The sequence below is a fragment of the Canis lupus genome, chromosome 4 (assembly GCF_003254725.2).
Source record: "Canis lupus dingo isolate Sandy chromosome 4, ASM325472v2, whole genome shotgun sequence".
In the NCBI taxonomy this organism is placed as follows: Eukaryota; Metazoa; Chordata; class Mammalia; order Carnivora; family Canidae; genus Canis; species Canis lupus.
The window spans coordinates 58,817,023-58,959,010 of NC_064246.1; the positions used below are offsets into that span (position 1 = coordinate 58,817,023).

At 44.5% G+C, this 141,988-nt stretch overlaps 5 protein-coding genes and 3 long non-coding RNA genes across 51 annotated transcripts in view; 5 read left to right on the forward strand and 3 right to left on the reverse strand.

Annotated features, from left to right (window-relative positions):
• Positions 1–1,687: 1,687 nt before the first annotated feature.
• Positions 1,688–47,645, reverse strand: SMIM3 (small integral membrane protein 3). Of its 31 annotated transcripts, none has more exons than XR_007410306.1 (10): positions 47,122–47,645; positions 45,907–46,058; positions 44,008–44,132; positions 42,672–42,813; positions 34,621–34,864; positions 34,105–34,236; positions 33,239–33,270; positions 27,162–27,203; positions 20,567–24,292; positions 1,688–3,016 (listed from the first exon to the last, which is right to left on the reverse strand). XR_007410306.1 is itself a non-coding variant. In XM_025434529.2 (7 exons), the coding sequence occupies exon 7, from the start codon at positions 3,003–3,005 to the stop codon at positions 2,823–2,825; it is 183 nt and encodes a 60-aa protein (XP_025290314.1). In that variant the 5' UTR covers positions 3,006–3,016; positions 27,162–27,203; positions 34,152–34,236; positions 34,621–34,864; positions 42,672–42,813; positions 44,008–44,132; positions 45,907–47,630; the 3' UTR covers positions 1,688–2,822. The 31 variants fall into 31 exon arrangements, 7 of the variants coding, with proteins under 7 accessions (XP_025290314.1, XP_025290318.1, XP_048965206.1 ...); XR_004815443.2 differs by having other exon boundaries at positions 46,357–47,645; XR_004815447.2 differs by having other exon boundaries at positions 20,567–21,070; positions 34,152–34,236; positions 45,907–47,645.
• Positions 31,918–33,660, forward strand: LOC112651358 (uncharacterized). The gene is made up of 2 exons (XR_003130758.3): positions 31,918–32,864; positions 33,241–33,660. It is a non-coding gene; the product is annotated as an uncharacterized LOC112651358 (long non-coding RNA).
• A 20-nt stretch (positions 47,646–47,665) lies between the features above and the next one.
• Positions 47,666–76,926, forward strand: DCTN4 (dynactin subunit 4). 3 transcript variants are annotated; one of them, XM_025434507.3, is made up of 14 exons: positions 47,666–47,857; positions 50,604–50,674; positions 52,998–53,176; positions 58,606–58,649; positions 59,646–59,753; positions 60,874–60,894; positions 61,294–61,367; positions 61,591–61,703; positions 62,000–62,109; positions 67,003–67,076; positions 69,397–69,451; positions 70,482–70,589; positions 72,039–72,136; positions 74,306–76,926. In XM_025434507.3, the coding sequence occupies exons 1-14, from the start codon at positions 47,723–47,725 to the stop codon at positions 74,517–74,519; spliced, it is 1,404 nt and encodes a 467-aa protein (XP_025290292.1). In that variant the 5' UTR covers positions 47,666–47,722; the 3' UTR covers positions 74,520–76,926. The 3 variants fall into 3 exon arrangements, with proteins under 3 accessions (XP_025290292.1, XP_025290293.1, XP_048965202.1); XM_049109245.1 differs by lacking the exon at positions 47,666–47,857 and adding an exon at positions 48,240–48,412; XM_025434508.3 differs by lacking the exon at positions 60,874–60,894.
• Positions 76,927–84,443: 7,517 nt separating this feature from the next.
• On the forward strand, positions 84,444–94,283 carry RBM22 (RNA binding motif protein 22). The gene is made up of 11 exons (XM_025434509.3): positions 84,444–84,841; positions 85,285–85,338; positions 86,282–86,311; positions 86,918–87,050; positions 88,277–88,377; positions 88,477–88,649; positions 89,488–89,688; positions 90,860–91,024; positions 91,755–91,843; positions 92,053–92,184; positions 93,172–94,283. The coding sequence occupies exons 1-11, from the start codon at positions 84,788–84,790 to the stop codon at positions 93,300–93,302; spliced, it is 1,263 nt and encodes a 420-aa protein (XP_025290294.1). The 5' UTR covers positions 84,444–84,787; the 3' UTR covers positions 93,303–94,283.
• Positions 94,284–101,211: 6,928 nt separating this feature from the next.
• Positions 101,212–103,677, forward strand: LOC112651353 (uncharacterized). The gene is made up of 3 exons (XR_003130754.3): positions 101,212–102,571; positions 102,910–103,026; positions 103,554–103,677. It is a non-coding gene; the product is annotated as an uncharacterized LOC112651353 (long non-coding RNA).
• MYOZ3 (myozenin 3) lies at positions 102,455–117,496 on the reverse strand. Of its 6 annotated transcripts, XM_035715578.2 has the most exons (9): positions 117,188–117,496; positions 116,841–116,995; positions 116,224–116,331; positions 115,394–115,455; positions 109,789–109,943; positions 108,849–108,902; positions 108,596–108,731; positions 107,999–108,161; positions 102,455–104,934 (listed from the first exon to the last, which is right to left on the reverse strand). In XM_035715578.2, the coding sequence occupies exons 4-9, from the start codon at positions 115,452–115,454 to the stop codon at positions 104,766–104,768; spliced, it is 738 nt and encodes a 245-aa protein (XP_035571471.1). In that variant the 5' UTR covers position 115,455; positions 116,224–116,331; positions 116,841–116,995; positions 117,188–117,496; the 3' UTR covers positions 102,455–104,765. The 6 variants fall into 6 exon arrangements, with proteins under 6 accessions (XP_035571471.1, XP_025290300.1, XP_025290297.1 ...); XM_025434515.3 differs by lacking the exon at positions 116,841–116,995; XM_025434512.3 differs by lacking the exon at positions 116,224–116,331.
• Positions 117,497–121,061: 3,565 nt separating this feature from the next.
• The window catches only part of SYNPO (synaptopodin), a 53,016-nt gene continuing 32,089 nt past the window's right edge, over positions 121,062–141,988 (reverse strand). For 4 of the 7 annotated variants that reach the window (XM_035715581.2, XM_035715586.2, XM_035715583.2 and 1 more), the window contains 2 exons: positions 127,173–129,526; positions 121,062–121,841 (listed from right to left, as the gene is read on the reverse strand). In XM_035715581.2, the coding sequence (XP_035571474.1) occupies positions 121,095–121,841; positions 127,173–129,526 (3,101 nt within the window). In that variant the 3' untranslated portion in view covers positions 121,062–121,094. Of the gene's footprint in view, positions 121,842–127,172; positions 129,527–135,111; positions 135,298–135,679; positions 135,702–141,988 lie in introns of those variants that run through there. The other 3 variants (XM_049109241.1, XM_035715582.2, XM_035715584.2) reach the window with 3 other exon arrangements.
• LOC118354605 (uncharacterized) overlaps positions 135,754–141,988 on the forward strand; it is an 8,767-nt gene continuing 2,532 nt past the window's right edge. The window contains exons 1-2 of the long non-coding RNA XR_004815466.2: positions 135,754–136,622; positions 136,796–141,988. The exon at positions 136,796–141,988 is cut by the window's right edge and continues 286 nt beyond it. This is a non-coding gene — a long non-coding RNA (uncharacterized LOC118354605). The remainder of the gene's footprint in view (positions 136,623–136,795) is intronic.

Below are 141,988 nucleotides of genomic sequence, written 5' to 3' on the forward strand. Positions count from 1 at the left end.
TGATCACCCAGGTAGCTTTTTTTTACAAAACAGATATGCAAGACCTTTTCCACGGGATTCTCATAAATGTGAACCAGGACTCTGGGAGCTGCATTTGTAAATAAATGCTCCTGGGTGAATCTGTTGCAGGTTGTCAAGAACACTGGGAAATACTGAGGAGGCAACACATGGCAACCCTACCATTAGAGAGGGGGATTCCTTTATTATAGGGGAACTTGGATTGGATGGTCCTAAGTTACCTTCAGAGTTGCTGAAACCAGAACTGGAAAAATAAAATGTTGAGTGCTAGGAATGATAGGATTGGATGGGAACTGTGAGCTACTTCACTTGAGAAAGAAAAAAAAAAGAGCTGTATCGCCATCTGGTGGACTGCCTAAAAGTCTTTACACACCACCCTAAAATCCTAGAATGATTTTCTCATTCTCTTTCTCAATTCTGATACCTTCCGCTTTACAGACCTGGAATCAGATTCAGAAAGGCTAGGTGGCACACACAGAGCCTACGCCCCACATCCAGCAATTCTCAGGGTACTGCTTTTCATAGGCTCGAATTGCACAAGACTGATGTCATGCTTATCAATTACAAATATCTCAAGTTTTCCTCCAGCAAGTAATCAGGAGGTTTAAGTTCTAGACAGCTGTCCCAGTGAAACAAAGTTCCCAGATACTTCAGTACTACACTTCTCAAAGGACAGGGCATTGCTTTAAAAACGCAGAAATCTTGGCTCTGTCTTATGCCCATTATGGACCGACCACTAGACCGTGGATGCTTCACACCCTGCAGTGTCTGTCCTAATCTAACTAGGTCCCAAACAGAAGCCTCACATGTGTGCATCTGGTTAGCAAACCTAAATCACGTCTGAATCTCTGGCTACAGTTTAGTTAGGGAAATGTAGTGTTCATGTTTAATGTAGGTTTTCACTTGCTAGCCTCTGTCACCTAGGAAGGCATAGGGAAAAGGGAAAAGCAAAGCAAAGATTGGGATAGATGCTGAGCAAACCAATCCAAATCTTATCACATAAAGTTATTCCCCTTGACCATTCTTCCCAAACCCTCCTCCCTTACCTCTGTACAGCCCTATTCCTGGAGAGTTGTCCATTCTGTCTCCACCTCCTTACCTCTGACTCATTCCTCAACCCACACGATAAGATGTCATCCCCCTCATAGCACCTCTAAGCACATGATCTTTTCAATCTCCTTGCTTTATCTTTCCCCCGCCCCCCTTCCGCTCCTATGTAGTGTCTGCCAAGTTCTGCATTTAGCTCTGCCCCCGGTCCGTGTACGCTGCCTGGGTGGTCCTGTCCCCTTGCGTGGCGTAGCTACCATATGCAGATAATCCCCCAAAGCGTAACTCCAGCCATAAAATCTATCCCAAAGAACAGACCTAGGTTTCCAGTTGCATCGTGAAAGTGTCCGCCTGAAGATCACGAGCACCTCAAACACGATGTGTCTGCCACCAAATTCATCACTTACCCACCAAATTTGTTTTTCTCCTTGCATCCTATGTCTAAGTAAACCACAAATACCCACTTGCCAAAGCTGGAACCTTGGAAGTCAACTGGATTCCTCTCTTTCCCTTTCAGTTCTTACATTCAAACTGTCTCTAAGGCCCATAAATTCAGTGGAATCCTTTTACCCAAGTTCCTGAGCTTATTATAAGTGCTCGCTAAAGAAAAACCTCAGACATGGTCATTCTAGCACTTTATTGGAAACTGGTCGCATACATCAATGAAATCAGACCAAAGTAACAGCCTCACTTCCACACAATATTCTGATATCTGTGCTATATCTTCTTACATAATTTAATAAATCCCAAGATGTTCCTGATTTTGGTCAAAGAGCTTGAGTGGTCCAGGAATCTCTCTATAAATATAGATCATAGCATCTAAAATAACCATCGCTGTCTTGAGTGAGTTCCAAAAGTCCTGGGAACATCTCTTAAAATCTGTAGCTTAGACTGGCTGCAGTGCTGGTGGGAGGGGATGAAGGGCGTACACTTGACACCACGTAGCTGGTTAGAGCAGGTGCTGGGGTGAGGGGACACAGCTTCTTGAGTGTGAGACACACAAGTTGGTGGGGGCTGGAGATCCTGAAAGCCATCCGGGGAACTCAGCCACCCTGTGTTGTGACACATAGCTTGAGTGTCAAAGTGAGGAGACTCCAATGCAGAAAGAAGCCCATCACCCCAGGTCCTTCAGCCTTGCCAAGAAATGGCAGTGCCGTCCTCTAGACTGTTACAGGGGTAGACATTCTGGCACAGGAAGGTCCTAGGAAGTTCCACCCATCTCCCTCCTCCTGCCACACTCAGTTCCCTCCAAATTAGGTAACTTGAGGGAGTGGCACCACAAAGAAAATGACTTTGAGCCAAAGCACTACTGGCCCCTTGGAATGCAGACAGGGTGTCTTTGCTTGGTTCGACCTGAGGGGCACTGGCAAAGGCTGCTCTGCCCCCAGTGTCTTCATCACCACCCTGAAGGCCATTGTCAGCAATTATAACCCTGTGGTGGCTTTACCATTCATCGCCACAAACAGCTTTAACCTCCACCCAAGGCATTGGTTCTTACAACCCTCTGAGGTAGGAAGGGCAGGACCATGATCCCCATTTAGAAGATAAGGAACCTGGAACCCACAGAGTTAGGTCCCTTGACCCAGCTCACACAGCTGGCCGGTGGCAAAATCCAAACAAGAACTCCGGTCTCCTCTCACACATCAAGCTCCAGAGTCCACACTCCAAAGCCCCTCCTGCTGCTTTTCTGAGAAGGAAGAGGCTGGGGGAGGAGATACTATCCATGTTTCTCCCCGGCCCCTCTTGGGACACTGATTTCAGACAGCCCCGTTGAGGACAGGATGAGTCCGCATGCGATAGATAATGACCGCGGTGGCTGGGCACAGCAACAAGGAGGTCATGATGACAATGGTGGCCAGGATGATGAGGACAATGACCCAGATATCCAGGATGTGCTTGGGGAGTGCGGCTTCCATGGGGACCTGGCTGACGGCATCCATGCTGCTTCACTCTGTGACAGACAGGAGAGAGGAAGTCACTATTCTGTACCCTCTCCCGGACTCAGAGGCTTGGGTCATTTACCAGCTGGGTGCTCTTAAGGTTACCTGACCAATAATGGGCTCACTTACCCAGGGGGGTAGTGTGCTAAGCCCCACCACCAGCTCCATGAGGTGGAGACTATGACTGTCAGCTTTTTTATTACTTTTTTTTTTTAAGATTTTATTTATTTATTTGAGAGAGACCACAAGCAGGGGGGAAGGGCAGAGGGAGAAGGAGAAGCAGAAGCAGACTCTGCTGAGCAGAGAGCCTAGGAGGGACTCGATCCCAGGACCACAGGATCATGACCTGAGCTGAAGGCAGACGCTGTACTGACTGACCCACTCAGGTGCCCCAGCCTTCTTTTATATATTGGATTTTATCTTCAATTATTTCCATTTTATAGATGGAGACTCTAAAGCCTTCACAGATGTAGATGTAGTAAATGTGCCCAAGGAAGTGAAGCCAGGTGGGTGGGACTCCAGAGCCACCATGTTTAATTTGTAAATTATCACATTACCAGTCTGGCCCCTCATCTGTTAAAATGGAAAATCAACTGGTTTTGGTCCTGTGTCCCTTCTCCCATTCTCCTGGTAACAAAACCTGCTTTTTCTGTGGAGAACCTACCATGTGGTTTAGTGAGGGTGCTCACCTGAGCACAGAGGTAGATATGGCACCTAGGCTTGGCCATCACAAATCTCCATAGCCTCCATTCAGGGCTGGGCAAGTGACCTAGGCCAGGTCAGCCAAAGTCCTCCCAGGGCTCTTATGCACAAGCTATTGGGAAAGAGGATTCCTTCTGCTGGGCTCTGCTAAACCAAGAGGATGTGAGTCTGGAAAGGATAGGCAGGGGAGCTGTCTCACCCACGCTTAGATAGCCCATCTTAGAGATGAAAAGAGAAATGGAGCTTTCAGGACCCGAACCCCATGCAGTCTGACGCCATCTGCAATCCCAGCCACCCCAGACACAGAAGTGAATAATTTCCTGCTTTTAAGCCTGAGTCAGTTTGGCTTCTCTCACTCAACAGCTAAAAGAGTTCTGATGAATAAGATGGAAATCAGTTATTCCCTAACTTTTTCAATTCACGGCACCCTTCGTGTCTCAGTAATTTTTTCACAGCTCTGCGGGCCCAAAGAAATATCTAGCAGTTTCAATGATTACATAGTTAGCTTCAAACAACTCAATTAGCATTTATGTCCTAACAGACTAGTAGCTGTTGGGGGGGGGGGGGGGAGACATCATACACACAAATTGAAAGAAGAAAACACTTTCCTTCACTCCTCACCAGTCACTTACCAATGGGGTGTGGGCAATGGTTCGGCACTGTACGACTTCTCAGACTCTGGAGTCAGAGTCAACAATACCACCACCCACCGCCCGTCCCACGCTCCCGTTTGTGCTCACTGCTTGCTGTATCATGGCAACCACCAAAAACTGGGCTTCGTGAAACAGAACATCGCCAAAGGGAATGTAGTAAGGCGAACATTAAACTGTCAACTTTCTTGAGCTCGGAGTTTGCACAGTGTCTGGGGGATGTCAAATATCATCCCTGTCAAACATTTTAAAGATCCTGCAGCCCCCATTCACACACTTTCCCAAAGAGTTCACTGAGGCTCCCCAGGGCTCAGTGTACAACTTGGGACCCATAGACAATATATTCCCTCCCCAGAGGTCACAAGACTAGGACAAACACTCTCCTGTGGTTCCTTCTAGATCTGAGATCTAGATTTCTAGATCTAGGTCCCAGACAAAATTTCCAATCCCAATTCAATTTCTTACTTTTTCCTAATTAGTAACTTTTTCTTCCCAATGCCTTTGACTCCGTGCCCACTGTTGCCCTGCTAAGGAAGGTGCTGATTGCCATTTCCAAGGCAAAGTCCCCTTTGGGATGTACACACAGAGATATTCATTTCTGCATCATTTGTTATAGCAACCAACACAACAAATGTCCATAATAGTAAGATAGAGTATATCTGTATATTGGTGTAACATGCAGCAGCCTGCATTTGCTCATTTAACAAACATACAGTGCGTGCTACTCACCATGCATTGTTGCAAGCGTGTTACAAATATTAACTTCTTTAATAGTAAGTATTAAAAAGAATAATGATCTATGGTGGTGTTCTGAATATCTTAAGTGGGAAAAAAAAAGTACAGTACAGAATAATGTGTACAGGATTATTCCTCTGGCTCAGATTTTGTAGAATTAAGTAGACAGATAGGTGGCGATACATAAATGTAAAATCATTTATGAGCAGAATCTTTTCAAAGAAAGTGTCAAAGAGTGATTACCTGGGGGCCAGACTGGGAGAAGCTTTTGGTTTTCATTCTTCATGTCTTTATGCTGCTTGAATTTTCTAAACATGAGCATGTCTTACATTTAATTTTCCTTTTTTTTTTTAAGATTTTATTTATTCATGAGAGACACACAGAGAGAGGCAGAGACACAGGCAGAGGGAGAAGCAGTCTCCCTGCAGGGAGCCTGATGCAGAACTCAATTCCAGGATTCTGGGATCACCACCTGAGTAGAAGGCAGACGCTCAACCACTGAGACACCCAGGTGTTTCTACATTTAATTTTCTTAAGTCAACTGGATTGAGGGGGAAACAGTTGAATAAAATTCAAGTATGACCCTAGATCAGTGGTCACCAAATGTTCTATACTGTGCCAAGGGGGAGGGCCACCTTAGGACAATATTAAAAAACCATTAATTTCTGGGTCCTATTACAGACTTATTGAATTAGACTCAATAGGGGACAGGAGGAGGCCAATACGGACCCAATATGCAGCCAGGCTTGGAGGCCCCTGGACCAATGGATCTCTAAGACTGCTATGACTCTCTCCAGCACTGTGATTTAGGAACTGACTCCTACGTGCTCTGTAGCCAGTCTGGTCAGACCCGGGCAAGGTCCAGGATGAAGGAGAAGCCTCTGGCTAGGCTCTCTAGGAGACCCGGGATTATCAGGCTGGGGCCTGCCGAGGAGGGGGAAGCACAGGCTGGCCCTGCCTCAGCCTTAAAAATGTGGTCACTTACTTCCAACTCCAAGACACAGAAGCATGAGTCACAGGAGACGTACACTGTTAGGGAAGGGACAGAGGCAGCAGAAATCATTCTTTGTGGTCTCCTGATTACATCAACAGCTAGCCTGCCCTGCGCCAAAAGAACCCCACGAAAGCCCTTTCTGGTAAACCCATTAACATCAAACAGTTTCCGTGACTCCAAATGCCAGAAATAATTTCCCTGGCCGACTTTCATATGGAAAACCTGTCATTTACAGGAACTCAGGCTCCGAGGCTCATTCATAATCACGAATCACAGAAGCCACAGCCAGCCTTATTTCACAGATGGCAAAACTGAGATACTGAGGTCTTTCCCCACCTTCAACCCTACCTTCTTCCAGAATAATCATTCAAAGACATAAATCCGATCAAGCCACTTGCCCAAGCAACACAAAACAGAACAAGTAGAGGAATAAATGAAACTTTTTCTGTAACCCATACTCTAGATTGTACTCTTTCGCACACGGCATTATTTAAAACCTGGAACATAAAAGCAGAGCTGCTCTAGCATGCCAGGGAGGAACCAAAGGAGGAACTTTGGGGTCCCAGCCAGTGAGGCTGGATAAATATCCTTAGAGGCCCTAAGCACTAGAGATTTGGGTGTCCACCCCCTTCACACATATAATTCAAACTAAACACAATACTAAACTATAACATAGAAAACTAAAGTAGCTTTCCCAGGTATTATTCTAGTGTCCTTGCTTAGCACAACCCATTTGCTTGGTACAGCACAGCTGTTCAGCTTTCCCTTGGCCCCTTGGGTTCCTCAAAACACAGTCAGAAAACCACAGGTTGTGATGTTCTCCAAGGGCTGTTTCAGAGTTACCACTGTTCCAGGGCTCTAAGGATGGCCATGAACATGGCCAGACATCCAAGTGCACAGGGAGCTCTCCTTGTTTCAACCTTCCCAGTCTTCAAACATGTGTCCTCTGATAGGCTGTTCCTTCCCATGGAACACCTCTCCCCACTGTGAAAGATAAATTTTGTCCCCAAAATAAGAACTACATAAACCATATGTTCAGCATCTTTAATGGCACGCTGGACAGTTTTCCTTGAGAAAAAACAGGACTCAAAGCTTCTGCTAGCTGACTTCTGTTTGACCCCTATCTGGCATCCGGGTGCATGGTTCCTTGTGAGTGCATAAAACCCTGTTTCTTGGCACATCTAATTAATAACCATAGATCAAGCTGCTTATCATTTGCTTTGCAGATACATTATTTGTTATTTCTGATTAATGGGTTATGTCAGACTAGGGCCCAGAACATTCATATCACAAACTCAACCTTATCCCAGATAAAACTGTGGTTTTTATGATCATGGGAGGTACAACAGCAGTCAGGCCTAAACTCCTGTCAGTTTAAACCGGCATACTTTATCTCCTAATTACCTCATTAAATGAATAAATAAACTTTGACATATGTTCAATATAAGTTTGTCTAAGCACTGTGTTAACACCACTCTGAGCTGACAAGCAAAGAAGCCACTGGTATCACCAGCCACTGATGCCACGTGGGCCCCTACACCACCAGCTCTGTGAGAGCCCAGTTTTCTTTCTTTTTTTTTTTTAAAGATTTTATTTAGTCATTCATGAGAATACATAGAGAGAGAGAGAGAGGCAGAGACACAGGCAGAGGGAGAAGCAGGCTCCACGCAGGGAGCCCGATGCGGGACTTGATCCAGGGTCCCCAGGATCATGCCCCGGGCTGAAGGCGGCGCTAAACCGCTGAGCTACCTGGGCTGCCCGAGAGGCCAGTTTTCATAAGCCACTGAAAATCTTTTAGGGGAAAAAAAGAATAATTATTCCAGCTAATTCTATCATATGGTGAATTTTCTAGTTCCAACAAAAAAATATAAATTTCAGGAATTAAAATTTCCTGCAAGTCAATTGTTTTAGAATAACTGGACTCAAGGTGACTAATCTGTTCTATCTATCCACCTTTCAATCATGAGACTTACTCCCTAGCAAGCAGCTCTCACCCTCTGACAAAGTAATACTGGTTTTGGTTGAGCACCACTAGAATAAGTAACTCTGTCCAGGATGTTCATTCGTTCATTCATTCATTCATTCATTCATCAAGTACTTGCTATATACAAGATACTCTCTTAGGAATTACTGTTATTTATTCTGAAGATATAGCTCATTTCCAAGAAGCAAAGAGAAGTGTCCCTCCTCTTATTTCCTCAAATACAGCAATACACAAGCCAACATTTAACAAATACCAAGTGCTAAGTAGTGTGCTAGGCCTCATCCCACACATTAACTTACTTAACCTTCATAATAATCTTGTGCTGGATATATTATTTTACAGATGTGGATATGAAAGCCAAGAAAGGTTAACTGGCTAGTGGTCATAAAGCTAAGTAACAGACATTCAAACTCAGGTCTTCTGACCCTATGTTCATCTCCAAAGCCTCCACACAGAACCAGGGGTAAGGAAGATGGAATATGCCGGATCCATAGCTCTTTCCTAAGTCCAGGTCAGACTCACTGCTTTTGGCCAAAGGCATTCTAGATTTAGAGAGTTAAGAAAAGATATGCAATCTACAAAGATCAGGACTTTCACTTCTGGTGATGGCAAACTAGATCATTTTGATCAATTCTCCTACTGATGACAACTAGAAAAATTGTCCCCCAGGCCAAAAAAATAAAACTGCCCGAAGGCACTAAGAAGTAACAAAATAATGAGGAATTACTAGGGTAAGATCTGGGAACGGAGGAAATCCAGGGAGGTGATCCTGGCATTTGAAGCAGCATTTCCCTTAGTGGATAATGAAGACCAAGCAGAGTTTCTGACAGACTCAGGGATCTCCCAAGACAAGGAGAATAAAACCTCTGCATTCTGGGGTTGGACTTCAAAGAGCACAGTTGTTTTTTTTTTAAACATTTTATTTATTTGAGAGAGAGAGAATGAGGAAGGGAGACAGAGAAGCTGACTCCCCACTGAGCAGGGAGCCTGACATGGGGCTCAAGCCCAGGACCCTGGAATCATGACTTGAGCCAAAGGCAGACACTTAACCAATTGAGCCACCCAGGCACCCCCAAAAGAGCACTCTTAGTGCTAAGAGTGAACAAGAAATACATCAATCCCAAACACTGCAACCCAGGTTTGAATCATCACAGTCCCTGAAATTGAATTAAGGTTGTTTCACATTGCTAGTACCTCCAGGTGCCTGGCAGAAGCAAACCTATATCCTCTCTGGAGGAGATAACAATCACAAGAGGCTTCAGATTTTTTTTTTTGACATATAATGTCTAATGCAAAACCAAAAATAAGCAGAGCTGAAAAAAATGTAAGATGACAAGAACAGAACCATCAGAAACAACAGACAATAGGAAAAGATCTACAGGGGTTCCAGATACTGTAGTTGTCCCTTAGACACACCTTTTAAATAACCTTGCTTACTATGTTCAAGGAGATTGAGAATTTTGACAGATAACTGAAAACTATAAAAAAGAACATGGCAGATTTGTTTTTTTTAAAAAACCGAACAGAAATTCTAGAACTGAAAAATAAATACTAGAAATAAAATTTGAACAAATGGGCTTAACAGCAGGTGAGACATAGAAGAAAGAAGAATTAGTGAACTAGAAGATAGATCAAAAAGAAAAAAAACACTTAGAATGAAGCTGAGGGAAAGAAAAGCACATTATAGTAAATCTGCTGAAAACCATAAGGAGGAAAAAAGGCAGATTATTTTCAAATGAAAAACAATTAGACTAACATCTAACTTCTCAGTAGAAACAGTAGAGTCTGGAAAACAGCAGAATGATATCCTTCAAGCTCTGAACAAAAATAATTGCCAAGAATAAAGATGAAATATGACATTTTCAGACAAAAACTGAATTAAAATGTGCAATAACAATAGCAAATAAATAGTAGAATAAATAGAATTAAAGTATTCTGGTTTTTTTTGCATTGTCTGGGAAAGGGCAGAGGAACCAAATAATATTAGACTTTCTTAAATCAAGGATATATATTGTAATCTCTAGGGTAGCCATTTAAAAGTAGTAAAAGAGGGACGCCTGGGTGGCTCAGCAGTTGAGTGTCTGCCTTAGGCTCAAGGGATGATCCCAAGGTCTGGGATCAAGTCCCACATCAGGCTCTCTGCTCAGTGTGGAGCCTGCTTCTCCCTCTGCCTATGTCTCTGCCTTTCTCTCTCTCTGTCTCTCATGAATACATAAATAAAATCTCTAAAAATAAATAAAAGAGTACATAACTTCCAGATAAAAGGGAAAAATAGAATGTGTGGGACAAATAGCACATAGAAAGGTAGTAGATTTTTACTTTTTCTGTACTTAACTTCAGAATTATAAGGAGAAATAGATGAAGTCACAGTTACAGTGTGGGAGTTAAATGCAATTCTCTTGAATACTGATAGAACAAAAAGGTTTTTTATTATTATTATTTTTAAAGATTTTATTTATTTGCTCATGAGAGACACAGAGAGAGAGAGAGAGGCAGAGACACAGGCAGAGGGAGAAGCAGGCTCCATGCAGGGAGCCTGACGTGGGACTCAATCCTGGGTCTCCAGGATCAGGCCCTGGCCTGAAGGCGGCGCTAAACCGCTGAGCCAACCGGGCTGCCCCAAAAAGTTTTTTAAAACCAGCTAAGGATACAGAAGACTTCTTAAATTAATAGGTTTCTATTATATATGATTTCAAATAGAAAGTATCAAAACTAATTAAATATAAAAAGTTAACATTTAAATTATTTCCTCTGGGAATAATTTTTATATATTAACGTATTTAATATATTAAATTTAATATTCAATATATTATATAATTATATAATATAATATATTTCATATATATATAAAATTCCCAATTATGTAGTAATATATATATTCATTTAATGATATTGGGAGAAAATAACTTTGAGGATAATTATGTGAGAATAAAGGGAATCATAATATACCACATTTAAAAAACAAGTTCAAAGCAGAATAGTTTTTTTTTAAAGACTTTATTTATTTATTCATGAGAGACGCAGAGAGAGGCAGAGACATAGGCAGAGGGAGAAGCAGACTCCATGCAGGAAGCCTGATGTGGGTCTCGATCTCGGGTCTCCAGGATCACGCCCTGGACTGAAGGCAGGCGCTCAATCACTGAGCCACTCAGATGTCCCCAGAGCAGAATAGTTTTAATGTAAGAACAAGTCATTTTTAGAACTGATTTCATATGTTAAATCATTTGACCTAATTCACAAAACAGAAAGCTGGCTCTAATATGCTCCAGTCAAAACTGTAAAGAGGATATTTCTATGAAGCAATTGTGGTAAGTAGAATTCTAATATTGCCCCCATAACTTCTGTTCCCTGGTGCTACCCCTGGGATTAGGTTCAGTCACCTAACAAGGATGAAGGGATTTTGCTGATGTAGTTAAGGTTACAGATCCCCTGACTTTAAAGTAAAAAAAAAAAAAAAAAAGGCATCCTGGGTGGGCCTCACTTAATCAGATGAAAGACCTTTAATAGAGGGCTGAAGCCTTCCCTGAAGTCAGAGACTCCTCTGCTGGCCTTGAGTTGCAAGAAATAAATCTGCCAACAACCTGGATGAGGTTGCAGGCAGTCTTTCCTAATTGATCCTCCAGACATGAATACAACGTGGCTGATACCTTGATTGAAGTTTGTAAGGACCCAGCAAGGCTGTGTTTGGGCTCCTGACCCATGGAAACTAAGATTGTGATTGTATTCTTAAGCCACCAAATCTGTGCTAACTTGTTATGGCAGCAATAGAAAACTAATCCAGCAATACTCTGTTGTATTGAGTTTGTTCCAGGGAGAAGAAATCTCTACAAAGACATGGCATTCTAGAAATCTATAAGGAATTTAGACACTATCTAACTAAAACCACATAGCCTACCTTCCATGTTAAAAGTGAAGGAAGTGACTTACCCAAGGTCACATAGCAAGTTCAGGGCAGGACTGAGGGGAGAACTCAGGCTTCCTGCTCTGCATGCTCTTCTCAAGCTGTCTCTATCCTGTCTGAGATGGAAGCTGGGAGAAAGTAAGGAGTCAGGCTGGAGAAAGCAGTGGTAGGGAGCAAACCGATAGGAAGAATGACAGCCAGGCAGACTTCTTGGTTCTATCTTTTTACCTTGTAAAAGCCATCCAGAGCCTTGAGGCCCAGAGCCCTAGGGCACATCATGGTAGGTGGGACAGGTGAGATGGTTTCCCAAGGCCACACACACACACACACACACACACACCCCTCAATCAAAAACAAGTCCTGTCAGAATTGCTGGTGAATGTAGTTCTACCCTTTGCATTCCATCCCTTTGATTCAAGGTTGGAATGCAGATGAATTTGGTGAAAAAGGTAATGGCTAAGCCTGTAACTTTATTCCTCGCTATGAGACTGTCAGGAAAGAGGAAGAGATACTAGAATCTCACTAGCCATGGAAGATTCCACCGAGGGGGAAAAAGGCCCGTGCACCCAGGATGAAGGACTGGACAACTTGCCTGGGTTCCAGCTCTGCTGCAGCACTGATTTTACCCAGCACAGCTCATTCTCCTTCCAGAACGCCTCCCCCCTCTACTCAGTGGCAGGGGTACTGAATACATGTTTCTTAAATCAACAGATGCCCAAGCTCTAGGATGCTGGTGGGGCAATGGGAGTGCTTCCATGGGGGGAATACCAGGAAACCGCAGGGAATTTGCTCCTCTATGCTCATGTGACAGTGTTAAGAGCCCAGGCTCCGAGGCCAGCTGGCTTGGGTTTCAATGTGGCTTCACCACTCTCTAGCTGACCTATCTTAGGTTAAGTTATTAATCTTCCTAATGCTTCCATTTACTCAGCTGAAAACAAAAACAAAAATGAGCAAATAATAGTATCTCCCTTGAAGTGTTCGTAGGATTCCAGGAGAGAATCACACACAGCACCTGGCAGTAGTCTGACACTCGACAGATGTTCATTCCCACGATTAATGATTCCTGGCTGAAGGGACTCACCTAAGCAAACAGCCTCCCCTTGCCCCTTTCAGTTAGAATTTGCTAGCATCCCTGACTTGGTGCATGTCTTCACTTTATCAACAAAGATGACAGAGGCTTAGTCCATATGAGTGAATTTTTTTAATCAACCAACAAACCATGGTTCCACTAAAAAACCAATTTTAAAAAAATCAACCATGGTTGATTAACGCGACACATTTCTTCAGTCCAAGCATGAAACGGGTGGCTTATCAATTCATTAAATATGGATTGTGCTGTGAATCACACCGAGCATCGAGGAGCGGGGGTGGAGATGGAGATATTTGCTCATAAGAAGCTCACTCTCTTCTGCAGGAAAAAGGCATCACTCATAATTGCTAATTGCAATATAAGGCAGACCGCTCCTACCTTGAAGGTGTAAACCACCTGCTCTTGGAGAAGAGGAAGGACATTGAAAGAGAAACAGACTGTAGTTGAGACTATCTTGATCTGCATCCTGCTTGGCATTTTATTAGAGATGGGACTCAGGGGAAGTCACTTAACATCTTTAAACCTTGATCTCCTCATCTTTAAAATGCTAAGAGCATTATGTTGCCCCCTTCTTTTGTGAGGATAAAGCGAGACAATATGTATACATATTGAAACATAATATATGCTCAAAAAATGTTCATCTTCATTCCTTTGTTTTGGTCTAAGTAAATCAGAACACCTTACAAAGAAAGGGGACTTTGATACGGGCTTTGAAGAGAAGTATGTGTTCCAATGGAAGAAATAAAGAGAAAGGCAGGATGAGTAGAGTACATACATCAACAAAACCCCAAAGCTGCTGTTTCATTCGTAAAATGGAAATAGTAATAATAACTAGCGGTAGTAGCTGGGGTCACTGGGATGCTGCGGGATTGGAATGAGATAATGCACGCAAAGCACTTACTTCGGACAATGCCTGGTGCATAGTAAGGGCTTCATGCGTGTTCAACTGAGCTGGGGGGCACAGCGTAGCTCCTAAATCCAAAGCATTCGGAGGCCCCACCATTAGTTTGGACACCGTGACTGCTCTGAGGCTGATCAAGGAAACCACGGCGATCATTCGCAAAGGGCCTTTGATAGTCTGTCCCAGCTTTGATCCTCCACAGGAAAAGCACACCTGTCACATCTGAGCTGCAGCTAGCAGTTAACTTTTGAGGGATTGCCAGTGGTTATCCAACCGGTTTCACCACCAAGCAGCTCACTGCGGAAGAAGGCAATAAAAGAAATGACTTCCTGCTGGCAGGAGAGCTTAATTATCCCAAAGTGGGAGAAAAAGCAGACAGAGGCAGGTGGCTTCCTGCAGGTGTGGCCTTAAGCCAGCACTGCCAGAGCTCTGAGAAGCAGCTCTGGGCACAGAGGCCAGAGAGGAGGTGAGAGCACCAGCTCTGAGTCACTGATGCCGGGCCCATCTCTTCAGGGGTCCTGCCAAATGTGAAGAATGAGGCTGACCCTCCCCACCAGGGAGTAGACTCAGGGGGCTTACCAGCATCACTCGGCTTATAGGACCTGTTCCTAAGGCTCTACCCTCAGAAGGAGCTGATACAACCAGCTGAGAAGAATGGAGCATCTAGGCCAGGCAGAGAAAGCAAGTCAAGTGCCAAGAGGCCCCACTGGCCACTTACTAGCCTGGGGTCACTAATGACTTTATCCCACTTCAAGACTTTTGTGCTCGCTGTTCTGTCTTCTTAGGATGCTCCTCCCTGCAGATCTTCCTTTTCAACAACCAGTGTCTCAATGTCCAGGATCTCCTCTTAAATGTCGCCTTGGAAAAGCCTTTCCAGATCTACCTTGCTAAATCACTACCTTTGTCCAGCAACCAGATCTTGTGTTTTATGGTCTTCAGACACTTTTCACAACCTGAAATTAGCTTGTTTGTTTCTTTGTGTATGTGTTTTTATTGGCCATCCTTGCCCACTCAAATGCATGCACGGGGGCAGCAGAAGCCCCATCTCCTGTTCACTGCTGTACCCCCAGCACTGCTCACAGGCCCTGCGGTACACAGTAAGTGCCCAATAAATCGAAGATCAGTGAAGGCATGAATGTGGACAGACTGGAGAACTTTTGATTTGAAAGTTAGTTAGCTTAGTTGGAACTTAGTTTTCCAGAAAGGATTCTCACCCCCATGATCTTAAAAATCAGAATCCGATCTCTAAAATAAAATGCATCCTCGAATTTGATCATTTTCTGGGTTCTCTGTACATTCAGGAAGGAGTATGAGGGCCTCCTCCTTTCCCCAGACCAGCCTGTACACACCAGGCAGAGGAGAAAGGAGGACCGATATTCTCTAAGAATCCCTCTTGCTTTCTTGGGCTGGGGAGCTCAAATTCAAGTTTGGATCCCCTGTGCTCTAGAGCCGCGCACAGAGGTGAGTGCAGGGGTGGTGGAGCTGCTGGACACAGTATGAGCCTTTCCTGCTCTGATTCAGAAGAGGAAAGAACTCTGTGATGATCTCAGAAGAGGATGGAGTGCTGGTAAGAGGGGAGGGGATTTCTCAGGCCTACTCGAGGGTGAGGCCATCCTCACCCTCCTCCCCTTCTGTAATAGCCTCCAGCATTTACCAAGCCAAACTATCTCACTAGGGACCTCTGTTCCAAAGACAGGGGCCAGAGGACGGAACAGGCAGGACACACAACTATCAAAAATGTGAAAAGAATCAAATCAGAGGGCTTTCTCCAATCACCCAAGGTCCCCGAGGAGTGCTCTGTTCTCATCTTACCCCAGTTGGCTCCGGTTTCTCTCAAAAATCTTAACAGTCTAAAGACTTGTTCCCTGAGTTTCTATCGGCTCTTCTGTGGCTGGAAAAATGGAAAAACACCAGGATATTTCAAAGAGACATGAAAACAGCCAGAGCTATCCAAGACTGCACGTACCCATCTGACCCAGCCAATCACAGAGTCTTAGAAACCAACAGGGAGCCAGCAGAGAAGCCCAGGCCAAATCCACAGCATCCTGCTTAAGTCTCCACCATCCATCATGGTTATCTGCCCGTGACTAAGTGCCTGTTGTGTGCTGGGCCGACAAAGGAGGCTGTCCATGGTGGTGGGCTGGTGGGCTGCCGGGGGGTGGGGGTAGTGATAGAGCTGCAAGGGCACCAGAAGGCTGTGAGTCCCTGCCAGGCTATGTGACTGGGAACGAGTCAGTCTCCTAAGACAGGCCTCATGGTGTACGGCAGGCAGGAAAGGGGCCCCTCAAAATGTCCATGTCCTGGTCTCTGGAACCGTGAATATGAAAAAGGAAGCATGACTCAGAGGACAGAGTCATGAAAACAGAGGCAAAGGGACTTTACAGATGTGATTTAAAGACTCTGAGATGAGGAGATTATCTTGGACCACCAAATGGGCCCAGTCTAATCACATGGGTCCTTAAAAGTGAAGAAGGCAGAAGGGTCAGAGAAATGCGGCAGGAGAAGCCCCTGACTCACCGTTGCTTACTCTGAAGGCTGAGGAAGCCAGCTGTGAGCCAAGGAGTGGCCTGGAGAAGCAGGGAATGGCCCGAGCTGACAGCCAGCAAGGAAACGGTGACCTTGGTCCTACAGTCACAGAAACTGAATTCTGCCAACAACTCAAATTAGCAGAGAACCAATCCTCCCCTGAAGACTCCAGAAAGAGACTCAGCCTACTGACCCCTTGATTTTCTTCTAGAAAGACCCATAACAGACTTCTGACTGTAGAATTGACAATAAATCTGATTTTTATTAAGCCACTAAATTTGTGGTACTTTGGTCCAGCATTAGAATCGGACCACACAGTGTGATCCTGAGTAGTCCCTCCTTTGAACTGGGCCTCCTTTACCTGTCAGTCAATTGGAAAGAGTGGTCAAGGTGATCTCCAAGAATCCAGCCAGCTCTCAAAGTCTCACTCTGCTCCCCTGACATCCTACCTCCCTGAGAGCCCTGCGCCAGGTCCAAGGTGGTCTTGGGTCAAAGGCCATTAAAGAAAAAATAGGAGGGAGGAAAGGGTGGAAAAGATGATTCGTGAAAAGCCCCAAGGTATTTCCTAAAATGCCACTTGAGATGGTCAAAAAAAGCCTCCCATTTTGCCATTTGTTACTTCCTTAACCATCCCCCGGAGGAATGAAGTGGAAAATCTGGGAGAGCAAAAAAAAAAAAAATCTTCCTGATTGATTAATCGGTAGAAGCAGTCCAGAGCACTGAGTTAAGGATTCCCTAGCTTTGCAGAGATTAGGTGCAAAGTCCTGATGATCAACTAACTATAGCCTGGGGCAGGGATTAGGAGTGGTGACAGGTATGCCAGGGACACATGTTGCCATTACTTGAAACTGATTGGAGTTTACTTTCCTCTGTCTTTCCTTCTCATTCCTCCACTTCATTCTCTCTGATCCCCTGTACTCAGTTACCAGCAATTCACACAAGCCCAATCAGCTGGTCCGAGTCCAAACCAACAAAATAAGAAAAATTGGGGCACTTGGATGGCTTAGTGGTTGAGCATCTGCCTTTGGCTCAAGTCATGTTCCAGGAGTCCTAGGATTGAACCCTCATTGGGCTCCACACAGGGAGCCTGCTTCTCCCTCTGCCTATGTCTCTGCCTCTCTCTGTGTCTCTCATGAATAAATAAATAAAATCTTAAAAAAAAAAAATAAGGAAACTAGAGCTATGCACCACTAAGCAATGTAAAGTACACAGTGTGGTTGTCAAAGCTGGTTTGCTCTTGTCCACTATGCTAGCCAGGTGTAGTTCTGGCCTGTCCCCTTGCCTGGCTACCTCTGAGCTTTTCTACTGGATGGACACCATTCTGTTTCCTTGGTGAGTTAGGATACCAGGATACCAGGGTCTCTAGTGATTCACTAGCCCAGTGGCTGTCAAATTCTTACTGTCCCCCAGGTCACCCTACAAGTAAGCGACAGAAGCAAGATCTGAACCCAGATCCCTGTAGTTCCAGTGAGGTTCAGAGTGTGGGCCCTGGAACCATACTGCCTGGGTGCAAACTGCAGCAGTGCCACCTACTTCCCGTGATCATGGGGAAGTTCCCTACTCTCTTTGGATCTCAGTCTCCTCAACTATAAAATGGATATAATGGTGGTCCCTACCTCATAGGATTGTGGTAAAGACTAAATGAATTAATGCATGCAAAATGCTTAGAATAACGCCTGGCTCATAGCGCTCAGTAAATGTCAAATATGATTTTTTTTTTAAGCAGGCTCAACGTGGGGCTTAAACTCAAGACCCTGAGATCAAGACCTGAACTGAGACCAAGAGTCTGATGCTTAGCGAAGTGAGCTACCCAGATGCCCCTCAAGTCCAATCATTATTACATCATTTGGCTTGCCCAGCCCATGGGGGCAGGTGTCTGCAGGGCATGTCACACCTATTCCTAATACTGTGAGTGTGAATACACGTGTCTATCTTTGATTCCACTGCCAACAGTGGCAGTGTAAGACCAATCAAGATAAAGATTCTCTTTCCGGGCAGCCTGGGTGGCTCAGGGGTTTAGCGCCGCCTTCAGCCCAGGATGTGATCCTGAAGTCTCAGGATGGAGTCCCACATCAGACTCCCTCCATGGAGCCTGCTTCTCCCTCTGCCTGTGTCTGCCCCTCTCTCTCTCTCTCTCTCTCTCTCTCTCATGAATAAATAAATCTTTAAAAAAAAAAAAAAGGTTCTCTTTCCTTGGAGACATTTCCTTTATTTGTAGATTTAAAACCCCCAAGAAGAAACAGAAGCATATTTTTTAAAAGAAGGATCAGAACACCTGAGACCAAGTCTGTCTCTTTACCTCCTTGGCCTGTCACTTCTGGGCCCAGTATGTGACCTAACCACATCAGGCCTCCAAAGTCTCTAATTTGTTTTATGTCTCAAACACCTCACCACTGCTCAGTGATTCTTAGGTGGCCATGCCAGAGACAAGGAACCCCCAGACCTTTCGTGCAGTGAAAGGTTCTGACACCCTGAGAAGTCACTATTTGGAACACTGATGGAGCATGACTTGTAACCTCCATGGCATGACTCATAACCCCAGGACAGCTGGGAACAGGAGGTCCCTGCTGCGTTAGAGAAGTGCTTCTCTTTGGCTTTTTGGGTCATTACTGGGTCAAGTACATGATGTCTTGAAGCTCAGCTGGGCTGTCTTGCATGTGCTCACCGGATGGCTGGCCCGCCCGCCTACATAACCCGAAGAGCTGTATCATGCTCAATGGTAGAGGCCCATCTGTTCCGTCCCCACTTCGTTTTACAGACACGGAAGGTGAGGTCAAGATGGGGAAAATGCTTCATCAAGGTAACTCAGAGGGTCTCCTGACTTCTAGAGAGCAGTCCTCCCCGCTACCCCCACACCCCCAAACCCCTTTCAGGCATTCGCAAGCCTTCCTCTTTACCCACTGCAGTGGTGCCAAGGTCGTCCAGATGTTCCAGAAATCTTTAATTCTTGAATGTCTGAGCAGCTTTCACTACGATAGTCTAGAGCTTTGAGGAATCTATAGAGAAATGGGAGACTCCCGAGGGGGCCCCCGCCGCCCCCCACCCGTGCCAGTCAGGAAGAAAAGGGTGGAGCTGCGGGAATAGGAGGACTGCCTGGCCTCTCAAAATAACAACCTCCCACAGCTGCGCAGGTTTTTATGGTTTACACCTCTCAGTTCCTGCACTCAGTAAACAGTGCTGAGCGCCTATGTGCCAGGCCTTGGGCCAAGTGCCGAGGAGGCCTCGGAGATGAGGCATGGAGAGGCAGTCTCTACCCTCAAGGAATTCGTGGAGGGGTGGGGGGAGCAGGGGGCAAGACAACCCGCGCCTGGAACCATCAAGTCCGGAGTTAGGAGGGAGGAGGAGGAGGGAGTTTGAAAGGCAGACTTCTCCCCACGATACTCTGCACACCCCCTCTCCCATTGATTTCTGGACGCCAGGGATAATTTCTCCAGTTCGCAGATGGAGAAACAGGGCTGGGAGACAGGACGGTGACACTGCCGGTGACGGACCAAGGGAACCCCCCACCCCCCAGGGTCCCCGCGCCTCCGGGGCCGGGCTCCCCCACCCGGGCTGCGGCCCCCAGGAGGCCCCAGGTCCGCGGAGAAGGTGGCCGCAACTTCGCGGCGGACAGACGCGGGAAAGGGGGGCGCAGAAGTGGTGACGGGGGAGGAATGGGGGAGAAGAGGTGGAAGCAGAGGGCAGTCGGGAGGGCGCGGGGTGGGGACCCCACGAGCACCGAGCCCCACGCGCGACGCCCGATGGCCCCACTCACCCCGGGATCCGCAGAGCTGCTCGGCAAGAGCCCGCGGCCGCCACCGCAGCGGCCCGCGGGGGGCTCGGGGCACCCCGCTCCCGGGGTCTCGGCGCGGCTCGGCTCGGGGCCGCGGCGCTCGGCGGCTCCGGAATGCCCGGCCGCCAGGGACCGCCCCCGGAAAGCCCGCGCCCCCGGCCGCCGCCGCCGCCCCGCCCCCGCGGCCCGGGGGGGGAACCCCGGGGCCCCGCTCCCCCTCCCCCTCCCCCTCCGGCCCCGCCCGGCCCCGCGTCCGCCGGGAGGCCCGCGCCAGCGCTCCGGCCGTCGGGGCCCCGCTCTCCTTACCGCGGACCGAAAGGCTCGGGCTGGCGGAAAGCGCGTCCTCCGTGCTCCGAAATCCTCCGCGGGCGAGGGCTGGCCGATGGGTGGGCGCGGAGGGGCGCGGAGGGGCGCGGACCCCGGCTCCGGCTCTGCGGCGTACCGAGCGCAGGATGCTTGACCCGCGGCTTCGCACAGTGGGGCCGGTAAAACCTGCGTCCCAGCCCTGCCGCGAGGACGGACTTAGACGCCAGCGTGGAGCCGGTTGGTCGTCTGCTGTGACACGCCTCGGAGCATCCTGTTCACTTCTGTGACAACAGTGACCCGGCCCGACCCGAGATGCCGAGATGCCGATGGGCCGGGGAGAGCTTGATCCTACGCCCCGCGTTCCCGGCCCAGCTGCCACCCAGGGCGGTGCAGCTGTGCGATCTCCTGCCGTTTCTGTGATGCACCAGGGACAGCGATTCCGGTCCTGTCTCAGTCCCCTCGGTTTTTAATCCAGCAGTCCAGCCAGCGCTCTTCAGTCCTGCTCTAAAAAAGCAGGAGCTCAGGCCTTGACCGTCAGCGTGACCTTGAGGACTCTTGAAACCCAGTTCGTGTGTCAGTTTCTTCCTGTGCTCCGTAGATTTAGTGAGAACTAGGCTGTCTCCCCAGGCCTAAATCAGATATGGTTTGGGGGCTGAACTTACCCCCTCCGAGCTTTTCTGAGTCGGGGATGAGGTCAGCAGAAATGACATCTAAATCATCACTACCAGATGCCAGTTTTTAAAGAGGGGAAACAATGAGGAGGATGGAGGGAATTGACAGGAGAAATGATGTGACAAAAATTCTAGGAATTATCACACAACAACATGTTTTAATCAAAAGAGACATGTGGAATCTTAGAAAAGCAAACAAACCAAGTACCACATAATTCTTAACAGTTTAATACAAAACTCTCAGTGGGGGGGACCCCAAAAAGCTAAAGAAGGACAATCTCAATTTAATACAACATGTTTCCTGGTTAGTGGAAGGGGGATTACTCTGGGTGGACACCTGATAACTCCATGTGCTGGATGTGAAGGCTGACTCCCATCTGGGAGAATGCAGAACCCCAGGGCTGGAGCCAGCACCAGCAAGACTGTCTGCCTTTCCCAGTTTGTACTGTTCAGTATCTCTTTTATAATGATTTGCCCTGGCCCCAAAAAAGTGAGCCAAAAGAGAAAATTGAATACCCTATGGGAAATGTACCCCATTAGCTCTGTCTCAGCTGCCAAGAGAGCTTTGGAAGAGAAGAATAATGGATGCTGTGTTGAAGTAGGAGGAGGGGGAAAAAACACAGTTTCAGTACCAAGCTTTGTTACAGTGAAACCCAGGGAACAACTTATATTTCACTTCCTTGGTCCTCAATTACAAGTACTCCAAAGGAAAAGCCATCAAGAATTAAAAAAAAAAAAAAAAAAAGTAATACTTATGGGGAGATCCCCCTGATAGTGGGGGGGATTTTGAATAAAAGAAGTTGTAACCTAACAACATTCTACCAAAATACTGCCCAAAGGAGGCCCCTACTGGATACAATTCATCTCAGAAACCCTTTCTGTAAAGGGTACCTGAGTGGCTCAGTGGTTGAGTGTCCGCCTTTGGCTCAGGTTCTGATCCCAGGGTCCTGGGATGGGAGTCCCACATCAGGCTCCCCACAGGGAGCCTGCTTCTCCCTCTGCCTATGTCTCTGCCTCTCTGTCTCTCATGAATAAATAAATAAAACCTTAAAAAAAAAAAAAAAGAAACCCTTTCTGTGAACAACACCTATGCAAGAATTTTCTTATTCATATATTTTTCACTTGCACAAGTACATTTATTTAGTCAGTTTTGGGAAATAATGTGGTATATTGAATTGGAAATCAGGAAACCAAAATTCTGACTGAGTAGCTGAAAGATCATTAATGCCTCAGTTTTCTCACTTGTAAAATAGTAAAATGAGACCTATTCTTTCCATCTGATGCAATTATTGTATATAAAGATTTCATTCATGTATTTATTCAAAACTATTAATTGAAAGTCTCATACATGTTCTAGGTACCAAGGAAGATAAATTCTCTCTTTATTGTTTGACACCTAGTGAGAAAATGTTCACTGTAAATAAGTAAATAAGCAAAATGATATCAAGTCGTGAAAACGTGAATAAAAAACAAGATGATGTAATAGAGTGATGGAGTACATTTTATGTTTTATCATGAAGATTGTAGTTAATCTGGATTTCCTGAATTGTTTGTATTATCAAGGATTATGTTACTTTATAATATATCAACTTAAATGTAAGTTCCAGGGTCTTTCACTATACTTTAATAATTTAAACTGTTTTAAATTTATAGTGAGAGGCCAGTAAAACCTGTAAGGATTTTTTTGTAAGGAAAATTTTTTTGCTTGGATAATTTGTAAGGAAGATAGAACACAAAAACATTCATCACCAAGCATGCATATAATCACACACACACACACATACACACACTCCTTTGCCTCTTATTTTTATGTTTGAGAGTGGCTAAACCTTTGGTATATTAATGTGTAGGTTCAATTTTGCCACTTTAAGAAATGCAAATAGGATGTGTGAGGCCAGGAGAGGTTTTATAAGGTTTGCTTTGCTGGTCTGCTAAATGTTTGTATATTTCAAGCCATACTTAGTTACTTGCCCACAGTTATATACTTGAGGAAATAGAAGGTAGTTACATTGCTTAAAAGATGTAATTTATGTGCTAAGAGAATAGATCTTAATAGTTCTCACCACAAAAAAGAAAAGATAAACTATGCAATGGGATGGCAGTGGTAGCTAATACTATGGTGGTAATCATATTGTGATTTATAAATGTATCATATCAACATGTTGTCCACCTTAGACTCACACAATGCTAAGTGTCAATTATATCTCAATAAAGCTGGAAAAAAGAGAAATAAGTAGGATCCCATTTTATTCAATCTGATAAAAGACAAAAAATCTTTTTAAAATACACAAAATAAGATATGAACAAATGTATGAACATATCATTTTTCAAGAAGAAAACATCTAGTCTGTAACAATGCCAATTCTCCTGAGGTAAATGTAAAACTTAAAAAATGTGATTCATATAAAGGGCCATTGAGACTATCTTAAGAATTGAAGTAGTATAGAAATATAAATATAGAATAAGATTATGAGTGCAATTTTGTTATCAAGGGGAAAATGAGCAATTTCGTCTTGAAGTAAGAAAACTATGCTAGAATGTGAAAGATTGGCAAAAGACACATTTTGAATGGGTAAGTTGTAGAAGTTTGATGAAAAGAAAACTTTGTTTCCTTAGTTTATAATACTTGCAAATAATAAGTCTATAAGGAAGCAATGAAATATGTTAAAATTTTAACAAAATTGGCTCTGTTTTAATGGGCTTACTCATTAGACTTTTTAAAAAGGTCTTTCTAGCAATTGTTACATTAATGCAAGAGTAGAATTTAGTTTTGTTATTCTCTATGTTAAAGTGAGAAACTAGTCTTGGAATATTCAGTTTGGTTTTTTTGTTTGTTTGTTTGTTTTTTAAGAAAGGCAAACTGCCACACGTAGCTGTAACACCTCCTTTGGATGTGCCTGGAGTTTTGGAAGCATGATTATCCTATGTTCCCCCAGAAATGGACCTTGAGAACTTGCTTGGAGGTTCTAGCAGAGATGTGCAGTTTCTCATATACCCTTGAATGGTCCTTCTCTATGGGAGAAGGTTATCCATCCTCCTCCACTGTGTTTAGCTTCTGGAGGGATGCACAAGAAGAGATGTGGGAGGAAGGGGACACCTGCATAGCCAGCCCAATCAGCCAAATTAACCCCGGTGATCAATGGGGTGACATTGTGCAGCCAGATTACACTTATATTCCCAGTTTCTTCTTAATAAGAGATATGGAAAGTTATTTTTAATTTCTTTATAATCTGCCCAAATAGGGAGTATTACGTATCTGATCAGAGTTACTTTCTGTGTTCTGTGCATTGTCATGCCCTTCATTACTTAAAAACAAAACAGGAGAAGTTCCTCATTTATTAAATAGCTAAAGTTCCTTATAATTGTACCTATGGTTATGTTTATTTAGTACTAGCATATTGTCACTCTGATTAATAGGCAGCCAAGCTACAACCATTCACTGTTCCCAAGCATCTATGCTTCTGTCTTAAGTTAGGGATGATTCTTCTTTGAAAATTCTTTTTCACGTTACCTTCCCAAGATCAGTTTTATAGTTCATAAAAATATAATGCGTTTTTACATATCAAACCATCTTTGGTGCTTTCTAGATAGCTAAAATACCAAAGGCCTGGCCTCTCACCTTATATGTCATTCACAATTAGGAGGGATAGTGGGTAGAATTAGTTAGGTATGTTTGAAATGCTCCATATGCCTTAACTGGCTCACTAACTGCTATAGGATTTGCATTATATACTAAGCCCACAAAATGGGATAAGCTATCCAATCAAAAAAGTACATTGTAACATTCCCATGTTTATTTTTAGATTTTTAGATTTTTCTGGGGGTGCCTGGGGGGCTCAGTTGACTGAACACTCAACCCTCGATTTCAGCTCAGGTTGTGATCTCAGGGTTGTAAGATTGAGCCCCATGTCGGGCTCTGCGCTAGGCACAGAGCCTGCTTAGGATTCTCTTTCCTTCTCTCTCTGCCCCTCCCCTCCCTTTAAAAAATAAATAATAAAAAAAAAATAAAAGTAGATTTGTCTGTGTACCCATATCCACAGTAAATTCTTACACTTGACGAAACACTGACAAGAACCATAACCCAATAGGATTTATTCCCCCCTCTTCTGATATGGTTGTTTAGTCTAATAAGTTAACAGAGGCTTCAGTCTAATCAAACAAGTGCTTTTTGCTTTCCTTACATGTTTATCTGAAGTCTTCTCCTGCATGCTAAAGCATCTTCAACAAAGGACAGTCCCAACAAATTGTTGAGAAATATTGTACCAGGTATTCTTAACTGGAATAGATTTATAGGGCCAGGCTTCTTACCATAAGCTACCATTGTGACCGCAGGTAGATGTCTATAGACTGAACCATAAGATCAACTCAGGATTGCTAGGACTCTTAGTCCAGAAACAACCAACTTCATGGAAGTATACTGTTGGTCCAAAGTTTACAAGCCAAGAATTAATTACATGAGTCAAATACGTTCATGAGAGAAATATAATTGTGGCTACATGTTTTTAGAATATTGTTGGATTGTTTTCAATGCTTTGTATTTGATGTGCTTATAAGGAAGTCCTTTTTCCCTTTTTTTTTCTTTTCTACTTTCTTCTCTATAAGGCTCAATTCAGCAAACTCTGCTAATGCAAACTAGAAGGAAATTTTTTAAATGATATCTTGTTCCACTGACCAGTCAGAATTCAAGAGTGAGCACTTTTACTGAGTCTCTAGCAAAGTAAGAAGATTGAAAGATTGAAAGAAACTGCCCTCCTCTTTACAAGGATGTAACTGGACAAATCTATCACCAAACAAAGCCATCAAAGGGTTTTATATTTGAGAAAAAAATCCATTTAATTGGCTACGATCATGTAACCATTAAGGACCAAGAGTTATACTTCCTGTGTGTACAGTGGCCTCCCAGGAGACTGGTCTGGCAAACCTATTCCATGGCTCACAGAGTCTCAACATTATGCTGGCAAGATAGTAATGAAGTTCACCTGCTGGTAGGTCACCAACTTTAGTAAATGCTGGGGACCTTGAAAAAAGATGAAGTCTCTTACTCTTAGGGACTGCAAGCAGAGCTTGTTAGAGATTAATTTTTTAGCTTTGGTTTTCTGATATTGGAATAGATGAGCAAAGACATCAATCTTTGCTAATCTTTGCTAATCTAAAAACAAAATCCAACTATATCCTATGTATAAGAGGCACACTTCAGATTTAAAGACATGAATAGAGGGATCCCTGGGTGGCGCAGCGGTTTGGCGCCTGCCTTTGGCCCAAGGCGCGATCCTGGAGACCCGGGATCGAATCCCATGTCGGGCTCCCGGTGCATGGAGCCTGCTTCTCCCTCTGCCTCTCTCTCTCTCTCTCTCTGTGTGTGTCTCTGCCCCTCTCTCTCTCTCTCTCTCTCTCTGTGGCTATCATAAATAAATAAAAAAATTAAAAAAATAAACACATGAATAGATTGAAAGTAAAAGGACAGAAAAGTTATATGATTCAAAGCAAACAGCCACCATAAGGAGGCTGGAGTGGATGTATTAATTAATAACAGGAAAAAAATAGACTTTTAAACAAAATGTTACTAGAAACAAGGAAGCACATATTATAATGATAAAACAGTCAATCCATGAGGCAATTATAAACATATATGCACCTAGCAACACACACACACCATAAAGCTTGATAGAATTGAGGGGAGAAATAGACAATGTGATAATAATTTTCAGGGACTTTCATACCTCACTATCAATATTGGATAGAACAACTGGACAGATTAACAAGAAGATAGAAGAATCAAACAGTATTATACACATGCTAGATCTAAAAGGCAGATCTACCTAATGATAGAAGAATATGCATTCTCCTTCATGTACAAAGAATATTAGACCAGGTTTCAGGCCATAATATAAGTTTCAATAAGTATAAATCAACTGAAATCTTACCAAATATGTTCTTTAATCAGGATCACAAGTTGCCCCCAAATCCTAAACAACAACAACAAAAAAAAACAAAGTTGGAGAATTCTTATTTTCCAATTTCAAAACTTACAGAGCTACAATAATCAACAGTGTAGTACTGGAATAATGATAGGTACATAGATCAATGGGAAAATAATTGAGAGTCCAGAAACAAACCCTCACATTTATGGCCAATTGATTTTCAGTGTTATTTCCAGAACAATTAAGTGGGGAAAGGACAGTCTCTCCAACAAATGATGCTGGGACAACTGGATATTCAATTGCCACAGAATGAAGAATACATTACACCATATACAAAAATAAATTCAAAATGAATCAAAGACAAAAAAATGAAAGAGTTAAAATTATAAAACTCTTAGGAGATGTTTTCTCCTGTTTGGACTATATCTTTATGACTAAACAGTGGAATATTACTCAGCAATTTAAAAAAAAGTATTGATGCACACTTCAACATGATCCTTGAAAACAGTATGCTAGGAGTACATGGGTGGCTCAGTTGGTTAAGTTCAGTTTTGGTTCAGGTCATTTTCTCAGGGTTGTAAGATCGAGCTCCATGTCTAGCTCTGGGCTGGGCATGGAGCTTGCTTAGGATTCTCTCTTCCTCTTCTTTTACCCTTCCCCCCTCTCACTCCCCTCCTCTAAAAAAATAAAATTGAAAAAAAAAAAGGAAAGAAAACAGTATGTTAAGTAGGGGAAGCAAGGCACAAAGGACCTATCTATTAGATATTCCATTTATATGAAATATCAAAAACAGGCAAATCAGTAGAGATGGAAAGATTAGTGGTATCCTAGGGCTGGGCTTGTGAGGAGGGATGGAGGGCAATATTTAAAAAGTGTGGGATTTCCCCTGGGGTAGTGAAAACCTTCTGAAATTGATTGTGATGATCACTGCACAACTCTGTGAACATACTAAAAGCCAGTGATGGTATACTTAAATGAATTGTATGCTGTGTGATTTATATCTCAATCGAGGTGAGAATTTATCTTTGGAAGGATAGTGGGTATTGAAAATTCAGTCCTAGTTCTTTGTGAAGTCTCCAAACAGAAGTTAATTCTCTTGCTATAGTAGTTGTTTAGCACCATGTGTTGACCACATGACAATGAGGCTTCTATGCAAGCAAGACAGATCAAATAACCACCCAAATATAATGAAATCAGCCGTTTTTATGATCATAGATAATTTTTTTTGATCATAGATAATTTTTGAAGTTTATTATCATAGAGGTGGAGTGACAAGAAAAATTATCCACAATGTGGAAACAAACCAAAAGGATGACTGATGTCTTGTTAACATCAAACCAGAGCATAGCTTCACAAGCCTGCATAAAGGTCATCTGACTCTCTAGGCATGTGTACCTTTGTTTCACTTACTGTTTATTGTTAATGAACAGTCCAGACATTGTAACAACTTTGTAAAGTTAGATGCTAACCTGCAGAAAGTTTTGATAAGGTACAAATTTATTTGTTTGGCTTGGTTTGCCCAGTAGGGGTGGAAGTGATTTCTATTTATTAGCAAAGATAGTCCTCAAAGTTGTGTTTTTATTGCCCTCTAGGGCATTAACCAATTTTGCATCTAACTCATCAATCTTATCCCAGCATTCTTTCTCATCCTGCTGTTTCCTTCACTAACCACCTAAGTAAAAGTTTGATGCATGCTCACTATGTGTATGTATAAAAATTATATTTTAAGCATTTTATTTTTTAAAAGATTTTATTTATTTATTCATGAGAGACACAGAGAGAGAGAGAGAGAGAGAGGCAGAGACACAGGCAGAGGGAGAAACAGGCACCATGCAGGGAGTCCGACGTGGGACTCGATCCCAGGTCTTCAGGATCACGCCCTAGGCCGAAGGTGACACCAAACCACTGAGCCATTGGGGCTGCCCTATTTTAAGCATTTTCAAATAAGCAGGGAGCCTGATGTGGGGATTGATCCCAGGACCCCAAGATCATGACCTGAGCCGAAGGCAGATGCTTAATCAACTAAAATTTTAAAAATTGAGTTTGAATCCTCATTCTGGCAGTGACCGTGTGACCTTGGGCCAAGTATTTAATGTCTATGGAGCCTCACTTTTCCCTTGTACAAAATGTTAATGGCAATGCCTTCCTCAAGGGATTTTAGTGAGGATGAAGTAGGATTTAAGTAAAATCATGAATGTGGAAAAGCCTGTCACTGGTAAGCATTACCTATCTGTATACATGATAGGTGTGGAGCATGTATTCAATCTATGGTTTTCTCTGGGCCTAGAGGTAGATGTTTTATTGCCCTATTGAGCATTAACTAGTTTTGCATCTTTTTCATCAGTCTTGTTTAAGCATTCTTTACCATCTTATTGGTTGACTGATGGTATTTACAATTCTTCCCTTCCTGCATTTTCAATAAATTAAAACACTGCACATCCAAAATTAAAGATTGTTTAAGCAAACCCCTCTTTTACATATGGGGAAACTCAACTGAGCCTCAGGAAGATTGAACAGCTTCCCAAGGTCACCAGCTGGTCATTGTCAAAGCCAGATTATGAGCCCAGGACTGTCTGACTATAAAGCCGAAATTCTATGTCATTGCATTAATGATTTGGAGTAGGGTCTGATTTTATCAAGGCCCTTAGATCAGATCGCAATATTGGTTGTGATATTTTCCTAATACCAGCATCTGACGCAGAATATTGCTTTCTGTGGGGTGAATAAATGACAGGATGCAGAGAAGAGAGGTCAACAAAGACTTCTCTTTCTAGTTCTGAGGTTGTGCCTAAAGGCAGTTGGATGCTTGAAAACTTATTGTGTTAGTCATGGTTCTCCAAAGAAACAGAACCAATTGGGTGGTGCATTTATGTGTGTGTGTGTGTGTGTGTGTGTGTGTGTGTGTGAGAGAGAGAGAGAGAGAGAGAGAGAGAGAAAGATGAGCTCCCTAATGGTGGAGGTATGCAAGCAGAGAGATATTGCAGAGGACTCCACTGGAATGGTGGATCGCTGGTGAGATGGGGGGAGTGAGTGTACCATGGGCATGATGGAAAGGGCACTAAACTGGCACCAAACAGCTCTAAACCGTGGCTCCTGGTGCTGGCTCTATCACTAGTTTGTCATGTGACCTTCGATGAGTCCCTATCCCTCTTGAGGTCTTTTGACCCCAAAAGTAAAAAGAAGGGAGTTGAATTAGATATTCTTTGAAGTCTCTTGCACTTCCAATATCTTTTCAAGGTAGACTCAGCCTCTTAAGATGGCTACAGTTTTGAGTTACTAGCATATCTATGCAGGATGATCCATCTTGTTCCATTTATGGAAATGTCCAGCTCAGACACCAGCTCCCTGCTTGCAGGTCCCTCAACAGCTCAGTTCTTCCCAAAAAGTCAGGCACTGGGAAGCAGGACTCCTGAGATGACTTGTTCTCTCCCTTCCCCTCTCTCCTTGGAACAATTCCCAAGAACATTTCCACTGTACAGATCCTTGGGCAAAATCCCATCTTACTCTTTGGGGAAGCCCCACTGGTTTGCTAACTTTCAAAAAATGCGCCCTCAACCTAAAAACTAGATGCAGGATCTTTTAATTACAACTTTTTTTTATTGTAGCTGAAAGACTTCATTGAACTAATGATTAGGCAAGAAAGTAAAATTATGGAATTTTTCAAACCAATGGCATTTGAGCTGAAAACAAGTTGCTGAGCAGACAGGAAGAAATGGAGATGGAAAGCTTCCACATTATAGCTTTCAGGTGGAGCAATGGTCCCATGGTCTCATGGTTGTAATTATCTGCATTCACTTTCATGGCTTAATTCCAAAGTGTTCAATTATCACAGTCATGTAGATGAGAGAGAAGAGAATGCCTATTACTGGCAGATATCACAGTCCAGCCAATATAATTTTTAAAGATTTATTTATTTATTTTAGAGAGGGAGAGAGAGAATGAGCAGAAGGGGCAGAGGGAGAGGGAGAGAGACTCTCAAGGAGACTCCCTGCTGAGCACAGAGCTCCATGTGGGGCTCCATCTCACCACCCTAAGATCACGACCTGAGCTGAAACCAAGAGTCGGATACTTAACTGACTGTGCCACCCAGGTGCTTCCAGCCAGTATAATTTTTGTGGTCATAAGAAAAAAAAAAATCGGGATGCCTGGGTGGCTCAGCTGGTTAAGAGTCTGCCTTCAGCTCAGGTAGTGATCCTGGAGTCCTGGGGTCGAGTCACACGTCAGGCTCCCAGCTCAGTGGGGCTCCTGCTTCTCCCTCTCCCCACCTACTTCTGTGCACTCACTCTGTCTCTTTCTCAAATAAATAAAATCCTAAGAAAAAAAAATATGTAAAATAGAAGGCTTTGCCTTTATTTTCTTTCCAAGAAAGATTATTTCAAGCACACTTCTTTAGAACATTTGCCACGTGGCAAGGGTTTTAGATGCATCATACCGCTTAGTCCTTGCAGCAATTCTGCGGTGCAAATGTTATTAACCTCCATCTTACATGTGGGAAAACAGAGCCCCAAAGCGGACATGCTGACTTGCCTAAGATTCCTCAGACAGGAAGTGGCAGGACTGTCTCTACTTGTCTTTCAGCTAACTGACTCCTACTGAGTTCAGCCCTCCCTGTGCCGTGCCTCTGCTCTCTGCTCCGTGAGGAGTCAGTCCTGCCCTAGCTAATGAGCCATGCGCGATGTACAAGCACAGTCAGACCATCAGATGCATACTATGACAGAGGGTGGAGGACAGTAATTGGGAGAATCAGAAGGAAACCCTCCTGATTTTGAAACCTAAATAGTGCTATTAAATTTTAGAGAGTATTAGTAAATACTACTCATTTACTTTATTTTTTGGTCTTTATTCCTTAATTCTTTTTTAAGTTTTTATTTATTTATTCATTTAAGCAATCTCTACATCCTACATGGGGCTTAAACTCATGCCCCTAAGATCAAGAGTCATATGCTCTTTGGACTGAGCCAGCCAGGTGCCCTTACTCGTTTACTTTAAATATGCGTGTATGTTTTATTTGTAGCTCTGGATTCACCCTCCACAACCTCCTCCATCCTGCGATGTGCATGGGAGGTGCATCTGTACAGGCTGTAGCCCCTCTCAGTGGGACACTGTCAATCCCCTGGCTGAATCTCTTGGACCTCTCCACTTCAGTTCTCCTCAGGCTCTCAGCTGCCAGCACCTGCTCCTTTGTGGCTGAGGGCTTTGCCCACACAAGCCCCATCTGCCAGCCTGGCAGTCTCAAAATACCCAGGAATTCACACACATCCCCAGGAGCAGCCCTTGGCCAAAGATGTTAGTAGAGGCATAAACACCTGACTCCTTCACCCTGCAGTGATGTTTTGAGTGGTGTGTTTATGTTGTTCCCCAGAGTTTCTCTGGGGGACTAAGCTCCAGGCACCCACCCAGACTGCTGGTTTAACAGCCCAGTCTTACTGGGCACCTTCTCTTCCTTGTATCAGTTCCTCACTCCTCCACTGGTATTCCCTGAACCTAAGATGATTTCACTTAAACTCTCATCTCATAGTGAGCTTTGGAGGGAAGCCAAACTACGAGAGGTTTCTTTGACATCTGACTTCCTGTTGGGTTCAGCTAAAGAGGAAGAGGCAGCAGGAGCTGAGGCATTTTGCATTCTACCTTCCACCCTGGGGATGCCAATGCCTGGCTCCTGTCAGGGGGCCCTCTTCACACTGCCCTCTCTGACTCCAAGCTCTGGTAAGTATTCCCCACCCCTACCCCTTCAGACCTCAGGTCATACACAGCACCCTGCTTTTACTAGCCTTGGGGTGCTACAGTATTCCTTGTGATTATGCTCTACTCCACTCACACTTTTAAGCAAAACACTCAAAAAGATACATGCACCACCATGTTCATTACAGCATTATATACAATAGCCAAATATGGAAACAACCCAAAGGTCCATCGATGGATGAATGGGTAAATTGTGGTATGTAAACAATGGATATTATTCAGCCACAAAATGAATGAAATCTTGTCATTTGTGACAACATGGGTGGACCTCAAGGGCATTTGTGAAGTGAAATAAGTCAGACAGAGGAAGACAATTACCATATGATCTCTTTACTTACAGATATGTCCTGGGATGTCCTACAGGTGGAACCTAAAAACAAAAATGAAAACAAAAGAGCTTCCCTGTGAGAGCAGAAAGATTCTCAAATAAAACATGGACATCTCAAAATCTAAAAGGGCTCCCCGGAAATGAATTGTAAGAGGCAATCAAAATGCACAGACGGGAGTGTGGGCAAGACTGGAAATCATCTAAACATAATAAAATAAATCAATCTGGCAAGTTAGAGATCAGTTTCACTCCAAACCACTTCTTCTGTCTGAACCTGTTTTCCCACTTGTAAATGAAGGAATTAGACTAAACTTGGTAGCCTAATAACATATACTACCAACTTAATATGTTCTATGCTCTACTCACTTTAACTTTTATTCACTTGTTTTACCTTCACAGCAAAGGTTAAAACTTATTTGGAAGAGCCCTTGACACCATTCCAAATGGGCTGGGCTCTCCCACACCAGCATCCCCTTCCCAGCCCGCACTGGAGCTCTGAAGATCTGTTTAGCAATGGACTGGCTCTTTCTCTGGGTCTCTTGTGAAATACGCTTTCCTGTGTGGTAATCATCATGCTTTGTGATTTGGAACAAAGTAAATTAGAGACTGGACAAGTTAGTTTCATCCCCTTCTTTTAAACATAAAAGCATCTGATCCTTTCTATGATGTTTTTATTTTGACCTGAGAAAGAAGCAAATAATCTTGATAAGGATATAAACTCCCAGTGGCTGAGTTTAGCCAAACCATGAAATGGATTATTCCCCAACCCAACATGAGCCTCTATGATGCATGACTCCGAACCACCCTTCATATGGCAGTCTGTGCTGCGTGCATGATGTGCTCAAGCTGGGCATCAGGCAATCAAGTAGACTCTACCTTCAAAATAGTCAGAATTTCTGGTCCATGGCACTGTTATATCCCACCTGGATTACTGCAGTAATCTCCAAAATGACTCTTTGCTTCTTTGTCTTTCTATAGTCCATTCTCAAAATAGCATCCAGAGTGACCCTTGTAAAATGTAAGTTAGATTATGTCACTGCTCTGCTTGAAATCCTGCAATAGCTCCCTACTGCCTTCAGAGCAAAAATACAATATCTTTAAAATGCCCTCCAAGACCCTACATGAGCTGTACCCCCTCCCCCTTACTTCTGGGATTTCATTTCCTAAACTATTTCCCCCTTGCTCACTCCATAACAGCCCCTCTACTTCCTTGATGCTCCTTAGCTAGGCCTTAGAGACTTTGCTATCCTCTGCAAGGAAGGCCCTTTCCCCAAATAACCATCAGCCTACTTCCCATTTCCTTCAAATATCTGCTCAAATCCAATTTTCTTAAAGGGCTACCCTGACCATCTAAAATTGCAATTTGCCTCCCTCCCCCCATTTCTTTCTTACCTTCTAAAAGAAGGAATTGCTCAAAGATCAAAAGGAAAATATATTTTTTAATTCACTGACTTCCATTTGCCAGCAAGTTCCAGATAGCTGAAGGTAGTATCCATCCATTCAACAAATGCTTATTGATTGCCTGCTGTGTGTCAGGCACTGAGGCAGGAATTCAATCTTTGATTCTATTTCAGTCAGATCAACCATCAATACACTGGTGGTCTTCTAGAAGTCAGGTTTGGAGTTAGGCGGTGAACTGTGTAGAGATGGAGGTCCAACCGAGTGTCAAGAAAGCAATGAACTTGGCATGAAGACCTGTGTTCAAACTCTAGCTTCACCTCCAACTTCCTCTGGCATCTTACCAAGTCCCTTCCCTTTGCTGGGCTGGCTTTTGCTCATCTTTACAGTAAGGAGTGTGGACTAATTCATCTTTAAGGTCACTTCTAGCTCTACTCTTCCATGCTTTTACCCTCATTGCATGAGAGCTAGTTTCTAGAACTAATTGTGAGTTTCCAGGGGTGAGTTGGCAAACAAGTGGGAGGAGGAAATGAGTGATGTGCATGGTCATGAGCTGTCTGGCCCTTGTGAGCCAGCACTTCGGGGGCCGGAGGTCTGCCTCAAGCACTAGCAACAGTTGGGTAACAGCTGTACTGCTGCAGTGGTTAGCCCGAGGTCACCCTGTGCACTCTCCAGCTGAAAGATGACACCCAGCTCGTGTCTCTGCATTCTCAGGAGAGCACAAAGGAAGTGTTCTATGGGCCACAGAACTGAAATCAGCTTTCCATTGGTCTACTAAACCCAGAGAAGGGAGAGGGTAGGGGACAGGCTTTGCTTTGGCTTGACGTGTGCTTGGAAAAGTCCCGTGGAAGCCAAGGGGACAGCATTCTAGAGATGTAAAACTCACATGCCTCAAATGGGAAGGATGCCATCCCAGCAAACTTCCAAGGTAAAATTGAACAAACTATCCATTAGCATACCACTTCCTCTTTTTTTTTTAAATTTTTATTTATTTATGATGGTCACAGAGAGAGAGAGAGAGAGAGAGAGAGAGAGGCAGAGAGAGAAGCAGGCTCCATGCACCGGGAGCCCGATGTGGGATTCGATCCCGGGTCTCCAGGATCGCGCCCTGGGCCAAAGGCAGGCGCCAAACCGCTGCGCCACCCAGGGATCCCCACTTCCTCTTATATTTGCTTTCTTCCTTCCTTATTTTTTAAAAAAGATGCTATTTATTTGAGAGAGAGAGAGAGGAGAGAGAGAGAGAGAGAGAGAGAGAAAGAAAGAAAGAAAGAAGAAAGAAAGAAAGAAAGAAAGAAAGAAAGAAAGAAAGAAAGAAAGAAGCAGACTTCCCACTGGGCAGGGATCCTGATGCAGGGCTGGATCCCAGGACCCTGAGATCATGACCCAAGCTGAAGGCAGATGCCTAACTGACTGAGCCACCCAGGCTCCCCTTCTTTTTTTTTTTTTTTTTAAGTGTTGTTAGAGGAGCAACTGGTTTCTTACTCAGTCATGGATACGAATTAACTGATGTACCATGAAGCAGGAAAGTTCATTTATGAAATGAGAAAATGGAATACTGTACCAGAAATCAGAAAATGCAGCATATTTCTTTAACTTTCTCAACCTCATTTTCATTGAAAAATGAAGGATTAAAGCAGGATCTTTCTAGTCTGTGATGTTTCTAAGTCATCCAGTCTACTATACCAGGATGCTATCATAGGCAAGAGATAGCAAACTCCAGCCCATGGCTACTGCCTGTTTCTCTGAAGCCTGCAGTTGCAGGCTGCCGAAGCAGACTGGCACTGTAAGTCTTGGAAACCGAGCCAGGCATCCTCCTATGTCCCTCTTTCTCTCACTGCTCCCAGGGCCTGCCTCCCAGCCCCAGTACTTGTGTTTTGCTGCTGCCTAGGGCCCATGCTGGTAGCTGCCTACACTGGGGATTCTGCTACTGGTGACTGCCGGTCACTGAGCAGTGGAATCTCAATCTGTCCCAGTTGAGATGGCCAGACTCCCTTGGGAGGAGAGAAGAGCACCCAGATATAGGTCACTGGGGAAGAAAGTTAAACTGAGCATGGTGGCAGCCTCTCTCTTGTCCCCCTTACCCCATCCCCTACCACTGGCCTTTTCTCTCTCTCTCTGCTGGGGGAAGGTCTCCAACTTGGGGCAATGTGCCTGCAATGGCAATCCAGAAAGATGGAACAGAAGTTTTCTCTCTTGTTATATAGCTACATAATATCCTTGATTTTGTCCCTTGGCCTTCAAAGCCCAAAATATTTGCAATCTGGCCCTTTACAGATCTGGCCCTTTACAGAACAAGTTTGCCAAACCGTGGTCTATGTAGTCTGTAAGATGGTAGAATGTGGAGTTAGGTAACCTGGGTTCATCCACTTTCTATTAGTGTGACCTTGGGCAAGGTCCTTAAGTTTCCCTGAACCTGTTTCTTCATCTGTAAGACTGAGTTCATAGTGATAGCACCTGTCGTATAGGCTTGTTGTATGTATGTTAGGTGACTTGTGAACAATATCTATTAGGCAATGTGAGCAGACTTAGCAATTTGTGCACATAATAAATAATCCCAGATGTATGTCATCAAACCGAATTTATTGAGTCCCTATTCTGGGCCAGGCCCTTTGCCAGGCCATGATCTGGAAGGGAAGATAGATTTGCTAAAAAAAAAAAAAAAAAAAAAAAAAAAAAAAACAAAGACAAAGAAGTATGTCAGTTGCTCTAACAGGACACAGCTGTGGGACAAAGGCAAGCATGTCCAATCCCTTTTTGTAGATTCAGACAAGGTTTCACTGAGGAAATTAACCTTGAGCTGGAGGAGGGAACTGCATGTACAGAGGCATGAAGGCATACAAGGACACAGCCCATTCTTCTTGTTGGCTCAGCAAGAGACATCAGCCTTGAGTGCAAGTAGGAGGTGTTTGAAAGATGAGGCTGAAGAGGTAGGAAGGCCCCAGGGCCTGGAGAAACCTTATATGCTATCCCAAGAGTTTGGGGATGTTTCCTGTAGGTATTGGAGAGCCACTGGAGAAAGCTGAACAACAAAAAAGGATCAAGATCAAAATACGGCTTTCAGAAACATTGCTCTAGCTCAAAGTGGAGAGCAAACCAAGTAGCAGTCAGGATGCTGCAACAGACCCAAGAGAAAAAACAGTAAAACTGAATTAAGGCAATAGCTATGAGAATGAAGAGAGGCAGGTGGATGAGCTATTCAGGAGGTAGGATCAAAAGGTAAGAGCCACCTAGGAAGTCTCTAGGTTTTTGGCTGGGGCAGCTAGGTGAGAGTAAGGGTATAGCTATAACAGGAGAAGCAGGGATATGGGGCAAGGTAAGAAGCTCTAGAAAAATCAATTCCAAGTTGAGTCTGTGGACACTCTCCCAGAATGAAGGCATGGTTGTAGCCCTCTGCCATATTTACCCTTGGGAAATAAGCTACAGGAGGGGTTTGAAGAAATGGGGGCTTTTTTTCTTTCCCCTCTGTTCACTTACCATGACTTTTAGATGAGTGTGCAAATTCAATGCCAGGAAACCTGTGATTAATGCAGTTTTCTAGCAGGAAACCAAAATGAGAAGGGTGGCGCAGGTAGATGGCCAGCACAGGTTAGACCAAGCCTCTAGGGTTCTTAAGCTACAGAAGACCCAGAGACTTTGATATGGGGGCTCAATTTCAGGCCTTCTCAAGATCTCATTTGGCCACAGTGTGACTGAGTCCAGTTTTTTTTAGTCGTTATTGTGAATTTACTCTGAAGAGTTCCTTAGGGAAAGGAAAACCCTTTGGGTTTTTCATACTTGGTATAATTAGGGACCCTTTGTTACAAGTGCCTACTACTACATAGCTTACAGAGTGCTTTCACAGACATGGTGATTTTCTATTTACACCAAAACAAGGATTATTCTTTCCATTCTATGGGTTATGAAACAAGACTCAGAGGTGAAAACAGCTTTTTCAAGACCACACAGCTAGAAAGTGTAAAATTATTCACTCATATTTGATAACATTCCATGTTGGCAAAACAAGTGGAAATGGAAGTCTCAGATACTTATGGTGAGAGTATAAACTGGTCTGGTCTTTTCACAATAGCTCATTTCCATTAAGTATTAACTGTGGTTACCAGTTATTTGGCAGCTCCACTTTTGGGTCTCTATCTTAGCCTCAAACACCCCCCCCCCCCTTAAACAAGAGAAAGGAACTTGCAGGCAGAGAGCAAAGTCAACCAGTTGGAAGGAAGGTCAGTACAGGGGCACATTATCAAGCTCGTCACCACTGAATGCAACTAGGGCTCAATCCTGCTGGTACCCTCTAAAAACACGCAGAGGACATCTAGGAGAAAGAAGAGGGGGGCATTTATTCACAGGTTCCCACCCTACATTCGTCAATGATTGTCCCATAGAATGTTCACTCTTTTACACCTCCAGGTTTGCCACATGGATTCCCAGAGGGATCCCAAGAAAGTATTCATGTAGTAATCATAGAGTTAAAAGTAAAAAGGCGGGGGATCCCTGGGTGGCTCAGCGGTTTAGTGCCTGCCTTTGGCCCAGGGCGCAATCCTGGAGTCCCGGGATCGAGTCCTGCGTCGGGCTCCCGGTGCATGGAGCCTGCTTCTCCCTCTGCCTGTGTCTCTGCCTGCCTCTCTATGTCTATCATGAATAAAAAATAAATAAATCTTAAAAAAAAAAGATCTTATTAAAAAAAAAAAGTAAAAAGGGGGATCCCTGGATGGCTCAGCGGTTTAGCGCCTGCCTTTGGCCCAGGGCGCGATCCTGGAGTCCGGGGATCGAGTCCCACGTCAGCCTCCCGGCATGGAGCCTGCTTCTCCCTCCTCCTGTGTCTCTGCCTCTCTCTCTCTCTCTCTATGTCTATCATAAGTAAATAAATCTTTAAAAAAATAAAAGTAAAAATAAAAATAAAATAAAAGTAAAAAGGTTTGGGGGGGACCTGGGCCTGGGGGCTGAAGTTGGCACTGGAACACAGATCTCCAAAGTGAGGTCTAATTTTCAGAGTTTGACAGGTAGGGCTCTGTGGAACCAGAATCAAGGAGAATAGAAGCCAGCCCCTGAAGTGGGGAGAGAGGCCTGGCAAGAGATAGGCAGGATGCTTTCATTTTCTGCCACTGGAGACTATCCATATTCCATAGCATAGTGCACAGAGAACATTTGACATCCTGCAAGGCAGTGCTACCAATGATCAGAAAGTAGCAGAGACAAGGCCAGCCATGCTCAGTCCTGGGGCCAAAGGCAGAAAATTAACCAATGATTACCAAAAAACAGTGGTTCTCCAATATTGTGGACATGAGATTCACCTGCAAGCTTAATAGAGATTTAGATTTCTGGGAACCCCCCAAATTCTAATTTGGGTCTTGATAAGGGCCTGGAAACTACATTTATAATGGTAATTCTTGATCCAGGGCCACTTTTGAGAAACACTGCTCTAGGGCCTAGACTCTGAGACCTTTGAGGGCAGGAACTATCTCATTTATCCCTGGTTCCCTCCCTCCTCCTGCCACATAGAAACCAGATAATTGGGGCAGCCCCGGTGGCCCAGCAGTGTAGCGCCGCCTTTGGCCTGGAGTGTGATCCTGGAGACTCTGGATCAAGTCCCACATCAGGCTTCCTGCATGTAGCCTGCTTCTCCCTCTGCCTGTGTCTCTGTCTCTGTCTCTCTCTGTCATGAATAAATAAATAAAATCTAAAAAAAAAAGAAAAAGAAAAAGAAAAAGAAAAAGAAAAAGAAAAAAAGAAACCAGATAATTGTCCATTGAATCAAACTGTTCAAATCCAGTGTTCCAAAAACTATATTTCATGTGGAGTCAGCTCCAGTCTGTACTCTCTCTTTACCTGCAGGCTCTGGGACTTGATTTTACCAGAGGAGATCAGTCCAGTAAAAAGTGATTAACACTTAGCAGAGACCAGGTTATAAGCCATGAGGCCAAAGAATTCATTAACATAAGGTACAACTGCAAAGCAGTTGGCTGTTAATACATTTTCTTCTAAGAGCAGAGTCCAACTATGAAACTATTGCTTGGTGAATAAGAGATCAGAGTAAATGGAATTTACTGATTTTTAGGCTTAAATTGTTAGAATGTGACACAAACTGTGAGATAATATATATGAAAGCACTTATAAATCAAAAAGTGCTATATTATATGTAAGATATTACTAACATCATCATAACAAAAATTTTATGCCAACAACAGAACATGTAGATATATAAAGCAAATATTAACAGATCTGAAGACCGAAGACAGTAGAACAAGGGGACTTCAGTACGCCACCTGCATTAATGAATAGAATATCCAGACAGAAAACGATAAAGGAACAGTTGACTTGAACAACACCGTAGATCACACAGACTAATAGACATTAGCAGAATATCCCACCTAACAGCAGCAGAAAACACCTTCTCAACCACACACGGATCTTCCTCCAGAATAGATCACATGTTAGGCCACAAAATCAGACTTCAAAATTAAGAAGATCAAAATCATTCTAAATATCTTCTCTGAACACAATGGAATGAAACTAGAAATCAGTAACAGCAAGAAAATGGCAAAATTCAGAAATACACGGAAACTAAACAACATACTTGAACAACCATTGGGTCAGAGAGGAAATCGAAAGAGAATCTGAGGGACGCCTGGGTAGCTCAGTTGGTTAAGTACCTGATTTTGTGATTTTGGCTCAGGTCATGATCTCATGGGGGGTGGGATCGAGCTGCAGGGAGTCTGCCTGAGTTTCTCCCCCCCCACCACTCTTTCTCTCTCAAATAAATAAATAAATCTTTTTAAAAAGGGGAATTTTTAAAATATCTCAAGACAAATGAAAATGAAAACACTGTGTACCAAAAGTTATGGGACGCAGAAAAAGCAGTACCAAAAGTTAGGTTTATAACAATAAATGCCTATATTAAAAAAGATCTCAAATTTAGAAACCTAACTTTATACTTCAAAGAACTAAAAAAAGGAAGTACAAACTAAGCCCAAAGTTAGCAAAATGAAGGAAATAATAAAGATTAGAATTGAACTAAAAAAAAAAAAAATGGAGAATAAAATAATAGAAAAAAATCAACACAAGTTAAGAGTTGGCTTTTTAAGAAGACAAATAGTGGGCGCCTGGGTGGCTCAGTTGGTTAAGCATCTGCCTTTGGTTCTGTTCATGATCCCAAGGTCCTGGGATCAGCCCAGCATCAGGCTCCCTGCTCAGTGGGGAGTCTGCTTCTCCCTCCCCTTCTGCCTGCCTCTCCCCCTGCTTGTGCGTGCTCTATCAAATAAATAAATAAAATCTTTAAAAATAAATAAATAAAAATCTAATAAATAAATAGATAGATAGATAGAACTGACAAATCCCTAGATAGACTAAGAAAATCATTGAAAAGACTCATGTGAAATCACAAATGAAAGAGAACACATTACAATGGATGCCTGAGAAACAAAAGGATCATATAAGGTTATTGTGAACAATTTTATGCCAACAAACCACATACCCCAGATAAATGGACAAATTCCTAGAAATATACAACCTACTAAAATTTGAATCAAGAAGAAATAGAAAGCCTGAACAGACCCATAACAAATGAGGCAACTATCGGTAATCAACTTTCCAGTAAGAAAAGCCCAGGACCAGATGGCTTCACTGGTGAATTCTACCAAACATTCAGAAAAAATTAATACCAATCCTTTATACGTTCTTTTAAAAACAGAAGAAGAGGAACCACTTCCAAATTCGTTTTAGGAAGCCAGCTTCACCCGGATTCCAAAACCAGACAAAAACCACAAAAAAAGAAAACTACAGGCCAATATCCCTAATTAATATAGATATAAAAATCTTCAAACAAACAAAATTCAATAGCACATTAAAAAGGATCATATATCATGACCAATTGGGATTTATCCCTGGGATGCAAGGGATGATTCAAAATATACAAATCAATCAATGTGACATAATATATTTTAAAAATGAAAGAAACCACATGATCATCTCAGCAGACACAGAAAAGGTATTTGACAAAATTCAAATTCATTCTTGATTAAAATCTCACCAAAATGAGCATAGAAGGAACTTACCTCAACATGATAAAGGCCATACATGAAAAGCGCACAACTAATATAATCAGTTGGGAAAAACTAAAAAGCTTTTCTTCTCAGATCTGGTGCAAGGCAAGGATGCACACTTTCATAACTTCTATTCCACATAGTACTTGAAGTCCTAGCCAGAGTAAATAGACAAGAAAAATAAATAAAAGGTATCCAAATCAGAAGGGAAAAAGTAACATTATCTGTGTTCATAGATGATGTTATTATATATATAGAAAACTCTGAAGACTCAACAAAAAAACTGTTGAAACTAATAATCAGCCAAGTTGCTACGTACAAAATCAACATGTAAAAATCAGTAATGTTTTTTTTAATTTTTTAAATTTAAATTCAATTAGCCAACATATAGAACATCATTATTTTCAGATGTAGAGTTAGGTAATTCATGAGTTGCATGTAACACCCATCACATGCCCTCACATTACATGCCCTCCTTAATGCCCATCACCCAGTTACCCCATCTCCCCTTCAGCAACCCTCAGTTTCTTTCCCATAGTTAAAAGTCTCTCATGGTTTGTCTCCCTCTTTGATTTCCTCCCATTCCGTTTTTCCCTCCCTTCCCCTATGATCCTCTGTACTGTTTCTTATATTTCTCTTATGAGTGAAACCATATGATAATTATTTCTCTGATTAACTTATTTTGCTTAGCATAATACCTTCCAGTTCCAACCATGTTGATGTAAATGATAAGATTTCAACCTTTCTGATGGCTGAGTAATATTCCATTTTATATATATACCATATCTTCTTTATCCATTCATCCATCAATAGACATCTTGGCTCTTTCCATAGCTTGGTTATTGTGGATTACTGCTATTAACATTGGGGTGTGGAGGCCCCTTTGGATCACTACATTTGTATCCTTGGGCAAAATACTTAGTAGTGAAATTCCTGGGTCATAGGATAGCTCTATTTTTAACTTTTTGAGGAACCTCCATACTGTTTTCCAGAGTGGCTGCACCATCTTGCATTCCCACCAACAGTGTAAGAGGGTTCTCCTTTCTCTGCATCCTTGCCAACATTTGTCATTTCCTGACATTTATCTTAGCCATTCTAACTGGTGTGAGGTGGTATCTTATTGTGGCTTTGACTTGTATTTCCCTGATGCCAAGTAATGTTGAACATTTTTTCATGTCTGTTGGCTGTCTGTATGTCTTCTTTATACAAGTTCCTATCTTCTGCTCATTTCTTGACTGGATTATCTGACTTTTGGGTGGTGAGTTTGATAAGTTCTTTATAGATCTTGGATACTAGCCCTTCATCTGATATGCCATTTGCAAATATCTTCTCCCATTGTATAGGTTACCTTTTAGTTTTGCTGACTGTTTCTTTTGCTGTGTAAAATCTTATTATCTTGATGAAGCCCCAATAGTTCATTTTTGCTCTTGTTTCCTTTGCCAGTAGTGTTTCTATACACTAACAACAAGCTATCTGAAAACATAAAAGGAAAATTAAGAAGGAAATTAGGAAGACAATCTCATTTATGATAGAAAATAAATTCATTAAATAAAATACTTAAGAATAAACTTAACCAGAGAGGTGAAAGATTTGTACACTAAAAGTTATAAAGCACTGATGAATGAAATTAAAGAAGATAATAAATGGAAAGTGTTCATGAATTAGAAGAATTAATATTGCTAAAATGTCCACACTATCCAAAGTGATCTATGATCTACTGATTCAGTGCCATCCCCATCAAAATCACAAATGCATTCTTTACAGAAATAGAAAAAACAACTCTAAAATTTATATGGAACCACAAAAGACTTCTGAGTAACCAAGTCAATCTTAAGCAAAAAGAACAAAGCTAGAGGCATCATACATCCTGATTTTAAAATATGTTACAAGCTATAGTAATCAAAACAGGAATAAAAAGAGACATATAGACCAATGGAACAGAATAGAGTCACAAAATAAATCCATACATCAACAGTCAACTGATCTTTGACAAGAAAAGATAGTCTCTGAAGTAAATGGTGTTGGAAAATTGGATATCCACATACAACAGAATGGAATTGGACCCTTATTTCATATCATATAGAAAGTTAACTCAAAATGTATTGTAGACTTAAACAGAAGAACTGAAATCAAAACTATCAGAAGTAAACGCAGGGAAAAAACTTCTTGACATTGGTCTGGGCAATGATTGCTTGGATATGACCCTAAAAGCACAGGCAACAAAGAACAAAAATAGACAAGTGGGATTCCATCAAACTAAAAAACCTTCTGCATAGCAAAGAAAACAATCAACAGAATATAAAGACAACCTATAGAATGGAAGAAAATATTTACAAATCATATTTGATAAGGGGTTAATATCCAAAATATATGGCTAAATAAATATAAATACCCCAACTTAAAACTGGGCAAAGGACCTAAATAGGTATGTCTCTAAAGAAAACATACAAATGACCATCAGCTATATGAAAAGGTTCTCAACATCACTAATCATCAGAGAAATGCAAATCAAAACCATAATGACCTCACACCTCACACTTGTTAGAATGGCCATTATCAGACAAATGATAACAAATGTTGTTGAGGATGGAGAAAAGAGAACTATTGTGCACTTCTGTGGGAATGTAAACTGGTATAGCCACTACAGAAAGCATTATGGACGTTCCTCAAAAAATTAAAAATAGAACTCTTATGATCCAGCAGTCCCATTTCCAGGTATATAGCCAAAAGAACGAAATCAGAATCTTAGAGATAGCTGCACTCCCATGATCATTTCAGCATTATTCACAATAGCCAAGATATGGAAACAATGTAAATGTCAACAGATGAATAAAGAAAATGTGATATATAAATATACATAATAACTGATATATAAATATAATATAAACGTAAATATATTATCTCCTGCCATTTGTAGCAACATGGATGAACCTGGAGGACATTATGTTAAGTGAAATAAGTCAGACCCAGAAAGATAAAATATTGCATTATTTCATTTATATATGGATTTTAAAGCAGACAAACTCATAGAAGTGGAGAGAGTGGTTGTTGCCAAGGGCTGCGGGAAGAGGAAATGAAGACTGGTTCATCAAGGGGTACAAAATTTCAGTTATGCAAAATGAATAACTTCTGGGGATTTAACATTTAACAATGTGATCACAGTTAACAATATTGTATATTCTTGAAATTTACTAAGAGGGTAGATCTTAAGTGTTCTCATCAGAAAGAAGGAAAGAAATAGGGGCACCTGGGTGGCTCGGTGGTTGAGCTTCTGCCTTTAGCACAGGGCATGATCCTGGGGTCCTGGGATCCAGTCCTACATCAGGCTTCCTGCAGGGATCCTGCTTCTTCCTCTCATTAGGTCTCTGCCTCTGTGAGTCTCTCATGGATAAATAAGATCTTAAAAAGAAAGAGTCATGTGAGGTGATGGATATGTTAATTAGCTTGAGTTCATTACTTCACAATGTATATCAAATTATCTGGGTGTACACCTTAAATACATATAATTTTAAGTTGTCAATTGTATCTCAATAAAGCTGGGGGGAAACATGCTAGAGGCAGCGTGCATAGGAATAATGCAAGCAAGCTCTGGAGTCAGAACAGTGTTCTGCCGCTGTTTATGAAATCTTAGATGAGTCATTGAAACTCTCTGAGCCTCAGTTTCCCAGGGCTGCAAAACAGAAATGACAGTACTTACCTTTCGGGGTTTTTTGTTGAAATTAAATGAGACAGTGTACATAAGGTTTTGTCACAGCTTATTGCCCTCGATGAGTATTCAATAGATGTTAGCTAATATTAACATTCAGTTCCATTTTCTTCTCAGTCACCAACTCCAATATCAGGCAGGTAAATAATACATTAGTAGGATGAGAAGAGCACAGAACTGGTGGCAGGCACCTGCTAGGCTCCCGCCCCTGCTAGGCGGGTCCTGAGGGGTCATTTTACACATTTAAGCCTTTTCTAAAGATTATTTATTTATTTATTTATTTATTCACGAGAGAGGCGGGTCCTAAGTGGTCATTTTACATATTTAAGCTTTTTAAAAAAGATTTTATTTATTCATGAGAGATTCAGAGAGAGAGACACAGAGGGAGAGGCTGAGGGACAAGCAGGCTCCCCACTGAGCGGGGAGCCAGATGCGGGATCACGCTCTGAGCCAAAGGAAGATGCTCAACCGCTGAGCCACCCAGGCGTCCCAAAGTGTATGCATTCGAATAAAAGGGGGCAGCCCTGGTGGCTCAGCGGTTTAGCGCCGCCTTCCGCCCAGGCCGTGATCCTGGAGACCCGGGATCGAGTCCCACGTCGGGCTCCCTGCGTGGAGCCTGCTTCTCCCTCTGCCTCTCTCTCTGTCTCTGTGTCTCTCGTGAATAAGTAAATCTTTAGGAAAAAAAAAAAAAGGTAAATGACACCTAGCAACATCGTTCACTCATGGACTTAATTCCTCCGTTAATCAATAACTTACCCAACGCTCATAATATAGACTTAGTCTAATTTTAAGTACTCGAAACCGGGAAATGAATGAGACACGGCTTCGATGTGCAGGAACTCACAGTCTAAGAAATCTGAAACGAGATAACGCCTGTGCAGACCTCCTACAGGTCAGTGACAAGGCAGTCCAGAGAAATTGCTGGCGCGACTCCTAACTTTCCAGTCCCAGAGGACTCTGTCCCCGAGACCCTCCCTCCGCCTTCCGAAGGTTGGCCTGGAAGGCGAGGGCAGGAGGGGCAGCTGTAAATAGAACAAAAGAGCAGCCTTTCTTTTGGGGGAGAAATAAGGAAAAAGGAGAGCACCGGCCTGTCTGTGTTCGATCAGTTGACTGCGTGCTTAACCACAGAAAGGTCGGACTTCCCGTCCAGGGAGCAAAAGTTCACCGCAGCGCTGGGGAGAAACCGCGGATGCCCGGCCGCGCACGCGCACCGGCTTCCGCCCCGCGCCCCGCGCCCCCGCGGTCGGAAGCTTGACGCAAAGCGTCGGACGAAAGACGTAGGAAAGGCGGCGAGAGAAACGCAGGCTCTCGGGTCACGTGACGCGGCGAGCGCGTCGTCGGCTCCTCCCCCTCCAAGATGGCGTCCTTGCTGCAATCAGAGAGGGTGCTCTACCTCGTCCAGGGAGAGAAGAAGGTCCGGGCCCCGCTGTCGCAGCTGTACTTCTGCCGCTATTGTAGCGAACTGCGGTCGCTGGAATGTGTGTCTCACGAGGTAATGCGGTCGGTCGTCCCGTGCCGAGTGTGTCTGTGTTGGGGGGAGGGGGGCAGGGTTCGTCCTAGTCACCGCGACTGGCGGGTAGTCATTTTCCTAGCTTGCCGATTGGCTGTGTCTTCCGTCACTCAGATTTGCTTGCGATTTAACTTGCCTTCTAATTTGTCATTTGGAAAGAAGGAGAGGCCTTGGGTGGGGCTGAGCGGATCTTTTGGTTCTAGGGCGCCCTCTGATTGGACAAACCTGACTTTGGGGCCCTGGCTGTCTCCTGGGGGGTGGGGGTGGGGGTGGGGGGTCTGGTAATTGGGTGGGTTGGGGAGGAAGCTGTGGGGGTGTTGACTGGGGCCCACCTGAGGGGCGACGTACCGTCTTTCCACGACTGTCTGTAGGGTGGAGCCCGCAGGCAGTCTCATTCACGCTTCTTCCATCCTGGAAGTTCTGCCCTTACTTTGGCCAGAAAGGGCCTTCCGGGCTCTGTTTTCCGGCTCAGGCCAAGGCCTGCAGCAGGGAAGAGGTTGGGCTGCGGCGAGTTGAGCGAAAAGTGCTTAGAATAAGGTGTGTCGTGTAAGAAGCTCATGGCGTTTCTCCAGAGGGTATGGTGCTGTCCTCAGGCACAACTGGGCGTTGGAAGTGGGATTGCTCAGGACTCGTAAAGCACTCCACCCTATTTTTTTTTTAATTATATATATGTGTGTGTGTGTGTGTGTACCAAATAACGAAATCCTCAAACTTCTGCAGCACTTGGTACAACTTGTTCATTCAGTAAGCTTTGGGGATTAAACGACGAGTGAAGACATAAATCCTGTTGTTGAGTGACTCACAGTCTAGTTAAGAAAAAGCTGCTGGGAACAGTTACTGCTTATTCAGTACTTTGTATATGCCATGGGTTTATGTAAACTCCTTTAATCATCCCAGAGCCCAACAGAATGGATACCTTAAACACACACACACACACACACACACACACACACACACACACAACTTTATAGTTAAGGTAACAGATGCAATGTTTGACCTAGATCACAGCCAAAAATTTGGAGGTGACAGGGAGGACCAGGATTTGAAACTCCTCAGCCTTTCAAATCAGGATTTGAAACATGATTCAGAGAACTTCACTGAAGATCCCCAGTCTGTTAAAAATGCGTATGAATACGTGCCCTATGCTATCTGCCATTTTACACATTATCATTAATAGTTTTATTTGGTATATTTTTCATCATATTAAGAATAGTCACAAAAAATAAGAATAGTCACAGAAAGCAGTTAAATAATACAAGAGAAAAATCAATGCCATATCATGTACATGACATCTCTTGTATTTTTTTCACTTGTGCTTTCTCCGTATCTCTTTAGCAGGTCCTTTGTCTTTTACATGCTTTTCCTGTTCAGGCTCCACCTCCACCTCCACCTCCAGAGTTTATTGGATTAGATTCCCACTTGGTGGTCATGGGAGAGCTCAGCCTCCATGATTTCCAAGGATATCTTGAGCTAGGACATTCTGTCTTACTGCGTCTTTCACAGACTCATGGGTACCTCCACCTATGAAGTGGAGGCCATTTAGAGTTTCCGGAAGGATGAGACTAGTGAGGGCTGGAGGAGTCCAGAAAGTTCTAACCAAGAACCTGGGATTAGAGCTGCACTTGAAGGGACACCCGTAATTTGAAAGGAGCCACAAGAAGGAACAAATTATTGTTTGCCTTTTATGATGAGTGAGTGCACATATTAGCCAAAACTGTATTTTATGTTCCTGGAGATAATTTGAGCAGAAACTATTCTTTCAAAGGTGGTCTTATGTAGAGCAGATGATGAAAAAAGAAGCCTGTTTTTATCATAGTATTTATATTCAAATCTGTCTTTACATCTGTAGGTGATTAGAGTTCTAGAATTGTCCAATAGGATCTACCTACATTAAAGAAAATAATTATTCAGATCTTAAAAAATACAGTAAATTTAATTTTCTGCTGTTTTTCAGTTAAACACAATAAGGCTATCTTGCTAGTTTAGTAGTTTAATTTGCCATTTAAAAATCTCTAATCAGTTGTCTAAAGCTGGTTTTGTAAATGTTAATTTATGCTTTTGTGAACCTGTAATACTTTAGTAATAAGATAACTTTTTTAAGGGATCCCTGGGTGGCGCAGCGGTTTGGCGCCTGCCTTTGGCCCAGGGCGCGATCCTGGAGACCCGGGATCGAATCCCACGTCGGGCTCCCGGTGCATGGAGCCTGCTTCTCCCTCTGCCTGTGTCTCTGCGCTTCTCTCTCTCTGTGACTATCATAAATAAATAAAAATTAAAAAAAAAAAAAGATAACTTTTTTAAGTCTCTCTTAACAATTTAAGTGTGGTCAAGTTCTTACAGTCCATTAAAGCTAAACACTAAAAAGGATGGAAGGATATTTGATCACAGCTTCACAAAGTAGGTTATTATATTTTTTATTACTCTGTTACGCTAAATTATCATAGAGTTCTTCTTTTCCATAGACACCTTTTAACACATGTATTACATAAAACCCTGATGAAAGGGAACAGGAAAGATCAGAAAGGAAAAATGGAATGGTTTTAGAAAATCTAGAGGATAAGAAAAAACATGGTTGAAGAATAAGCTGTAAACAGTCTAGGTTCTTTGGCATATCATTGGTTTCTCACTTTCTGCTGCAGTATATTTTAGAATTCACTATTTGGCATAAATGTATATACAAGCTAGACTGAGTGCCTTTTCCTCTGATTTTTAGTTTCTTGTTTCTTTCTAGGTGGACTCCCATTATTGTCCCAGCTGCTTAGAAAATATGCCATCAGCTGAAGCCAAACTAAAAAAGAATAGGTAAGGGGCAGCCCCGGTGGCGCAGCGGTTTAGCGCCGCCTGCAGCAGCCTGGGTGTGATCCTGGAGACCTGGGATCGAGTCCCACATCGGGCTTCCTGCATGGAGCCTGCTTCTTCCTCTGCTTTTCTCTCTCTCTCTCTCTCTCTCTCTGAATAAATAAATAAAAAAGATTCTTAAAAAAGCACCTTTAAAAAATAAAAAATAAATAAAAAAGAATAGGTAAGACTGTGATCCATTTTTTTCTGTTTTCTCAACTGTTTTTTTTTAATAGCTAGTAAGAAAATACATGGAATTAACTCTCTTTTCTAACTAGCTGGTTTTCACTTTTTAGCATCACCTTTGCCAAAGATGAAGTGTCCTTTGATTTTTTAAATTAGTTTTCTATTTTAGAACAGCTTTAAACTTAAGAATTAAGGTGAAGATGGTACAAAGAGTTCTGTGCACTTCATACACAGTCTCTCCTAGTAACGTCTTACATTAGTATAGTATATTTGCCTCAATTAATGAACAACATTGATACTTTATTATTAAATAAACACTTCGTTTTATTCAGATTTCCTCAGTTTTTCCCTGTTTTCCTTTTTCTGTTCCAGGATTCTATTTAGGATACACACTTTATATTTAATAGTCATGTCTCCTTAGGCTTCTCTTGCTGTTTCATTTTCTTAAGCTTTCCTTTGTTTTGAGGACCTTAAAAGTTCTGAGGAGTACTGGTAAGATATTTTGTAGAATGTCCCTTGATTGGAATTTATCTGATGTTTTTCTCATCAGCTGGGGAAATATGTTTTGGGGAGGAAGACAACAGAGGTAAAGTACATCTTTCATTGCATCCACCGAGGGTACATACTATTAATAGAACTTATCGCTGTTTATGTTAATTTTGATGACCTGGCTTGAACTCTTGTTTGTCAGGTTTCTCTGATATAGGGTCATTCTTTTTTCTCCTTTTTTATACTGTACTCTTTGGAGGGAAAAATCACACTTACAGCTGACACTTAAATAGTTGGGAGTTAGGCACCCCCTCCATGAGGGTTCTCTGCATAAGTTATTTGGAATTCTTTTGAATGGCAGGTTTTTCTCTCTTCTCTCCTGTTTAATTATTTATTTAAAGCATGAATATTGATTTTATGCATTAGGATATAATCCAGTGCCACTTTATTTTTTTGCTTAGATTGTTCCAGCTTTGGCCATTGGGAGCTCTTTTAGTAGACTCCTGTATACCTTTGACATACTGCCATCATTGCATGGGGGGGGGCCGGGGTTATTCATTCTTGGAGCATTTCCTTACTTTTCTGTCCTACAAGATACTCCAGTCTCATCCCAGGACTCTGCTTCAGTCTTGCAATTTCTCCAAGTAGCCCTGGTTCCTTTTATTGAAAAATGGTATTAATAAAAAACAAGATTTGGGTAGTAGGTGTGCTCATACCCACTGGATTTTTAGCTTAGCATGGAAGTCCTTTCTACCATCATACCCTTAAGCCTCTGTGGATGTGAACCACTATGACTTATCTTTCTTGAACCTGATAATTACCTCCTGATAAGCCAGACACTTTTTTTTTTATGTTGTTCACACACTAATTTTATCATTTAATCCTCAAAATATCAGTGAACAGTGGGTGGATACCATTATTATCCTCATATGAGGATGTTATCCAGATGGCAAAGTATCACAGATAGAGTTGTGGAACAGAGCTTCAGAGCAAGTCCAGGACTGGAAGTGAAATCTTGATAATTTCAGATAGTGAGGAAGTTGTAAGCAACAAGGCACAGGGGCCCCTGAAGGGGAGGAGTAGGGCCTAAGGAGAGAACAGAAAGCCCTGAAAATGCAATGCTCCTGAACTGTTGCAGCTTGATAGCATTGTTTGGTTTCTGTGTCAGCTCTCTGACACAGCAAATAAGCAGTTGTTTTCCAAACCCAATTTCACAGCTTATTGTGTTATTGCCTCTCAAGTTTTCCTTGTATAGCTGCTCTGTCCTGTGACCTCTCTCTTCCTCAGGAATCGTGGTCTGTGTAAGCCTAAAAAGAGTCTGAAATACTTAAATCCAGACTGTTTAACAGTGATTTTCTCTGGAGTAGGGTTGAGTCAGGCTTTAATTCTTCAGGAACTTTGGTGATGATTGTATTTTACTAAAAATAGATATACATATATATTTTTTAATTTTTAAAACAAGATTTTAATACTATTTAATTTCTTTTTAGTTGAGAGACACTCCTCTCTTATAGTTCCCTCTGGAATTCCTAATACCTAGAACAACGTGTGGCACAAGGCAGGTGCTTGATCAATATTTGTCAAATGACTGAACAGTTATGTTGTGTTATAGATGTGCCAACTGCTTTGACTGTCCTGGCTGTATGCATACTCTCTCCACTCGGGCAACAAGCATCTCCACACAGCTTCCAGACGACCCTGCCAAGACCACCATGAAGAAAGCCTACTACCTGGCCTGTGGATTTTGTCGCTGGACATCTAGAGATGTAGGCATGGCAGACAAATCTGTAGGTGAGTCAGGCAGACTTCAACATGAGATTTTGTGAAATTGGCAGTGTTATAATTGCCCACAGATTATTATTTCTGTTACTTGTTGGAAGGCAGGAGCAGATTATTATTTCTGTTACTTATTGGAAGGCAGGAGCTAAATTCAGATCTAATTCTTCTGTGTTCCCAAACTCTCACATTTATGGACTATGATGTTTCATCTAAGACTGGATAAACTATTTAGTTTTCTTAGAGTTGATAAAATAGCATTGATAAATCCCAACACTTTCTTAGAATCAAAAAAACTTTTTGCAGATTTTTTAAAGATTTTATTTATTTATTCATGAGCGACACACAGAGAGAGAGGCAGAGACACAGGCAGAGGGGAGGAGCAGGCTCTCTCCAGGGAGCCTGATGTGGGACTCAATCCCTAAGCCACCCAGGTGTCCCCTTAGAATCAAAATACTGATGCTCTTTCTAAAAGATAGACAGTCCTGATGATGAAAGACACCATGAACAAATCTAAAAGATAAAGATGACAAACTAAGAGAAATATTTGGATCCAATGTAACAGACTAAAGATAAATAACTGAAAATGAAGAACCCTTGTAAATCAAGAAAGAGGCCCCAGAGAAAGACCAGGCAAAGGATAAGAAGAGCAGCTCTCAAAATGGAAATAAAAATGATCGATAACCAAAATGTGTACATGGAAGACCCTATGATAGGGTTAAAATGATCTTTATCTGGCCTCCAAACTCTTCCAAACCTTGCAAATTCCATAGTAAGACCTTAACCTCTCATAAATTTACGACTCAAGTTTGTGTTTCCCTCCCCTGACATTTTTTAGCCCTTTCTTTTTATTTCTTAACTCTTTCTTTGAGTATCATAAATTGCCTTACACTATTAATGCAAATTAAAACTTGTTTGATTTGGCAAATTTTTTAAATCTGGTAATATCAAGTGTTGGCAAAAATATGGGAAAATAGTTATTTTATATGCTACTACCTGGGAGAGCAGTTTGATAACTTCTATAAAATTTTTATTTTTTAAATTTATTAATAAAATTAATAAAATTAAATTTTATTTTTACACTTTAATTTTTAAAGTGTATTTATTTGAGTGATCTCTATATTCAACATGGAGCTTGAACTCACAATCGCGAAATTGAGAGTCATGCTCCTCCAAATGAGCCAGCCAGGCACTCCTCTATTCTTTTTTTTTTTTTTTTTAAGATATATTTGTTTGAGAGAGAGCACGAGTGGAAGGGGTAAAGGGAGAGGGAGAAAGAATCTCAAGCAGACTCTGTGCTGGGTGCAGAGCCAGACTTGGTGCTCAGTCTCATGACTGTGAGATCACAACCTGAGCCAAAACCAAGAGTCAGACACTTAACTAACTCTACCACCCATGCACCGCCCCCTCCTTTTTTTATTTCCCCAAAATAGGCTCCACCCCCACCTTGGAGCCCAACACCCGGCTTGAACTCACGACCATGAGCTTAAGAATTGAGTGAGATCAAGATTTGGACTCTTAACTGATTGAGCCACCCAGGTGCTCCAAAGTGCCCCTTTCTATATTTGTTCTTATTTTAACAAAATAAATGGCATTTTATTTATTTTAATTCCAGTAGAGTTAACATACAGTGTTACATTAATTTCAAGTGTACAATATAGTGATTACACAATTCTGTACATGACTCCGTGTTCATCATGATAGTATACTCTTAAACTCCTTCACCATTTATTAAAAATAATTTGCAGATAAAGAAGATGTGGTCTATGTATACAATGGAATATTACTCAGCCATTAGAAACGACAAATACCCACCATTTGCTTCGACGTGGATGGAACTGGAGGGTATTAGCTGAGTGAAATAAGTCATTCGGAGAAAGACAAACATATGTTTGTCTCATTCATTTGGGGAATATAAAAAATCATGAAAGGGAATAAAGGAGAAAGGAGTGAAAATATCAGTGAGGGTGACAGAAATGAGAGACCTCTAACTCTGGGAAACGAACAAGGGGTGGTGGAAAGAGAGGTGGGCGAGGGGGATGGGGTGACTGGGTGACAGGCACGGGGGGGGGGGGGCACTTGATGAGATGAAAACTGGGTGATCTGCTATATGTTGGCAAATTGAACTCTAATAAAAAATGAATAAATAAAATAATAATAATAATTTGCTTTATCCTTCTGCTTAGCAATTTCATATCCAAATACCCTGAGGCGTTAAACACGTGCTCAAAGATACATGTATTTATGTAGAATATCAGTGAAACAGAAAAATTGTGTTTGGACCTAAAGTGCACATAAGGCACTAATTACCTTTCCATCATTTGAGCGTTTCAGAGTAGAGATTGCACTTACCTTTAATAAAGGAAACTTCCTTTATTTTTACATTTCCTGTACTTGTGGTTAACGTAAGAGAAACTGTACAGTCAGTTCAAAGTCTTGAGTTGCTATTTATTTTTTTATAAAACAGTAGTATTGCTAACTCCCCGTTGTCTTTTTTATTTCTAAAATGTCATTCAATTTTCTGAAACAACTTAGTTTTTTTTTGGATTTTCATTAAAATTTCAGCTTCCTAGTCTATGAGGACGCCCATAATGAACTCATTATGTCATTTGATATAACTAAAATGAAGGACTCTACATAATTTGGAAGTTAGTATAGGTCAGGTTTCTTTAGATTCAACTCTGTTACTAAAAATTTAATCCTTGATACTGTTGTTTGGTTTAGAATGCTTGAGCTCTTTGTTGCTGGATTGATATTTCCTGAAATGTGGTTTGTATTAGGAAGATTCTGTAGCACCTTTCTAGATTGTCAGTAAATATTTGTGTTTTAATGTCAATGTAGCAAGTAAGTTGTTTGAATTTGCTTATGCATTTAAATTGAATATGAAAAAAAAAGGGGGATCCCTGGGTGGCTCAGTGGTTTAACACCTGCCTTTGGCCCAGGGTGCGATCCTGGAGTCCCAGGATCGAGTCCCGCGTCGGGCTCCCGGCATGGAGCCTGCTTGTCCCTCTGCCTGTGTCTTTGCCTCTCTCTCTCTCTGAAATAAATAAACAAACAAACAAACAAATCTGTCCATTCATTCATCCATCCATCCATCCAGGATGGATGGATGGCGGTATATATGCCTCATTGAATTGAAGTGTATTTTTTTGAAGTGTATTTTTTCTGTTTGTATTTTGTCTCTTGTTATCAAGTTAAAGAAACAAAGCCCAGAAATCCAAATAGATTTCTCAGTGTTACTCTTAAGAGAATGTTTTATGCTTTTTAGATTATGAGCCATTAAGACTGGAGAATTTGTATTTCAAAGCTTAAAATCTGTGTTTACTTCCAGAAATCTATCTCCTGTAGAGTATTTTGACAATGATAATTGAATACTAGGAGCTCTTAAAGAGTACAGATCATTTTTTCTTTCATGATGTCATTTGTGTCTGAGAAGTTCTGAAACCACTTTAGAACTATTTGTTTATTTATAAGTAAGCCATTATGTCTGTAATGTGCAGAGAAATGAGATTGTTATGTCTCCCAAATTGCTCTTCAGAGTAAATTACCAGTTCTAAAGAAGCAATTAGGTAAAACATCTAGATTTTGCAAAATATTACTACAACTAAAACATTTGTTTCACATAATTATTTTTCATGATTGCCTTAAGTAAGGCAGTCTTTAAAATATGAATATTGTGGTAAAGGATATTTTTGCCGTTTCTTGCAAGGTGAGGTATCCTCGTCAACAAGCGTCCTTGTTATTTTGAAAAAAGGTTATTTTTACTTATACAGATAATACACATTCATGTATTTTATCAGTGAACTTCAGAAATTAAACATAACCAAAACAGTTTAAGCCCCTTGTGTAGCCCATCTCCACTATATTCCCCTTCCTTAGCCTCCTAGAGAGAAAGTAATCATCCTACTCCTGAATTCAGTGTTTATCAGTATCCATGCATGTCTTTATACTTCTCCACATATGTATGTATGTATGCAGCCACTAACAAGTGTTTTTCAAGTGGAAACATACTGTATGTATCCTGCTACAACTTTTCTGTGTTGGCATTATGTTCCTGATACATAATTGATTTATACATGACTTACCAGAGTTTACTTAGTCCCTTCTTGATGGACATTTATTTAGGCTTTCATTTTTTTACCTTTGTTAACAGTGCTCTCAGAATCATCCAAGAATAAAGGTTTCTCTGCATAACTGAAAGTAAAATTGCTTCTTTTAAGTTGTTTGTATCTTTAGCTCTCCAAAACAACTTATCAGTTTTTGCTCCCACTGGTAATAAGAGTAGACTACCCATTGCTCCAGATCCTTGGCAGCTCTAGTATTATCGAACTTTCAAATTTTTCCAAACTGATGGTTGTAAAATGGTATCTCACTATAATTTACTTTTCCCCTCTTTTTGGCGAGCCTAATTGAGATATATACAGTTGACCCTTGAACAGTGCAGAGGAAAGAGGTGTTGACCCACTGTGCAGTGAAGAATCTGTGCGTGACTTTTGACTCCCCAAAAACTTAACTACTAATAGCTTACTGTTGACTGGAAGCCTTACTGATGACATAAACAGTTGACTAACACATATTTTTTATGTTATATGTATTGTGTATATAGATAGATGTAGTTTTATAGTAAAGTAGGCCAGAGAAGCAATAAAAAATATACTTGCAGTACTGTATTGTATTTATTGAAAATACGCATTTAGTGGACCCACACAGTTCAAACCGTGTTAAGAGTCAGCTGTATTCATTTTGGTTTTACTTTTAGCTTTCCAGAATAATCTTTTCCATTATGATTTCTGTAGTTTGTTACTTACCTAATAAATTTTTCTCTGAATCAAGGTCATAGAATGTAGAAAATGCATGGTATTATAAATAAGAGCAGTGTCTTAAGAGTCTAACTGCTTGAGTTTGAGTCCTAGCTTTACACTTACTATCTGTGTGACTTTGGGCAAGTTATTTAACCTCTCTGAGCCTCAATTTTCTCATTTGTAAAATGAGACTAATAATAAGAATCCCCATATTAGAGGATTATTGTAGAAAATGAAATGTAATACATTTTGATGTCTGGCACAGAAGCTATGCATGTATTAGTTGTGGTGGTTGTGGTTATCTTTATAACCATTATTATTTTTAATGAAAAATTCATTCTAAATGTTCTCGTCTATATAACTCAGAACTACCTGCTTTTTTGTTCTTGTTTTTAATTTTTTTAAATTTATTTATTCATGAGAGACAGAGAGAGAGAGAGAGGCAGAGACACAGGCAGAGGGAGAAGCAGGCTCCATGCAGAGAGCCTGACATGGGACTTGATCCTGGGTCTCTGGGATCAGGCGCTGAACTGAAGATGGCGCTAAACTGCTGAGCCTCCAGGGCTGCCCAGAACTACCTGTTTCTATGAAAATAAAAATATCAAATTATGGAAATTTGTTTAATGTTCCTTTGTTTTGCAGCTAGTGGTGGTTGGCAGGAACCTGAAAATCCTCACACGCAGCGGGTAAGTAAAGTATCGTCGGAGAGAGGATGAACTAAGAAAAGAGGGAGAAAAAGACTGAAGATCTTCCATTTTATCAGTGGATAGAACATATACTTAGAAATCTGTGATGTGTATTTTGGTGTCTGTTACACATAGACAGTGCTTCTCATAAAACATTAAATCAAAAAAACAAAACAAAAAAAAACATTAAATCACAGTGGCTGTGTGTTCTAGTCTGGCTTAAATTAGTAGAGAAACCTAGCTGTAGCTGCAGTTCTGCAGTCAGGTTATGATTCAGAAAAAGGAAAAAGTACTACATGGAATGTAAGTTATAAAATAATGTTTTTTCTCCTGTATGAAAAAATACCTATTTTCAGACATATAAAAGCTATATATCTCTATACAGGATTTCTGTTTTAATGTGTGTAAAATGTAACATACCTGTGTCTGTAAGTGTGTAAGAAAGATCTGTAAGCTGATGATTGCAGATACCTTTAGTAAGGGGAAGGGTAAACTTGGACACAAGAGATAAAAGAGAAGTGTTGCTTTTTATTCTTCATGTTTAATATTGTTTGAACTTTTCACAATCAATATTTATTGCTTTGAGGATTAAAATATATTCTAAAAAATGAAAATGTATGAGTGGGGGAGAAGGCAGAGTATGAGATGTCACATTCTTAGAAATAGATGAGCCTATGGCCATTCTAGAAAAAAAGGGATCAGCTGTAAGGGGAAATATGTAATGGAGTAAAAGAGTAGTAAAAAGAGGGCATGAAATTTCCAAGCCTTTTCATTGCCCATTTCTTCCCATTTTAAGCTTAAAGTTTCCACTTTAATTCTGCAAATAACCTAGAGAAATCTAATAAAAGTTCTCTTTGAAGAAAAGGGCAAATTTGCCCACCATAGTAATTTGACTTCTCTGTTCATTATGTGTCCAAGTAGTTTCATTGATTAATTTTGCATATTTCTTGTTAGCTTTTTCATGAAAATAAATACTACATCTTTGATTTCTTGCAGATGAACAAACTGATTGAATATTACCAGCAGCTTGCTCAGAAAGAGAAGGTTGAGCGAGATCGCAAGAAACTGGCACGGCGTAGAAACTATATGCCTTTGGCTTTTTCGGTGAGGACTTGGTACAAAAAGGAATGTGCAGTTCATTGATCAAGACCTGTGTGCCTTGAGAACAATGACTATTTCAGAAAGTGGCTGCTGACCTTAGATTCCTGAATGATGGGTAGCAAAGACAGGTTTCTCCAATCATAGGTATTTAAGTCCAGCAGTTAGGTTTTTGCTGTATCATTCACTCTATTTGAGTTTTTTGAGTTTTAAGGACCTTTGTGTTCCTTTTTGAATCACTGCCCTCTCTCTTCTGATTATTCCCCAGGGCTAATGTTTAATTTTGTAGACACCACAGAACTCTTAAAACAGAAAGTCGGAAGAAGGTGGGCAAGTTTTAGATTTTATTTATATTACCCAGGTAGGCCACCTTTGACATCCTGTAGTAATGGGTTCCCAGCTCACATTATTTCTGGCACCCTCCTATATTTCCCCAGTGTGAAGAACACTGACTTTTACAACAGTGCATTTTGTGTGGTTAAATAAATAGTATTATATGCCAGTGTAATTGATAGAAATTCTTCACAGAAGACATTCTCTGCTATTTTGTATACTACCAATCCAGAAGCAAAGATTAGCATTTGAAGCTTTTGTTATTGTCCCTCGGGTTTTATTTGCTCTCATAGAATAATCTCTTTTCTATATGCTTGCTTGGGGCCCAGGAGGTTGACAATAACATTTATTGAAGGACAGTAATGTGTCAGGCACTGTGCTAATAAGCACTTTTCACATATTTAATCCCCACAATAATCCTGTGGGGTAGATTGACAGTTGAGGAAATGTAACTTGTACTGCTTCATACTGCTTCGTATGAGAATTAGCTAAACCATTGAAACCCTAAGGATTGGTGAGGTCCATATAAAAATACTTAGTTTAGAACTTAATAAAACATTAAAACGTGCAAAACATCTAGATTTGGCAGAGGCTTTAGTGAATTTAATGAAATTTTAGGACTAGCCCAGTGGTATGATCGGCATATGCACTAGTATATTTAGGAGAGGAATTTGAATTAAAGGCATTATTCTTCCAGCTTCCCTTTTAACCTGCCTGCTGTATGAGTTTGCTTCTGTCTTATGCTGCATTTTTTTGTCTCTGTTGCAACCTGCTGCTATTTGGGGGCCTACAGCAACACACTATTCATGTAGTGGTAAGTTCTCTTTTATGATTCTTGCTAACCCTGAAGAAGTTAGCAGATGATCACTGATGTTCCAAGAACATCACTCCACACTCCACATAGTTCTGTTCTAAGCCATAGCTTAGATATTTTTAGATTAACAGTTTTCTAAAAATCACATTTAGTTCAGTTTTACTCTACTAATGTAGCTTTAGTCTCCATGTTTGGTGCTTTTACTTTTAAGAATAAGATGATCTGGGGCTACTTCCTTTAAAAGGAGCTTTCAAAGTAGCTTTTTTTTTTTCTTTTCCTGCTTATTTCCCTGAGCTTCTCATGCTGTCCCACCCCCTCCCCCCCAAAAAAAATCTTTCTTTTGGTAAATAGGATATATAAATATGGGATTTGTAATTGGAATTTCTTAACTCTGTTTAGGACAAATATGGTCTTGGAACCAGACTTCAGCGACCACGAGCTGGTGCAACCATCAGTACCCTTGCTGGACTGTCGTAAGTTTGGACATTAAATGGCTTTAAGGAGAAAAGCAGGTATTGAACTGAATATTGAAGGAATGTGGCATAAAACAATTGCCACATGACAAAAGAAGATTGTTATGCTTAGAAAAGACCTGAACAAAGAATTCTACAATAGAAGAATACTTCAGTTATTGATATCATAGGCTTTGAGGATATCAGGTGGACCTTTGAGAAATGAATGCTTTTTATCTTTTAGCCTTAAAGAAGGAGAGGACCAAAAAGAGATAAAGATTGAGCCAGCTCAGGCTGTAGACGAAGTGGAGCCTCTACCCGAAGATTACTATACAAGACCAGTAAATTTAACAGAGGGTAATATTTTACATTATTTTGCTTTGTTTCTACTTTACATCTAATTCTGCTTTTGTTGCTAATATGCCCCAAGTTTGAGATTTTTAATGGTATCATAGTTGTTAGTGGTAAAATAAATCAAGTAACAAATGAAATAGATATAATCACTTGAAGAACTTTAAAATGTCAAATTTCTCTATTGGAGTTTTTTGAAGAATTATTCACCAAGGAAGTATTGGTTCATGTGATTATCTCATGTAAGTCTGACTTTGAGTGAGTCATTGTAAACTAAGTCTGGTTTCTGCTTTTCATGCTAGTGACTACCCTTCAGCAGCGCCTCTTGCAGCCTGACTTCCAGCCAGTCTGTGCTTCACAGCTCTATCCTCGTCACAAACATCTTCTGATCAAACGATCCCTGCGCTGTCGGGTAATTATTACATTCTTTAGAATTGCCATTTGTACAAGAGAAAAGCAAAAATAAACATTTGTACCTGGCCAATCAAAGCTTCTGGAATGTAGTAAATATAAAAAATACTTAGAGAATGTACTAGGTGTCCAGGTACCAATTTAATTTGCTTTCAAGGTAAAAATCCTTACAACTATGAGGTGTGGATATTATTGTTATTGTTCTACAGATGTGGACACTGAGGTACCTGAAGGTTAATAAATTCATAGCACTAACTCCTAAAAGAGTAGTGAAAGAATATATAACTTATAGGCTGGTAAAGAGGAAACAAAAAGGAGTAATAAAATAATTTAAAAGAGAGGAAGAAAGAGGAACCATCAGCAAATCCAGCCTCTATAGATTTATGAAACAGTTTCTTTGATAAATAAATTGTAAAAAAAAAAAAAAGAAAACTTTTAAATCCGTGCTATTCAGCAGAAATTTCTCTGATGATGGAAATGTTCTGTATATGTACAGTCCAACATGGTAGACACTAGCCACATGTCGCTGTTGAGCACTTGAATGTGACATTGTGTTTGAGGTGCTAGATCTTTCATCTTTGTTAATTAAATAATCACGTGTGACTAGTGGCTACTGACAATACAACTCTAGATTAGAAGAGACTTAAGAGGCATATCAACCAAACACAGCGTGTAGACTTCATTTAAATCCCAATTCAAACACAACCTAAGAAGAAAATGAAGGAAGCGGGGGGGATAGGAAAAAACATTTATGAAACCTTTGGGGAAATTTAAACACTACCTGGATTTTTTATGCTATTAAGAGAACTTTTCATGTTTTTAGGGATAATAGTATTATTATTTTCAAAAATACCTTTATCTTTTAGAGATGTATACCAAAATATTTATGGGTGAAATGACATGATATCCAATGTTTCAGAATAATAAGACATGGTAGAAGGGTGAGAGTATAGATGAAACAAGTTTGCCCATGGTTGCTAACAAGTTGCTAATTGTTGAAGCTGGGTCACTTGTACCTAGGAATTTGTAATACTATTCTGTATTTTGCATATGTTAGAAAATTTCTATAATGAAAAGGCTTTATAAAAAAAAAAGGAAAAAGGGACTCCTGGTGGCTCAGTGGTTGAGTGTCTGCCTGAGGCTCAGGGCGTGATCCTGGAGTCCCAGGATTGAGTCCTACATCAGGCTTCCTGCATGTAGCCTGCTTCTCCCTCTGCCTATGTCTCTGCCTCCCTCCGTGTGTGTGTCTCATGAATAAATAAATAAAATCTTTTCTAAAAAATTTTTAAAAAAGAAGGAAAAGATACAGACTTCTAGTTATGGAATGAATAAATGACATGAATAAAAGGCTAAGCATAGGAATATAGTCAATGGTATTGTAATAGTGTAGGGTGACAGCTGGTAGCTACACTGGTGAGCATACCATATGTGGGAATATTGAATCACTATGTTGTACACCTGAAACTAATGTAGTGTTATGTGTCAACTATACTCAACAAATTTTTAAAAATAAATTAAAAGGAAGGAAAAGCCCACTTTAAGACACATAGATTAAAGGTAAATAGATGGAGACAGATATACCGTACTAATACTAGTCACTGGAAAGCAAGAGTAGCTATGTTAGTTTCAGAGAGAGCAGATTTTAAAGTAAAGGAAGTTAACAGGGATAAAAGACATCATATAATGATAAAGAGGTTGATTTTCAGGTAGCCCTGGTGGCACAGCGGTTTGGCGCTGCCTGCAGCCCGGGGTTTGATCTGGGGACACTGGATCGAGTCCCACGTCAGGCTCCCTGTGTGGAGCCTGCTTCTCCCTCTGCCTGTGCCTCTGCCTCTCTCTCTCTCTCTGTGTCTCTATGAATGGATAAATAAAATCTTTTAAAAAAAAAAAAAAGGTTGATTTTCCAGGAAGACATAATAGTTCTTAATGTGTGTATGTACCTAATGATAGTGTCAGACTATGTGAGGCAAAAACTGAGAGCTGCAAGGAGAAATAGATGAATCCACTGTCATAGTGTCATCACCCCTTTTTTCAGAAATGGGCAGATTCAGCAAGTAGAAAACAAGTATAAAACAAGTAAAGACATAGCCGAACACAACACCATTAATCACTAGATATAATTGGCATTTGTAGACTGCTTCATCTAACAACAGCAGAATACACATCTTTCTCAAGCTTACCTGGAACATTCATCAAGGCAGACTACGTTCTGAGCCAACAAACAACACAAAAAAAAACCCTATAATTTAAAAGGAATGAAACCATACCATGTCTACTCTCAGACCACCATGGGATTAAACTAGAAAGTAGAGAAAAGTAGAAAGTCCTCAATACATGTATTATATGTGGAGATTGAACAGGACGTTTCTAAATAGCATGTGTCAAAGAAGAAACCTCAAGAGAAATTTTAAAATATTTTAAATTGAATAAAAAGGAAAACAACTTAGCAAAATATGTGGGATGCTGTGAAAGCTGTGCTTAGAGGGAACTTTATAGTATTACATTTGTAGATTAGAAAAAGAAGAAAGATTAAAAATCAGTCATCTTAAGTGTTTACCTTAGGAAATTGGAAAGAGCAGATTAAGTCTATACTACAGTAAGTAGAAGAAAAGAAATAGTGAATAGACCTCCACAAATACAAACCAAAATATGAATTATGGTATATCCACACAATGCGTACTATAATTCTAAAAAAGAAGGTACTAATTTGGGGTATATTTTTAAGTGCAAAAAGCAGGATTTGTGACAAGTACACAACTTTTTGTGTAAGGAAAGGAAGGGAGGGAAAATCTGTGCGTATAAATATAAAAAGTTTTTTCAATATGCATATATATGTTAGGTTAGAAATAACATAGAGATAACATAAACAGACTCATGGGTATGAGGAAACTTGGTATTTACCAAATATAGCATTCCAGATTGTTGGGAAAAGAATAGCCTATTAAATTTTGCTAGATCAAATAATTACGTGAAAATAAAATTGGGTCTCTGTCTCACACCATACACAAAGGTCAATTTCAGGAATTTAGAAACTTTTTTTTTTTTAAGATTATTTAAAAAATTTTTTTTTTTATTTGAGAGAGATTGAGAGAAGAACGCATGAGCAGGAGGGAAGGGCAGACAGAGAGAAACAGACTTCCCACTGAGCAGGGAGCCAGTGCACGGTTCAATCCCAGGATCCTGAGATCATTACCTGAGCTGAAGGCAGACCCTTCAACTGAAGCCACTTAGGCACCCTGGAACATTAGAAACTTTAATGAGCAAATATGAAGAGCAAAACATCTAGAAACAGAAGAAAATCTTTGACTTCTGGGTAGGGGAATATTCCATAAATAAGACAAATCACAAAGTATAGAGGACAATATTATTATATATTTGACATATTAAGTAAAATGGACAATATTATTATATATTTGACATATTAAGTAAAATGTATATCTGCACTCCAAAGAAGACCCGTAAGTAATGAAAAGATAGGCCATGGCCTGAGAAAAGTAATTCGTAAGATATATAATTAAAGGATTAATGTCCAGGACATGTAAAGAACTTTAGCAAATTAGTAAGGAAAAGATACTCCAGTATAAAAGCACCCAGTAAATAGTAACATGCGAGTCACAGCAGAGGGAATCTCAATAGCCAGTAAACATGAAAGATACTCCTACAATAATCAGAGAAATGTCTCATTAAAACTACAGTGAGATACTGTTTGATAGTTACCAGATTAGCAAAAGTTAACACATGTGAGAAATGTCTGATGTATAAGAATACTCATTGCTGTATTATTTATAGTTGCAAAATCATGGAAACATCCCAGATATTCATCAATTTGGGTATAGTTGAATAAGTTCAGAAATGATTATAGTGGGATATAGAGGTAGCTCTTTGTGCTGGTATGGAATTCCAAGATAGATAAGTAAAAAAGCAAAGGGCAGTAGAGTATATAAAATGCTCCCTTTTATGTTATTGTAAAAAAATGATATGTGTATATACTTGTATGTGCATATATAGGCTATTTGTAAGAAAACACATGAGATACTGATTGGGCTGTGGGGAGAAGGACAAAGGACAAGTAATGGGTACCTTTACACTGAACCTGTTTTGTACTGTTAAGAAATTTTTAACCAGGTATATGTAGTACCCATTCAAGAAAGTAAAAAATTGTTACTGTATTTTAAAACATGGGATCTGAAATCACATTACTTGGATTTAAATCCCAGCTTTGATTCTATTCTTTTCTTCCCTTTTTTTTTTTTTTTTTTAAGATTTATTTATTTATTTTAGAGCATGAGTGCGTTAGGTGTGAGGAGGGGCCAAAGGAGAGAATCTCAAACACTTCCATCTGAGGGCAGAGCCTGACTCAGGGCTCAATCTCACCACTCCGAGATCATGACCTGAGCCAAAACCAAGAGTCAGATGCTTAACTGACTGAGCTACCCACACTCCCTGACCCAGCTTCAATTCTCACTGGCTCTGTGGAGTTGTACGGATTACTTAACCCTTTCTGTGCCCTGTTTTCATCATGTGTAAAATGGGGATAATAATTGTTATGGTACCTACACTTATAAAGTCAATATGATGTTTAAATCCATTTAAACTAAGGAACACATTGTTGTTCCACACACGTAGTATGTACTCAGTATGTGTTAGTTTTTATTTCAGTAGTTAAGTACCGCAAAAGTATAATAATATTTGATAGTGTGGTTACTTATGTCTAAAACATCTTTTGTAAATTTTGGAGATCAGTAGCATATGCTCTTTCAAAACATGCATGGTCTTGTAACAAAATAAAACCAAACTTGAGTAAATGCTATCCTTCTGAATTTAACAGCTCTGTGGATCCAGCAGAGTATATTCTTGATTTCCTCTGATACATACTATAATTTTTTATTTTTAGAAATGTGAACATAATTTGAGCAAGCCAGAATTTAATCCAACATCTATCAAATTCAAAATCCAACTGGTTGCTGTGTGAGTATTTTGGGATTGGTGTTTTTAGTTTACTGTTCTTTGCCTTTTTTCAACATGAAATGTATTTACTCTGGGCTTAAAAAAAAAAAAAAATGCATCAGAATAATCTTGCTATTTCTTCTGTTTAGGTTTTGAGTTACGTACCATGAAGTTTAAAACAACTTATAGACCTAGAATCAAGAGTGTTTCCATCAGAAACACACTGATAGTGTGGTGTGAGACAGTGATTGTTATGTTGATTATTGGACAGAGAGTAACTGTTCATTGATTACAAATTATAAAGTACCTAATTTTGGTAATGATCCTAAATATTGAAGTAAAAAATAACCAAGTATAGCAAATCAAAGAGTATCCTGGAACAATGCTCATCTTACTTATGTTCTAATAACAGTCATCAAATTAGATTAAAGTGATCATTAGTATTAATTTTACTGGGACTTGTCAGTAGAAGGGAATTTTGCTGCAAAAACCATCAATCAAACAAGAAAAATATTTTGAAAAATTAGGAAAATATTGTCTTGACGTCAGGGCAAGAAATGCTTAGAGGAAACTAAGTAAGGCAGCAAACCCAGAAACCACTAAGGAAGAAAATAGCTTGGCCTTTAGCAGAAAAACCTAACATATGTGAATTGTTAAAAAAAAAAATTGACAACAGAATCATGAGACAGACAATAGAGCAAGAAAGAATATTTCCTACTCCATGACAGATAAAAATTTAATGTCCCTAGACAATTCCCACAAATTGGAAAGATAAAAGTGGAAATGGGACAAAAGGATTTGAACTGGCAGCTTATAGAAGAGGAATTTCAGGGCAGCCCTGGTGGCCCAGCAGTTTAGCACCTGCCTTAGGCCCAGGGCGTGATCCTGGAGACCTGGGATCGAGTCCCATGTCAGGCTCCCTGAGTCCCCATGGAGCCTGCTTCTCCCTCTGCCTGTGTCTCTGCCAATCTCTCTCTCTCATGCATAGGTAAATAAAATCTTAAAAAAAAAAGAAGAGGAATTTCAAATGGTTAGTGAATACAGGGATAGATGCTGGTACTTGATAGGAAAAGTTTATAAATATATGCTATAATAAATAGCATTTAGTACTCCTGAGAATGTGGGGAAACATTTGCATACATTGTTGGTAGGCTTGTGGATTGCTAGTCTTTTTGGAGAGTGGCCTGGAATATCAAGACAAAACTACATAGACTAAACCGCAGTACTATCTTAGGAATCTATTCTGTTGAAGCAAAACCACCAATATCTAAAGATATATATGTAAGGATGTGTATCGTAACATTTTAAAAAGGCAAAAATCTAGAAATTCCAGTGTCTGGTTAGCCATTAACAATAGTTGATTAAATTGAGGTACACTCAGGTTGTAGAATATTACGCAGTAATTAAAAATAAGTCCTTACAGTAGTCAGGAATGTTGAGAAACACTGATCTGTTGACTTTGGAGGAAAGAATAGGTATATAAACACTAAACTGGGATTTGACTCTGGGTGGTTTTGAGTTCAGACTAAACACATGTGAGTATGGTATTGTGTTGTCTTACTTAGGGAGGCAGCAAAACATGAAGTGGTTAAGGGGAAAGACCCTAGAGCTACTTGACCACTCACCAGCAAGTTACTTCTCCCAAGCCTAGTTTCTTCATCTCAGTAATGGCAGTGATAATAATAACACCTGTCTCATGCAGTCACAGTGAAGATTATATAAGTTAAATTTAAAGCATTTAAAACATTACCTTGCACATAGTGCTATATAACAGTGGTAAGTAGGTGGTAAGTAGTACTTTGACCCAGTCAGTCATGGGCCCTATAACTAGTTGCCTTTTCGATTTACAGAAATGAATTAATAAAATCTCAAAAATTATCTAGCAAATGTATAAGGAAGATATTTACTATAATGCACAGAGATACATAGGCTCTAAATAGAAGTGTCCCTGGGATGGCTGGGTGGCTCAGTGGTTGAGCATCTGCCTTTGGCTCAGGGTGTGATCCTGGGAGTGCCGGGATCGAGTCCCGCTTTGGGCTCTCTGCATGGGCCTGCTTCTCCTCCCTCTTCCTATGTCTGTGCCCCTCTCTGTGTGTCTCTCATGAATAAATAAATAAAATCTTTAAAAAAAATAAATGATAGAGTCCCTAAGATTTCAGGACAACTCATTACCAGTTGGTTTCATGTCTTAAGATCTCATTATGATGGTATGATTCTTTAAGAGTCTTTTTGTGTGACATGTTCTAGTTAACTGGAAGAAATCTTTGCTGCAATTGCTTTAAAAAAGTGATAATTTTAAGAGACTTCAATGAACATTAATGTATTTTTTATTCACACATAGCAATTATATCCCAGAAGTGAGAATCATGTCGATTCCCAACCTTCGCTACATGAAGGTTAGTACTTTGCTTATTAACAGGAAGACTAAGGGTTGATCAGAGATGTGTGTGTGTATGTGTATGTGGGTGGCGGTATATTTAGCATGAAATTCAGGAGCAAGGGATAAAAAAATTTGAAATCATAAAAGTTTTGAGATTTTTAATTTCTTTATTCTGAGATTCTTGGCAGCAGCATCTTTAACATAAATTTTGAAGGAGCAGTGTGCACGTTATATAAAGATGGAATGATGGGTGAGGAGAGAAAATGTTTTACCCCACAGACACCTTTAGCTCTTCTCCAGCCAGAAGACTCTCCACATCCCATTTCTGTGTGTCAGATACCAGGAATCAACCAGATTTCTTCTTTACTACAGCTCTTCTTCTTTGAGTTCCTTATCTGTGCCCCCTCCTGCCCCCCCCCCCCGCCCCGGGGGTTGTAGAATATTCTCTAGCAGCCCCTTTAGTTCTTTACTTTTGTGCTGCTTATGAAGACATTTATGTAATCCATGTTCATCTGAAAGATTTTGGCAATCTCAAGAAAGTACAAAACGAGCAAATTATGGGTCAAGAAATCTTAAAAGTCTTTTAGAGTCCTAATGAATGATTTTTTTCAATATCTGGCTACCCTGCAGCTCCCATATTTTATTTATGAGAACTTTCAGACTAAGCAGACTAAGTTATGCTCAGGAGTCCTTACATGGAGGACTGGTTGGAGCAAGAGTTGTAAACTTTAATCACTTAGATAATGTACATTCCTCAGAATTTCTGAATCTAGTACCTGGCTCTTTCTGTGGGATCTGTCCTATTTCCTCATGTAATTTAAGTAGCTCCAGAGCACACATAGCCCAATATATAAATAATAAAATAGGAATCCGCCAGCCCTCTGAGAATGATGTAGTGACTTAGAGGTATAGGTGGGTGTTATTGCTTAGGAGTAAGGGGGGCTGGGGTTGTAATGGTTTTCTGAAATGCTTGGTGTAGCAATAAGAAGGTGGACCTAGGTGGCAGCAGTGGAACATGTCTGAGACAGGCTTTTCCTATTCCCCAGGAGAGCCAGGTCCTCCTGACACTTACAAATCCAGTGGAGAACCTCACCCATGTGACGCTGCTGGAGTGCGAGGAGGGAGACCCCGATAATGTCAATAGCACTGCTAAGGTAGGAGCATTTTGCCTTATCCTGAGGGACCTTGACTTTCCCTGGAGGGACTTTTTGACCTGCTTAAAGGACTCCACACTGTCTTCTGTTCCCACATCCAAGCACTAATCAAATTCTTTGGATTTCACCCCTTGAGGGTTTTTTTTGCTGTATGCGCAATCACACTGCCGCTGCCTTCTGCAGATCTTGTTCTTTCTTACCTGGACTGTGCCAGTAACATTCGGGATGACCTGTTTGGAATCCACCCTTACTTCCTTTCCAGCCTGTTGTCTGTTTTGCCACAAGAGCAACCTTTGTAAAATCTATCTCTGATCATGGCATGCTGGTCATTTGGCATTCCTCTGACTTAGGGAGGAAATCCACATTCTTTGGCATAGCTAGAGAGGTCCTCCACGGTCTCCCTCTGTTGTTCCAGGATGCCCTTTCCCCAGATCTCCAAATCTAGCATTCTCCAAATCAAACATATTAATGCGTGTTATCCGAGCAGATGCAATGGTTATGCACTTTCATGCTGGAGAATTACAGATGCTACTCTCTCTACCTAGAGTGCCATTCTCTGACATACAGGCCCACACCTGTCAGTCTTACCATACTCAGTTTTCAAGACCCATAGAAAATTTTCAGCATGTCCTTTTAAAAGCTGGTATGCCTCTTCTAGCTGCCCTCTGCTTACATGCAGTATACATGGCACCAACTATTAAAATAGGTGATTTTGATTTTCAGTAAATGTCAGTTGAATGAGTAAAATGTAGCCTTTCTTCATTTTGCTACTTGGTGATTCATGTAATACTTGGAATTTTAGATCAAGAACTTTACTCAATGGGCAATCTGTTACTGACTTATAATTCTGCATGATACAGCAAGAATTGATAGAAATGGTGCCTGTGTTTTACTTAGCTGTTACTCAAAGAATACTTACTAGAGAATTTTCTCGATCCCCTTTTTCTTTTTTCTTTCTGCTTTTTAATTATTTCACTTATTAGCATCACTTTCAAAGAGAGATGAAACTCATCTGTCCTTGTTCTTGTAACTTGTTCCCATGAGACAGAAATAAATGACAGAAATGTACACCCAGCTTACAGACTTCCTATCTTTCTCTCTCTTCATGCCTCCCCAGCCTCATTTGTATATCCATAATTACAACCGTGGTTGACATTGTTCAATCAGCTAACCTCTAACGTAGCAAAATTAAAGCCTAGTCACGACATAAGGCTTAGTCTGAAGAATGCTGACCTGTTCTTTATTCTTGTACTTTTACTAGAAATGTCTATGTTCCTAAACAGTATGTTATTAAACTCTGTATGAATGAAGTAATACCATATGTTTTTTTTGAAACTTGAAGCTTACTTCTCTATGTTTAAGTCAGTGTCCTACTGTGTTGTATGTTGAATGAATGTCCTAAAACACATTGATTCTTTCTGAGGTGACCCTGTCTGTTTTTTGCTCCAGGTGGTAGTGCCTCCCAAAGAGCTCATTCTAGCTGGCAAGGATGCAGCAGCAGAGTATGACGAGTTGGCGGAACCGCAGGACTTTCAGGATGATCCTGAGTGAGTTCTCTCTTAGTGACTCCCCAACACACCTGCAGTTGGCTAATAGAGGAGGCTCACCTAACGATCCCAATTTTCTTATCTTGATTGTTTAAGGTGATTTTTTTCTTCCTGTTTATAAAAATAATTATGACAAATTTGCAGAATACACCTAAAATAGTAAAGAAGAAAATAAAATACCACCACCAGAGATAAGCACATTAACATTTTGGTTGTTTGCCCTTCCATATATTTCTTCCATCATTGGGATCATTCTGTAAGCAGTTTCTGATCTCTGTTCCTATTTAAATATATTTTCCCCTGTTAATAAACATTTTCAAGTGCATGACTTTTAATAGTTGCGAACAGGATACAGTATTCCCTCCCTATAGTTTTATCATTGGATTTGTCTATTTATCCCTCCCCACCTGCCCTTCAAGAATAGATTTTACTCTCTCATACTTAGTAACCGAGAAGTAAAAAACCAAACCATTCCTGGGATGAGGAGTATATCAGTCAGGATCCAGTCTAAAACTGCAGCAGGTACTGCCCCTTCCTGGGTGAGGAAGCATTGCTGGAGTGATGCCTGCCAGAGAACCACACACAAATAGGAAGCTTGTAGGCAGGAGCAAGCTCTTTCCCCTCCAGGTTTCTAGTCTCCTTCAGAGCCCTCCATTTGACAGGGAGCCAGCCTGCAAAGCTGAAAGATGAACAGCAGAGTCCTGTGTCACAAAGCAAGATTGTTTTTAGCAGATGTAGGTAGGGGGGCACCAAAATCTGCATTTTTTTCTTTAAAAAAGCTTCCCAGATACAGTGATTAGGAAATTATGCAAGAAAGACACTAATTTTTTCCTTTTCACTCTTTTTAACTGAGTTTTTTATTTTTTAAATGAATCAGACAAATTAGGGGTTTATTTATTTACCAGAGCACAAAATGCATTGAGTTAATATAATACAAAGTGCATTCTCTGTAATCTTTGCTTTATGTGTGTCCTTAAATGACATTAATTCAGTATATAAATTTGTTAAACCAAAGTCAGCTGTTGGAAAGATCATCTGAGATATCAAATTCTAGTCAGATTACATGACAGATTAATAAAAAATTGAATTATACTTCATATTGCACTTTTAGGACTTTCAGATATTTGGAAATTAATACTATATAATACTTTGTAAATGTTTAAATCCAGTAACTTAGAGTATCATTGAATAGTAGATCAAATTATGTTTCATTGCCCTTTGACTTTTTGTTTGAAGTTATTAAAGCACAAACTTCAAGTGCATGCCAGAGATAATCAGATTGGAAATCTTAAATAAAGAGATTATTTTTCTATTCTAAAAATTTCTTTTTTTTTTTAAGTTTTTTTATTTATGTATTCATGAGAGACACGGGGGGCAGGGCGGAGGGCAGAGCACAGAGACATAGGCAGAGAAGCAGGCTTCCTGCAAGGAGCCCAATGTGGGACTTGATCCCAGACCCCAGGATCATGCCCTGAGCCAAAGGCAGATGCTCAACCACTGAGCCACTCAAGCATCCCTATTCTAAAAATTTCTAATTTACAGAGCTTATTTATAAAAACACTAATTTTATGGTGTTCCAGAAATTCCTTTAAAGCTCTGAGTTAATATCAGTCTGTATCCGTTAGAAATATTACCACATGCACACAAACATAAATGTAAAGGGATATTCACAGCACCATTGTTTATAACAGGAAAATTGGCAATAACATCAGTATATACCAATTACAGTAAATCTATAATAGAGTACTATGTGGCCATTAAGTAGAATGGAGACAATCTATATATACCAGTATGAAAAGGTGTTTGTGATAAACTGAGTGGAAAAAAAACAAGTTAATAGAATAGTGTGTCCCTTTTAAGTTGGTTAAAAAAGCAGAAAAGTGTAAAAGCTCATAGAAAAATATCTGGTAGGTTAAGAACCAAAGTATTTGTAGTTTTTCTCTATGTGCTAAAGGGGAAAATAAGGGAAGACTTACTTTTTCCCATTTGAATTTTTTAGGACTATATTTTACTTTTGTAATATTAAAAAGATAGATTGACATTTTGCTGAAAGAATTCTTTGCTATAAAATGGGATGGTGGCCTTAACTTGTCATCAGATAAAATGTAAATCCTGGTGGCTTGGCTGACTTGTGACCTGCCTAATACTATATGTTTTTTTTTTCCATAGCATTATAGCCTTCAGAAAGGCCAACAAAGTGGGTATTTTCATCAAAGTGACCCCACAACGTGAGGAGGGTGAAGTGACCGTGTGCTTTAAGATGAAGCATGATTTTAAAAACCTGGCAGCCCCCATCCGCCCCATTGAAGAAAGTGACCAGGGCACAGAAGTCATCTGGCTCACCCAGCATGTGGAACTCAGCTTGGGTCCGCTTCTTCCTTAAAAGGTGCCACTGGTGGGGCAGATCCCAAAGGACATTATCACCACGAGCCCACGTTAAAATGTGGAAGCCGCTGCTTCATTAAGCCTTGTTTGTAACAATGTACCCATGCACTACTGAATCCTATTCCTAGGAGGGTGGGGACATAGGCAAGGCATGGGGAACACAAGCTAACTACTGTTCCTCTTGCTCTGACTTCTGTTAATACCAGTAAATCTGTCTCCCTCACTGAACCCTGCACGTCAAATAACAACAGCATTGTTCCCTCCCCAAAAAGGGAGATGGCTGTTCTTTGGAGTGGCATTGGATTTACCACCTGAAAAATTCTGACCATGTCTCCCAGTCTGATCTCAAAAAGGATCACAATCTCACAGATAAAATGTTAAATGATAACTGAAAGGTAGACCTTCTCTTAATGAGCCAGCATTGGTCCCAGTGTACCAACCGCTATCTGCATTCCATTTAGTTATAATCTCACAGTCCTAATGTATCCCTTCACTCGCTGCCATGCCTCCCATCTTGCTGAGGTTTCCATTTGACAGAATAGAATTGTCATACTGTCTTAATTTTGTGGTGTTTGGAAAAACCTGTGAGATTCTTAAGGCACTTTCATTTGCTTTCTTCTGAGAGAATACAGGATGCTTATGTATCAGGTGCTCTTAAAATTTCTTTCTCTTTAGAGTATGGAACTTATTCAAGCAATCACATGTCATGTCAAAGGGGTGGAAAATTCCATTCATTTTAAATGTTACCACAATATCCAGGGGTTAACGCTGACATCCGGAGGCAGCCTTTTTGTGTCTTACTCCCTCCTCCTCCCCTTTGCTCTGCCTCTTTAATTCAATAAGTTGTTCTAAATACTTGACACCTGGAAAGAGCCCAAAGAAAACTTGGTAGACAAGTTCACTTCTGGAATGCAAAAAACATTTTAAAGGTTAGATTTTTAGCATGATCCGAACTAATGTCTTTCCATTGATTTGAAGGGGAAAATAGCAATTACAATGTCTTGAATCCCAAATTGGATATTAAGATAAAGAAACTTTCCCCTTACTGAGTTTAAGACTTATATCATATGATATGTTGAATAAGGCCATTTTGATTGTAAACCATAAAGTAGTTCCGCTAGTCCCCCAGAATACTTGCCTGACAGCACATATGCTGTTTCCTTTTGGTATCCGGCAGTTGGCTTGTAACCTTAATTTCTGTGATGTTTTCTAAAATGAGACTTGACCAAGCAGACCACCAGCTGCACCACATTTTCCGTAAATGTATTGTTAGCAAGCAGCCAACACATTTTTGGGGAAAAGAGAAATTTCCTGTTTATCCTGTTTTTTTTTTTTTTTTTTTTTTTTTAAGTTCAAGCTTTTAATTTAAAAAAAAATTAAGATATATAGTAATCTAGAATACATTAGCTCCCTCTGGAAAGTAAAAATATTTAGGAAGCCTTTGAAAGACACTAAATTGTATTCAAAAGGTCAAGCTAACTTTATGAAACAATGTTCCACAGAGTAATATATATGCTGCAATATAAGAAAAAAATACACGTATTTCTAATATTATGACAATAATAAGTAAGGTTTAGCCTGTTAGGAGTTGGGGTAGGGGATTGTAATGACAAATTTGCAGTCTATAGAAATAGTTTAACTTTTTGTGACCCCACAGAGTGTCAGTTTTTATTTCACTACCTGCTAGAGCCTACTCGGAAGCCATTCCTCCAGATTTGCCGGTGGAGGACTCAAACGTCAAAGTAGAGAATAGAATGGCTTCCTGTGTTTACACATTTGCGTACTACACACAGTTGTATATTGTGCATTTATGGCATGTAGCTAGTACTCATTCCCAGAAATAATAATGTTGAAGTAATCAGTCTCATCACCCCCATGTGACACAGAAACACAAAAATACTTTTGATCATAGAAGTTTTTTTCTTCAGAAGCCAAATTAATTTGAAGTATAACAGAGCCATTGTTTTAATGTTTCCTCAAGATAGTTTTCAGTGCAACCAGTATTCTGTGTATTAGTATACATAAATTATGGTTCAACACCTGCAGCTGGTGAATTCGGAATTTTATTTGTTGCTTTTTTATATTAGATCAGGTGCAAGATTGTCAGTGCATAGACAGTGCCCACCACTGCAGACGAATGAGATGTCATTAGCACTAGAAACTACAGTTTTGGAAACATAAAGCTAAGTTAACTTGTATTTGTGGTTTGATTAGCCCATTAAGGTTTTGTTCAAAGTGCTTATAGGTATAATGAGCCAAGTAAATGTCATGCATATTTGTGAAGAAACATCCTTTTTGGTCCCTTTTGAGAATGAGAGGCACTTCCTTGATCTTTATGAATTACAGGTTCCTGTTTTGCCTTATAGCTTAACTTAATGTAGTGAAATAAAGCAGACAAAGCTTGAGTGTGTCTTTCATTTGCATTCAGGAGGGCTGATTGGAACAGCATGGCTCAGAGTCAGAAGACTGGCTTGGAGTGAAGAGAATTAGTATGTCAGTGGGGCATGCTCCCTCTTCCATTTCTTAAATGAACTAAGCTGAAACCTCATATAGTTAGTTCACTATAACAGAGATGATACTTGGGCTCCTTATATTCTCAGAACTAGTATATAAATGTTCTGTTAGGTTTCTATCAGCTTTTATCCTGAGTCATTGCTCCCAAAGATATATTTTCAGGTATCTATAGTGGCCCACCTCTGATAGGTAGCCACTCCTCCACCTTCACCTGTACTCCTGTAACTCTTCTTTCCCTCTTATCGTAGATGAACTGTTCATGCCCCTGTCTAAAGCCAGACCCACCACTTAGTGTAGTCGGTCTCATCCTGTCACCTGTTCAAGGATGTTACTTCAGCAATTCTTCCTCCACTCTCCTGCATTGTTTCCATCACCATGCTAGGATTTCTTTTATCTTAGAAACTCACCTCGTACCCCTCTTCAGCTGCTACTCCATTTCTCTACTCCCTTTACAGCAAAACTCCTTCAAAAACCTTGAGTACCTCTCCTCCTGTTCTTACCCGAACTGCTTCCACTTAGGCTGCCACCCCAGCACATCACCAAAATTGCTTATGTCAAGTTCTCCAACAATCCACACTGTTAAATGCATGGCTGATTCACAGTCCATATCTGCTTAATCTTTCAGTAGCGTCTGGCAGCTGATCTCACCCACCTTGAAAATCTTTCTTGACTTGGTTTCAGAACACAAAGCCTCCTGGTTTTGCTTCTACCTTACTGGCAAGCTTTTCTTCCATAAGGAATGTGCCAAGTATTTCTTACTCTTTTCTCTCTGCTCACTCTTAGTGATCTGTTTTCAGACTATTAAATTTACATACTGGGGCACCTGGGTGGCTCAGTGGGTTAAGCATCTGACTCTTGATTTCAGCTAAGGTCATGATCTCAGGATCATTGAGATCAAGCCCCATGTGAGGTCATGCCTAGCACAGAGCCTATTTAAGATTCTCCCTCTCCCCCTGCCATTCCCCGTGAGCGTGCTCGCTCTCTTTCTCTCATCTATCTATCATCTATCTATCTATCTATCTATCTATCTATCTATCTATCTATCTATCATCTACCAACTTTAGAATAGTCTCTGAAAGTTCAAAACCACAGTGGATTTTCTCTTACCACATCTGCTTCTCCTGCATTCATCCCTAACTAAATGGAACTGTATCCTTTCAGTTGCTCACAACAAAAACCTTGGCATCAACCTTGACTCTTTACATGCCACATGCAGTAAGTCAGCAAATCGTATCAGCTCCATCTTCAAACTATGACCACTTCACACACTCCACCATTACTATCCTGGGCCAGATCACCATAGGCTCTGTAGACCTTGAGGTTATTGCAGTAGCATCCAGACTGGTCTGACCTAACCCCACCCGTTACTCCGTGTTCAACACAGCAGCCAGAATGAATAAGGCATTTTTCCACTTCAAACTCTTAGGCTTTTTAGCTTGCCCAAGAGCAAAACAAATACAGACTCCTTTTAATGGCTAATGAGGTCCTACATGAAATGAACCCACCCCCTACCATCGCTGCCTCCCTGAATTCATCTGTTATTTCCCCATGCTTTGTCCACTCCAGCCATACAAGTCCCTGCTGTTCCTGAGTCTCCTTGGCAGGCATCTTCTCAAGGCCTTTGCACTGGATGTTCCATCTGCTTAGAAAGCTCTTCTCCCAGATACCTGTATAACTCACTCCCTCATCACAATCAGGCTTATGCTGAAAGATTTCCTTCTTAGGCTTTCCCTGACCACCTTGTTTAATGGTGTGAAAACTGTCTTCCCTAAGCACATTCCCTATTCCCCTTGGCTGCATTCTTTTTTTGCATAGCACTAAACACCAGCATAATATATTCTTTACTTTTTGACACATTACACTAGAACACAAACTCTATAGTGCAGGGATTTTGTCTTTGTTGTTTTTTAGTTTCTATAGCTCCAGAGAATAGAATACCTGACAAATAGTAGGCACCTAATGTTTGTTGAATAATGCCACCCTTTCCCTTATGTATATGTCTCTTGATCTTTTAGCTTTATTTTTTTAGTACACATAAGCCTCTTGTCATAAGCCAAATATCTCACTTGCCTTGAGCTTTCTTGTTCTACTGTTTTTTCTACCCAGAATACTCTTCCTTCTCTCTGCACCTTCTCCAGAACTATTTCTCTGCTGTCTTCCCATTTTTCCCTTACTCTCATCTAGAAATGATCTTGATCTACAGCACTGTTATCTCTCCAGGGCATTTCCCTTTTCCTTTATGGGGTTTTGTATGTGTGCAGCCCAGTTACTGGATTGCAGACTCATTCAGAGATAAATTTGAGCCCCTTTATCATGTGCCTCCCCTTTATTCCATTGAAAAAGCAGCCATGGGGAATCCCTGGGTGGCTCAGCAGTTTAGCGCCTGCCTTTGGACCAGGGCTTGATCCTGAAGTCCCGGGATGGAGTCCCACATCGGGCTCCCTGTGTGGAGCCTGCTTCTCCCTCTGCCTGTGTCTCTGCCTCTGCCTCTTTCTCTGTGTCTCTGTGTCTCTCATGAATAAATAAAATATTTTAAAAATTATAAAAAATATTAAAAAAGAGAAAGCAGCCAGCACAAACTAAAAAAAACTCAGCTGAGTCGCTTGATGCTCAATGGCAATACTTTATCCTCATTTTCTGGCAATCAGGGACATTTATAGAGAAATATATAATGACTTTAAGTATGAAATGCAAGTAACATTAAATAATATGGAATCTACCATATTTTTTTTAAAGATTTTATTTATTCATTCACAAGAGACACAGAGAGGCAGGCAGAGGCACAGGCAGAAGGAGAAGCAGGCTCCATGCAGGGAGCCCCATGTGGGACTCGATCCAGGGACCATGGGATCACGACCTGAGCCGAAGGCAGATGCTTAACCGCTGAGCCACCCAGGCGTCCTGGAATATACCATATTATTGAAAAAATAAAAAATGGCCCCTTTGTTAAAAAAAAAAAAAGTATCAATACCCATGTTTGTAACATCTAACACTCTTTTTGAAACCTAAGTTTCTAGTTCAGAGCTTTTGGCAGACAAAGTAGCTACTTGCTAAAAAAATACTGTTCATTTTCACTGTACTTGTTTTTAAGGCTACATCTAAACATGTGATACTAATTTCCCATTTATAGAAGTGACAAAAATTTTCCTCTTAAGCTGTATTTCAAAATGAGGTCACTCAGGAGTTCCAAGACTCCTGCCTGTGATGTAGGTATCTGGAAAGAGTGTCACCCCCTGCTCAAAAAGAAAAGGTGGATAGATGATAAAATCACAAATTTTATTGGATCAGAGAGCTGATATTGCAAAGCAACAAAGTAGCCTGAATTTCAAGGAGAGACAGAAACATAGACTGCGCTCTCCTGTAGCAGAGCAGCACAGCACGGGAAGAAGTGTGGACCATGATACGAATAGGTAAGAGAAAATCAACGAAAATCTTAAAGAATGGTTAAAAAGGCCAAATTTAGGCTAACATGACAGCATAAAATCCCTGGGAGCCTAAGACATTAGGAGCTTGCATGCACTCATAAGCTCTTTTCAAAACCTCCAGCGGGTATTCATGAGAAAGACCTACAAGGAGGGGAGGATCCTGGAGCTCCTCAGAGTGTCCTTGGTTTGGAGGCATGCAGGAGAGGTCTACTGCTACTATAGGAAAGCCAGGAGAGGGTGGGGAGATGGGGTAACTGGGTGACGGGCACTGAGGAGGGCACCTGATGGGATGAGCACTGGGTGTTACACTATATATTGGCAAATTGAATTTAAATTTCTAAAAATTAAAAAATAAATTTCTAAAAAAAAAAAAAAAAAAGCAAAGGCAGGGAGCTTGCCTCCTCCTGCCCAGGCTCTTCCCTCATAAGGAGGAAAAAGGCCTAAACTACTAGGGGAGGAACAGAAAGTTGTGTCTTCCAAGGGCACAGGGGCCTGGTAAGAAAAATCCTCTACTCTTGGGGGAAAGGAACAAGATTTAGTCCTGAGCTCCAGGATTTTATACCAACCAAAACCATTAAAGTTGTACCACTGCAGGAAGGACTGGAAACTCTCCCCTACAAGGCCAGCCACAAACACAAGTCATGGTTTGGCTACCACAGACAGGAGGGCAAGAATGTTGAGGGAAAAAAAACATTCCCAAGGCCTGGCCACAAAGGACCTACTAAAGAATGAAGTTGAACCAGAACAAAGAACCCCCAACCTATTCCCAACTACCAGCCTAGCAAGGAGCTAATAACAACAGCAGCTGGGGGATATGCAAGGCCATAGAGACTTACCACTATGGTACAGGTGTGCCAGGCAGCTAAAAGCTAAGGATGAAATATGAACACTCGAGAAAAGTTTTTTAGCCCCATCCTAAAGCACAAAATAAGGCTAGAGGAAATGAAATCTGTAATGCACTGAAGGCAACCTTAGCAACAATAAAACCCAAACCCAGCTCAATTTCTAACTGGATTGACCAAATCCCAAATAGCCTAACAGATCTCTGCATTTCCAAGCATTAATACTATCTGCTTCAGTCTACTGTTACACAAGCAATGACTGGTATTTAATAAAAAATTTGAGTTACGGACAAGCCAGAAAAACTCATTTTTCATAGACAATAAGACCATATACAGATATGACCTAGATGTTGGAACTATCAGACAGGGACTTAAACTATTAACATGTTGAAAAATCTACTTGAAAATAGGGATAATATATATGAACATTTCAGCAGAGAGGCAGAAACTATAAAAAAGGGACAAATTGAAAAAAAAAAACAGGATCAGAGATGAAGAATATCCTCTATGAGCTCATGAGTAGGCTTGTCATAGCTGAGGAAATAATCAGGAAACTTAGAGAAAGGTCAATAGAAATGATCCAAACTGAACACCCTGCAAAATTAGTGAAACAACACCATATTCAAGATCTATGGAACAATATCTGATATGTATAATTGGAGTCCCAGATGGAGAAGAAACTAGACAGAAGAGTATTTAAAGAAATGATGTCTAAGTTTGCAAAACAGGGGCTCCTGGGTGTCTCAAGTCAGAAAAGCATGCAACTCCTGATCTTGGAGTCGTGAATTGAGCCCCAGGTTGGGTGCAGAAATTACTCAAAGATTTTAAAAACTTAAAAGAATTTGCAAAACCTAACAAAAGATAACAAACCATAGGGGCACCTGGCTGGCTCAGTCAGCAGCGCCTGCAACTCTTGATCTTGGGGTCCTGGGTTCAAACTCCAGGCTGGGCATAAAGTTTACTTGAAAATAAAAAATGAAAAAGGGGTGCCTAGATGGCTCAGTTGAAGCATCTGACTCTTCTGCTCAGGTCTTGATCTCAGGGTTGTGAGACTGCACTCTGCATCAGGATCCACTGGGCATGAAGCCTGCTTAAGATTCTCTCTCCCTCTACCCGTCCTCCTACTAAGAAAAAAATAAATCGTTTTAAAAAAGATAACATAGATTCAAGAAGGCAACATAAATCCAAGAACTTTCTCATACAGGAAACATATACTTACCATATGATCAAGTAATCCCACTCCTTGGTATTTACAAATGAAACGTATGGCCATACAACAGCATGAATGTGAATGTTTATAATGGCTTTATTTATAATCATTGAAATCTGGAACAACTCAAATGTTTGTCAACTGGCATATGGATTTTTTAACCTCCCTGGTACAACCAAACATTAAAATTTTCAGCAATATAAAATTAACATGTCAGGAAACCGATGTTGGCGAGGATGTGGAGAAAGGGGAACACTCGTACATTTTTGGTGGGAATACAGTCTGGTGCAGCCACTCTGGAAAACAGTTTGGAAGTTCCTCAAAAAGTTGAAAATAGAGCTACCCTACAACCCAGTAATTGCACTACTAGGTATTTACCCCAAAGACACAAATGTAGTGATCCAAAGGGGCACCTGCATCCCGATGTTTATAGCAGCAAAGTCCACAGCAACCAAACTATGGAGAGAGCCCAGATGTCCATTGACAGATGAAAAGATAAGGTGTGGTATACATACCACACCATCAAAAATGAAGCCATCAAAAAATGAAATATTGCCATTTGCAACCATATGGATGGAACGAGAAGATGTTACGCTAAGTGAAATAAGAATTGGAGAAAGAATTATACGATATCATGTGGAAGTTAAGAAAACAGGATCATAGGGAAAGGGAGAAAAAAAATCAGACATGACGAAATCAGGGAGATGAACCATAAGAGACTCTTAATCATAGGAAACAAAGTGAGGGGTGCAGGGGTCTGGGGGAGGAATGGGGTAACTGGGTGATGGGCATTAAGGAGGGCACGTGATGTAATGAGCACTGGGTGTTATATAGGACTGATGAATCACTGCTACCTCGAAACTAATAACATTATATGTTAATTAACTGAGTTTAAATTTAAAAATAAAAATTCTCAGCAATAGGAAGGAACAAGTTACTGATACATGTAACAATATGGACGAATCTCAAATACAATATTGGAAGAAAAGACGCCAGACTCAAAAAGCTATATAGGATTCCACTCATGATATTCTGGAAACAGCAAAACTACAGGAACAGGACAAATCAGTGGTTGCCGGGACTGCGTTGTGGGGAGAGAGGAATTTACTTGGTCACAAAGGAACTTTTGGGGGTGATGGAACCATTCACGATTTGTAGTGAATGTATGTAAAAATTCATAACTATATACCAAGGTAAACTTACTGTTCATAAATTATACCTTAAAACTGATTTTTTTAAAAATGTGATGACTTAAACATATTAGGTAGTTTAATAACAGCGTGTTAAAATTATGGACATGGTACAGAAAGCTTGAATTCATAAAAATATTGGCAATGCAGTAATGAGTCGTTCAAAAAACGGTGTGACAACGGACGTGTTGATCCAGAAGGCCCTTTTTAATTTCATAAGGTCAGAAAAGAGTACTGTTGTCCTTGGGTCTGTGGTTCCACCCTTAGCTACACCACCAGAAGCGCTAGTTACTTAATCTCTCTAAACTCCAGGTTTCCTTTTCTATAAAAGAGGGACAATCATACTTGCCTAGAGGGTAGCGGTTGCCAGATAAAATGCAGGACATCCAGTTAAGTTAGACTGGACTTTCAGATGCCCGAGTCGTTTTTAGTATGAATGTGTCCCAAACATATTTGTTGGCTGTTTATCTGAACTTCAACTGGACGTTTGTGCTTCTGCTTGGTGAAGCTGGCAACCTCACCGAGAAGTTCTTGTGAGAATTAAGAGATGACACAGCAAGCCGGGGGCCCAGGGCTGGGCATGGTAAGCGCTCCGTGGGAGCTAACGCTGTTCTATTATTTTTGAAATGTTTTATTGGAGTTCAATTTGCCAACATACAGCATAACACCCAGTGCTCATCCCGCCCAGTGCCCGTCACCCAGTCACCCCCACCCCCCGCCCACCTCCCCTTCCACCATCCCTTGTTCGTTTCCCAGAGTTAAGTGTCTGTTTTAATCCCAGCCCCTCATTCCTTACTTGTTCCTTTATTTTTTTCGCTCAACTTTAAAATAAACCAATTGTACTGGCGGCTCTTCTCCCCAGGCAGCGACCAACTCGAAGCAAGCATCAGGGTACCACCCACCCGCACTCCCAACCGGTAAGAAATTCCGGGTGACGTCATGACGCACAAGCGCCGCCCCCCAAGGGCGCCCGAGACGCATAAATAAGACGTCAGCGGGCCGGGAGCCAGCCTCGGGGCCTGCCGGGATTGTGGCGGTCCCCTCTCCCCACTCGGAAGCCGCCGCTGCCTCCAGACGCTCTCAAGATGGCGACCTCTCTGGGTTCCAACACCTACAACAGGCAGAACTGGGAGGATGCGGTGAGTACGCTCGCCCGAGGAGGACAGAGAGAGGCGGCGGAGCCAGGCCTCCTTCGGGCAGGCTGGGCCGCGGCTGGCGAGCGGCCGAGGGAATGCGGGGACGGAGCCAGCGCTGCGGCCTAGCTCGCACGGAGCGGGCGGCTGGAGGGCGGCCCTCCTCCGCCGGCCGGGAGGGACGGGGCTTCGCGGGTCCGGGACCGGGACCGGCTCGCTCCCCATCCTCGCCCTCTCCACTCATTTCGAGCTGGTCTCTTCTCGCGCCGCCTGCCGGAAGTGCAGGCCGCGCCCCCTCCCGCGGCGGGGCCCGCGCTGGACCTCGGGTTCCTGCCCTGCCCTGACCCCCGCCCCGCTCCTCGCCTCCCCTCCCCCCGTGCCCACGAGTGTGGCTGAGACGGCAGGGTCTTCGGGGCCTGGCTCTCAACCACATTTCCCATTTTCACCAGGACTTCCCCATTCTGTGCCAGACGTGTCTAGGAGAAAACCCATATATCCGAATGGTGAGTGATCGCGCGTGAAACGAGAGTTCTCAGGTTCTGTCAGTGTTATGTATTGGCTCGCTGTCCAGTGAAATGCTTCTCGTAGCTACGCCAGAACAATGCGTTGCTCCTGTACTGACCTAGCCCAAAGCGTAGGGACGGTTTGCAAAGGACTGTCGTGCTTACTATTCTGTCCCTGGAACTCAGCAGCAGCCCTGAGATGTAGGAGTCCTACTAGAACAGCGAATATTTGTTGAGCATTACCTAGCAGTTAGGTCTGTTAACCAGAGGCAGAGACAGCTCTGTCTCCTCAATATGGCAAGTAAGGAGTAGACCTTGGATTTAAATTCAGATATGCTGACTCCAGGAACCTTAGCAAGGTAGGAGGAGAACCAGGACTAGATAGTAGGTGTCCTGACTCCTAACCAGGTGTCTTTAGTCTCTATAGTGTAAGGTAACCACATCTTTATAGATGAGGGGAAAATAATCAGTAATTAACATCTAATGATTAGAATAGGGCTGTGTTGTGATGGATCCCAGAGGTCTTAATTGACCCTATACAGAGTATCTGCACAGGATGAGTCTATAGTAGTTACCTCTGACTAACCGTTGTACAACGGGATGGCCATAGCTACGTCCTCCGTGATTTGGGGACTGTGGAAACTGTTAGGAATTTAAATTCTTCGGGAGAGAACTTGGGAGCCAGAAATGAGCCTAATAATTGTGGCAGTGGAAAGATACACATTTACCTGGTATTAGGTCTGTAATATTCTTAGGAGATTATAATTCACAGTAGCTGGTTACAGTATATCTCCTCTCTGCCACCTCCAGTTGGCGGTCCCCCCACCTCGTTAGGATGCCAGGGATCTCCGGACACATTTCTTGGCGGTTATCTTTGACGAAGGAGCAGACGTCTAGTTTTTATCTTTCTGTAACTTGCTCTTTTCTGTTTTTTCTGTTTCAGACCAAAGAAAAGTATGGGAAAGAATGTAAAGTAAGTGTGTCTGTTAAAGAGTAATGATGTAATTTCATTTTCCAACTTGCTGGGCTTTTGAGGTTCTCCAATAAAAATCAGCGCTACACAGACTATCATATATTATTTATATACTCATTGACTGTTAACTGTTTAGTGTGAGAGATAAGAAAGTGAGCTCTGTAATATAAAGATTCTTAACCTAGTGTCTGTGGATGGACTTTGAACCCTCTTGAGATGATATACTGAGTGTTGTCTGACAATGCACATAAGGATTTTAGCAGAGGAAGAAGGTCATATCTGTCACAAGATTCTTAAAGGAGTATATGGTAACTCCTCATTGCCCCCCAAAAAGATGAATGGTCATATTAGTGGTGGTTACCTCTAGTGTGGGGATGACTTTGAATATTTCATTTCTGTACTAGTGAATTTTTTTAACTCTTGGGGAAGGGTGTTATAAATGGGATTGAAACACCAGATGGTGTTTAGACTACTTGATCACTAAGATCTTTTTTAAACCCTACATTCAAGGATCTTTTCTTTCAGCCTCTCATTGTTATAAAATCTCTTGTCTTATTGTCCAGGTCAGCACCATTAACACTGTGTGGCTCTTACTTTGTTTTCCAGATCTGTGCCAGGCCATTCACAGTGTTTCGCTGGTGCCCCGGGGTCCGCATGCGTTTCAAGAAAACTGAAGTGTGCCAAACCTGTAGTAAATTGAAGAATGTCTGTCAGACCTGCCTTTTGGACCTTGAGTACGGTATGTTTGCCCTGTCTCACAGATCTGAAAGCATGCAGATGCAGGTGCCGTGGATGACAGATCAGTCTTTTTGTTTCCTATTTCTCACCCCATCTCTGCTCTGACCCCACTTTGGAGTGTCCACTCTGCTCTCCTTTTCCTAGAAGAGGAGAATCATACTAGGCCATTCTAGAGCCCTTCTGAACAACAGGAGGAGCTTAAGGAAAAGTTGGGAATTCATCAGAACTGGCCCAAACCTCTCTCGTTTACATGCCTATAGCCAAAGCACTGTTCATATAATAGGTAATTTCTTTTCCTTGGGCTTCTTTCAAGATCCAAAGCTCTTTCCCACAGTCCCTACCAGAAGCATAGCCAGTTGTGTTAGGTTTTTGTCTCAACTGTGTTTTTAGGACTGATATACTATAACTGCTACTACTTAAGAGTAACTCCTTTTGAGGGTGATCTTTTTTGTTTTTTTAACTACAGGTGACATTTTGTTCATGAGAAAAATACTTTTTTTTTTTTTTTTTTTATATGATAGTCCCACAGAGAGAGAGAGAGGCAGAGACATAGGCAGAGGGAGAAGCAGGCTCCATGCACCGGGAGCCCGATGTGGGATTCGATCCTGGGTCTCCAGGATCACGCCCTGGGCCAAAGGCAGGCACTAAACCGCTGCGCCACCCAGGGATCCCGAGAAAAATACTTTTTCAACAAGAGTTTCTACTATACAATAAAAGGGAAAATATAAATTTATATATATGTTAAGGTCAGAAAGATTGCTGATTGGAGTCCTGATCACATATTGTGTAATATTATTTATATGTTTGTTAAAAGAAGTGTTCTGGTTCTGGAATACAGTGATTCATACATGCCTGTGACTATCCAGAGGATCTGTAAGACCCCTAAAAATAACTCACTTTTTACATTTATTTTAAATCTGTTCTAATAAAACCTAGGTACTTTATTAATTACAGGTCGAGTCTGACTGTAAGCAAATGTTGTTCATCTAAAATATGTTCTAAAACACTGATTTCAAATTTCATGACAGCTCAAGAATTTGGACAGTTTCATAGAACTCTCTATGGTAATTTTGATCTGATGGTAATGAAAATTTTGAAGAAAAATAAAGCCTCCAATACTTAGGAAGCTAGAGAAGGGAATAATGATGTTGTATTCCATGTGCAGGTTCAGTATGGATTTGTTTTAATGTTTGTTTGAGGGTTTTTTCCTCTTTTCTTTTGGACTAGGCCTGCCCATCCAGGTTCGTGATGCAGGATTGTCTTTTAAGGATGACATGCCAAAGTCAGATGTCAACAAAGAGTACTACACACAGAATATGGAGAGAGAAGTATGCTGCCACTTTCTTGATGTAATTTTATTTTTGGTAGAATCCTAGTGGATTGACAGTCTACATAATTTATCTTTTGAACTTGTCATCCCTCTATAGATTTCTAACTCTGATGGAACGCGACCAGTTGGCATGTTGGGGAAAGCTACATCCACCAGTGACATGCTGCTCAAGCTGGCCCGGACCACACCCTACTACAAGAGGAATCGACCCCACATTTGCTCCTTCTGGGTAAAAGGAGAATGTAAGAGAGGAGAGGAATGTCCATACAGGCAAGAGCTGAATTGCATTTTCATTATTAGCTTTCAGATAATTAGTCATCTAAGAAATGGAAGCTAGCTTAAACTATTTCTGCTTCAAAATCTACAAGTTTATACAACTAGTGAGGTAGATTTCATGTCTTAGGGCTATTACATTTAGAAGACCTTGTTTAAATTGTTGTTCTTACTTGTAACGGGACTTAATTGTAACCAGGCTTTGGGAAACTAAGTTTGTTATGCCATATAATATAGATATTGACTCTAGAAGTTTCCACCTGAGAGGTAAGTCATCACTATCATAGTATAACTAGCTTGAATCTCAGTGCATAGTTGAAGTCCAGTAAAGGCCAGACCGCTAAAGGGTGTATGAGCATGTTTTAGTCAAGACTGCCAAGCATCTGGATTAGGAGTTCTTGACTTGGGGTTGGTTGACTCCACACCCACAGGGGGCGGGGGACTTTTTTTCTGGGGCTGGTTTCTAGCTTTAATAAGACTCTCAGTGTAATGCAAGACCTCAGATACATTAAGAACCATTGACCTAGAGAAGGGTACCCATGTTTTTGGTTACTTTTTGTTTTAGAGCGGATTGTGCAAAAAGTATACTCTGGTAGGGAAACACTGTTACTCTGGATGGCCATTATTTAAATGGCTTTTAGGAGGCTGGCAAGTCTTTGTGTGATTATAGTGAATCCTTTAGTATTAGCTCTGTCATGATAATATGTTTTGGTAGGGTGGTGATTTCTAGTTCAAAAGGCATTTCTGAGCCTGTATATATAGCTACTGTTGGGTGATACCTGTAAATTATCTTCCTTTGTTGCACCTTCATGTGCTGTTCTTTCTTGAACCATAGACATGAAAAACCAACAGATCCAGATGACCCCCTTGCTGATCAGAACATTAAAGACCGATATTATGGTATCAATGACCCTGTGGCAGATAAGCTTCTAAAGCGAGCTTCCACAATGCCTCGTCTGGACCCGCCAGAGGACAAGACTATCACCACACTATATGTTGGTGGTCTGGGCGATACTATTACTGAGACCGATCTAAGGTTTGTAAAATTTTATGAGCTCTTTCTGCTTTTAACTGTCCGGGAATACTTTCTTGGCAAAAACACAGACAAGCATGATAATTCTGTGTAAAAAAACATTTTTCTTTAGCCACTCTGAAGTTAGTATCATGCTGACTAGAATTTTTATAAAATTGTCCTTTCCAATGCCAGAGTAATGTTCATCGACAGTGGTTGCTTGGTCCTTGCATATGATAATAATTACATGAGATTCTTCTTCTTTTTTTTTTTTTTTTAAGTGAGAGAGTACACAGCGGGGAGCAAGGAGATGCAAATGCAAGGCAGAGAGGGAGAGAGAAAATCTTAAACAGGCTCCATGCTGAGCATGGAGCCAACATATGGCTTAATCTCATAACCCTGAGATCGTGACCTGAGCCTAAATCAAGAGTCGGATGCTTAAGTGGGCATCCCAGGTATCCCTTGTGTGAAATTCTATTTGATCTAGTAGCTAATTAGAATTTTTAAAATAAGGCATATATCTCAGTATGATTATGTCAGAGAGAGAGAACTTGGCAATTATAAAACATGTTTTAAATTGTTGTCTTTTTAAAGAGATTTGTATTTGGTGTTATTTGTATTATCCTTGGCTTGTATTTTGCTTGGCTAGATGAGACATCTGGACAGATAGTGATAGGAATTACCTCTTGCAAAGAGATAAAATGAAGAATCTCCTATACGTGTATAACACGTCCTTGGTAGCCTTCTCCGTTAAATCTGGTCTAAGTGAGCTAGACTGGCAGATGTTTCCCTGCTCCTCCTCCTCCTCCCTTTTGCCATCATTGTCATTGTCGTTTTGCAACCTTAAATTTTTTTTTTTTTTAATGTTCTTGGCTCATGGGCCATGGGGGGCTGTGGTTTGCCAGATCCTTATATAGGGTTTAGGGTCCCAAAGGAACCTCCTGGAGCTCCCTTTTTCTCCATGAGGAAAACCTCTGACATGTTTGTAAACCATTATTTACTCATTTTTCTTAATCTCCGTAAGTAGCACCCACGATACAGCAGGATATTGGAGGGACTAACCTGCAGATGATTAGACACATAACCATGGGGCCCCCTGCCTTGTAAATCAGTGGAAAAGTGATTAATCATCCATTGCAACCTCCTGGGAGAGTATCCCTAACTCTCCTGTTTCTCTGCCTTTTTACCCCTTCAGAAATCACTTCTACCAGTTTGGAGAAATCCGGACGATCACTGTTGTGCAAAGACAGCAGTGTGCGTTCATCCAGTTTGCCACGAGGCAGGCTGCAGAGGTGGCTGCGGAGAAGTCCTTTAATAAGTTGATTGTCAATGGCCGTAGACTCAACGTGAAATGGGGAAGGTGAGAATTAGACTATTTTAAAATAGCTTTACTGAGGTTTTTAAGAATGTGTTCCATTATCTGGGGACTAGTATGTTTTTGGTGAACAGGTTTAAGCCAGTAGGACCTTTAAGAAGAGTATTTCATTTTCTAACACTTCAGTGCTGTGGACATTGGGAAGATCCTACTTGGAAAGTTTATTCAGGATTTTGATGTGGTAATCTACTCCTTTGAAGGTTTGTGTTTTTTGTGACTAGGTATTGTAGGCCAAGTGTGATACCGGGGTATAAAAGTGGATGTGATGCCTTAGACCTAGATTCGGCCCTCTAGAGGTTGTCCAATGGAGAAGAATAGGTTATTTAAGTTTGAAAGTGATGATTGCATAAGAGACTCAGGTTGAAATGCCCTGAAGGTTCAAAGGGAGAACATGTTTCCAGCAGGAAGGAAATCACTGAGAACAGCAGTGCCCCTGACCATGCTTCTAGTGTGCCAAGTAATTAGCGCTATGCCAAACAACACAGAGGTAGCTTCTCATCTGTACAACATTTCCAGCAGATTTTGGATCTAGGTCTTTATGGCTTCAAAACATTTGCTTTTATCCACTCTGCACTGTGGCATTTATGGGGAAAGAGTGTTTGCCAAAGAGGAGGCAAGGAGCAAAGGATCTCCGCTTCCCTAAGAAATATGAGAAGCAGAGGTATGAGAGAAGGTGGGACCAAGTGTTGATGTCGTATGTGTCTGTGTCTTCTAGGTCCCAAGCAGCCAGAGGAAAAGAAAAAGAGAAGGATGGGACCACAGACTCTGGGATCAAGCTAGAGCCCGTTCCGGGACTGCCAGGAGGTGAGTGCAGACTTTCTGCCTACCCAGTAGCCTGCTGACATGGGATGCTCACACTGCCCTGATGTTCCTCAGTATGAAGGGAGACCAGCTAGGTCTCTGGTTCCTGCAGCAGCCTTTCTCTCCCAGCAGGAGCCCAGGACTAACAGGAGGTAGAAACAGTGTTGCACAGTTGTCTCCCCTCTAACTGTTGGCTGTTTTCTGTTCTCCAGCTCTTCCTCCTCCTCCTGCAGCAGAAGAAGAAGCCTCTGCCAACTACTTCAACCTGCCCCCGAGTGGTCCTCCAGCTGTGGTGAACATTGCACTGCCACCTCCCCCTGGTATTGCCCCACCCCCACCCCCAGGTAACGTGCATCTTTCTTCTCAGTAAATAGGTCTAACTTAGCCCAGAAAAATCCTTGTGAGAGTCCTGTCTTCACACCTCATTATCGTGTCTAAATCCTTTGAGTTTGCCCCATAGAGGTATGCAAGTAAACCTGATTTGTTAGGATCCCTGATCTGTGATTTTTTTTTCCTGGCCTGCCAAGGTTATGTATACTCAGATATGGGAGTTACTATATTATAGTGATCTATATCATCAGTTTGTTCCCTGTTCTGAACTGAATCCTAAATGATGTCTTAAAGTGTCATTGCTCTAGGATATAAGATACAGGGTTTGTGCCAGGATGTAAATTTACTAAGAAAATCTTGTTCCAAAAATGTATCACATGAACTAAACAGTGTGCTTGGTTTCGTAATTAAGTTAAATTTTGGCTCAAGTTACATTTGGCTTTATCTTTGGGGGCAAGTAGGGGGCAGTAATAAACAGTTCAGGGATCAGCACAGTGTATCATGCTGCTCTAGAAGCTGTCCATGACAATGTGAAGAGTGTAGGTAAATGACAAATAGCTAGTTCTCCTGTGGCAGAGTCCTCATCCTCTCTAACCAAGTCCTGGTTTCTGAACACCCTCCATTCTAGTATAAAGCATTGATATTGGTGGTGACAGGGTCTTGCCTCAGAGTGATTTCTTCCCCCTCCCAAATCCTGATTGAATCCTGTCCAGTAGGCATTGTGTGTTCCATAAACACCAAAGGCTCAGATGACACAGTATTGGATACCTTGCTTGAGTCCTGTGTGAGGACTTGTAGTCTGGTGTGAGGGGACAGGTTTCTCAAACCAAGGAAGTACTACAGGTAGATGTTCCTAAGCAAGTCTGGGAACTGATGTTTTTTTGAAGTCCCTTCTCATTTTGATTCATGTGTAGGTGCTTTTAACCATAGAAAGATTCAGAGGTTTGAAAGGTTGTCAAGGAAAGTGCAAGCCTAACAAATTTGTCCTCTCCCATCTGCAGGTTTTGGGCCACACATGTTCCACCCAATGGGACCACCCCCTCCTTTCATGAGGGCTCCAGGACCAATCCACTATCCTTCTCAGGACCCTCAGAGGATGGGAGCTCATGCTGGGAAACACAGCAGTCCCTAGCACATTATCACCACTCCGGGGCTTTACAGAAGAAAGGGCGCTTCAGAATCCCAGTACATGAATCTTGGAATAAATATATTTTTCCTTCCTTTGTAGTTTCCATGGTAGCTGAATGTGTTCAGATGTGGGCAGTCGGAGAAGGATAGCCATGCTTTCCTACACGTATTCCAAGGATTGATGGACCTCAAATAAGCTGCCATTAACACATCTGGTTACTACTCTAACATACTAATAAAACTTATCGCCTGTTCTCCTTATTTCTCTGGTGAACAAGCAACCGGGTGAATTGGAATGTCTAACTGAGTTACCATCCCAATTATATGTTCATTTTGTATCTTTTTTTGGGGGGGGGGGGGTGGAATTGACCTGCAGTAAAATCTTTTTGACCATTTTTATGTCCAGTGGGTATTTTTCCTTTTTATCATCTGAAAAAAGATTACTAGTACTAATCATTGTAGTGGCATGAGTGTGATTTAACACTTCAGAAGTCACATTCTCAAAAAGAGACAAGTAGAAGCCAGCACCCAGCACAGCCCAGATCTTTTCTTACCTCTCCTTTCCTCATTTATTACTAAAGGAATCTGGCGGATAGTTTTCTCTCTCTGCGCTACCAAAACAAGGCAAAAACAAAAAATGCTTTTTATTCCTGTCAATTGGATGGAAACACAAATGTCATGGAGCTGTGTATCATTGAAGGAATCTGGTGTCTGGGATGAAATTCTTTTTAAAGAGCTTCCTGTAAAACACGTGAACAAACTGTGAGACAAAAGGCATGGGCGCGTGTTGGAAGACTTGTGACCTGCAGCTGGGACTGTCACCTCCAGCATTCACCTTCATGTGTCTTCAGCCCCCGCTTCTGGGCAGGGGACTCTGTTTGGTCTTAGAATGTTTGGATATAACTGAATTGTAGTTGGTAAAAATAATTTGATGTTGTGTTGTGTTTTTTGTTTTTAAAAAATTAAAACGGGTCAATTTTCCAAACCTTGTCATAGGCTTATTTCTAGATTTTTGTTTTCTGTATCCTTTGGTAGCTCACCTGGAGGTCAGTAGAAGTTAGAAACCAGTACATTTTTGGCTTTAGGCTGTTTTGATTTTTATCTCTGTATCCATTCTACAATGGGAAGAAAGCCCAGGCCTTTTTATTAAGTACTTATGGTTGTGAGGCTGAAATAAGATAATGCACAGAGGGCACTCAATGCAGAGCCTGCCATGTGGTGGTTGATAAGTGGTAACTTTAAAAAGTCATTGCCATACTATACAAGTCATTTTAAAGGGAAACAAGCAAAAGTTATCTAAAAATCAACTTTTCCTGAAGCCAATTCCGTGTCATGTACCTAAAATGTCTATATATTTATGGGATGGACATAACTCATATAACCATTTTTAGCCTCTCTGGAGAACTTTTTTTTTCCTCTAGAGCACTTCATCTTGAGCATCTTTTTGTTTTGTTTTTTGAGGGTTTGTTTTTTTTTTAAGATCTAAAAGTTAATTTAGAAGGACTTAGAAATTTTGATTTAATTTCTAGTAGTACCAAATGTGAACTAATGAGGTTACTTCCAAGTGTTATGACACCATTTTGGGTAGGGTTGGGTTTGTTTTTGGCATACTTTTGAATATGTAAAAGATTTTTAGCCAATTTGTGAATAAGATGTGGATAACATGTAATGTTTTAATAATTGCCAAGTTTGATTTTACCTGTACATGTATACATATACATATGTAAATATGACTCCAATTGTATATTCTTGCCTTTTTGAGAAGGAGGAGATTCTAAATTTTGTGCACTGCCTGGCTATGGATATTTATTTTTTTGAAAAGCATAATATGCCAGCATAAATTGAAGTATAAAAACTGCTCAATCTTTCTTGAGTGAATCAAAATTAAGAGCAATTAGATTCTGACAAAAACTCTTTGGTACTTAACCAACTCCATTTCCTTTTCCTCCAGGGTACACAGCTGGGGGCACACTTGGTGAAAAGTAACCTTTGCATTCCCAGACCAGGTCTGTAAAAACCTCTTGCTTAATCCTCTGAGTTCTTTCCCCATCTCGCTAATATCCCTCCCATGGAGGGAGGAAGATGGAAGGAGCCTGGGTTCTCTTCACTGCTCTGAAGAGAGCACTGTGATGGGAGGAATTTTTGTTGGAGTAAGCTACTGAGACCTGGGGGTTTATCTGTTACAGCAGCTAGTGTTACTTATAACAGAGATGTCGTTGACTCTCGTCACACAAAAAAGAGAAACCCCAGTTTTATTTATACCGAGTCATGGTTTTTTTTTTTTTTTTTTTTTTTCTTCCGAGTCATGGTTTAAACAGACTCTGGAGCCAGGTTACTGTGTTCAGTCCTCCCTTCAGCACCTCCCAGTGTTGTGCCCTTGGGCACATTACTTAACCTCTGTTTACTTGTCCTATTGCCTCACCTCCTAACCCTTCTCACTGCCTATAGTATTTTGAGGTCCTCATATGGAGAAGGCCCAGAAAGTACAACATCATGACAACTGAACTGCTCATGACAGTGACTGCTCATAGGACAAAGAGTGATGTAACATGTTTTAGAAGCCAAGTCAGTGAACGACTGTATCCTGAAATAAATGGAAGTGAAAGAGGAGTCTAGGATGACCCCCCAGTCTCTTGTTTGGTCAAATGGTGGAAGGATGCCTTTTCCTGACAGAAAGATGGGTAGGGGAAGAGAGTGAGATTGGGAAGTAAGGATAAGAAAATGATCCAATGTGGATTTTGGTAAGTTTAAGTTACCTAGGAGACCGGTGGCAATCCCCAGCCTAAAGGGAATTGGAGCTTAAGAAAGATCAAGATTTGGGCGTTGGTGATGAAGTAGCATTTGATGCTCTGGGTGTGGAGTGAAATCCTGCAGGATAGGGATTTAGAACATTAGTTCTTAAACCTCAGTAGATAAGTTCCTTCAGTGGATCTAAGTAAGTTGGTGAGGCAGACAACCCTCTGAGAAAGACTGGTATAGGATGAAATGGCTTTCTAAGATTAGAATAAGTTTTTCCCCAGAGTTCCTCTAGTCTTTGTATTCTCCCTAACATTTTTATTATAAAAATTTTCTAACCTACAGGAAGTTTGAATGAATCTTACTGTGAGCAGTCATATATCCACTAACTAGATCCACAATTAACATTTGGCCATATTTGCTTCATCACATATCTGTATTCCTTTATGCATCTGTCAATCTTTCTTATGCATTTCAGAGTAAATTGAAGACATCAGTATACTTCTCTTTGAAGCACTTACGCATTTATATAATTAGCCAGAGTTCAGTATTTGTAGCTTTTCTAGGTAGAATTTACATAGATTGTAATGCACAGATCTTGAGTATGCTATTCAAGAATTTTGATGAGGTGTCCATCTTATGTGACTCAAATCCCTGTCAAGATGTAGAACATTACCATAATTCCAGAAAAATTCCCCCTGTCAATACCTACCGCCCCCACCCCCAATCTCCAGAGGCAACTACTGTTCTGATTTTTTCACTGTAGATTAGTTTTACTTATTTTAAAACTTTATATAAATGGAATCATGCATTGTAAACTCTGTACTTGGCTTCTTTCCAACAACATGATGTTTTGAAGGATCATCCATGATGTTGTGTATAAATCCTTTTTATTGTTGAGTAGCATTCCACTGTATGATAATACCATCACTTACCTATCAACTTTTTGCTATCATGAATTAATGCTGCTATGGACATCCTTGTACACATTTTTTTTTTTTGCGAATATATGTTTTTATTTCTCTTGAATAAATAGAGTGAAATCCTGGATCATAGGGCTGATGATGCCTGTTTAGTTTTAAAAGAAATTGTTAGGCGTTTTCCCAAAGTGGTAGAACCATTTTACATTCCCACCAACAAAAGTTCCAGTTGCTCTACAACATCAACAAAATTTGATGTAAAAACTCTTTTGACTGTTAGCCATTCTGGTGGGTGTATCATAGTATTTCATTGTGGTTTCAATTTGCATATCCATTTTGACAAAGAAGTTGAGTACCTTTTCAAGTAGTTATTGGTCATTTATATCTCTTCTTTTGTGAAATATCTGTTCAAGAATTTAGGCCATTTTTTGGCTGCCTTTTTATTTATAGAATATACATAGATCTATATATATTTTAGATATTCGTCCTCTGTCATGTTTGCAAATACTTAATCCAAGTCTGCCTATGTCCTAATGTGCAGATAATGAGCAGAGAGTTCTCATTTAATGAAGTCCAGTTTATTGTCTGGCATACCAAAATTTGTATGAGTTTGCCAAGGCTGCTGTAACAAGGTATCGTAAACTGGGTGGCTTAACCAACAAATTTAGTGTCTCACCTTTCTGGAGGTTAGGCATCCAAGATCAAGGTGTTGGTAGTGTTGATTCTATTTAAGGCTGTGAGAATATGTTCCAGGGCCCTCTCCTAGCTTCTGGTGTTTGCTGTCAAGCTTTGGCATTCTGTGACTTACAGAAATATCATCCCTGTATCTCCCTCATTTTCACATGGTGTTCCCCCTGTGTATATATCTGTTTTCAAATTTCCCCTTTTATTTTTTTAAAGATTTTATTCATTTATTGGAGAGAGAGAGAAAAAGAAACAGAGAGCTCAAGCAGGGAGAAGAAGGAGAGGCAGTCCCCCCACTGAGCAGGGAGCCTGACATGGGGCGTGATCCCAGGATCCTGAAATCATGACCTGAGCCAAAGGCAGACATTTAACTGACTGAGCCACCCAGGTGCCTCAAATTTCCCCTTTTATATCAGGACACTGGTTGGATTCAAGCCCACCTCAATGACTTCATTTCTTGTTTTTTGAAAAGTTTTTCTTTTCCTTTGTTAGGTCTTTTGCATTTCTATATTCATTTTAAAATCAGTTTGTCAATTTCTACAAAAACATAGGATTTTTTAAAAAAGATTTATTAGAGAGAGAGAGAAGCAGACTCTCTGCTGAGCAGGAAGCCTAATGTGGGGCTTGATCCCAGGACCTGGAGATCATGACCTGAGCCAAAGGCAGATGCTTAATTGCTTAACTGTCTGAGCCACCCAGGTGCCCCAACATAGGATTTTTAAATGTCAGAACATCCTTGCACCCCACTTAGTCATAATATCTTTCTTTTTTTAATATTTTATTTATTTATTCATGAAAGATATAGAGAAAGTCAGAGACACAGATAGAGGGAGAAGCAGGTTCTTGCAGGGATCCCAATCCGGGACTCGATCCCTGACCCAGGATCATACCCTAAGCCTGAGGCAGATGCTCAACCGCTGAGCCACCCAGGCATCCCATAATTTATTTCTTTTAAAAAAATGTTTAGGGGCACCTGGGTGGCTCAATGGTTGAGCATCTGCCTTTGGCTCAGGTCGTGATCCTGGGGGTGTGGGATTGAGTCCCACATCAGGCTCCCTGCAGGGAGCCTGCTTCTCCCTCTACCTATGTCTCTGCCTCTCACTCTGTCTCTCTCTCATGAATAAAAAAATAAACTCTTAAAAAAATTTTTAATTTTTCCACTTATTGAGATATATAATTTGCACATAACATTGTATTAGCTTAAAGTATACAAGGTGATTTGATGCTTGTATACATAGCAAAATAATTACCAAAATAAGTCTAGTTCATATCCATCACCTCACATAGTTACATTTTTTTTCTTGGGATGAGAACTTTAAGTTCTATTCTCTTAACTTTCAAATATAACAATATATACATACAGAATCGTTAACTATAATCACCATGCTGTATGTTACATCCCTAGAACTTATTTATCTTTTAACAAGAAATTTGTTGCTTTTGACCACCTTCACCATTTGAAGCCCTATGACCCAACAGTTATGATGTATTTTATATATGTATTTATATATCATATATGATATTTATATATTTTATATATATATTATATATATATATATTTATCACTTGAATTTTTGTGTTTATGTTCATGAGAAGTATTGGCCTTGAAATTTCTGTAACATCTTTTTTGGGTTTCTTCTGGCCTTATCGAGTATCTGGAAATGTTGCTTCTTCTTCTATATTCTGAAAGAGTTTGTAACATAGCTATTATTTTTTTCTTAAAAATTTGATACAATTCACTCGTGAAGCCATCTAGGCCTGTATTCTTGGTGGGATTTTTTTTTCTTCAGTTTTAAACCTTTATTTTGGAATAACTTGAGATTACAGAAAAGTTGCAAAGATGGACAGAGAGATGTCACTCTTCACCCAGCTTCCCCTAATGTTAACATCTAACATAGCTGTGTTATTTTTGTCAAAACTAGGAAATTGACATTCATATAGTACTATTTTTTTTTTAAGATTTTTATTTATTCCTGAGAGACACAGAGGCAGAGACACAGGCAGAGGGAGAAGCAAGCTTCATGCAGGGAGCCTGTCATGAGACTCCATCCCGGATCTCCAGGATCACACCCTGGGATGAAGGCGGCGCTAAACTGCTGAGCCACCAGAGCTGCCCCATATAGTACTATTAATTAAACGAAGTCTTTATTTGAATTTCACCACTTTGTTCTCCTCTTATGCCGTTTTTCTGTTCCAGAATCCAACACAGTCGGCCACATTACCAAAGAGTACTGATGAGCTGCTTTGTAGACTGTCTCTTGACTTGAATTTGTTTTCTCATGATTAGCCTGGGATTATGGATTTGGGGGAAGATATCTCAAGGGGAAGTTATGTCAGGGATTTGAAATCATTGATAATGTTAACCTCGATCATTTGATTAAGGTAATATCTTCCAGGTTTCTCCTTCATAAATTTACTGTTTTTCCTTTCCTGTGTTCTATTTTTTGATAGGAGGTCATTAAGGCCAATCTATATATAATCAATAGGATGGGAATTAACATTTCACCTCCTGAAGAGGAAGTTTCTACATACATTACTTGGATGTCTTTTGCGAGGAAGAAAGGTTTGTCTTTTCTCCCCCATTTATTTATTTATTACATAATTTATTTACATCACTGTGAATTATTTATTTTATTCCTTGAGTTATAATCTTTTATTCTGTAGATTGTCTTTTCACTGTCTTGATAGGATCCTTTGATGCACAAAAGTTTTAAATCTTGTGTGTGCATTTTATGAAGTGTTTCATAGTAGTTGGAAATAATGAGTATACTCTAATTTGGTGGTGCAGGATTCCACATTTTCATTTTGTTGTACAAATTTCCTATATCCTTACTCTGTCTGGTAAAAGATCAATAAGAACTGTGTTAAATCTTTCACTATGACTGTAGGCTTATCATTATGTAAGGATCCTCTTTATCACAATAATGCTTTTTGCCAGGAAGTCTGATATTAATAGACTAGATCACATTTCTTTGGGATAGTATCTAATTGCTTAATGCTTTTCCATTTCTTTAGTTTACCTCTGTGTCATATTTTTAGGAGTGCTATTTGTGAAAAGCTTACAGCTGGAATTACTTTTTTACCTAAACCGTGAGTATTTTTAAGGTGGTGAGTTTTATATATTCACATTTATTTTGATAACTGATATATTTAAATGTATTTATACTTTAATTCATGTCCCTTTAACTGCTTCTTTTTCATCCTTCCTGCTGTCTATCGAATTGATCTCTGTGCTCACCATTGCTTCTTAGATCCAATACTTTTTTTCTGGGTCCTTCAGCATGTTCTTTTGTTCTTTCAGGGGTTAGTGGGAAATTCTCATACTACTTATTTGTCTAAGACTGAATTTATTTTGTTCTCATTTCTTGAAGATATTTTTCTATTGCTGTCATTTTAAATGTCATTCTTTTGCAGGTAATCCAGCTTTTTCATTGGATACTTTGTAGATAATATCAATTTTCTTGAATTTTTTCTGCGACTTTGTGGAGTTCTGCGATTTCAGTACAGTGATTCTTTTTTTTAAACTTTATTTGAGAGACAGAGACAGAGAGAAAGAGGGTGAGTATGCTAGCATGAGGAGGAGGTGGGGAGGGGGATAGAGAGAAGCAGGCTCCCTGCTGAGCAGGGGGCCTGATGGAGGGCTTGATCCCAGGACCCCGGGATCATGACCTGCATCTAGATACAGAGGTTCTTAAGTGTAGATTTAATATCCCTTCTCATGACAGGGTAAAGATTGTATGAATTTATGTCTTTCATTAACTCTAGAGAAAACTCAGTCATTTTAAAGCATCTTCTGGAATTTCTATCAGTACTGTCAGACACTTTCATTTTATTTTCCACATCTTTTAATTTCTCTCTCATATTCTCTTTACCTCTTTTTGAAACATTATGGGCACTTGTAGTTCACTAATTCTTTCATCAGGTACATGTGATCTACTATTGATTTGTCCATTCATTTTTTAAAAGGAGGGACTGTTTTGGTAAAATATAACACATGTACAGAGAAAGTGCATAAAACACAGATGTACCACTAAGTTAAATATTCTAAAGTGAGCACCTATGTAACAGTCATCCAAATCCAGCCACAGAAATTGTCTAGCTTTCCCCAGAAGCATTTTATCCCTTCACAACCACCAGCCTTTCCTCACAAAGTTAACCCCACCCTGACTTTTATATTAACACTTTCTTGCAACAGCACACATACATGTTTGTATCCCTTCCTTTGCTTGCCATTTTGTTTCTGTGCCACACCCACACTGTTACATGTAAGTGCAGCTCCTCTCTGCTTAGTGCTGGGATAGCTCATGTCTGCTTTCCCAACATCCTAGCTATTCTTTGTCCTTTTCATTTCCTTATCACCGTATGATTTCATTTATTTAAGGAACAGAACAGGCAAAAGCAGAGAATTTGATATGAACAAGCAAAGAAAATGATTTTATATGAAGGGCTTGCAAGGCCCACAAATTACGTGAAAGGTTAATGGCCTGCTCTTTCAGGATCCAAATTTTACTTACTGTTAAATAAAGTTGCAAAATACAGAATACATATGGTATGATCCCATTAGACAAAGACATATTTTTGCACCTTTGCACCTGTACTACACTACATACATATTTATCTATTCAAATAATTCTAGAATCCTAGAAGATCCAAACTGTTACCAGTGGTTACGTCCAGTATGTGGAAATGAAGCAGAATGCAGGAGGCTGGGAAAGTCTATCTTTGAGCATAGGAGGAGCTATGTGGGCCAGTCTTTTTACATTTTATTTATTTAGATAACAAGCATTCCTTTTTTTTTTTTTTTTTAACAACATCAGCAAAAGTCATATTGTCAGAAGAAAGAATGAGGATTTGCTTTTGGGTGCAGCAGGCTCTCCTCTCCTGTAGCTGGTGTTGGTCTTCACCCTCCAGAACACAGCAGAGTCTATCCAAGGTAGTGCAAATCCTCTCTTCTATGTGTCAGACACTTTAATGGTTGGTTTTTCAGCTCATGCAAACATGGCTTTAAACAGCAGCCCCCCAATTCAAGACAACACATCAATGGCAGGCAACTCTAACAGGCTGCTGGCCCCTCACGACTGTGTGGGGTGCAGTGAAAGTCTGGAACAAAAGGAAAATGCAACCACTATCCCATGTACCCTGGGAACTAGCTGGATCTCTCACCTTCTCATCTCCCTAAGAAAGGCAGGGAAGAGGCAGAGGGAGGCAGGGGGAAAGGGAATAATTCCATGTCCACAAGGAGTCCTACAGTAATCAGAGGCTTTCCTTCAGGCTTCAGCTTTACAGACCCTAATGACATCTTGCAGCCAGCTTCTCAAGAACAAGAAAGTCTTTTCCGGTCAAGAGCAGAAGCTGCAGGAAATCTAATAATGACCAAGGACTTCTTAGGTATGCATCCATCACTGTGCCACAACAGCCCACTCTAGGGGCTTCTGGCCTTGTCCTCATCTTACAGGTGGAGAGACAGAGGCCTACCCAGGAGAAATGACTTGCTTAAGTTCACACAGCTAGCAGTAGCAGCTAGAACCCATCCCATCCAGTCTGACTTCTCCACCTGCACTTTTCACTCTAAGCCCTAAGGCAGGATACCATGCTTAGATGATTCCAGAGTGAGGGGGCATTGGCCTGGCCACCCAGTGCAGTGACAAGGGACAGCTGCTAGAATTAGACATTCCCATTTTGGCTCTGGCCCTGAACAAGCCACTTCTTTCAAGCCTGGATATCTATATCTGTAAAATGGGACAATACCTTTCCCTCAGGATTGTCCTGAAAATAAGAAATAGGATATGTGGAGAATCTACTACCAGCCCAAGCACTGAGGCACCTAATAAAAAGCAGCCACCAACATGATCATTGTCACTGTCTTCATCATCATCAGTTGAACTAAGAGGCATTCCTTTCTCTCCTTTTCCTAGGGAGCTGGATACAGCCCTGAACTATCCCTGGTGAAGACTAGGACAAGATTTACCCAGGCTTGCACCAGATGGTAAGTGCAAGGAGAAAAGACAGGAGGAGACCTTATAGGTGCCCCACATTGCACCTGTCCAATAAGATGCCCCTTCTTTCCATCCCTATGGCCATCTCCCTAGCCTAGCCCTAGCCTAGACCTTATTCCCTGCAGGTTTCCTGACTTCTGGCCTTAGTCCTCTCCAATCTGTGCCCCCACATAGCAAGACCCATCACTTCCCATCTTAAAAGCTGCCCCCATCTCCTCAGGAAAGTCCACTCCGTGCTGGCCCTCACTGACCCCTCTAACACAGCCCCCTCCTTTCTCCAGAACACACCTCCTCCTATTCACAATTCCACACTTTGCACATGCTGGTGCACTCAGCAGGAACGTCCTCTCCATCACTCTCTCTTCCCTTGATGTCTCTCACTCCACCTCCAAAGTCTCCGAGGGGCTTCCTGGAATTCCCCTCCTATACCCATCCCCACCAGGAGTTAGGGACCCACTCCTCTTGACTCATGGTGCTTGCTTCCTCTGATGTCAGGTAGATTCTGTAGGGAAAATCAACAGGATTTACCTATGCTTTATAAACCTGTCTTTCCTACAGTCTTCTCTTCCTCTAGGCCAGGCCTAGGCTTATTCACCTCAGGGCAACTAGCACACAGTAGGTACTTAGCAAATGTTTAGAGCATGAATAAGGTTAACTAACTGCTTCTCAATAAAAGGAAAAACTTTCTAATTGTCAGAGTTATCCACTGGGTAAATGGGCTGCTAGGGATCTCCCTGTCAGGGGAGTGTTAGTAGAGTACCAGAGCAGGGAGTGGGGAGTAGAGGCATGGATGTGAATTCACTGGTAGCTTGGATTCCTAAAGATGTGAACCATGAACAAGTTTCACTGGAATCAGCTAGGAGTGTTGGTTACTAATAGAAAGTACCCCCAACTCAGGAGATTTGGATACTGCAAATCTGGGGCAGGCCAGAAGTCTGTATGCAAAACATCATCCCCAGGAAATGTTGAAACACACCCCATTTGGGGACTACTGAACCTTGCGGCCTTTGAGGCCATTTGCAGTAAGATTTTGTGTGTGAAGACCCTTCATAAACCATGAAGTGCTGTCCAGAAGTCGACTCCAGGATGTCTCCCAAACATGAAGATGGGAATTGAATATTCAGGCTGGGGCTACAGCTCCTCGGACTCAGGAAGGTTGCGGACCCAGCCCTGGGCAACTCTGTTGAAGCTAGGTCTGAGGCGAAGAAGTTCCAAGCCACTGATGAGCTCTGGGACGAATGGGGTGCCTGCCCTGGGAAGAGTCTCCCCCACTAAGGGTCCTCCAAAGGGCACTGGGGTCCTGGTGAGAGAAAAGCAGCAGGACAGGTGTGCTGTGTGGGAGAGCACTGGATGGCAGAGCACTGACATTTAGGTCACCATGTGAGGCCCCCTCCCTGCCTCCCTCTGGGCCCGTTTCCCCACCTATATGGTAAGGCCTTATATTATCCTTAACAGGTTTCCCCAGCTCTGTCCATTCCCTAGTCTGCCTCTAGTAGGGATGGCTTGGTGCTTGGGAATAGGAATGAAATTTTCAAAGCTCAAATTGGGTTGTCCCAAACAAAACTCTAGGTTTCCCCTAAGTAAAGCTCCAGAAGACAGTAGAGCTGGAATGGGGTTTATCCTTCTCTGCTCATCTCCCCTTAGAACAATATACCCACAGGCCAGAGAGGGAAGAGAGGGTTAGAAGGAGCACCAAGAATTAGGAAATGCAAGTTATAACAGAGACACCACACCCCATTTCTCACCCATAAGACTAGTGAGAAGAAATAATTTGAAAATGGGGCAAAGTTTCACTCAGATACTGCTGGTTGGAAGGTAAACTGGTGCTGCTACCTTGGACAACTTGGCAGGATCTTTTTAATCTAAAAATGTGCAAACTGTCAACCAACAACTGCACCTGTAAGTATACGGCTTAGAGAAGAACATGCACATACACACAAAGAAACAGGTATAAGCAGTGACTGGTGACAAACCAGTAAGGCCCGTATGTCGAGTGGCAGAGCCATGGACAAGACAGACGTGGTGTATTCACAAGGTGGAATACCATAGAGCGGCTTAAAAGGAATGAAAAGATTCGTATGTATTAAGTAGGATAGATTTCAAAAGCATAATACTGAGTCAAAAAGGCAAGCAAGATACAGAATGAGATACAAAGGATTAAAACACACACACATGCATGTAAAACAATGTCATCCACTATAGGAATGGAGCTGCTGGGAGAAAATGATCTGAAAATATACCTACCCGACCACAGTGTCACCTTTGGGAAGGGAACTGAAATGGAGACTGGTGAATAGGGGCCCTCTCTTTATTTGTAGTTGCTTGTGTGTGTGTGTTTTAAGAAAATGTTATTTTTAAACTGTGTTTTCATCTTAAGAAGACTTAAAAAGTATTGCTCATATAGTGTTTTCCTCGAAGCCTGGGAGCAATGAGAATGGGGGAGTGCTTTCTCCCCTGGGGCAGAAAGACAGACCTTGGGCCAGGGCCTGGACTCCAGCCAGGACAGCGGTTCTGCCCAGACCACCCCGGCTGTGGCGGCAACAGCCAGGCCCGGCGGGAACAGGCTGGGCAGTTTCCAAGCTGCACAGGCTTCACAATCCAGTCCTTGACTGGAAGCCCAGAGCCCTGGATCCTTAGCACAGCTTGGCCACTAACACCACTGTTGCCCCCTGTCAGCTTCAGTGGGTTCTTCTGGGCCCTGGGCTCACGGCCCCCTACGGCTCTCCTGCTGATGGGAATGTGCTTCCGCCCGTCCTAGCTGCGGCCTGAGATAGATGGGGCTACAACTTGAGTTGGCCAGCCTGGAAGCCAGCGCCCTGGACTGAATGTCTGCTGAGGGTTTTAAATAGCTGGGCAGGCGGGGGCTGAGGGCCCCCAGGAGGAGAGAACACAGTCTCGCCTGGCGGAAACCCCAGAATGCCTGCCAATGGCTCGTGGCTCACACGGTGTCTGTTGGGCACAGTTCTTCCCATCTGGGCCCTCCCTGGCTATCAGCTGTTTGAGGGAGGTCACCTCCCTTCTGAGCAGTCTCTTCTCAAGGCTGATCACCCTCAAGTTGTCAGACAGTCTCTGCATGTGGTCTGAGCAGGTGCCAGAAGAGTTGGACCATGTCCTGCTCTTGGGGACCCTCCTCTTTTTCGCTTACTGAAGTCCAAGCCAGAGGAGCATTTTTCAGAGATAGCATCAGACTGAGGAAGCCAGTTGCAGTTGAAATGCATTCCCCCAGCCCAAGGTCTTCCTCCAGTGCCAGGCTCCTTCCTATCTTGACTCCTATGATTTGTCTTTGCGCCCCTAGGCCGGAACACTAAGTTTATCCCTCTCCAGTGCTCCCAATTAGCTTTTCCTTTTTTTTTTTTTTTGTAAGATTTTATTTATTTATTTATTCATGAGAGGCAGAGAGAGAACAGAGACACAGGCAGAGGGAGAAGCTCCTTCCTTCTAGGAGCCCGATGTGGGACTCGATCCTGGATCCCAGGATCACACCCTGAGCTGAAGGCAGATGCTCAACTGCTGAGCCACCCAGGCGTCCCATCCAATTAGCTTTTCCAACCATTATTTCAGCCTGTAACTAATATTCATACTAATAGCTACTGTGTATTGAGTTTATTACTTGCTAGAAACTTTGCCTACGGCTTCTCATGCCATCCTCTCAACAATCTCATGAAGTAGATACTGTAATAGTCTCATTTTACAGATGGGGAAATGGAGGCTCAGAGAGGTTGAGTCACTGGCCCAAGGTCAAACAGCAAGGCGAGGAGGCTGCACGTAAGCCCGCGCTAAGGTCCCATGCTCTGAATAGTACAAGCCAGTCCCCTGTGGCTCTCACCTCTGGTGTCCAATGTTTCACTGACACTCCCCACTTTGATACACCTCAAGACCTTTGAGGAAAGTGAGGAAAAGGCTGAGCTGATCTAGGCCTAGTGAGGTCGGGCCCCCACCCAGGGAGGAATGTGCGTCAAAGAGCTGGTACACGGCAGGGAGGAGGAACGAGAGACCGGGCTCTGTCCCGGTCCCACTGCTTCCTTGCTTCATGACTTTGGGCAGGTTACTGCTATTCCTGAGTAAGTCACAATAAGAAAAACTGCAGCACCTCCCTGCCCTGCTGGGTGGCGAAACCAACAAGATGTGTGTGGCACGTTCATTCATTCATTCCCTGTACATTTATTGAGCACCTCCTATGTGCTGAGGCAAGAGTGCTATTGAGTTCTAGCAGGAGCTCAAGCAACATGTAAGTGTTCAGAGGGAGCTTGGCACATCAACGGGCTCAGGAAGTTGCAGCCACTGCTGTGTTGTGACTGGCACCTGCACACCTGCACACCCTAGCAGTCTCTCCCCAAGCTGCACCCCCCTCTCCCCAGCCTTACTTGTTGAAATTTCGGTACTCGGCAAGGCTAGGGGTGTGACTTCTGCCCTCGCTCTGGTAGTCCCGGTAGCTGATGAACTCCTGCCAAGGACAGCGGTAGCCCTTGGGGATGGCCGTGTGGTTGAACTTCTCTGGCGGGACGCCCTTCAGTGGCTCCGCATAGCCTGGAGATGGAGCAGGGCACACGGGAGCAGGGCATGTGGAGCTGGCAGGCGGGGGCACCTGGGCTCTTTTCTCCCTTGGCCCCCACCCTGTCCACCCCACAGACGCAGTTAGGGGAGGGAAGCCTAGAGCTGAGATGGGGGTAGGGGAGGAATAGAACACCAAAGTTGCCCCAGCAGAGGGAACCGATCCTTTCCCATCCCTGGAAGCAAGGAGGACTAGACTTGGAAATCCCCAGTCGGTTGGGGCAGGCTTACAGACTCTGGCTCACTGTGTGACCTTGGGTGCATTGCTGCACCTCTCTGGGCTTGTGTTAGGTCTAGGGAGGGGTGCAGGGGGCTGGGTGAGGTGGACTAGCCACTTTCTAGGTGCTGGTTCCTGCCCAATGGCGGTAGGTACTCCCTTCTCTGGTCCCAAGACCCAGGGAGGCACTCACCTGGTGCCAGGGCGCTGGGGCTGCGGGCACGCTCTGCAGGGAAGGCTGCAGACTGGGCGTCCTCAGGGCCCCGGGATGAAGCTGGGAAGATGTGGAGCTCAGAGTGGAAGTTCTGCCCCTCGGGGCCATTGGCAACCTGGGCACAGGGATGGGTGCTCAGAGGCTGGGACTGCCTCACTGGAGGAGCTGCCTGGCCCCATCCCCTTGCTTCCCCTCCTGCGGGTGGGGGTGGGGGAGCTCCCTGCACACTCACCGTCCCCAGCTCTGCTGTTCCCAGCACCTTCCCCTTGGTGCTTCCATCTGCAATCTGTGGGGGCAAACAGATCACAGGGAGGCTCTGGGGCAAGGGGCCAGGATTCTCCCTCCACCAAAAATGGGGAATACATAGTCTTAGGGCCCACATCCTGGGGATACTGGGGGGATGAATGAATAGCAAAGGGCGCTAATCCCAGTGCCTGGGACAGAGAAATATTCTTGGTATGTTAGTTTCTATTATTGACCTTGGGCAGATAACCTTCCTGAGTCTCACTCAGTTTCTCTGTCTATAAAATGGGAGGAGTGATGATCATATCTAATTTACAGGGCTCTATGAGTATTAAATAAGACGATAGATGTGAAGTGCTTGGCTAGCAGAGTAGGTGTTTTGTCATCTTTACTATTCTGCATCCTACCACACCACCCCCTCTCATCTGCCTCCTGTTTAGTCCAGGCGTTGAGTGGAGTATGAGTGGAGTGGCCCTGAGTTCATTCCTGCTGAGTTTTTCAAGCCTGAGGATAAACCATTCTTGTCTCTACCAGCAGACTGTTTTCTGGCCTTGTCCTTCTTCTAGGAGCAAGAAGAGAAAGAGTTCTGTGTTTTCTCCCTTAGGCTGAGCTCAAGTCTAATCTAAATCCTGCTCACTGCAAATGTAGCCCAGAGCACTTTTTGTAGGAGCCAGAATCCCTTCACCCCACAGCTTGCCCTGCCCATTCCACTTTATGCTTTGTATCTGGGGAGAGATACCTAAAGAGATCACACTTTTCTGGGATCACACAGCAAGTCAAGGGCTCAATCTGATGGGAACATCACAGCCTTTCCAGCTGGAGCTGGAGGGACGGCCCAGGGGCCAGAGGTCCTCAACTGGCTCAGTTGAGGCTAACTGCTGGCCCTCCCTGGGCCAATTCCCCTGTAAGCACAGTGGGAGCTAACTCACCGCCTGCGGGCTGGCTGCAAACTCAAAGGTGAATCTCTGCACCCGGCGCTGTCTCTTCTGGAAGAGGAGGGAACCTCTGTTGTTGCGTAGAGAGAGCTCCTCCATCATCAAGTCTTGGGGCACACTCAGCTTCTTGCCCAGGTCCAGCAAAGGGACTGCCGAGAGAGGCCAGAGTGAGGCCTACCACCAAACCCGTCAGGGCACTTGGGGCTGCCGGCCTCTGAGGCAACCTTGTCCGAGCACTCTCCAGTGTGTGTGAGAACGCAGCTTTCTCCCCACATTTGCTGACACTGGGTGTCACCATTTTGTGGAATCTTTGCCTACCTGGTGGGCAGAAGTGACACCTCAGAGTCTCATTTGCATGTGTTTGACACTCAGTGAAATTGAACTCCATTTCAGATGTTCTTTGGCCATTTGTGTTTATTCCTTGGCAGTTCTTTGCCCATCGTGGTGGGAGTCGCAAGAAATGAACGGATTCTAGATAATTTTCTGATACTAAGCCGTGCTGCATCTGAGCTATGCCAAGGGAGGAGGGGAGGTTTCTGGCCTGAGCCGTTCCATCCTTGGAGCGGCCACTCACTGAGACGGGGAGGGCAAGAGGAGGATGAGATGGGGAGAGATCAGGACTTCAGTGTTAGACACGTGTTCTTTCAATTTTAAAATAGCCTTTTGTTATAAAAATAGCATATATGTGCATTGAAGGAAGTTTGAAAATACAGATATAAGGGAAAAAGAGAAAAATACCATTTCTATCTCCCAGAGGTTGCCACTTTTAACACTTTAGTACATATCTGTTCAGATCTTTTTCAAAGACTATGTATTCATTTAGGAGGGCACTTGGGTGGCTCAGTCAGTTAAGTGACCACTGATTTCAGCTCAGATCATGATCTAAGAGTTCTCAGATTGAGCCCCACCTGGGCTTCACACTCAGCAGAGAATCTGCTTGAGGATTCTCTCCCTCTCCCTAACCCCCTACCCTGCTCACATACTCTCTCTCTAAAATAAATCTTTTTTTTTTAAAGACTATATATTCACATATGAATTTTCAGCTAAAATGAAGTCATAGTTATACATGCTTTGTAACTTGATTTATCAATTAAAGATCTCTGCCTGTGCAAGTGGACATATTTTTGTTTTATACAATGCCTGATCCATATTCCAATTCCTCTAATTGCCTGCAGAATGGGCATATAAATTTGAAATGCCTTGCAGATGTCGAAGTGAAGAAGCCAAGGAGGGAACCAGGTACGTGAGTCTAGGGCTCACGGGAGAAACTGACCTGAAAGTAAAAATTGGGGTATCGCGAGCTTACAAATGCTATTCGTTGCTGTTTGATGAAGTCCATTACATTTATTTCTTTTCTCAGAGTTAGGACTCACTGTGATAGCCATGTAGAGGGTTTCCAGGGAAGATGGCTGTCCTTAAGAGTTCTGGAACCCATCCCTATTCTTTCTGTTTCCCCCGCTGGCAAAACACACACTTTTCTGCACTTCCCACCACAGGAAGGCTTTGGTAGAAAAGGAGTGGCAGAGGGGTGAGGACACTGGTAGGAAAAGGATACATATGGACAGTATGGCCAGAGTTGTCCATCTCTAAAATTGGATATATGGAGGTTCGAGTTCCAGCTCTATAAATGGTGTTTAGAGCCAGGAGGCTGGATGAGATCACCAGGTAGATGAGGGTTAAAGAGATCCGAAGCCTGAGCCCTGGGCCTCCAGCATCCAGACTAAAGAGGTAAAGAACCAGCCATGGAGCTAGGAAGGGGTGCCCAGTGAGGCTGGAGGAAACCCAGAGGGTGGTGCCCTGGAAACCAAGTGATAAAGCATTTCCAGGAAGATGGAGTGATCACAGAGCCGAAAATTGACCATCCTCTTTAGTGTCATGGGGTTGTTATTGGTCATCTTCACAAAAGTAGTTTCTATGGAGTATTTGGGTGTGAAAACCTTATTGGAAAGTGTTAAGATAGAGGAGTATTTTAACCACACCACAAGGAAGCAGTGAACAAAATCTAGGATGTGAGATGTTTTATAGGGCAGCTGGCCTGGGTTCTTTAAAGGAGTGAATGACCTGGAAAAAAAGACAGGGTGGGATAGGAGTGGGGGTTATAGATTAAAGGAGATTTAAGATATGTGGCCACCAAATAAACAGTGGTCTTTCTTTGGATCCTCATTAAAACAAACTAGAAAATTGGAAAAAGTTAACTGTGGGACTGGTTATTAGGTAGTATTAAATCAAAGTTGCTAATTTTGTTTAGTGTGCTAACATCTTTGTGGCATGTAAGGAAATGTCCTCTTTATTATTTTTGGTGCATCCTGAAGTATTGAGGGGATGAAATGATGTGCTCTTTGGATTTTGCTTTGGACTCCACGAATGAAAGGAGGGCCATGGGGATTTGCACTCTCTATTTTTGTGTGTTTGGAAATGAGCTTAATAAAATGTTACAGAGAGAGGAGGTGAGAAAGTATAGACCACAGCTTTGAGGAGTTGTGCTCTACAGGACCAGAGGCAGCAGTAGAATCAAGAAGTTGTTTGTTTTTAAGAGACATAAAAGCATGTTTTTTTAGCTGATGGGAAATTTTGACAATGCAATAGATAGATAGAGGGCAGACCAACTGGAAGAATGTCCTTGAGTAGGGGAGAGGGGAGGGGACGGGAGAGGAGGGGAGGGGAGGAGTGGGGAGGTGTCCCCAGCTCAACTGGAAGGGCTGACTTCAGACATGGACAGGGAGAGGTCACCCACCACATGGGGAAGGAAAACTGAGAATGTGGACACAGATGCAAGCTCAAGCCAGATGTGGAGGAGGGAGCTTGTAGAGGTGCTCTTTTGGTTACTTCATTCTTCTCAGTGCAATAGGAAGCAAGGTCAGCAGCTGAGAAGGAGGACCAGGGAGAAGGCATTGGGAGTTTGGGTACAGAGGTTGCCAACATCCTCTAAGCGAGTAGTACAGGACAGGGGACAGAGAGATGGACGGGGTGGGGCTGCCAGGAAGCATCAGGGGCCCTGCAGGTGCTGTGATTCATCACATTCAATGGAATCCAAACAGTCTTTTAAAAAAAGGGGGCTGGTGGGGTTTTTTTTATTCTTTCAGCAAATATGGAGAGAGGACCTCCTACATGTTAGGAACAGAAAGAGATCCAATGTCGGTTAAGAGGGGGAAAAAGTAAGTTTCAGAAGAATCTGCATTCTAAGATCCCACTCATTTATTTAAAAGAATAAGTACTATATATTTATGTACACATTGAAAAATCTGCAAAAAGATATGCCGAATATTAGTAGTAACTATTTATAGGAGGTAGGAAGAGGAAGGCTGGAAATTGCACTATTTTTTAAGAAGAAAAGGTACTGCATACTTAAAAGCATGAAAGACTATTTATATCTAAATACATAATAAAAAGTCCCCTGGCATCATATTATCAAATACTACCAGAAGAATCGAGCTCGATATTTAAAAAAAAAAAAAAAAAGTTACAGATAAAATCTATTTGATGAAACAGTTCCATTTCTAGGCATTCATTCCTAAGGAGAAAAGTTGAATAAACATGCCTGAAGATAGACATACAAGGATGTTGATTGCAGTGAGGTTTCAGATTGTGAAAAGCAGGCATCAGAGTGGTGGGGGTGCTGTCCAGATGCCCTTCATCAGTGGCTCAGGGTCACACCTGCCCCCTTCTACAGAGCGCTACCCGGCTGAGCAGAAGCACCCACAGCCCACTTCCTGAAGATGAGATGAGTTCTGTGGAGCCATTCGTGACCTGGAGCCCCCACGGGGTTCCACTGAACCCGGACCAGAGAATCCTCAGCTCTGCCCCTGAGGGTCCAGCCTGAGATGAGCCTTCATGACCACCAGTAGGGTGTGTGTGTATCAATATACTTAATACATGCTGGGGGAGCAAGGGAGGGGGTGGAAAAATCAATCATACCAGGCTAGAAAGAAGTCTGTGGTATGCTGCTAAGTGAAAAAAAAAACAAGTAAGCTGAAAAACACAGCGTATACTACTTAACCCACTTGTATATGCGTTTATATAAATATGTTTATATATGAACAGAAGATGGATTTACTCAAATATGTTAACAGTAGTTATCTCCAGATGGTCCCATTATGAGGAACTTTCACTTTCAAAGTCATTCATGTCTGTTTTGACTGAATGTCTTATAAAAGGGATGTATTATTTGTACAACCATGTAGTATAGAAGCAGCTCGGAAGACAAAGAGATCTGGAGTCCCATCTCAGCTCTACCAACTACTAGATATGTGACCACCGAGCTCCCCTGTCCCTCAGCTTTCTCATCGGCAAAATGGGGGCAACAGTATCTAACTTAGAGATTGTTATGAGGAGTATACAGCATAAAGCATGGAAGCTCTTAATCCCAGAATCTGACACAGAGTAAGTACACAATAATGGTGTTTGTATTGTTAACACCTGACAGTGATTGTCTTTTAATGGTAAGACCATGAAATTTTTTTTTCTTTTTACTTTTCTTCAGTTTCAAAATTGTCTTGAGTTAATACCCCAGCAATGGCCAATAATTTATAAATTTCCAGTCTGGCATAAATGAGATGTGTCCATGTTTAGGGGACTATCATTAATTAATTACTTAGCCAAGGGAAAAGAGAATGCATTGCCTGGCTCTTCTAGCTAGAGCATCAATACTTCACAGAGTTGGCATATTTTAGAGCCCAAAATCATGCAATTAAAAAAAAAATTTAATGCTCACAAAAGGAGGCAAGAACACACAAAATAGATTAGGACCACTCACCTATAAAGTCATACAAAAGACTATCTTAGATGTGGAGCTTCTTAGAAGCTGCAGGGGCAAAACCTCAGTGGTATCCTTATTTGAGGGTTTGTTGGTGCTCAGGTCACTGTCCATGTGTACCAGAATCATGTGGGCACTTGTCTAAAAGGTGCCCATCTGGCCCCTTCCCCAGCTCCACTGAATCGGAATCCTTGGGGGTAGATGCTGGGAATCTGCATTTTTAACCAACAGCATCACTCACTAGCATTCACACTACAGGATGAGAGCCTGACTTAGTGGAATTTGTTTTTAAAATATTTGAAATGATCTGAAATAGGCCAAATTAACAGACTCCAAAATTGTGCCGAGAGTTTATCACTTATATGGTGATAAACATGTATCTTAGATGATTTATTCATTGGGTGAGCCTACTTTTAAGTGAAAATCTGAGCCACACTGGGGAGCCTGCTCTTCCAGCCTGCCCCACTCTCCCCTGACCATTGTCTCTTGCCACAGGGGCCTGGTGAGACCCACAGTGTGTGGGGAGCTCGGGGGCCACAGTTAGGGCTTGAACTGGGACCAGACCCCTCAGTGCTTAATCTGGAGTGGAGGTAAGGTCTTAGGCCCAGGGCCCAGTCTAAGGCATTCAAATCCAGCCTCCGGGGGTGTGGACATCAGGGCAAGGCCCCTCCCAATGCTTCGGGAAGCTTCCCAACCCAAGTGGCAGATTCCACAGGCACTCCCTCAGGGCTGGCTTGGAACTCACACCTGTTTGTCCAGGCCTCAGGCCAACAGGCCCAAGTGGCTGCACTTTAGGATCAGAAAAGGATGAGTCTGAGGAACACACAGGACCTGAGTCCACCTTACCTGGTCCAGTGAGGTCCCCCATGGCAGCCATCACTGACCCCTTCTGCTCCTTAGGGATCATCCTGTGGAGGAGAGATGCCTGCAAATTGGCCTGCCCCCTCCTTCCCTCCCCAGATGTCCTCCCAGGCCCTGGTCCACCCAGCCTCAGCCCCGAACTGCCTTGGCCCACCCTATTCTTAAGGAAGGGCTATCAGAGCTGGACAGGGAGGATACAGAGGTCCAGGGGAGGCAAGGGAGGTGCTGGAGGCCACAAGGATCTGCTTTCCGTGTTGTCAGGGAGGCACTCTTTCTTCAGGGGATAATCTCTGGGACATGAGGGATAGGGGAGGTGGGGGCCTCAGGCAACTGTCATCCGCTGAGGCAGATGAGCTCTAATCAGCAGCTGAAAGAGGTTGAAAGTTTAAGTCAAGGAGAGAGGGGTATGCATGGGTTGTTAGGCTGGGGCTACACTGGGGTCTGCAAGGCTGGTCCATGGAAGCTGAGAGACCCATCACCTCCTTCCCTATGCTCCAGCTTTCAATGGACATACAGGGTGCTCTCTTCTCCCTCACCCCTTCTCTACCTCCTCCTCCATCCCCTGCACTCCCCATTGGCATCTCATGGCACTTTCCAGCAATCTTGGAGATTTACAAGCAAAATGCGGTCCAGAGACCCATGGAATCCCTGTAGGTTCCAAGTCCAGATTCCCTAACTTGTCCCCAGGAAAGAAGGCAGTCCTGCCAGCCTACTCCTGTGTGTTGCTTCCAGGTCTTTCTACATTCCTTCCTATAGAAAAAAAAAAAACAAAAAACAAAAAAACAAGTCTGCTTCCAGCTACACCCCACACTCACACATGGCTCTAGGGCAGCAGCCTGGACTCTAATCCAAGTCCCTGACTTCCTCTGTAACTGTGAGCAAGTGGCTCTTCAGCTTTGGGCCTCAATTCCTCTTATGTGCCTCTGTAATATAAGGTGGTTGGGCCAGATCATGGGATCCACAGATGGGCTTCAGGGCACCCACAATCCCTCACCCCACAAACCGTAGCTGACCTGAGTGTGTCTGCCTGCATTTAGGGCTACAAGTCGACGGAGAGTGCTCCGACTGTGACCACTCAGGAGCCCACAGTGCACAGATCTGTTTCTTGATAAACACTCCCCTGACAGACACATGCAGACATTGCCAAGGACTCTCACCTGCAGACAGGGGCCCTGCTCCCCTCCACAGCCCAAAAATCTTGAAGTCCTGCACAAAGCCATTACCTATGCCCACCTCGAGTCCCAGCCACCCCTCCCCACTTAATCTAGAGTGACCTAGAGCTTAGAATCCCTCCCCTCCTTTCCTGGAGACCCCATGCTCCCCAGACCCTCCGCAAAGCCCTTCCTCTGCTTGGAGGCTGGGGCTCTGGCAGCCGGCTCATGTCCTCTGCCCAGGCCCCATAGCTCCTCGAGCTCCCCTAGGATCCTGGTACCTGAGTGATGGGACCACAGCGTGCAGGAGGGAATGTCAGACCCTCAAGATTAACACCTCTGTCAGGAAGCTGAGAGCTGAGTAGTCGTGGAGGTGCTAGTGGTTCCTGGGCCCAGTGTGAGCACGGTGTGCCCTTGCAGCCAACTCTGGCCTCAGCTGATGAGAATCAAGAATCGTTCCTGCCTCGTCGTGGCTCACAGCCTTATTTCAGGCTGCAACAGGATCCAGGGACAGATGCTAAAAGCACCAGGCCCCAGGGGAGACAGGTGCCCCGGCAGCAGGCCCTTGCAGACAGAAGGGCTTGCACACACATGTACACACACACACATATGCACACACCAGAGTCACCTGGAAATGCTGAGTCAGTTGCCAGTCACTTGAGCTTCCTGATTGTATCCTTAGAGCCTAGAATGGGGCCTGATAGGAATTCAATAGATATTTGTTGAATGAATGGATGGATGCATGCATGCGTGAATGAATGAGTTTTCCCCTGATGTCCTTGCTTGACTTGTTCATTTCTTCTTTTCTCTTTTGTTTCCTGCCTTTCTTCCTTCTGCTCCCTCCCTCCCCACCTCCCTCCACCTTCTCACACTGAGTGTCTCTCTATGGAAGATAAATAAGGCAGGGCTCTGTCCTCAAGGAGCTCAGTCAGGCCCAAGTCAGACCCGTAAATAAGCCTTTGCGATGCATGATGGGAAGTGCTCTGGGAGTACCCGGGGGAGGGTGCCACCGGCATTGCCTGGGGAGAGGGGGTGGGGAAGGAGAGTCCCAGAGGAGACATTTGATCTGGGCCTGGAAGGCTAGTGGGAGTTCAGTGGGCAGCGGGGCACAGGCACCGCAGACAGAGGCCTCCTGGTGTGTAACAATGTCAGGGGGTCCTTGAGCAGAGCCAGAACTGCCCACAGAGCTGAGAGATGAGGCGGGACAGGTGGGCCAGATCACAGCAGGCTTTTCAAAAGCAAAGTGTGCTTAAGAGTTTAAAGCGGTGGAATGGAGTGGTCAGATGGGCATTTTCCAAATATATCTCTGGCTGCCAGGTGGCATATGAGTTAGAGGGGGGCAGACTGGAGGCAGGAAGATCATCCTGTGGTCAGGTGAGGATGGGGAGGCTGCACCGGGGCAGAGGCCATGGAGACTGGAAGGACCTGAGGGGTAGCTGGGGAGTCACATGGTTGTGCTCAGAGATCGGATGTGGGGAGTGAGGGAAAGGCCACTCTGGCTTGAGAGGCTGAGGAAGGTAAAAGGGGAACAGATTGGGGTGGGGGCGGCTTCTCAGCTCAGTTTGGGATGAACTTGATTTGAGGTGTCAGGGGTGGGGGATACTGTGCTCAGGAGGGGTGCTGGCTGAAGGTAAAGATTGGGTCACCTGGGGAAGGGTGGGGCCGGCAGCACCTGTACCCATGTGCCGGGGACAGACTGTCCGAGGGGGTATTTGACATGCTCTTAGGAGGAAGCCTGAGCTCTGTGGACTCCAGGAACTCTATGTCCTGCCCCTTAGACTCCTGCTCCCAGCCTCTACTGGGCCTGAGCTTTTAGAGGGATGAGGGATGTTCCCAGGGCAGGCTTGGCTTCTCCTCGGAGTGAGGCCACAATGCCCTTTTCTGGACAAAGGACACCCCCATCAGGTGAGGAGCACTTCTGACAGTCTGGGTCCCAAGCTCACTAGGGTTATCTGGACTCAGATGGGACCTCTTGTAGGGGCTTCTACTGCACAGAGCCCTAACCTGCCATGAGGAACCTGCCCTGGCCCCTGACCCAGCTCCAGTGATGGCATCTTGTTGTGAGGAGCTGGGCAATACCACCCCGAAACATCAGCTAGCCCAGCTGGCTCTGCACAGATAGGGACGCTGAGGCTGGATAAGGAGTGGCCTTACGCAGGGTCTCCCAGCCTTGTAGATGACAGGATCAGGACTTCAACCCTGGGACCTCCTCTGTGTTTTCCATTGCTCCACATCTCTCTCCATGGTTGCTGCTCCCCAAGCCCCCATCCCTCCTGTGTCAAACATTCTCATCCCCACTGAGTCCCTCGGACTGTTCCATGGGGGGACGGGAGGGGCTTTAGACGAAGCTGAAAATGACGCTGGAGACAGGAGGATGCAGAAGCATTTATTGAGGGCCGGAGATGAATTCTACAGGAGGCAAGGGGCAGAACACAGGCAGTCTCTAGTGGGCTAGAGGAGAGGATCTGGGGAGAAGGCAGTGACAGGGAGAGCAGCCCTGCGGAACTGCAGCTTCCCAGGGCTGCCTCCTGCTGGTTCTTTGGGGAAATGCAGGCAGAGTGGTTTTTTTCTATGCCTCTGCACTGACCAGTGGCCTGACAGCGTCTCTTCTATGAAAGAGGCCCTTAGCCCCAGCCTCCCAAGCTACAAGGAAACTTGTAGCAGACGGGGACTTTAGTAAATGTGGCCACTCATCCTGGATCAAGCAGGAGCACCCTCTTACCTTCCCACTGTCAGGGCCTGTGTTCCCAATCCTCAGGCCCTAGGCACCCTCTGGGATTACTCCTTAATTCCAAAGCATCCCCATCCAACTCTCTCCCACCCTGACCCCAGCTTTCCCTAGCTTTCCCTAGGGGTTCCAGGTCTAACATCACCTGATGGGTAGGTAAGTCTACACCTAACCCTGGACCACACTGGGTCCCTCAACTGTTAGCAACATCCTGGAATCCTTCCTCCTACATCGCTTGGATCCTCAGCCAATTGCAATACCCCAACCCTACCTTTCCTCTGCACTCAGTATTCTGAAGGTGATATTCTGAACCTCTAGAGGGCACCACCAGCCAACTCTGGAAACTAGAATTTAGCCACATTCCTCCCTTGTCCCTCTCCAGGAGATTGGAATGGAACCACCCAGGTCTAGGGAACAGGCTAGGGCCTGCAGCCAGGCTCCTCAAGGTCACTGGGCACCAGGCACTAGCTAGGCCACAGTGTAATGGGAAAGGGATGGGGCAAAATGGTGCCCACTCATCTGGGCATCATGTGGATACTGGGGCCTAACACTGAACCATGGGGTACTTCCTAAGGAACCAGAAACACAGGCAGACTCTAGTCTAACCTCTCACTCACCCACCCGTGCTCCTCTGCCTGGAATGCTGCCCAGCCAATCCTCCACCACCATCTATCTGCTCCCTTCCTAACAGCATGGAATGTATGTATTTCAGGACTGGGAGAGCCCTCAGAGGTCATCCGAGCCAATCCTTTTCCTACTAGAATCTCCTCTGTGCATCCTGGCTACTGCTTGAATACCTCTCACAACAAGGAACTCTTGCCTTCCCTTTTCTAAGTAAGCAACCTCAAACTCGGGGCCATCAGGTAAAGCCACAGGATGGCAGATAGCTCCATATCAGCAACTCTCTCCCCAGCTCAGCTTTGAGCCTGGCACCTGCCATGAAAGGGCCCAGAAAAGATAGATGTGTCGGAGGCACCCATAGCATTCCTGGAGGCCCACGTCCTGGGGCTGGGGACAGACGTTGTCACCTTCCAGCTGTCCTCTCTGGCAGCAGATAAGATGCCCTGATAGTGTGACCTGGGGTGGGAAAAACACGAGAGATCTGGGAGGAGGAATCTTTCCACCTCTTGTCCCAGAGGGACCAGCAGGGCACCTTGAGCTGGCCTGGGAGATCTCTCTAAAGGTCACGGTGGTAAAAATAGAGCTTGTCTGGGAAGGGGTGGAAAACAGCTGCTTCTGCCTGCGACTCGGTGCCAGGGAGGCGATGCTCAAGCCGGAGCCTGGACAGGGAACTCAGGCCTAGGATCTTCTGAACACACCCCTCATCTGCCAGACTCCAGAGAGCAGAGCCAGGAAGGGAGGGAGGAGTCTGGAACCCTGAACTGCAGTGACTCTAGGGGTCCGTATACACAACACCCCCACTCCTCCAAGGCAGGCGTGTGCGTGTGCACGTGTATTGATGGGAGGGGAGGGAGAATTTAGACCTGCGAAGATTGCCGTGGCCAGAGTCCCATTAAACAGATGGGAAAGCTGAAGGTGAGAAGAGGAAGGGTCTTGCCCAGGGTCACCCAATGCCTGAATGATGGACGCAGCGCTAGGCCCAGGCTTGGATCACTACCCCAGCCCCAAGCCCAGGGCGCTCCTCGCCGGACCCCTCGTCCAAAGAGGCCAGCCCCCCATCTCCACTGCACCCCGGGACGAGGTGCTGGGATCCACCAAGCCCCTGGCCTCTTCCTCTGGCTCAGCCCTCCCGGGTGGGGATGGGGCGGGGGCGGGGGCGGGGGCGGGGGCGGGGGCGGGGGCGGCTCTAGGTGGTGCAGGGGGCCTCGGCGGGGAGGCTGCCGCGCTTGAGCCTCACACTGCCGTTCCAGCCGCGGGGGCAGATGTTGTAGCCGAGGATCCCGGGCGACTTAGCCCCGGAGTCCTCGGAGTCGAGGGACACGTCGGAGTCCGTGGGCGAGCGGCGGTAGGGGAAGGGCCGGGGCGGCGCGGGCAGCGGGCTCCGGGGGCTGGCGCAGGGCGAGGGCGCGGCCGACAGCGGGCTCCGCGGAATCGGGGAGAACGCGGCGGCGGGGCCGGGGCCGGGGCCGGGGCCGGGGGCGGGGGCGGGGCCGGGGGCGGCGGCGGGGCCGGGCCGGGCGGGCTGCGGCGAGCGCAGGCGCGGCGGGGGCGGGGGCGCGGGCGCGGGCGGGGGCGCGGGCGGGGGCGCCCCGGGCGGCGAGAAGGGCCGCAGGCTGTCTGCGCCCGGCGGCCGCGGGGAGGCGCTCTTGCGCCGGGCCGCGTTGATGATGTTCCGCGCCAGGAGCGCCTGCAGCTGGCGGCTGGGGGGCCGCGCCTCGGCCTCGGGCCGCAGCGGGGACGGCGAGCGCTCGCTCCACGAGGGGGACCTGGGCGGCGGGGGCGGCGGGGGCGGCGGGGGCGGCGGGGGGCTGCTCCTGCTGCCGCCCTGGCCCGGCTCCCACGGCCCCGGGCTCACCCAGCCGTCCAGGCTGCTGGGGGGCCGGGAGGCGCCGGGCGTCCAGGGCGGGGAGGTGGGCAGGCTCTCGCGGCGGTCCTGCGGAGAGAGCAGAGAGGGCGGCCGCGTTAGTGCCGGGTCGTCTGGGCCGGGACCGGGGCGGGGCGGGGGGCGCTCTGCCCGCTCGCTCGAGCAGCCGCGCCCTGCCCCGGCCGCCGCTTCCCGGGGACGCAGGTGGGAGCGGTTAGGGACGCTCGCTCTGGAGCCCGACCGTGTGCCTATGCACCAACTTGGGCGCCCTCGGGGCTTCAGTTCGTCCCCCGTACGATGGGGCCATGGGGCCGTGCCTTCAGCACCTACTCCACGGGGCTGTTGAGGACTAAATGAGATAACTCATGTAAAAGAATATCACGGGACCGGAAGAGTCCCCGGGGGAGAGTGATGCTCAGTAGATGTTAGTGACCTTAAAGAAATGCTGGAAGGCGACACATGAAACTAGGCAAAGTGGGACGCTGTTAGGAAATGGGGCAAACAATAAGAGCTAAAACTATTTTAAAAAAGGAAATGGGGCAAACAGGGCAAAGTAGGCAGTCACAGGAGTGGAAATAAAGCTCTAAGGTACTACTTTTTATATTAGTTTACGTTTTTTTATACATATGGATGTATTATCTATGTTAAAATTTTTAGGGGATCCCTGGGTGGCTCAGCGGTTTAGCGTCTGCCTTTGGCCCAGGGCACGATCCTGGAGTCTGGGGATCGAGTCCTGCATCAGGCCCCCTGCATGGAGCCTGCTCCTCCCTCTGCCTGTATCTCTGCTTCTCTGTGTGTGTGTGTGTGTCTCATGAATAAATAAATAACATCTTTAAAAAAATTTTTTTTTAAATTTATTTATTCATGAGAGACACACACACACACACAGAGGCAGAGGGAGAAGCAGGCTCCATGCAGGGAGCCTGACGTGGGACTCGATCCTGGGTCTCCAGGATCACAATCAGGGCTGCACAATCAGGCTGCATCCCAGCTAAACCGCTGAGCCACCGGGGCTGCCCAATAAATAACATCTTAAAAAAAAAAGTTTTAACAGAAAATCGTCAAGGACTTAGGGAAGGGCCCTCAGCCCCAACCCTCTTGCCATGTTGCCATGGTCACCTCCTAATTTTTTTCCTCCCATGCCCTGAACAGAGAGGAAGTTCCCACTGACAGATGGGAACACAAAAGGAAGTGGGGTCATTCTGCCCTAGGCAGCACACTCTCCTGGCTGGACTTCTTGCCAGCATGGGGTAGGGAGTGCGGATTTGGTGAAGCCAGGTTGCTGTACATCTTTGAGGTGATAAAGCACTGCTCTGCTAAACATTACTGCACCCGTTTCCTACCTGTTTAGGGACTTTCCAGTCTACGAGTCGCAGTGTCATCCTTTGTCTCTCATTAGAGCCTCACAACATGCTGATGAGGTAGCTGGCATTATCACACCCATTTTACAAGGATGAAAATGAAGTTCAGAGGTGTAAATGACTATCTGGTGTGTCCTGCCCCACCAGAATGTGTGTGTGTGTGTGAGAGAGAGAGAGAGAGAGAGATTACTCCTGCTCAAAGGCTACACCATGCTAAAGCACTTGGGAGAACTGCTATGAAAGAAAGTGCAGGACTTGAAGATCATGCCCTGCTTGTAGTTGCTAAACCACCTCTTCATCCAATCAGATTCCAGCAGTAAACCAGTGCACTCAGCCTTCGATCCAATGCAAATTCAGCAGCAGTCAATACCCCGGAGTCCAGAACTAGCCAGTCCATTCAGTGTCTTCTACCCAATCAAAATCTAGAGCCATTCATGAGATCCATTCTTTCATCCAATCAGTAATCAGCCACAGCCAAGCCAGTCAGCCTCTCATCCAATCAGAATCGGGTTCCTCCCAATCAAAAGGAAGTCACAGAGTGTGTTTTCTGCACACAATGCAGCAGCTCCTAGATTAGCTGACTCAAAATGAGGTCCCTTAAACCTAAAAAGGAATGTTGTGCAGTCGTCCGGATAGGAGATTTTTCACGGGGTGGTAATACTGGAGGGGCCCTGAGGGGATCTCCTGGGGACATCCAAGACCCCAATCATCCATTTGAAAAGTTAAAACTCAGCGTAGGATCCAACGCTTTGGCTCCCAGGGTCAGAGTTGCGTATATGTGAGCCAGAGACACTGGGAGCTGCTCTGCCTGTGACGCCTCCCAGGAAGCTTTCAGATAGCCCAACTGTGGGAAATGATCCCAGAGTTCACGATCCCAGCCCACCAACAAGCATGGGGGCAAAAGGACCAGGGCTCTGCAGCCAGGAAAAGGGCTGGGGCAGGGGCAGTTATGATACCTGTCTGAAATCTCTACAGGTCACCTCTGCCTTTGGTGGCCTCAAGGGGAAGGTTAGGGCCCGTGAGGGGGAAGGAGTAAAAGAATGGACTTTCCAAGCCGGGGTTGCAATATTGGGCAGTGGTAAGCAGCTCCTCATCATTTGGAGGTGGGCCAGAGCCTGACCTCATCGGAACTGCCATGTCTCGGTACTGCCTCTGTGTGCGCATGGGGGAGGTGGGGGTGCACAATACAAAACTGCTGTGAGAAGTCAGGGCCGTTCACTTTCTGACAAAGCTCTTGATGTATTATGTAAGCCAGAACTCCCTGGAAATGCACATGGGTAAAAATTCAGAAGGCAGCGCCCACTTAACCCAGCACCAGTTCCACTGCAGGGCACGTGTGTGGGGTGAAGCCTTGAGCAGTCAGAGAGGAACTATCAGAGACCAGAGCTGGCTCCCAGGCTACCTACTGCAAGCCCTTCCTCATACGGAAGGGAAACTGAGGCCCGGGGGAGAAGGGGTTGTCTGAGGTCACACAGGGAGTCAGGTGCAGATCTGGGACAACCCAGTTCTGACTCTTGATGGCAGTTTGTTCCTCTCCACCCGGGGCAGAAACCATTTGCAGGAGCCAGGGGGCGATGAATAGGGGAAATTGCCCGATTTAGATAACAGGGCGAGGGGGAGGGGGCCGGAGGGAACCAGAAAGTATATGCTCTGCCTAAAGGCATTTACATTCCACTTTTAAAGAATTCAAACACACCTGGACTGTAAGGGGCTGTGGGTTTCCCCCACACCCTATAGCCTTTTGGGCCAAACTCTGCATGAAGGAGAAAACAGAAGAATGATTTTCATGGGACTATGGTTCCCTAAGTGCTGACCCAAGGAGGAGAGGGGAGCCCCCACTTCCAAGCCACCACACCTCTGTACCCACGGCAGATCCGGACACACAGCAGTCGCAGACAGCTCACAGAGACACGCCACACGCTCACACATGGCAACTGAGTCGTCCTACCCCGCTCCCCGGGCCAGAATCAGGGAGGAAGGGGAGAGCCCAGACCACCAGCCAGAGAGCGCGGAAGAAAGAAAGAAGCGAGACAGATTTGAGGCTGAGTGTATTGAGAACAGGAGAGAAAACAAAGTTGGGGGAAGAGCTCGGCCAGCCTGGCCGCAGGAGCTGCAGGATGGAGGGTGGGCTCTTCGGTTGCTAGCTAGCCCTCAGGGGTAGAAGGGATCAGGGATCAGGGGTCGGGGTAGGGGCTTCACTCCGTCCTGGGAGGGGCCTGGCATGAAGAAGCTGAGCTTACTTACGACTCCCCCACGCATGCCCCCAAGTTCTGGGCAGAATGAACTCACTAGGAAGGCACCCCCTGTTCCCATGGAGACGAGCCCAGAGCTCACGAAAACTGCAGGCTCAGCCCAGCATGGGCACCGCCTCCACCACCCCTCGCCCCGCTGGGAGCCCAGAAATAGGGCTGGGGAAGAGAAAGTGGGTGGTGCTCGGCCCCCAGCCTTGGGAGGCTTCCATCTGAATGCTGCCTCTTGCGTCCGTATTCTCTCCCCCCACCCCACCCCACCAAGCCTGATTTGGGGACCGTATCGCATCAAATGTGTCAGAGGTGGTGAGAATCTCACACTACCTGACTCAGCACCCTCACTGTAGGGGACACTGAAACCCAAAGATTCACATGGAATTCATCTGTTAGAGTCCAGACCTCTGAAACCCCGGCCTTCTCCTCAAAGCTTCAAGGGCTCCTCCTCCGTCCCACCAATCTGCTGTGCTCCTGCCCAGCCCTTACTATGCTTCCACGGTCCCCAGGCCACCCTGAGCCTGCGCGGGACCAGCCTAGGCTTCCGATCCCCTGGCCTCCAGCCACACCCTCCCAGGTCCTCACAGACCTCACATCTCCATCTCCAACGGTTCTATGGCAACAGCCCGTTTCCTCCCCCACTCTTCCCAGGGGACTGTCTTATCACTTACAAGGCCTTTCTCCCAGAGCGCCAGCCTCTCCTCCCAATCCTCACAGACTGTCACGGCTGGAAGGGCACTGACTGTACAAATAAGAAAACACGTCCAGAGAGGGAAGGTGACTTGGCCAGACTCACACAGCAAGGGGAGGCTGAGATGGGACCAGACCCTCCTCCCAGCCTCTCTCCCTGCGGCCCCCTCCACTGCATAGAGATAGCTGCTCTTAGTTGGGCAGATCTTGGCTGAGGTTGAAGGCCAGCTAGCCAATGGACTGCCAGGGGCCCGTCTCACTGCACACCCTGCACATCCTTCTACAGGGCTCCCCTCCTCTCGGGGATGCCCTGGGACCTCGCACGCCCCAGCACACGGAGGGCGAGCCGGGTGGAACCAGGACGGAGGTCTGGTCCCTAAAGGGGAGCCAGGTGTCTGCAGAGGACATGGAGGCAGGGAAGCAGAGGGGCAGGGAGGAAAGCATCAGACAGCGGTGGTGGGCTAAGTCCTCATCCAGCAGAAGAGCCCACGAGAGGAGAGAACGTGGCGGCCGAGGCAAAGCTCTCTGAAGCAGCGGAGAGGAAACGGTGTCCAGAAGGCAGAGGTGGAGGAGACAGACCAGTGCAGGTAAGAAGCCAGCGACAGGCAGAAGGATGCCAGGAACTGGAGCAGCTGAGGAGGCGGACCCTTGGCTGGCTGGTTGCACAGAGGCACTGGCCGGCTCTGTTGACTTCAGAAGCCCATCTTGGGGCCCCCTTCTAGGCCATTCCCCAGCAAGACGCTGGCATCCCTACAGATCACCAAGGCCCGAGGAAGCCCCCCAGCCTCATTTCGGCCTGCCAAGGGAATTCTCTCTCCATGACCCTCCCCCTCGACCCAGTATCGGACGGCAGATCCCTCAGACGTGGAGTCTAATGACCCTTGTGGCAGCTGTAGCCCAGAGAGCGGAGGTGACTTGCCCAAAGTCACAAAGCTAGCTGGTGGCAGCATCAGCCTCTGAGCCCCGAGTCCCCATACTCCTGACCCTCAGCTCTGTGCCACTTCCAGACACATCTGCTCTCCATCCCGCCCTCAGAGAGGGCGCCCTGCCAGGTAGTGGGATTCCTGTGGGATCCTTTACTTGAAGCAGAAGGAAGGCTTCCACACCTGAGCCTCGATCCCAGCATTCCGGGTGGAGAAGGAAGGCCTGGGGGCCTGCTTGGCTCGGGGAGACCACGCCCTGGAGGGCGACACGGGGGAGATATCGCTGCTGTAGGTTGGGCTCACGGCCGTGGGCTGGAGGCCGTCCTGGCCAGGAGAGGTGTAGAGGCCCGGTGAGGAGCGGGAGGCCCGAGGCAGGGCGGGCGACGCCGGGAGGGCCCCCTTGGGCAGGCTGGGCACCAGGTCCAGGGAGCTGGGCTTGGCGGGCGAGGCAGCTCTCGGCGAGGCCTTGACAGGCTCCTTGATGGGCGAGAGGACGTAGAGCGAGGCCCGCAGCGGGTAGGCCGGCTGCTTGGTAGGCTCGGGGCGCAGGACCCCATTCTCAGGCAGGTAGCCGTGGTAGAGGGAGGCGGGCGGGGTCCGGGCTGGGCTCCGGGAGGCCACTCGGAAGCCGCCAGGAGCATTGGTGGAATATTTCCAGGATGAAGGCAGGGACATGGTGGGTGAAGGGCAGCGGGCCAGTTCGGTGTGGCCCGAGGACTCGATGACATACTTCTCCATCCGGGACTGGCGGCGGGCATAGAGCTCGGCCCCCTTCCCGGAGGCCTCGGACAGGTTCTGGTTGGGCTTGGGCTTCGGCTTGGCCTGGATGCGCGGTGACTTGAGGCAGGAGGCCCACTCCGGGAGGATCTCCTCGGCCGCCGCGGGGCTGGCCCTGTCCCGGGGTGCTGACTCCTGCTGGAAGTTGGAGGCCTCAGCCCCCAGCGCGAAGGGCTCCTCCTCCACGCCTGCCTCCCCCTGGTCCCTCTGCCTCCGCTTCTCATCAGCCGTCTGTACCAGGTCCAGCAGGTCTGGATTCGGGGTCACCTTGGGCTTCTCCACGAAAGTGAACATGGATTTCCGGCTGCCCCTGCGGGCCATTGACTCCTCCAAAATGCCCGTCTTGCTGGCAGGAACCGCCTGGCTCTTCAGATGAGAAGGCTTGGGGTCGGAGCTGGGGTAAAGGGCAGAGTAGGAGGGGGGAGACCTAACCCGGGGAGCCAGGGGGGCCGTGGACAAGGTCTCGGCATAGGTGGGAGGTGGAGTGAAGTTCCCCAAGGGGCGTCTCTCCAAGGCAGGGCTTCGCTGTGCCACGGACCTCCTTTCCACCATGGGGCTGTGGGACATCACGTGTCTCTGTGGCCGAGGGCTCCTGTCTGCCACGATGGGGGGCTGGGAAGCCAAGGCCTTCTCCCCAAGATGTCGTCTCTCTACCATGGGGCTCCGCTCCATCTGGCTGGTGCTCCCCGGCGCCTGGATGCCGAAGGGTCTGGCGGTCCTGTTGACCACTGATGGGGGCTTGGCCAGTGTGAAGTGGACCTCACTGTATAGCTTGGTGGGCGTGGGCGTGGCTGCCCACCCAGACGTCTCTTGTTCTGTTGGCACCACTGGGACACTGGGCTGTACATCGATGAGCAGGGAGCTGGACATGAAATCCGGGGCTGGGGTCCCAGAGTCGGAGATGGGAGTAGTTTCTCTGGAGAAGGTGTTGGTGGTGGTAGGTGGAGCTGACACCTTATCAATCAGAAGTGTGCTGGATCTCACCTCCGCAGCTGGCTCTGGGGGCTGCCCGCTGGAACACAGGCTGCTGGGTTTGCAATCTGACGCCGTGCCATTGGGAGGGAGCTGTGCCTCCGAGGGCTGCTGGCTGTTTGAGAGCGGCAGGCTCTGCGGGGTGACAGTCGCCGGTGGGTTCTGGTTGATGTCTGCAGCTGGCAGGCTGTGGTTGCTGTTAGGAGCTGGTGTGGTGAGGGTGGCACTGAGTGAGGACAGGTTCTGGTTGCCATCTGCAGCTGGGCTGTGGGCCTCTGTCGTGGGCGGGCTTGGTTGGCTCTGCTGGACCTCTCGGTTCTGGGACAGGTGCAGCCCATTGGCCGTCAGCAGGGCTGCATTCTCCTTCAAATAAACCACCAGCGGGACCTCTTCCTCCTCGCTGGCCACCTTCTCCAGGTGCCGCAGCAAGTTGGCTTTCTCTGAGCATCCCTCCATGCTGTGAGCAGGGACCCCCGCGTCAGGGCTCCGGAGGTCGGGGTTGCTTGGAGGGCCTGGTTCAGGCAGTGAGGGGGGACTCAAGCAGAGCCCTGAGGCATAGCCTGCAGGGCTGGCAGGGGGCGTTCTGAGGGACTCCTGGCTGGGCTTGGGGCCCCTCAGGCCCTGGTTCTCCGAGGTGAACTGGTTCACTCTCTGCCGGCGCCTGTTGAAGAGCTGGACGCCCCGGGAGTTGGAGCTGGGAGGGGTGGTCAGCTGGGCAGCGATCTGTTGACTCCGGGCCTTGGCCTCTTTCAGATCTCTCTCGGTGAGGCTAGTGCTCTGGCCCAACGCTGTAGAGAAGGACAGAGGTCCAGTTAGCGAGTGGGAATGTAGAGCCACGGGGGTACAGAGACAGACAGACAGATGGCCACTGTGTCCCTCCTACTGATGATCTTTTCCTCTGGAAGTTGATCTTTACTCACTGTTTCCTGGAATCCCCTCTCCTCATAAAGATCCCTGACCCAACAATCGTGGCCCAACTCAAATGCCACCGCCTGTGTAAAACCTCCCGATTACCCTTTCGGGATGAACCTGACCCTCATTTGGCTTCCCTCTGAAGGTTGTTGATACTGCACTCAGCAAGAACATCTCACCCTAGCAGTACCCGCTACAGCCCTGACTCATCCCCTACCACCCTTCTGCACTCACTAGGCTCTGCCCTGCTGGCATTCTCTCAATTCCTTGAAAATGCCGAGTTTGTTCCTGCCCCAGGACCTTTGCACTTGCTCTTTTCTCTGCTTGGAATGATCTTTTCCCAGGTGGTATTCCATGTTGGTTCCTTCTTGCCACATGGGACTCGCTTGAATGTTCCCTCTCTGGAGGGGTCTTCTTCTATAATCAGTCCTCCCCTCTCCTATCCCGTCTCTTTGCTTTATTTTCTTCATGACATTCACCATAATTTGCGATTATCATTTCCTTGTTTATCATCAGTCGCCCCACCTAGAATGTAAGCGCTAAGGGGGCAATGACCTTGTTTGACCTGGTCATCATTCTGTCTCTGGCCCCTAGAATAGTGCCTGGCATAAAGTGGGCACTCAGTAGGCATTACTGAATGCATGAACAAACCCCCCAGGAGATTTTCTATGGGCCTGTCTTAGGGGCCTTTACACTTTCAATCATTTGATGACACTAACACTTCCTCTTTTTAGAGTAGGTAATGCATTCACATGGTCTAAAACTTTAAAAAAATTTAAAACCCACAAAGAATTCAGTAAAAAAATGTCCCTCCACCCCTGAGAACCCACACTGCAAATCAGTAACAACTGCGACCAGTTTCTTCTTGCTTTTATTTATTTATTTATTTATTTATTTATTTATTTATTTATTTATTTATTTATTTATTTTTTCTGCTATGACTACTACTACTTTCTTGCTTTTATTTAAATAATCATTTTTAAACTCCTCACATTTTAATATCATGAGAGTAAGACATTGGACTAATTTCTGCAGCGACTCTACTAGCACGTGGCATTACTTTATTTTGTCCTCACAAGGATATTGGTAGGAGACAAACATTACTTGCCCCTGTTTTACAGAAGTGGAAAATGAGGTCCAGAGGCTTTGTAAGGAACTCAGCTCAGCCATAGTCACACAGCAAAGGGCTGCAAAGCTGGAGTCAAACCCAGTTCTCGCTGGGTTCACAACCCATGCTCAAGCTGCCTGCTTGTTCCAGAAGGTCCCTTTGGGATGTACGGGACACAGTCATGGGGTGGGGGGTGGGGCAGGTTCTGTCTAAGGCTGGAGTCTGGGACCCGAGATCAGTGATCAAGCTGGGGTCAGACCCCTGTTCATCTGTACGTTCACTACGTTCACAGTCAGCAACCATTTCTCTCTATACCCCCAGCGCCCGGCTGGCACACATTGGTGCTCAATATATGCTTATTGAACAATGAATGAACAAATGGGCCAGTGGACAGATGGATGAGATAGCCTGTGGGCATGGTTAACAGTCGGTGGCTGGAAAAATTCTTCTGTCTGTCATCCTCCCCCCGCCCCTCCCTACTGTGGGAAGCTAATTAGTTCTTGAGGAATCTGACCCTGCCCTCCCTCCTACCATGCCCTCATTAGCGCTGGCCATGACATGCTGAATGGGTCTCCAGGGACAGTCTTTCCAGGCACCCTGCCAGCGAGGCTCAGAATTCATGGACTCCCAGCACCAGAAGGGTCCTTACAGAGGAGCTCTTTGATCATCACCCCCATTGTATAGATGAGGAAACTGAGGTCCAGAGAGTCACCCCAGGGTCAGAGCAGCAGCTGTCTGGTCTCCACCTCCTTCTCCCTGCCTCCCATCAGGATCTGGCTCCCCACCCACACACACCCGTGCCCACCTGTCCAGAAGAGCCTGCCTTGTGCACCCTGACACTTGCTCCCTCTTAGTAGGGCTCCTCTGCTACTTAGATCACCCCATCTATAAAAGATGAAGGATTTGCGGGTTTGGCCAGGCCACTGCCCTGGGGTGGGGTCTTAGATAGGGGCAAGCCAGCCACACAGGGGCCCCTGAGAGGTTGCTGGGCTCATACAATGTTCGCCTCCTCTGCTCTGCTGTGAAACCAGGACTCCTGGCCCAAATCCGGGCTCTGCCATTTGCTACTTGTGTGACCTTGGCAAGTTACCACACCTCTGGGAGCCAGTTTCCTTAACTGAGAAGAAGTGATAAAAGTACTGACGTTAGGGTTGAGAGGCTGTAATGAGGTCATGAATGTCAGCAGCACTCATTGTCATCAAGCCCAGTGGACAGGGGAGGAGCTGCTCGGTGGTAACCCTTCTCTGCTCCTTGGAAGGGGTCAGAGCTTCTTCTGGCAAAGGAGATTCTCTTAAGGTCACATAGCAGGGGATGTCAGTGCTGTTGGAGAGGCAGGGATTACTGCCCCAAGCCCCAGAACCTTAGAGTCTCGACAATGGCTGTCCCTGGGCCCAACTGCCCACATAATTCCTGTGACGCTAAGACCATGCCCCTGAGTTACAAGCCTCTGCTTACACACGCCACTGACAGGGAGCTCAGTGCCCTAAGAGGCTGCGTCCCACTAACAAAGGCTCTTTAGCTATAAAGTCACACCTTACATTCACCCCCAACCTCTACTGCCACATAGATGAAAAAAATTTCTTTTTCTTTCCAACCTGAGAGCCCTGCAGAGATTCACAGACACAAATCACATCCCCATGGGACACGGTCAGGATACACATCCATAGTCTCACGGGTGTTTCTTATGACACAACTGCTAACATCGATTATACATATTCTTATTTCATTTCCACAACAATGCTATGAAGCATGAACCATTATTATCTACTTTTAAAATTGATTTTATTTATTTATTCATGAGAGACACAGAGAGCGAGGCAGAGACATAGGCAGAGGGAGAAGCAGGTTCCCTGTGGGGAGCCTGATGCGGAACTCGATCCCAGGACCCCGGGATCACGCCCTGAGCCAAAGGCAGGTGCTCAGCTACTGAGCCACCCGGGCGTCCCTATTGTCTATTTTTCAGTGATGAGAAAACCAGGTTCAGAGTGGTAAAGTGAGTTGCCCAAGGTCACAGAGCCAGAAAGTACAGAGCTGACTCGTCCCTGGCTCTACATGACTCCAGAGAGCACCAAGCTTTGTGGCTAGCGCGTCCCCACAGCGTGGGGCTCACAGAAAGTGCTTCAGTGTTTGAAAAATCCAGACTTCCCAATGTCCCCTGCACTTGCCTGTTTTTCCCTTGCTTCTCTGCTTCCATCCTATCCCCAGACTGGTTCTAAAGGCCAAGGGTTTAGAAAATACTCAAAATGTCAAAGCATGAAGGGCCTCTGGGTTAAGCAGGCCTGGAGGCTCAGAGAGGGAGAGGATCGCAGAGTAGGCCCCGGGCCAGTACCCTGTCTGCTGACCCCCAGCGGGCTTGGAACTTCCCCCCACTGCTGTTCTGGGACTAGAGGAGGGCAGCTGAAAAGGCCAAGGGGTGAGAGAGCCCTGCCTCTGAGGGAGCTCCTGTGCCCCCACCCCCCGCCTGCAGTGACTCCACGGAAAAGGAATCCGGCAGGAGGCTTGGACAAGACCCTGCCAGCGATCCAGCCGATTTCTGCCACCCTGCACAAACAAAGCTGGGAGAAGGGGGGCCGGGCTGGCCACAGGCACCCCAGAGTCCCGCACTGCAGGGCACCAGGGGCGGCAGTTCCACGCAACATCCCCCAGACTCAGGAATGGTTGCCTCTGGCCATGTCCCGGCCAGCCAGGAGCCGGATGGTGCTCCCTGCCGCCAAAGAAGCAGGAGGTGGCCGAGGGCCGCAGGGGCCAGGTGCCTCCCGAGCCCCCCACCTGCATGGCTGCAGCCTGTGCCTGTGTAAGCCGTGATGCCCCCTCTTCTCAGGGGGGTGGGGTGCTGGCCCTTGAGTGACCCACCCTGGACAATGGGTCGGGAGCTCTGAAGACAGGCCTTCAGCAGAGGAAGGGGTGAGGGCAGACACAAGGAAGAGCTGCCCAGGGTCAGGAGAAAGGGGTCCAACAGGGCTAACTCCCTCAGAGGGGGGTGTGGGGGAGAAGCCCCAAGTGCAGCTGTCAGCTGTCAGAATGATGACTACAATGGCTGCTGCAACCACACAGCCCCCACTGCCACCCAGGGGCTGCGCTGCACACTCTACTCAGTTCTCCCCCCAACTCCAAGAGGTCAACCCTATTATTCTCCCCAGTTTGCAGATGAAACTGGAGCTCAGAGAGACCTGTCCAAGGCCATACATGTTGTAAGTAGCAGAGCTGGGATTCCAAACTCAAAGTCTAGTTGCTGAGTCTCATTTCTTAACCATTCTGCCTTCTAGACCCAGGCTGTGGAGGGAGGGGACACCAATGGAGGCTCCAGAGCTTTTGGATGAGGGTCTGCAAAACAGCCTGTTTCCTCATCACATAGTCCATGTCCCCAGCTGCCTAGGACAACTCATGCAACGCTCCCTTCTTCCTCTCAGGAGAAGGGCTGCTAGAACTAATTCTTACTAAGGTATAAATGACTGCTAGGAGATGAAGGACCTCCCGATAACAGGCTCTGAGTGGACAGAGACTGGTATGAGTGGACAGAGACTGGTATAGGGAGTCAGGAGACTTAAGTTCCAGTTGTGCTTTGGCAGGGATAAGCCCTTTCTCCCACCCCTATCACCTCTGCAGGCAGTTGCCAGACCATCAGGCCAGTCTGGACAGAGGATCTGAAGGAAGGAGGTGGGGCAGGGGAAGGGAGGCCAGAGCAGAAGGTCAGGACAGGGAGAGAATTCAAGGAAATGCTTCTTCACACGGCTGCCGTCAATGGGAGTACCCAGGCCCCACGTAGGGTGGAGTGGGACAGGGAGCCAGAGGTGGGAATAGAGACTGGCTGGAGGCAGCCCATTGTGGCCGCCCGGGAGTCTTGGCAATGGGACAGGTAAACAGGCTGGGTAAACTGCCCCCCTGCCGGGTCAGGAAGGAACCAATGGCTGCCCGGTGCACAACCTCTGGCCTGGCTGGAGGCAGGAAGATGAACTGGGCCTGAGTAATGGCCTGGCCGCCTTGCCAGCCCCTGCCCCCCATCCTCTAGGCTGGAAAAGGAGGAAATGACACAGCCTCTATTCCCTAGGGAGTTCTCCATCCACGCCAAGTCCCAGGGAGTGCAACCTGACTGAATCTCGGCAGGCTGCCAGCCTTCCTCTCAGGAGGAGAATAATTCATACTAAGGTGAGGAGGACTGCCAGAACATGGGAGATGCCTAAGAACAGAAATGGTGAGCCCCAGACCTAGCTCCAGCCTTGCTAACAGGCTGTCAGAAGCCACCACAGGCCTCTTCTCTTGAGGCCCGGAGGGGAACTGAGACCAGAGAGGGATGCCAGAGGCCCTAAGTCACACACCCCAAAGCACAAAGGCACCTCCGAGTGCTCATCTTACTCACTCCAGCTGGCTCCTTCCTGCAGCCCAGCTTCCCCCTGGATGCTGAGCCGGCCTCGGTTCTCAAAGCCTCCGGGGAAAGGCAGCCAATTGCCTCGCTGACAAAGAGAGGAAAATCCCACTTCGAAGGCAACGGAGGAGCTGGATGTGACTTCTCTCCTCCACAGATGACTCAGCCCAGCTCTTTATCAGGAAAAGCGATTTTGCAACAGCTTTTTAAATGGCCTCTCCGCCCCCAGTCTCTCCTCCGCCAATCTACCCGCCCCGTGCTGCCAGATTCATCTCCCTCTGCCTGGCTTCGCTCACTTCTCTCTCCTGCCTCCCCAGGATGTGAAGGATCGAACAGCAAGTCCTCATCCTGGCATTCAGGGCCCCTGACACCGGGGCTCGCCTGAGAGCTTGCTAACCTGCTCCCTGTTCCCTCAGCAGCGGCCAGAGAAGATCCAATGGCTCTTGCTTCCCATCGGCGCCCTGTGAGTTCCCGCCTCCCGAGTGTGCTTTGCACCCGACCCCTCTACCTGGAACCTTCTCTGTCTCACATCCTTTCTACCTGCCCCAGCCTTCCCACCTTGCTCACATGCCGCCGCTCCCTCCGAAAGGCCTCGCCTGGTCCACCAATGTTTTCTCTGCGCCACTTCATCATAACCTCATCACTCTGCATATTATTCACATGAGTGAGAATTACCCTTCGGGGCGTGCTCACCACCTGCCAGGTCCTTGCTTCATTTATAGCAACCCTTGAGGTCAGCAGTACCTTCGTCTCCATGGGCTCAGAGGGGTGAGGTGACCTGCTCGATGTGGCACAGCCAGGTAGAGGCAGGGTTGGAATTCAAACAGGGTGGCCCAGCGCCCAGGCCAGGGCCCATCACACCGGCCACACTGCCTCCTCCCAAGGTCTTGCTCTACAGCAATCACAGTCTCGGTCTTATCCCCCATTCCCACCTCCCTGCAGACTACAGAAGCCTCCAGGGCAGGGGCCTCAAAGGCTTCATCTCTGTGTCCCCCTCCCCCCGTCCCCCACACCTTCCACGCGTGCTTGGAGAATAACAATGAAGTCAATGAGGATGACAGCAGCCAACATGTGAGGAGTCCCAGCTACTGCTGAGCTAAGGGGTTAGCATGTATTTTCTCATCGAAACCTCACCGCAACTTATGAGAGAGGCTCCCTGACCTCTGTGGAGGAAAAAGAGACTCACAGATTTAGAGAGCTCACCCCAGACCTCACAGCCAGCAAGCGGCAGGCAGAGCAGAGCTGGATCTGGGAGTCTGATTCCAGGCCTGGGCCTCTCTCCTTCTGAAGAGCTCATTTTCCCCATCCACTGTTCCAGGCCCAGCCCAACTGCCACTTCCTCCAGGAAGCCCTCATCAATCCATCTGGACTCCCAAGATCAGTGCTCCACTCCCGCTCAAGCTGGCCCAGGGGCCTCAGGGCAGAAGGGGTCAGAGGAAATGACAAGTTGAGAAAGCTTAGGACCAAGGCCTGAGGGGAAGCAGACCTGGCCCAACTCCTGGTATCTCTCTACTGGAAGTGGGCTGGCATCAGGCAGGGCAGGGTGGGTGGGATGGGGGGAAACCAAAGGATCGGGTTCTGGGTTCTCCAGTCGGCAGGGGCTTTAGCTGACAGCTATCCTTTAGGCCACAAGCACTGCTCGTTGCTAGACCTCTGCTGTATGGTCGTTTTCAGGGACTTGAATATGGTGACCCGGAGAGAGGCAGGCTCAGTCCCAGGTGCATGGCCAACTGGAAAGGACTGGTTCATGGAGAACCATGCTCAGCCTCAGGCCCCCACTTCCCAGAACAGCCCTGGTAAGCCAGGCCTGCCCAGCCCCGTCCTCTCCTGTCACACCAGCCTCCATCACCCCAGCCCTGGGAGCCTCGGGACAGAAAGGACTGCCACACCCTGCCCTTCCAGACATGTTTAATCCAGGAGACAAAAGGTGGTGAGCCATGGCCGAGAGACGGTTTCCCTAAACTGCCTCTGCCAGGGGTGTGCGTGGGCCTAGTCCCTCTCTGCGTCTCCAGCACCCAGCTTAGGGCCTGGCACGCTGGGCCCTCCGCAAAGATGCAGCCCTTTCTCTTGGCCCTGTAGCAAGCTGGGGCCAGAGCAGGTGTCATCCTCTCTAAATGCCCCCACACTCAGCAGAGGCCGTGACTCGGGAGTTCAGTAAGTGTTGAAGAAATAAATGACTGAAGGGAGCCTCCCATGATCCAAATCCACCTTCACAGTTTGCCCTGCCATTTGTCCCGGGAGACAACTTCTGGATTCGTCTAGGTGTCATATTCATCTAGATTCTAGATCAGACATCTACAGGGTACTTCCTGGAAGAAGTGGAGAGAAGGAAGGAGGGAAGGAGCAACATGTTTGTGGGTGACAAGGGAGATGAGGCCTCAAGTGGCAGTGATAGACCTAAGAGGCAGAATATTCCATTAAATGCTGAGAGAATAAAGAGCCCAAAAGAGACTAATTCAGACAAAGGAATCCTGGAAGGCTTCCCGGAAGAGGTGGCATATGCCCTAGGTCTTGAAAAGGCGGACCTATAGAGGCATTCTAAGCCACAAGGCCAGCCCAGCAGAGGCCAGAGGAAGGCTCAGGACAATCCCCACCCCTTGCCCCTCCACCACCCCTACCCCAAATCAAGACCAGCTGGAGAGAAAGGCACCTTTGAGAGCAACAGAGCCGAGGGGCTTGTGCAGAGTCTGAGAGTGAAGGGGGTGATCCGGGGAGAGTTCCACGGGAGCTGCGTGCATTACGTGGTACCTGCGCGGGGCCTCCGGTGGGTTACATAACCGCCCCACCGCCCTGGCCCCGGATTCGACCCGGATTGGGCCGGGACCCTCCTCCGCCTCGGCCTCGCCTCGGCCTCCTCAGCTGTCTGGGCTGCTTCCCTCTTACAGAAGAGGCCGCTGCAGCGAGAGTGAAGGCCAGCGCCCTGCGGTAAATTCCCCACATTCCTTCCTCACAGAAAAATAAATAGCCCCGGAGAAAGAACGCAGCAGGAATGATAATGACGGCCACTCCGGGCCGCTCGGCAACAGCGCAGGGAGCCTGGGCGCCTGCAGCCGCCACCAGCGTGGACCCCGTGCACCCGTGGCCTGTCCCCCCAGGCCGCCTGACCCCCCCAGGCCGCCTGATCACGGAGGCCGCCTGTCCCTGGAGGCCGCCTGTCCCCGGAGGCCACCTGTCCCCAGAGGCCACCTGACCCCGAGGCCGCCAGTCCCCTGAGGCCGCCTGTCCCTGGAGGCCCACTGACCCCGGAGGCCGCCTGTCCCCGGAGGCCGCTGACCGCGGAGGCCGCCTGTCCTTGGAAGCCGCCTGACCCCGGAGGCCGCCTGATTCTGGAGGCCACCTGACCCCGGAGGCCGCCTGTCCCTGGAGGCCCACTGACCCCGGAGGCCGCCTGTCCCCGGAGGCTGCCTATCCCCGGAGGCCGCCTGACCCTGGGACCTCCTGTTCCTGGAGGCTTGCTCACCTGCCTCCCCTGGCAGTTCCCTGAGCCATGCCAACTCTCAGGTCTCAGGCTAGATGCACATCTGCCAAAGAAGGCTCTGGGAGTCCCTTGGTCAGGGCAGGTGACTGCGGAGGGCAAACCTGTCCGGTGAGACACACTCCACTTTTATCAGACTGCTGTTTATTGGACACTTCTTATATTCCAGGCATTTGGTTTAAGTGTTATCATTACATTATTATGTTATTTCATTTTCTCTTCACAAGCTGTGGCCTGGGGGGCCATTATACCCATTTGACAGATGAGAAAACAGGCTCAGCAAGGTTTTTGGGATTTGCCAGGGTTATCTGGCCAGTGAGTGGTATGCGGTCTCCACTCCCACATCCGCTCAGCCAGGCTGCCCTTCCCAGAAAGCCTTTCTTTACCAAGTCCAGCCAGAGGCGCGGCCCATTCTCCTCCCACGCCCTGTTCAACAAGGCATCCTGTGCCACTTGAGGGCTACCTTTGGTAAAGCACCTCACCTCTCTGGGTCTCGACTTCCTCATCAGTGACACAAGGATGATAATATCTGCTTTGCAGAGTCACTGCTGCATAAATGAGATGCAGAAATGATTCCTACAGTATAAAGTACTGTACATGCCTGAGGGGGATTTAACTTTAGCAGTTTGCACAAACCCACCTCTGCATAACTCTGCTGGGCTCAGGATGTTTATCTGTCTTCTTCCCTTCTCTGGCCATCTCTGAGGCTGGTGTGGCTCTTCTGCTCACAGTCGAGCACAGCCCAAGTTCCCCTCATTCTTAGTACCCCCGCCGTCCAGCATCCTCTCTGCAAGGGCACCCCGGTGTCAATCTCTAGCCAATGTGCTATAGCAGAGAGAAGCAGGTTTGAATCCCAGGTCTGGCCCTTGCTAGATATGAGTGCCCAGGCCCCTCGGGGAGGCCCCCAGGTCCAAGACTCCTAGGAGGGAAGGTGCAGCCACGGTGCACAGCCCTGCAGCCAAGAGGACATCATGGCCCTGGGCGTGCTGGAGGCTGCTGACCCTGCCAAGTCCCTTATGCCATTCACCAATTACCAGGCCTGTCTGGCTCCCCTCCAGAAGGAGGAGTCTGCTGCCAGAGTAGAAGTTGGATCACCCAGCCCCGCCCATCCCTGGTCCCTCAAACTGCAAGAACCAAAGACTAGAGGCCAAGAGATTTGAACCCAGTACCTGTCCTGTCACAATTTGGGTGAAACATTGGACCAGTTCCTGACCCTCTTTGGGCTTCAGTTTGTCCGTGTGTTCAAAGAAGGGACTGGACCAGAGCAGTGATTCCTAGAGTATGGTGCCCCCAAACCTCCAGTGGAAGCCCAAGGATCTAAGTGATACCCTGATACCCAAAATCCTAATAGGTGAATTTCACATGTGTACTTGCAAAGGAGTATGATGAACACATCAAACCTGTGAAAGGCATATTACTGCTTAAGGAGAGGTAAAAGTAGATATTTCGGTAGTGAAAGTTAGACAGGAAATAAGTATAGGTGGTGCACGGACTCCTTCATTTACCCGATATTTGTTGCACACCAACCAAGAGCCAGGCCTGTTCACAGCCATGACCGAGTAACAAAGATCCCTGCTTGCATTCTGGCAGGGGAGCAAGATAATAAATAGATGAGTAACTATACCAGCAGGCCAGAAGGTAAATGTCATAGAAAAGAGATGAAACAGGGACAGGACATATACTGACTGCATGGGGTGTGGGGGGTGGTCTGCAAAGGTAAACACAGTAATCAAAGTCTCTGAGAAGTCACACCTGAGTAAATAGGTGAAGAAGGTGAGGGAGTGAGGCCCGTGCATGTCTAGGAAGAGAGACCAGGCAGAGGGAACAGCTGTGTGAAGGTCCTGAGGCAGCCTCGTACCTGGCAGGCCTGGGGATGGGGCACATGATGTGGAGGTGGGACACGGATGAAGGAACCAAGTTCTCTAATGGCCCTTCTACCGCTGCCCTTCAGGATCTTAGGGATCCCGTGCATTGCAGCCATTTGTGCACGCATGTATACGCACACATGTGGGCGTGCACACACATACACACCCGACAACATACACACATCCTCAATAGCTTCTTAATGCTGGCGAGAGCCCAGCCTGCAGCAGCAGCACCTCCTCCTCTGCACGTACACCAACACAGAAAAGTTCTGCTTGCTTCACACCTGCACTACGGAGCATCATGTGTGCAGACCCCACACACGTGAATGTGTATGCACTGTGTACCTGCAGGCATGCAAGCGTGACATACAGGGTCTCGGGTGGCCCACTGGCACCAATGCACATGCAGCACGCGTACGCCCACCTTGTGGGAAGGCATGTGCACTTCTCTCCCACCAGCCTGCCCTGTCTCCAGGTCACTGAGCTACCAGCCAACCCTCGCCTGGAGGGCACATGCTACCGTGGAATGTTAAGTGCACTCCCGGCATGACTTCAAATTCGCTTCTCCAGCACCCTCTGCCCCTCAGTCATGGCTTCCTCTTTCTAGGGATACATTAAAATCTATAGCCTGATCCTCAAATGCGCCAGTGGGTTGTGTCCCTGTGGAGAATGTCCCCTTTTCTACTGCAATTAAATGGAAAAGCCATGTAAAATGCCCAGCACGGCACTGTAAATGTTACCAGCTGCCAGCAGCATCACTGGATGTCACAATCCTCCTTCCAGGCTTCATCCCTTTAGGTTGCTGCAGGTGGGGGTGGAGGGTGGGTGGAGAGCTGAAGAGTAGGAGGAAAGAGCCAGGCCAGAAGGGGGCGGGAGGAACTGGCTTTTAGTTTCAGTTTGGTCCCCAACTCATCGTGAGGCCTTGAGCAAGTCCCATCCTGTCTCTGGCCCAGATCAGAAAGCTGCAGGTGCTCCAGGATCCCTCAGGAAGTATGTCCCAAATGCACATTCCTGGGCTCCACCCCAGACCCAGACCACAGATTATCCACTTTAACAGTCCCCCTGAGGGGTTCTGAAGTGCAACCAAGTTGGGGGCCCACTGGACTTTAGAGCACATGAATTTCTAAATGTGTTCCCATTAACTTAGGGGCAAGTGCTGGAACATAGTTTGGTGCATAGTAGACTCCATACTGTTCACCAAAAATGCACTTAAGAAAATATGTTTATTTACATCCCTTGGCTATGCGCACTTATAAAAGTTTTACCAGCACCTTTGTATCCATCAGAGACAGGAGCAGAGCAGGGATTGCCACACTATTTTACAACTGAAGCAGAGAAAGACCAAGGGGCCTGGCCAGGATCTCCCAGAATGCAGGTCTTCAGCAGCCAGAGCCAACCAGAGACCTCAGCTCAGCTTCATGACATGTGCTGCCCGGGGGCCTTATCGCCTCATCCCAAATGGTTCTGACTTCTGGCCCACAGCATACCTGTCATCCACTCCAGCTTTACAAAGACTCTGGACACGTG

Bases quoted from the DNA above. Each gene is read 5' to 3' on its own strand.
- DCTN4 (XM_025434507.3), top strand. From the start codon at position 47,723: ATGGCGTCCTTGCTGCAATCAGAGAGGGTGCTCTACCTCGTCCAGGGA. The intron at 60,895-61,293 runs GTAAGTTCTCTT...AACTCTGTTTAG, and splicing joins AACACACTATTCATGTAGTG to GACAAATATGGTCTTGGAAC. The intron at 61,704-61,999 runs GTAATATTTTAC...TTTTCATGCTAG, and splicing joins ACCAGTAAATTTAACAGAGG to TGACTACCCTTCAGCAGCGC.
- MYOZ3 (XM_025434511.3), bottom strand. From the start codon at position 115,454: ATGATCCCTAAGGAGCAGAAGGGGTCAGTGATGGCTGCCATGGGGGAC. The intron at 109,944-115,393 runs GTAAGGTGGACT...CTCTCTCGGCAG, and splicing joins GGGGGACCTCACTGGACCAG to TCCCTTTGCTGGACCTGGGC. The intron at 108,732-108,848 runs GTGAGTGTGCAG...CCCTGTGCCCAG, and splicing joins GAACAGCAGAGCTGGGGACG to GTTGCCAATGGCCCCGAGGG.
- SMIM3 (XM_025434529.2), bottom strand. From the start codon at position 3,005: ATGGATGCCGTCAGCCAGGTCCCCATGGAAGCCGCACTCCCCAAGCAC.
- RBM22 (XM_025434509.3), top strand. From the start codon at position 84,788: ATGGCGACCTCTCTGGGTTCCAACACCTACAACAGGCAGAACTGGGAG. The intron at 88,378-88,476 runs GTATGCTGCCAC...ATCCCTCTATAG, and splicing joins CACAGAATATGGAGAGAGAA to ATTTCTAACTCTGATGGAAC. The intron at 91,025-91,754 runs GTGAGAATTAGA...TGTGTCTTCTAG, and splicing joins CTCAACGTGAAATGGGGAAG to GTCCCAAGCAGCCAGAGGAA.